The 139,740-nt window shown below is 47.7% G+C and overlaps 3 protein-coding genes across 3 annotated transcripts; all 3 read right to left on the reverse strand.

Moving 5' to 3' along the window:
* Nucleotides 1-3,292: 3,292 nt before the first annotated feature.
* On the reverse strand, nucleotides 3,293-60,963 carry CCDC60 (coiled-coil domain containing 60; the record flags this gene model as incomplete). The annotated part of the gene is made up of 13 exons (XM_084297432.1): nucleotides 3,293-3,391; nucleotides 4,802-4,991; nucleotides 6,893-7,024; nucleotides 8,140-8,262; nucleotides 9,200-9,290; nucleotides 12,941-13,166; nucleotides 15,038-15,128; nucleotides 16,720-16,824; nucleotides 17,799-17,921; nucleotides 22,921-23,097; nucleotides 39,782-39,873; nucleotides 41,295-41,378; nucleotides 60,556-60,963. 13 exons carry the CDS (start codon nucleotides 60,961-60,963, stop codon nucleotides 3,293-3,295), a joined length of 1,941 nt encoding a protein of 646 aa, XP_084153558.1.
* A 6,553-nt stretch (nucleotides 60,964-67,516) lies between these two features.
* On the reverse strand, nucleotides 67,517-71,033 carry HSPB8 (heat shock protein family B (small) member 8). The gene is made up of 3 exons (XM_084297331.1): nucleotides 70,171-71,033; nucleotides 69,097-69,160; nucleotides 67,517-68,285 (listed from the first exon to the last, which is right to left on the reverse strand). Exons 1-3 carry the CDS (start codon nucleotides 70,547-70,549, stop codon nucleotides 68,126-68,128), a joined length of 603 nt encoding a protein of 200 aa, XP_084153457.1. The 5' UTR covers nucleotides 70,550-71,033; the 3' UTR covers nucleotides 67,517-68,125.
* Nucleotides 71,034-77,887: 6,854 nt separating this feature from the next.
* On the reverse strand, nucleotides 77,888-109,624 carry SRRM4 (serine/arginine repetitive matrix 4; the record flags this gene model as incomplete). Its single annotated transcript, XM_084297271.1, is given in 15 exon segments — nucleotides 77,888-78,149; nucleotides 78,754-78,897; nucleotides 80,566-80,676; nucleotides 80,905-81,126; nucleotides 82,506-82,843; nucleotides 87,997-88,004; nucleotides 88,007-88,115; nucleotides 90,298-90,460; nucleotides 91,424-91,516; nucleotides 94,148-94,198; nucleotides 94,888-94,914; nucleotides 96,451-96,522; nucleotides 96,803-96,886; nucleotides 98,874-99,017; nucleotides 109,494-109,624. Coding segments are annotated over 15 exon segments (1,959 nt in total).
* Between the last annotated feature and the right edge of the window lie 30,116 nt (nucleotides 109,625-139,740).

Here is a 139,740-nt window from a genome sequence, read left to right on the forward strand (position 1 = left end):
GAGCCGCTGGCTTTGAGATCAGCCTTTGCCCTTGTCAAAACAAGCTATTCTCATTTTACAGTAATCAACACCAAACAAGGTCAATCAGAATCTTTCCACTGACCTTATTAGAAGTTAGATCTGGGCCCAAATATCCTGGGGTTTGTTAGACTGAGCTTTTATCTTCTGCAATACTGCAACAGTGATATTTATTAAAACTTAGCAAAAAAAAAATTGCTGTTATTAATGTCTGAGGCCAAATATAGTCACATCTCTTTAACACACAGGCACGAAGACATTAATTTACAAGACAGCAGAATAGAATGGTGATACATAAAGCTGGAATTCCAATTAGAAAGACATACACTGGTTTCTGAATACCCGTACAATGACTGTGACATTTATTTATGGTAAAACAGCCTATCTCCAAGAAAGAGGTGTTTATTTTATAATCCCTATTTATAAGATACTGCTTTTTATGTCCTGGGTAAAACACAGTGGGAGTATTGCTGCTGATGTAAAAGAATGGCTGGCTTCTTTTCTACCATGGTGAAATCTTTCCTACAAGAAGAGCAAAGATGACAATTTCAGAACCACTGTGAAGCAGAAGGAAGGGGTGAGCTGTGAAAGAGGAATTACTTATTCTAACTGTTGTGTTTTCCACTTGCCAGCCTAATAGCCAAGCAATTCTCAAACAACAATAACTTTGTCTTGCTACTAGTAAGACCCAGAAAATGTTCTTACTTCAGTTTCACAAAGGTGTGATCTGAGGAGGGTGGGATTTGGATGACACTTGGAACATAGCAGGCAGTGGGAAACAGCAAGATTCTCTGCCTGAGAGTTCATTGCTTGAATGCCCCAAACACCTCTTCAGTGCATGAAGTAAGCAGCCTAACCAAGTTTGCATGGTTCATTTGGGCTAAAGGCATTTGTGAATGACTAGCCTATTTGCTGAAACTGTAAAGGACCAGAACAGAATTGGAGGAAGGGTGAGCAAGCAGCGCTAATCCAGCAACTCTACCACACATACTGTTGACCTTTGGCTTGGACTCTTGATGTGTCCAGCTCCAGTGTGTTAAATGGGTTACTTTGAACCTATCTTGCAAGAGTGTACCAAAGGAGTAAGTTGAAGACTGAGATGTTCAGAGAAGAAATCTCTTTGCATTATTTCAATCCTTTAAATAAGCAGAGACTGGAGTAGGATTGAGGATCTTGTCTGGTCAGTAATGAGGAAACTAAGTTGTCAGGAAGCAGGAAAAGGGAAGCTGCTATTTTTCTACAGAGAAGCTCTTTCCCACCTCAGGATAAAAGCAGCAGAAAATGTTTCATTAGGATGGTGCCAGAAGAGGAGAAAAGATGATATACATGTACTTTCTAGAGGAGTCCCTTCAATTACCTGGTGACAACAGGAGAGAGAAGAGCCATTGTCAAACTAAATCATGTACAAGATATTTTATAATGTTACAAAAGCTACATTACAGACTCCTAACATTCAGGATTGGCTTCCTGCTTTTGGAGCTCAAATTACTTCTCAGACATTACCTAATTATATTTGGCACAATCATCTCATCTTACACGCAGGCAGACACATTAAGTCACATGCTCAGCTTTTATAAACTGCTGATTTTAGCAGCATTGCTGATATACTCCAGCTGAGGACAAGTCCATTACCATTTCTTATATGTGAGGAAGACTCATAATAGCCTTCTCATTGGCATCTCCCATATAGAGAGGAATGGCTAAAGTGAAGGTTTCACCCTGTGTAAACAGATCAACCAGAAGCTTCCAAGCTGCTAAATTAAGATTTCTTTCTGTTTGCATGTAGTATCAGCTGTTACCACAGGGTGACACAACAGCACAGACAATGAAACTCCACTCAGATCACTGTGAAATGATCTCAAAAGGGCAGTAGATGTAGGTGTTCTCAAAACCCATGAAGGCATGCAAAGAAGTTGTTTTTGTTTAAAAAACAAACAAATAAACAACAACAAAAAACACACACACAGTGAACATTCAGAATTGGGGTCTGACAGGTCAGACTGAGACCCAATCCTGCTTATCTGGTAGAAGCATTGACACTGATTTTACTGTAGATCTGTCCTCCAGCATTTGCAGATAAGTTTGCCATTGGATTTTAAGAAGGAGGGAAAGAAAATCTGAGACAGGGAAATATATGGCTTTGCTACCAGTAAAAATGCTAGGCTACCACCACCACATACAGAGTGAGAAAAGTGAAAGCACAACAAAACTTTTAAGGCTCACTTTTTATGGTGGCTTTAAGTTAAAGAAAATCGTGATTTTGGTTCTTTTCCTTGAAAAAGATTCACCTCTTGTTATGAGAATGAGGAAGTGAACAAAAAAAGGTTGGTAATCAATAACATGTTACACATCATTGGTCACTATACTCACCTGACTCCTGAGTTGGCAGTGTTTTTCCTTATTGCAGCCGAAGGATTAACAGCCTTTCTGGCAAATGGGCCTTCGGGAAACTTTGACAAGCAGGTAGGCAGCTCATTAAGATCATCAGCTTAGAAGGTCATTGATTCCATTACCCAGCAACTGTGACCCACCACGAAATAGATGGTTAAGCCCAAAGAGATTCGCAGAGCTCCTGAATTATCACTGTCTCCAAGTTCAGGGGTGCCATTCTACTGTCTTACCCAGCAGAGTAATGGAAAATATATGGTAAAGTAATCATCAGAAAGCACACCTTCAAGTAAAAACTTGGAAAATGCACCTAAGGATGCCTGATTTTTCAATAGTGATTTTAATAATGCAAGAAATTAAGCCATAATCACAGAGTAACTACAAAATAAACTCAATGGAAAAATAAAACATCCAGATTTCAGAAAATAATTTGAGCAAATCATCTTAAAGCTTACAACCTCCCTACGTTTGGGTTATATTTTGTAAATAGTAGGCAAAATGAAGAGCAATCAGAGACAATGCTATTTAGATATGACAACATATCTGTAATTAGGAGATGTTTGCTATATATGTTGTAGAAATGTTTGAAGAAGCCACCTGGCCTGTGATTAGGAACTCAGTGTTCATCCTAAAAAGTTGGTTGAGATTAAAGTTTGTTGGTGAGTCCAAGACATCACACAGGAAGGAGCAACAGTGTTGAGCTTTTATTTTCTGTGGCTGACCTCAGCCAGCAGAGCACTGTACAGGGTGTGCAAGAGTGGTCAATAGGACTTCCTGAAGTTAATTTGTTCCCCAGCCTTCCTTGAGGCAACTCTCAATAGACAGTAGGTTTTCTGCTTGAATCCAGACAGTTGTAACTGGAAAACACATTCATCTGGCCATTTGATTAAAAGGCAGAGGCCTGTGCACTGAGAGGGGCTACTCTTGTCCGAAACCACTCACTGAAATCCTCTTCTGGCATCTCCACAATACTTTCACGTACAAACTGAAACAGAAAAAGGTTTTCCTGAGCATTTGATTTTATATGTAAGAGAAAGACATAACATGCGGGAAAAAATTGATCATTGTGACAATGGAAGAAAAATACTGATTTCTGCAAACAGTACAGTGCTTTATATCACCAAAATATTTTAATACAATTTTCAGAACAGCTGGATTTGCTCTAAAATGAATTAAAAGCAAAACTCTACAATCTTCCTTGCCATTTATACCCTGAATCCTTCAAAGTCAATTCTTGTGTTTTTAAACATATGTCTGTCTCCTGCCTGACATAGCGCTATATACATGTACATTAAAGCAAACTGGAGTTAAATAAAAAACTTAATCTGAAATCTCTTAATTTATATTAATTGATGCTCTTCTTGCTCCTAAAATGCTAGTTTCCTTTATCAATTCCAGTCAGAAGAAATACCAAGGTCTTCCCTCCTCAGTGGCTATTTTTGAAAGATGTATAAATAAGCAGATAGGAGATTCAGCAACACTTACCTCTTTTTTTCTATTAATACTACTCTAACATGAAGGGTCAAATGAAAAGGAAACAGAAAGAATATAGCAAATAAATCTAAAAAGAAAAAACAAGCAACAGAGACACATATTGAGCATCAAGATAAGGCTGCCTCTCTGGTTAGCAACAAGATATGCACAAGACAAAATGGCTATTTTCATAAAACATCGAGAAAATGCAGGTAGTCTGATTTCAACACACTGGGTGCTTTGCTCTTGTTAGGCATCATATACTCAGTAAATGAAGATGCACAGACGCTAACCTGCTGCCCCTCTGAAATTACTGTTCTCTTGCAAATAAGAAAGAACTGTAATAAGAACAAAAAACAGAAGGTGGCATCATTGCCTTTTTTTGTTCTGGTTAGACTATGTAGCAGTATACATTCTAAATGTATTCTGGGTTCTTCTGTCTTTACTTTCTGCAAATCACTTCTACAACTACAAGAGCTGAGCCCAAGTTAAGATCTTGAGAAGTAGATTATTTTGACACGTTGTTGAAGCAAAACAAAGATATCTGCAGAATTCCAGAATCAGTGGCATAATAGCTCATAGATATAACTACTGGGAATGACAGGCCTCTTCAAGGCACAAGAAGTGAATGTTTCTTGTCGAGCATCTTAACAATTTATGACAGATGTCACTTCCACTGTGGCAGTAAATAAATCAACAATGACATAATAATAAAATTATACTGATTAATAATCCAGTGCTTGTCATAACAGCTTTCTCCTGAAGAGTTCAATGTGCCTTGTAAAAGGTGAATAGTACCATCTTCAATAATGAGATCCTAAATGATTTCATCTGGTAACTTTCCACTGTGTGGATTTCACCCATAGGTGTCTGCTTTCCTCAACCTTATCATACAAAGAATCAAGAACAGGACTTGTCTCACCTCCACAGCTGCAGCAATTTCTGGAGAACACAGTTCCCACACCTGTAGATCAGTCAAAGCCCTAAGAAAGGTGTCATGATGAATTTTTAAATCAGGAGTCATGCCAAATTTTTCCAGTTTCTTTAAGATTTTCTTCACGTAATGGTCATTCTTCACAGACTCTGGGAGTCTGGCCAGCAATACAGGAAACCTTTAGCAAAAAGAGGAACAGCAGTAAAAGAGAAGCCCTAGGAACAAATGCTTATCTGATGGATAACTCTAGGTCTGCCTGACATTTCTGCCACTTTGCCACCTCCATGGCTTTTTTAAAAAAAAAAAAGGGGGTTCTTTGTGGAATGCAATACTCAGTGTAATTCCCATTGACTAATGCAAAGGAGCTTTATTTAATAGAACTTGTGTACTATCTCCCTTTACAAGGGCATTAAAATAGATGCTTCTTCATTGTTCGTTTAAATTTTGAATGACAAACTTGGTTATGAAAGCAAATAATAATAAAAAACTGAACAATATTTCCATTTTTACTGGATATGTCCTCTTCACCTTTTCCCCATTTATGTTTAGCCTCTACAGATTTTCTAATGCAATCAGTGCCTTCTCTGAAACACTTTCTGATTTTCTTTACTATTCCTTTTCCCCCGTTAACATCATTCTTCATTACGTGCTGACATAAATCTCACCGATGTGAGCATGCAGTAACACACAGTCTTTACCACGGCATTCTGAATATAGAGAGCCAGAAGGAGAATTACACGTTACAATAAAAATAAAACTCTTGTGAAAAGACTTCCATTTTTTTTTAATGTTCTGTGTAAATTCTGCAGTGCTGTTTTGACAGTCTTAAAGACTGATGTTCCAAGCCTTTCCAGACTGTGCATGACTGGAGTTTGCTGGCTGAAGATTTGGCAGCACACCAGCAGGAAGTGTTGCCTCCTCACAGTTTAGGATGCACATTGCTGGTACAGCAGGAGAGGGGTGAGGAATTTTTTCCTTAAATCAGTAAAAAAAGGAAACAAATAGGTTCTTGTCTTCAGTAGAACCACTTCTATACTCAGTTGCATACTGCTGGTATGGCTGTTTAGCCAACTCATTACTATCCCAGTTAACAGAACTGTGTCACAAGAAGGTCTTGTATAACACATTCGTGCATTAAGATATTTTCTTTGAGAAGGGATGCTAGGGCCAGTAGGCTCATATCATACTGTTCATATTTTATTTTTATTTTTCTCACTTCTTGAGAGAGAGAAGGCAACTAGACTGACAGCATAACATAGTAAAGCATTCCACTGCAATTCAGCTTTCCTAGCAAGGCACTGTTTGCAAGAGTATGGGGAAAAAAACAGCCGTGTTGTAAATGAAGTAACTGCTATGATGAACGCAATTTCTCTGTCATGACCTCATGTCTCCACAAGGGGGTTGACCAGTTGCGTCAGAGATTTCACTATTCTTGCACCTCTCTCATTAGCACTTCGCAGGACAGGCAACAAAAACGTATACTCATCTAACTATGCTGATATAGTCAAAGGAAGACAAGCCTCCTTACTGTGGAAGTATGATTTTTATATGAAGGAATAGCTGGCTGATAGTACTAGTCTCATATGGGGGAAAAGTGAAAAATTATACTGGTGTAAGTCTTCCTTATGGAGCTCTGTCCATGTTAAGGCGTTTTGTAGCAGAACTGAGCATATAAAAGCAAAACCACATTCATTCCAGTTTCAGGGCTTATTTACATGTCAGAACTTAAATTTAGTGGACAGCTGGAACATATGTTGGAGAACTAAAACCAGGGTTTTGCTATATAGGCCAAGACTAGGTTTATTCATTAACTCATGACAGATGAGTTCCTGGGCCACCTGCATTTTGGGCCTGAGATAAGAAATTGGCTTTTCATTACTGCTATATGTGAAGGACAGAAGGCTTACTAGCACAGAGAACAAAAGATGGTAGACTGAAAAACACATTCCATGCAGCTTGCATTCTCTGCAATGTCTTTGTTTTATGTAGAAGATTTTATTATTATTATTATTATTTATTTTTGTTTTTACTAATGACAGCTCTGTGACCATGACCATCTGAGGGTCTCTGACTCCTTACCATTTTATTTCATCTTCAACATGTTCTCTTTCAGCTCTTACGTCCAGCTTTCTTAGTCTTTCCATGTCTTTTTTAAAGTACTTCAATCGTTTCAAAGCTAGATATTTGAGAGAGCATCGCTCTTCCTGGCTCCTACAAAAAAAATAAATAAATCTGTCCTTGAAAAATTACCATTCATCTTCACAGTTAATTCCGAAGATACTAAGGAAGGCGCAAAACAATGAATGTGAAGAACACATCATATGACGAGTCTGTGGACACTAATAAACTTCCTATTTCTTCTAGAAGCATATTTAAAACTGTTTACGTTTTATGTCAACTCTAGGAGGTAAGAAAAACTTAAGTCAAAACACAAATTGAAATTTTAATTTTAAGTTTTAATTGAAAACTCCACTGTCTATAAGGTATCCACTACTTAAAAACAAACTAACAGAATAAACAGCAATGCTTCACAATGATTTAGGGTAAAATTGTCCTTCCATACTGAAGAATACTATCAGAATGATTAGTTGCTTAGGCAGTCACAACAGCTGCTCAGGGAAAAAAGTAAGAACCCAGCTCCAAAGAAGGAAATCTCTGGGGCAAAAAAAATCTAGCTACAAAATAGAACAAAAGATTGGAAAGAAGAAGGAAGAGAAAAGGGGAAAGAAAACTGTGCCTATAACATCCTGCAGAACAGCCACGTAGGGAAGGATTTCAGGCCTGTTGCTTATGGAGAAAAAACAACTTGCACAACTATCACCCAGAAACATTCATCTGTGAAAGGAAAAGGAAGACAGATTTCAGCTGATCAACTAAGCAGAAATGTCACTGATCTGGGAAAAGGCCTTGAGAGAGGACATTGCAACTGTTACTATGAGAACAGTCAAAGTAATGATGAAGAACAATACAGCAATCTCTGAAATGAAATTACAAGATAGCCATGCAGACCATATGCGAACTGAATTTATTATTCTCTCTTTGAATGTCACAGTCCTTTAGACCCAAAGTAAGTATATACAACGTATTTATCAGAACTGTGTTCCACAAGAGTCATTCAGAAATATCCCAAAACACTTCCATAAGTTCTTAACCTGTAGTGTATTTTTTGTATGTGGACAGTCATGAAGTTTTCTGGACCATGCCTTTATTCTTATTTTTATCTAAATCAGTAGATGCATTTTAAAACATCTGAAGACAAGTCCTAAATCTGGTGAGAAGCAAGGTGCAGGGTCTTTTAAGAATATACAGGAAGAGTCTCTTTTTACCTCTCAAGGCTCTCTAGGGTGTCATGTAAACAACAAGCTGCTTCTTCACGTACTTCTGCGAACTTTTGCCTCGTGTCAGCCCGCAAATTAGATTTTCTCTTAATGAAAGAGCTGATGCGGCAGCTGCAAATAAAACAAGAAAAAACCTTTGAATTAACATCTTGTGGTAACCATCTTGTGACAAGCATCTGTGTTGCTTACAACATACAGTAATGTGAATGCATGTCAATTTTGAGATCTCATTCACAGTAATATCCAAATTTAGTATATACAGTTTTTAATTCATGAAATTTACAAAATAATTTGATTAAAATTATAAGTTATATTAAATTCAGATTGTTTCCAACTTTCCTGCCAGTCACTTTCTTCCAGGAAAGTCTTTTTGCACTGCATTGAAATGTACTAACTGTGCTGCAAGTTTTTACTGGCTTGCTCTTGCCTCACTACAATAAAATGCTGACATTTGCATGCCAAACTTTTTCCGCACATTGAACTGAGTTTATACAGCATATAACGTCCTTCAAAAACATATTTGTAAACTCATCCCTGCCTTCTGAGCCTCTGATTCTTTAATATTCTCTCTTGCTCTTTAATGAATGGCATGTTTGCTCTGTAATCCGTCTGAGCCACTAACAGCAAACCGTAAGACAAGACAAGCTTTAAAATAGTGTACAGTTGGTTTGTCCAGAACGTGAGACATCCTACAGGTGCTGATAAAACACTCTTAAAATGACAGACTTGCTGGAGTTCCTTGCCATCTAGGTACAAAGTTTCCGATTTATTTTTCTCTTGATCTCTACTCCAAGAAAAAAAAATGCTTCAGCGAAGTCTACTTATAAGAATAGTTTGTTGTGTTCGTCTTAGAGCTATAGAAACCACCACAGAAGTGAATAATGAAGGAACACACCTAGTGTAAGTTTATTCTGCCATCCATGCCAAGAAATGTTAGTATCATTTGAATTCACTGAACACTGAATTCAGCTGTTCTGAAAAACATGCTTAAGCTCTGTCCTGGTGAGTTGCTTCTCCTAGTCATTTAGAAACACATTGAATAACATACCTCTGCAGTCCAGTCTTCTCAACCATATCTTCTTGTTCAGGGACATCTTTTGACATGTAACCATGTGGTATCTGGATCAGCTTCTGCAGGGCTGATAAAAAAAAATAATAATAATCTGTAAAAACATGCTAACTCAACTGTGCATTTTCTTCTAGCAGAGAGGATGTCACATACATTGGCCCAAATGAAGCATCCTCAGAGACCTAATATTTAGTACTTAAAAAAAAATTAAGTTTCTTTAAAAAATACAGACTTTTAAAAGAGGTTTCAAGATAGGTAACCAAATACAAAGGCACCCAAATCATTAATCCCTTTTGAAAGCAAAAACATTGTTCTTTCAAGCTGTGAAAAACAACACAACAAAACAAACAACCATCAAGTAGGAGATAACAGATTATTATTATTATTATTATTATTATTATTAACATTAGATGCTTGTAATAATAGTACATTAGAAAACTGGAAGATTTGAACAAAATACACAGAAATTCAATCTTCAGTTCCTGTATTGTTTTGTTAGTATTCTAGTGGCATAATTGTCAAGTCTTCTGAATTTGAGCCTACAGCATCACTTTGCCCTTCTTCTTTTAAATATCAAATGGAATTTAATACGTTTAAAAACAACAGGTATCCAGTTACATCTTTGCGTCTCTTTATTGTCATCTACTAAAACATAAGACCTCAAGTAGTCCTTCATTGGCTATATGTTCCAGACTATCCACCTCTGAGCAGATCTTTCTCACTAACAATGGTCTCTACTTTTTCTGCCTTCCACTGTAATGTGAATGCTTATATTCTCCTCTCTCAAACACCTGGAAAGCCACTTTAACTCACTGTTTTCCTTAAAATTGACATCTTTATTTTCCTCTCCACTGCTGTTTTCATTCCTGCTTTTATGCCAACTCCCTAGAAAGACACTGAGGTGGCCATCTTCTGTACGTTATTCCCTCCAAACACACGTATTAAAAATCCCAGTGTTAGCTGTCAAATTCTAAGTCATCCTTTGAGGTGCTTGGTATGTCCCATATGGTAGTAAGTGGTATTGTATTGAGCATTCAGCATCTTGAAGTTACAATCCTCAACTTCAAAAGGTAATTTCTGTGTATTTTTGTGAAGCACCGCATATACTGTAATAGAAAACGACTGCTGAACGTTAACTGTATTAAATATGAGCAAAAACTACTTCCCCTTGTTAAAAGTACAGATTTGAATATTATACTGTGAATTTATAAATGTAAGACATGGATGCTAGAAATTGTTGGGCACCAGCTAATGGACTAAAATTTTTAAGAAACATGCTTATAATAAAGATCCTCTATTAACTGTGGCCAAGGTAAGTTTCAAGAGTGCCAGACTCCTAGCCAACCTCAAAGCTCTACCATTGACTAGTTTAAACGATGGTTCCCCTGTGACTCTTACTAGTCAGTGTGTTAGCCTCTAAGATGCTGGCTATACCACTGAACCTCCTAGAGCTCTAGAACTGAGAAGCAGTTTGAATATGAAGGTTGACTCCCATGGGGTTGGAGCCTCTGCTCAAAACTGAGCTTAGCCTGCATACAGATCTCATTTGTTCTTGGCATGTATTGCCAAAGCCCTTCTAAAAAGAATCCAATTATCTTTTCTATTTATGGTTACCATACAGGCAGATAGAATAGCTGGATATCTGAAACCCATCTATGCTGCTGATGTCTGTCTGGGGGAGAAGAACTGTTCTAAGGAGTGGCTGCAATTGGTGCTTTCTCCAAGATGAGACAAGTTGTCTCAAGCCATTCCTGATAGCAGCCCAGCTGGCAGATTTTGGAGAGAGAGAACAGGAAGCAAAGCACAGCTAATACCAGAGAGATATAGGTCCTTTTTTTGACTATCAACAGAAACAGAGGGCCTCATGGAAGTGGTCCTGGTACGAAGCCTGACGGGGTTCAAGAAGAGTTTGGACAATGATCTCAGAAATAGGGCTTGATTTTTGGGTGATCCCATGTGGAGACAGGAGTTGGACTTGATGATGTTTGGATCCCTTCCAACTCAGGATAGCCTACAACTCTGTGAATATCTCCGTGCCCTCCATTTTATAGTATTATAATCTGTTCCAATTACCAAGTTAGAAAAACTGGGGAAATGAATACTCCAGCTTGTCCATATTCATAATATTTTTGAAATATTAACCTCCATAGCTGTGAGCTAGGCAGACATTAATTAGAAATATGAAAAACAGCAGAGACTGTAGTAATTTCACTAGACTGCATTTGCAACAATTGGGGTTATGATCTCCAGCTCTCCCACAGACAAGCTGTATGAGCTTGGCAAACCTCCTTGATTTCTACATCTTAAACATCTGTGTAATGGGGTACAAATATATACCTATTATGTAGGGATGTAACACTGATTAAACCATTGTAAAGATATTGATCAACCCTAAAGAAGAGGCCAAAATACAGGTGCAACCTTTATAATTAAGAACCTTTGCACAAATATGCATATATCCTCTTTTAAAAGTTTTTGCCTGAGAATTCAAAGCCACACTGCTGGCTGAAAAGCTTTGGAGCTAATATCCAGCCTAGAGCTTGGGGCTAAGACCTCTCAGATACAGGTCTCATTTTAATTTTCAGTGTGAAGAAAACTTATGCTGTGAACTGATTTGCATATACGTATATTTTTGCAGTAGCCACAAAAAATTAGGTTTACATTTCATACATTTAAATCACATACTCTGTCCACATAAAAAGATTCTCAAATGTGGCAAAGGAAGCAAGCTTAGAACACTAATCTGCTTTGTAAAATCTTTGACTGATTAGATTGGGACCGAATGATAAATGAGCTAACCTCAGAAGTGACCTGTTATACCGCAGCTGTAAGCACTACAGCTTTCACATTTTCCTTTGTCAACACGATGTAACATTTAAGCTTTTGGACTAGTACAGGTCCTCGCTCTGCCAACAGCTTTGAAAAATCAAACTTGTATAAGCAGACATTCTACAGCAGCAGTCCTAAAACTACAGCATCTAAATTAATGGAAAGCCTTTTGTCCAACTGCATTTTGAATTCTTTCCCTAACATAAGTATTATCTCTAAGAGGCACGCTCAGGTGTAACTACTAATTAGCTACCTACTACAGAACCTTTCCCACTTTTAATATGTGCTTACATGTGGGTACATGAGTTGTGTGTACTCTCAAAATTTTGTCTGTGTGAGTTTCATGAAGCTTTGTGAATTCTAGATAAAGGCTACTGACTTATAATCTATTTCCAATATGTGCTTTTCTGGTCTTGACTTAGGAGGAAAAGACTGAAGATTACCTAGTTTTGTACTAAAACGCGTTGCAGAGCTGGCAGATAAACTATTCTGTCAGATCAAGCATAGGGTAGTCACTAATGGATGAGTAAAGGAATACAGAGTAACAAACCCCTGAGTTAAACAGACATGTATTTAGTGGATCAGTTGTTTAAACCACAGAACAGTTTTACTGTTTTTACCTCCTGTTGAATATTACAGATGTGGATGAGTGTCTGATCATAAAACTGCTACAACTGACTATTAATTAAAACTCTTACTTAATATTCACATGGGACTACACTGTCTTTAAACCAATTTGCTAACAGTGAGGGTGCAAGGAACTCTGTACAAGTCTCCCTAAGTCTGAAGAGAAATACGCTTGTACATCTAGCAGTGTCTTTGAACTAAGGACTCCCTAGTAATGCTGAAAACAAATCTATTTGATATTAGCAGTCAAGAAAAGAAACTTACGGGGAAAAAGACGATGTTGTTCCTTAGTTTGCACTGACTCACTCATAACATCAGACAAAGCTCCATTCGTGTTGACATTGTCTTCAGAGTAAAGCACAAGGGAATTTACACTACCCTGAGGGGTTTGACCATAAAAAGACTGACTACTAAGCTGAGAGATGACTGGAGTAAATATCTTGTTTGTCTTCCTGAAAAGTGGACAGTGTCGTGCTTTCCGCATGTATTTCTGTACAAAGAAAAAAGAATAGAAAGGATTTTCAATACCAAATGTTAACAGCAAAGTTTGTTTCAAAATTCTGTTGCAAATTTGACAAGAAACACATTTCCATAACTAATCAGAGCAGTAGGTTTTTCCAGCCTTCCTGTAACTTCAAAGATTTTTCTTCAGTGACTTCAACAAAGCAGTGATTTCTTGGATCATACCTGCTTCAATTTGTTACTTTTCTTTGACATTCCTCTGCTGAAGTAACACTGAAGCAGTGGAGAAGGTTTGTAATAGAGCAACTTTCTCATGTCCATGGAGGAATAGGTCAAAATGGTTTGATAAATGTTTGGGTCTCCTCCCTACACCCACTAACCTGGCAAATAAGTTTCCTGTGTCAGGAATGTAGATGTGAAAGCAGATTGAATTCTACAGGTTTATTAATCAAAACACCATGCATTATAAAGCAAGTACCCCTGGAGAAACCCAGTAATTCCACTACAAGTTTCATACCAAATATGAAAAGCAGTGTTCAAGCCATAATTAGTGTAAGTGACAGAGAGGAAATTATCATTAAGTCAGGAAAGTTATTTCAGAAAAATAATCCCAGCAACATAGATGCTAAAAGACACACAAAGGTTGACACGCACTTTGTTTTCCTCTGCTCATGTTCATTTGGACCTGACTTTAGAGAATAGATAAGACTATATGGAAAAGTCAGAAAGACCTCTATTTAGAAACACCCCTGTTAATTCCGTGACTTGCTGACTTTGCTAACAGCAAAAAGAATATTTGCATAAAAACACTTTTTTTTTTTTGGTCTTTTAGAAGTTTCACAACTCTTGCTGCTTATTCCCCAACAGCAATCTTCATCTTCCATTAAATCATTTTTGTTATTATGTCAGGAGGGTACAAGCTGCAAGTGCTGACAAATAACAAGAGCAAACAGCTTGCATGTAACAACAGCCCATACTTCTAAGAGTGCCTCACCTGGGGCTTTAAAAGCCTTTTACTAAACTTCTTTAAATTTGCCTTACAGGGGGCAAAGCAAGGAACTAAAATCTTAGGCAAACTGCTGAATATCAAAATGTAAGATATGCTAGAGTGGAAAATATCAGAATCCACTTGTTCCGTATTGAGCTCTTCTAGTTATGCTCCTAAGCCAAACTCATTCCCACTTTATTTCCTTCCATTCACTTTAGCAGTTTCAAAAACCAAAACAAAATAAAACAAAAGTCTTGCTGTGGTTTCAGAAAGATGGACTATCATAGCAAAACAGTTACCAAGTGTTTTAGATCATTTGTAGTGTTTATAATGATGTTTGCCTTACCAGATTACCATCCTCTAGGATAATAATTTTATTTATCTTTTAAAAGGCTTTCATCTGAATTGCTTTTCTCCTTTCCTCGGCTTTGCTTTGAATGTGCCAAGTGAATCTTGCTTTCTTCAAATAGAAATTTAGTTTGAATTTGTTCCAAATTGAGCTGTATATTCTGAGTAAAAAGGCAACCAAACATATCGTGACTAGAACTTATTGGAACAAGGTTTTCCAGGACACTGGTCTGAAATCCCCAGGTGCCCAACTCATAAAGAAAAGGGGGCAAACGCAAGCCAAAGGCTACATAAATTTTAACAAAGTATTTAATTCTTCCCACATCGGTGATTATCTCTAAGGCCAAGCCACAGTTTCAATCTGCAGAATAACTACATGTTGCTTTTGCTATTACTTAGCATCACACTGTTATTCATCAAAACCCAGAGAGACAAACAATCTGCATTCACAGGATCCAGAGTATAAAATGTGGTATCAGGAAGTTCAATTAGGCAACAACAACAAAAAAAAAAGCTTGAAAAGTTAGATTAATTCCTAAGGAAGAAATTACCAATGAAGTTACCTTTGTATTTGTAACAAAGAGCTCCCACATGAATGCTACTAACTTTTCCTCTTCCATTTCTTTCACTGTTTTTTTACAGCCACCAGGGTCCCTGAGTGAAAATGATTTAATCAGTTTCTCATCTCAAGAGTCTTTGTTTTATTACAACTTCTTTTAAGAAATGTAGTAAACATACAAGCTGTGATTACACTACAGTCACAAGTGCAGATGAACCTAAATACAGCAAAGTCATTTTTGCAAGATATCACGCTTGTACTGGGTCAGATTTTGCTCTCAACTTCCTCTGTGCAAGTACTGAAGAATCTTATCCAGTATAGCCAGATTTCATGGATAGAAATGACAGGAGGTTCATACAAGTTTGATTTTTCAAAGCTGTTAGCAGAGCGAGGACCTGTACTAGTCCAAAAGCTTAAATGTTACATCGTGTTGACAAAGGAAAATGTGAAAGCCGCAGCATTTGCAGCTGTGGTATAACAACAGGTCACTTCTGAGGTTGGCTCATTTATCATTCGGTCCCGATCTAATCAGTCAAAGGTTTTACAAAGCAGATTAGTGTTCTAAGCTTGCTTCCTTTGCCACATCTGAAAATCTTTTTGTGTGGACAGACAGTATGTGATCTAAATGCAAGCCTGATTTTTCATGGTTACTGCAACATGAAGTACGTGGGTATGCATATCAGTTCAAATAACTTTGAGGAAGAGGAGTGGTGGTTACAGACTGCAACAGAAAACAGAACTATACAAAAGACGATACTACTTCTGAACCTGGAAATGAATCCAGAGTCTTTATGTTCTGCTGTCAGCCTGTATTTGTGAGATTTATTGACAAACTGTTCCTCTTATCCCAGTCTATTGGTCGTTCCTCATATGTAAGGGGTTGAAAAACCCATCTATGATACATGCTGGACTGGACTGATTCTCCTGTCTAATTTATCAGGCTAATTCTACATAATGCTACTCTGACACTCTTGTTATATATAAATGTAGTTTGTCTTGACTGAGAATATACAGAGAAAACAGAAGAGCTCTGCCCTGTAAATCAAGCATTGACTGTTCAATGTTTTACCAAACACACACAAATAATTTAAAACAGAGTCAATGTTGTTATATTTATTAACTAAAAATGCTGAGAATTTAAATTATTATTTACTTTTAACAGCACAAAAATTCAGAAGCAACACAATGCAGTTTTGTTAGAAGTACCATCACCATTGTAACATAATTGATAGAATAAAAGCAGCCACTAAATATCACCTAATAGCTGGCTTTGTTCTGTAATTATAACATTCCTGGAATTCCTGTTGTGTTCAATGAGATAACCCTCTAAAGAAGGCTCCAGGAATATGCATACACATTAATACATGTATTTAATTTTCATAATTATTAACAAAAGAAAGAAGGAAAGAAAACATAACTAAATTTGGTTGGGTCAACTCAGTATTTTCTGCTAGTTCTGTAACTTAAAATAATAGAGGACCATGCTGTGCTATTAATTTGACTGTACAACTCCCTGCTGACTGCATGGGGGCAATGTCAATACAAAATTTGTTTATGCTGCATGGCATGGAATTAATAACATTTCACTCAAATAGTTATTACTTGAAATAAGAGAAACAACAAGGTATAAAGGACAAAAGATTCCAAAATCCTAACTCCAAAGACTACCATGCATTATGAACGTACATTGGATTCCAGCAGGTTAATATGGAATGCATCGAATTGTTGGATTCAAGGGTCAAAGCTTCCAAAAGCCAGTGTATGGCACACAGCTGCCGGAAAAGATGTTCGCTATAAAGTGGAGAAACAAATGTGTTATGCTACAGTTAGGAAAATATAGTTCAACTGGCAACATGTTGCCAAGTAGACAGCCTAGCAATAAAAGCTCTTGTTGATAAAAGGCATTTCTGTAACAAATTGTTTATTGTCCCAGTGAATTCCAGACACCTCTTGAGGTTTTTGCAATGTTGATGCATATTATTTGGTGGGAAATGTTCCAACAGACTTGCCTTTGTGATGTACTTAGTACTTTCATACCTATGAGGGTTCCAGGATTTATGACCTCATGATTTGGATTCTTATGTATCTTTTTGGGTGTTTTTTTTGGATTCTACAGTAGCTTCTAAGGCTTTGCATCTGAGAAGAGGCAATGTGTTAGTTCAAAATGCCAGGCTGATCTTTTTCTGAACTAAGATTATCTTTAGCATTCTAACCTAGTCCACAGGCAAGTGTGAATATATAAAGGTACTTTTGGTGAGCAACAGGTTAATAAACAAAATAGCGTACATGATATGTGTACTGTCTTTTCCCTGTCTTTCCTAGGCCTACCTTTTTTTTTTTTTTTTTTTTTTTTAAACTAGGCAAATTAAATATTAACTTTTACAGCCTTTCCTTAAGATAAGCCTTATCTCAAAAGTTATACCATATATGCAAATAAGTCAGAATTTTCTGAATCAAAATCTGGAGGGCAAACAATGTATGTTTGTTCACATGCACCCACACAGGGTTTTCAGTAACTTATTAGGATTCAAACATTTACAATTGAAATTTAACAGTCGCTGAAGACTGATTATTTTGACTTATCTTCATGAAATTCTCAGGAATCACAGAATGGTAGAATGGTTTAGGCTGGAAGGGACCTTAAAGATCACCTGATCTTGTCCACCAGTTAAAAAGATGCATATGCATTATGGGGTCTGTTTTGCTGTGAATCCCCCTGGTGTCCTCCCAAGGAAAGCATGAAATAAATCTGCCTTCAAATATACCTTTTTGCTTCAGGGGGTCTTGAAATCAGGACACTGGTATAAGCAGGAGTGAAAGACCTTAAGGTCATCTTTTTTTTCTTCTTCCCTGACTTCTTCAAGTGGTTGCTTTCTGTTAGAGAACAGCTATAGGAAAGAACAGAATAGAGTTAAAAAAAGGAGTATGTGAAATGAAGACAGAACCAATAAAATCATTTACAGTGTTCACATCACCACACCACATTCCCACTCTCCTCCTCACATTAAAAAAAAAACAAAACACTATTTCTCTAAATCTGGAATTACTGCATATATTAAAAATATTGCAAATCAGATATTTACCAGGATGTATAATTATTAATAGTATGCTTATGATAACTGCTTATTCCAGTGATCTACCTGTTCAGACCACACCTGAGTATGGAGCTATTCTGCACTACGACATGGGTGCATGGATGGCTAAAACGTCAAGTCAAAGTGTGGGCCCAGTATGACACAGACAAGTCCAAACCTTTTATAGAACACGACATGACAACTCCCTAGCAATAAGGTACACATTTCACTGAGCTGTCTGCCAAATAGAAAGATATTTATTTTCCTTACATTCAAGACTCTTTACTTTTTAAACCTTAAACAATTCAAAAATTGCCTTTAACCTAAGAACAAAGATTGTTGCTGGTAACTCTGACAGAATGAAATTGTCTTATAGGAGCATACAATCTGTCTGCAGACACTTTCTAAAGGGCTCTGGAAAAGCAGAATTTGCTCCTGCTAGTTTAATGATACGCTTCAATCTTTGCCATTTTTTACTTCCAAGGCCCAAATGTAGCCACAAATGTGAACTGTAACAAAGACATACTAGATAACCAGAAAGATTGTTTGTTTTCCACAGGAAACAGAAAGGAATGAACAGAGAATCTCACACAACAATCACAAGAACTTAAAAATCACAGAAAGCAATCACGTAAAGTTAGTGAGCACAGCAGGCAGAGCTGAACATGACCTTTTCTACAGACCTTTTTGTCTCTAAAGAATGAACAAATCACTTGTCAGTAAATAGGCGTATGCCATAACCTGTTTTTCAAAATATATTCCTCTGGGATGCTGAATCAGGTCCTCATGTCAAAAGCACCAGCTCATAGTTCAAAGGCAGCAGAAGTATATGGAAACCTCACATACCTTTCCAAAGCAGAGAGAGCATGATTATGGACTTAGTGGAGATAGAATATAGCATCTTTTCAGAAATACAACACTTTTTGCTCACATCATGTCAAGATCACAATATGAAAAATAAGGAAAAATGCCTACAATCAACACAGACTCCAAGTCTGTATCACCTAAGCCAAGACAAGTGAAGGAGGCTTTTAAAACTGACAGTACATAGAGCTGTGTAAGGTGACTATGTGCGGCAGAGGAGGACTTAATGAAGACAAGAATAAATAGAACAACCTTCCAATGGTTCATCATTGCATTAAAAATTAGTGTGATAGTCAAAGAAGCCAAAAAGAAAAGAGCAATAAGAGTGAAGCATGGCAGATATATCTGCAATAGTTTGCTTTCTCCTTCAGTGCAATTTAGAAGAGTGACTGAATGGCACAGCTCCTACATAAGACAGGAGATCCACAGAGAAAATATAACATGAAATACTATAAGCTGGATAATAAATTAGTATAAAACTGAAATGATATTGGCCTTAAACAGGTGAGAGGTTAACTGAGAACTGGGTGGAGCTTCAAACTTAAAGTTATATGCAGATTTCTTTAGCACAGACTTCCTAGATGGATGAACAATTGTGGATTAACATTTCCTTCCTCAAACTAAGGAAGCTGACACCCTCAGACTTCTTATTGCCTACTACAAACTAGTAAATAATTGGAACAAGGGCTGGGGAGCGTGTCCCCCAAGCATTCAATTGCTACACATTTTCTAAAGCAACAACTTTGAATAGTACATACAATACTGGCAGGGGCATTTCAGCTCTATGTTCAGGGACCTTTTCTTTTACAGAGATCAGTGCAGCTCTACAGCCAACTAAGAAACGAATGAACACATTTATTATTTAGTCTAACAAAGATATCTAAGAACCATAAAAATTGGCAGGTATTCCTTCTGTCCCAATAGAAATGTCTTAAACAAAACCTCATTAAGCATCTTCTTCATTCACATAACCTTACCTAAATTTGTACTTATTAGAGATAACCAGAGCACATGAATTCCACATACTTTGTTGTTCAGAACAACATGCCTGTTTTATGCTTCTTCAAATCACTCTAACTTCTTTGTAGTTCTAATGAATAACAGAATACTGGTACATACAGTGGGACTATTGTATAGGCGTTTAAGTCCTCGATGGAATCCCTATTCCTACTGGGTGGCACTTTGCTTCTACTTTGTCATGTATTGTGAAAAGAAACTTACCAAGTCTGAAGCACTGATATATTTAAAACTGTTGATAACAGACTTAAATGCTACAATTTACGTAACAGCAATAAAGAAGTCCCAGCAGAGACTTAGTATTTGCTCTTTTCTTGTAGAGGAAAAGAAGAAGGGGGAGACAGAAAATGCCTAGACCCGTCACTGTGTCACACCTTCAGTGAAATTTGAGCATATAAAACCATGCCAATAGTTTCATCTCTTGAGAAAGACTGAAGTCAGACGTCATCTGTTAAAAAGGCATTTTGTGCTCCTCCAGCAGTTTAACACTGCTTCAGACTTACTTATTCCATGAAGTTCCTCATCTTTAAAGTCAGCACTGTGAAAGCTGGGAGTGAAGAAAGTTTCTACAACAGATTATGATCTGTATTTTGTATCTAGACTTTTTTTTTCTTTTAAACTGCCTACCACTGCAGACAAATATGTGTAAAACGTCACACAACTGGAGCTAACACCACATGGGTAAATCACATGGGACAGTCTGAATGAACAAAGGCACACCTGACAACACCATGCATTCTTCTTTCACTTGTTTCAGTGTGTCCTCCTGTGCCACTCAACATATCCTGGAGTTGAGAAAATTCTCCATAACCCCCCCCTAGATTTTGACATCTGATCACATTCTAATGACTTCCAAGTAGAAACGTTGGCAGATTTTAGAAAGCTTTACTCTAAAAATGAAAATAAACTCTCAATTAACATGTTAACATTTTGCTGTTTTAATCAACTCAGTAAAAATATTCAAGGATAGCAAGCTTACAGTAGGAACTTTTACTACTGTAGAGTTTGGGGTCTTTTTTTTTTTTTTTTTTCTTTTTTTAAGCTATTTTTACAACTGACAAAGAGCCTAGTACAGGTATAAGATTAAAGTGGCTTTGTCAGTATTCACCCACAAGCCTGGAAGACACTGCACTAGAAGGTTTTTTTGTTTTGTTTTTACTGCTAGAAGAAGCCATTTCTACATAAAAATAAAATTATCTGTATGGCTATACCTTCATAAAGGAAAGAGGAATGTTGAATCTTTTTAGGTCAGCCCTGCTATATCTAAACAGAAGCAAATAAATGCCTTCAATGATCTGAATCATCACAATAATAAAGGCAATGATATTTTTCATACGTGCAATTTTTTTTTTCCCGTGCAATAAATGGGGGATTAGCTGAGTTATAGGTGACAGAACAGTTACATACAAAAACGAATAATGAGCACTGAGTTTACAAAAGGCTTTCTGGGAGGTTAATTCAAGAATTTATTTTTATTAAATAGTCCTGTTTACCTAAAACGTTTAAGTGGCCTTCATTATCCTGGGATCACAGTGCTTCACAGAGCCATTTAAAAACATGGTCGTAGGTGACTTGGTTAAGGTAAGAAGAACGTTTTAGATTATGCAGATAGAGGCAAAACTTCCAAAATACTTTAACCTCTATACCCTATACCTTTTCTCCTTCTGTAACACCATTTATTTTTCAGTAACATGCTATTATTTTCCCATCTTTTCTAGCTATTCAGCTAGTGACCATTTAGAACACTGTGTATTAAACGTGACTCTAGTAAATATAATACTTTTCTGCTTGAAAACTCTCAGCCTATCTATGCTACTTATCTGTGGTTTTTTGTGTATTTGGTTGGTTATTTGGACTGGGTTTCAAACTAACAGGAAAAAAAATCTTGTTTTTTAATAACGGTTATAAATTGTCAACTCACTTTGTGACTAGGGTCTGACTGCATCTTGGATGATTCTGGAGACTGAATTCTCCAAGTTGAGAGTCAGCTCATGAAAGAAAGGTGAATGATAGGAACCCAGTACCTAGGTTGGACATAAGCCACAGCAAACTGTTGAGGAAAGCATAGTTAACTACAGTCCTAACTCATGATGGCAACATTGTGCTGTGACTTCCTGGGAAATCTTTTATAGAAGTCAGGCATACTGGCATTACAATGCCGTATTGATTTTCAGAACAAACTCCAAATCCATTTTGATCATCAGATTAGCCTCTGCCTCTCATTAGTCTTTTTATCTTCAGATAAAACTGTAGTTGGAAGCACTGGGAACATAGAGCCAGCCATGGAAAACTGTTAGACATGAATGAGCTTTTGATGCAATAAGGCTCCCAAAGGTCTGTAACCTCTAGAATAACCATTCTGTCCTGCTGAGCAAGTATTTAATTATCTCACCACCTAGTGAGGATTGAGAGATGGAAGACAAGTAGAACAACATAACAAGCATTAGAGGTGCACTGAAGAGATCAGACTGAGGCAAAAGATTGAAACCTATCTAATGGAGAGAATACCAGAGGAAGGTGGTAATAGGTCTGAACTAGCCAAGAAACACATTCTGCAAGCCAAGCCACTTATTCTGCATGCAATTCTTTATTATTCTTAGTTCTGTGGTCCTATTTTGGGGACAAAAGCATGCCAAATTCTCACCAGACCTCCTCTTCTCCTCAGAGAATCAGTTCTAAGTTGGCTATGAAACCTTTCCCTAGTTCAAAAGACTTTCCACCTTCTAAACTTACCCCTTTTTAACAGTGCCTCAAACATTTTTGTTCCATGCTTGTTAAGTTCAGACGTATTCACACAGATTTTTAAGCATTTTTTCTTTTAGTTCACACAAGTAGTAATCTGGCTCAATACCAAGTAATGACAGAAACCAGAGATTGTTACTTTTTAAAATCACTGACCTTGGACGACCAAAAGCCCTCTGAGTTGACTTACGTGCTTGTTTCTTCCTCTGACTCTTCTGGATCCGAGAAGTGTGTGGGTGGCTGGAAATCAGTTTCCCATCTTGTGCCCTGAGCCTGCTGTTTGTTCAGTGTGTTCTTCCTCTCCAGTGATTCTTGGTGAAGTATATGGAAATATGCTCCACCTTGCTTCACAGCACTGACATGATGCCTGCCAAAAATCATCATAATTTGGCCAGTGTACTAAAGACATATTAGAAAATTAATTTCTATGCAGCCCACCAACTGCATTTTTAACAGATTTCACATTCTTCTACATTCAACATCAGTATTTCTTTCTGCAATATGAGAGAGGACAACAATTCCCTAATGTGAACTGGGAGATCTTTCCATTACCTCTTTCAGCACAGGTTAACTATTCAATGTTGGAGGTTAACTACTGAACTCAGGACACCACTGTGTCCGCTACTTAATTTAAAAACTACCTGACTCGTTCTAATTTACAGCAGCCAATTGACCAGTGGGCCCCTCACTGTCTTAATTCAGTTGTCAGCAGCTGACAGGCAGTACCCTGAAGCTACCTGTTAGCTGTTAAATTCCACTTGCTGTCAGAAGGCTGAATTGTTAGTCAAAGGGAAGCTGCCAGAGAAGGCAGTGAGCGAGCCGAAGACGACAGGACGGGTGTTACTGCAAGAGAAGGAAATGAAGAAACCATAATGCACTCCCTGGAGGATGATAACAGAGACAAAAAAAGAAAAGGTGAGCTGGGGAGGAAAAGGTGTATGGCACACCACCACTTATTAACACGTTACCTAGAATGGAGCAGATGATCAAAGTCAGACAAGAGCATGCTATTCAAGCATAGGATGGGGCCCTTTAAATTAAGGCATTGCTGACTTTGGAATTAAGTGTCATCAGCTGGTATTGATTCTTTCAAAAATAATCTAGTCTTGAAAGCTGGGTCTTGTTTTTTTACTTAGAAGTAATACCCCTCCTTTTATTACCAGAGATGCATTAAAGCACCTGAAGATCATATAGGGTACACATTTCAGGCACCAAATTAACTAATTCTCAAGTGGAACCATTTACTCCCTCCTTGCTTCCCTTGATGAAAAACCAGTTGCACAATTTAATGGCTTTGGGACTGGGTTTTGTAAACTTTAAGTCCAACAATCATAAATGCAAGTCTGAACACCTTTCATTTGCAGAAAGATGGCAACCCATCTGCCAGATATTTCTATGCTAAAAAATAAAATAAAATGAGACAATAAATGTCCCTGACAAGAAATACTGCATGCTTTAGAAAAACGTGAGGACTTCAGAGCTTTGTCAGACTGGATTGTCTTTTTTCTTCCATAAGAACCTAGTATTTTGTATAACAGACACCTCTCGGAATACTAGAAAATGTTTAGTAACTGCAAACTCCGGCTTTCTGATCTTTTCCAGTAGTTCTCGAGCTCTCTCTTTTCCCCCAGCCATCAAGATACTTGTATGTTAAAATATTTTTTTCCCCTCCATAGTGCTTGTTCTATATTATTGCACACAGTAATTAATATAAGTATTCCCCCTTTAAGATCAAAACCACTGCTGTACCTGTGCATTATAATACCACAAATAGGGAACAATAAAGTTATTTGATGAATCAAAGATATCTGGTAAAGATATACAAACTAGAAAGGATTTGTTTGTTTCTTTTTACATTAACAGCCATAACCAGTACTACTGGAGAAAGATGTATAAGTGGCAAAGTGCATTCATTACAATTTTTTAACGCTTATCTAATATAGAAGACTTCAATATATGTATGCCAAAATCAATGATCGCTCTCATATACCAATAGGAACAAGAAAAGTTACACATGCTTGTGAATGAACATTGAGTCTGTGACTTCCTTGAAGTCTCAGGTATCACAAAATTAGCTCCAGTCTCTAAATAAAGCCCTCTCATAACTCCATAGGATTATTTCTGGCATATTCGTGAATTACTCTGAAGGTTCATGGACTCTTTTTAGGAAAACATTAAAATAAACCCAAGCTTAAAATATAGAGGTGGCAAGTGTACTTTTCTGCACTGAAGATTTATAGTGTATTGCTGAAACAGGACATCATATATTTCTGCATTTTTAATTCTGGCATCAGGATACCCTGTTTGTACAATAACTTCATAAATTTATCTGTGTTGTCTATTTGACAAGTAGGTGAGAATCATTCATTAAAATACAATCAAGATAAAATTTGGCATCCATTTATTAAAGTAACTGAGTATCAGTCAACTGTAGTCACAACACAGATTTTCAACTGTTTCAGATAAAAGGACGTCTTATTTTTTAAGTTAATATCTTTGTCAGTATGAAAATTAAAGGAGTTTCCTGAGCAGTGATAATGTACCATCAAATACTTCATTTTTTCAACAGGAAGTTATTATAGATAAGCATCAATGACGTGCACAAAGGAATAGCCCAGTAGTATACTACACAGAAAGAAAAGTTGTTACAAGTTTGGTACGATTACGTACTTATTAAGTTTTCTTCAATTTACTTTTTAGGGAATAAAGGTGATCAGCTAATTGTAATACAAAGCCATTAAAGTATCAGGGAGTTGAACTTCTACTGCTGATATGTGATTCTTGGTACCTTTCTTTGAGCAAGAAATGACTCGCAAAAACAAAAGGATATCACATATTTATCTTAATCATAATTTAGGTGCTAGACTAACATTAAGAAGCTATAACAATAATACCAGAAACCTTGCCATTAGGGTAAAGACAAGCTAGACATTTTCCAGGTTTTTTACATTGTTTAAATATATTTTATTTAAGTGCACTGCTCATCTTCACTAAATTCAAAGGAATCATACTAAGGATTTATTTGTTCCAGAAAATCAAGATTTACCGTTAACAACAACCGCACATTTACCTTGCATAAAAACAAGTTCTGTGGGAGGTGATTTACTAAATGAATGACATATACTCCTGAACACATGATGCCAAGCTCTCACTCAGATCAGCTGGTGTAACCCCAGCCTGAACAGACCTGCTAGAAAGAAGGGCAGAAGGTTGCATTACCATGAGGCTGCTCATCTGTTACGCAGCTGTATTCAGTGCAGCAGGTGGTGTTACTGGGGACACCTGAGTCTCATTAATTCTTCCTGCTAGTCTTCCCCTATCCCATTCCCCGAGGTGCAAAGAAAGAGCAGTCTCTATGTACCTGCTTGATTCTTCCTCTCTCTAAGGCCTCACATTATAATCATGGTAAATAAAAATTGAGTTGTGAGCTTTAAGGAAAATAACTATTTATCTATCATACAATTACTACATATGCATAAATTTCTCTGATCGTGGAAATTGTTAGTCTCTGTTTCATAAAACAGCTTATATAATTTTCTTATCTTAATGGTTACAGCCTTCATATCAATAAAACTAATGACAGAACATCTCCTGCTCCAGACACTGTACAGTAGGCATTTAGCCTCTTCCAGAGGCTTATAGCCAATTGCAAATATAAATAAAACCAATGTGGCATTACCCTAAAAGCCACTGAAAGCACATGCTTTCTAAATGCCATTTCCTTTCATTTCATAAAAGCATTTCAATTTGCAACTGCAACAACTCCCTGCAAACCCAGTAAAAGCTTCTCTCCTTGGGCACAAGACCAGATTCTGCTGAGGGTGTTGCAAGGTGAATGGCAGCTGGGAACTGCCAAACTTGTAGCAGTTGTGACAAATTCACTAAGAGCTAAGGCTTCTCAAGTGAAAACCAAGTGCAATTTTATGCACACTGCCACTTGAAAGCATGCTGAGTGAATAATTTCTATTGCAGAAGTAATACAACCCATATCTATACGAAAAAGCACAGGAAGCAGTAACTTGGAAACTACAGTAAAGACAGCTAAATTGTATGCAGCATTCTGAATGTTACAGACTAAACCAATGAATTAAAAAACAGCACAAGTCTTCTTAATGAAAACTTTGAATTATCTGCAGCCATGCCATCGAAAGCTGTGATCCTATCAAAACCCTCAAATGAGGCTGATGAGCAGCTAGATCCTGAAGAAGTCAAAGAAATATCCACAGAAGGAAGTGGTGAGAGCAGTTCATGTGTATTAAACACTTCATGTGTATTAAACTCAAAATCTAGGCCTTAGCCTAGGCAGCACTGTGGTAGTGGACAGTCTGTCTTTTTGAACTTAAAACAAGATGGAAGTTCTGATTACTTGAAGTCATTAAGAATCCCATAGCAATCTCTGCAGGTGCTCAAGTGTTAACACCTGCATTCTCATCAGGTTTCAGCTGATTAAATGTTACTGTCCTGACAGCTGTTTCAGTTGGAATAGGACACTTTTTTGTTTTAATCATTCCAGTTCCTGAAAATACTATGTGGTGTGTATGTGCAATAACACATCAGTCTTCATTTGAGCAGTTGCTGCATCCTAATAGCTGAAGCAATTCTAATACGTCCTCTAACTGTCTGACAAGGTGCTGTAAAGCTTAAATAGTATCTGTAAAACAGCAGGAAGTGCAGAGATAAAAGAAAATCCTTATGACACAGTACTGTTCTCATTTACAAAGCACGCAGAACAACAGGAGAGTAAACTCCACATTTGTTGTAAACTGTCAACACTGATACAAATTCACACCAGTGGAGAACCTGTTCCATTCTCAGTATATACTGGAGCTGCTGACTATTCCACTCAGTTCTTTAGTGCCCATATGTTCAGTATGGTAATGCATATGTATCTACGCCTGTATGTCCCTAAGTTATTTATTAAGAGTGCTTTACACATTTGGGATCTCAAAGTAAGACAGTCTCATTGAAAATGAGAATTAGTGCACTCTTCACTTAAGGTATACTTGGAGAGTTATTAAAAAGTGCTTGCATGACCTCCCTTCTTAAATTACCAAAAGCCACCAGTGGTGAACCTGCTCTTGAGCTCTGTACACATGGCGTTTAGGTCACGTCCTGAAGTCTCAGCACATGGGCAGAAAACGCTTGCAAGTATTCACAATTAATATATAGGTACTAATGTAAATTAAGAATTCTGGTTTGGTAGTGTTTATAGCCAAATTACAGAGATGCAACAATATATATAAGGCAACAGAGAAACAGGAACACAATGCTTACTACCCTACTTAATGGCTGAGTAATCACACAGTAAGAAACTAATAGGTAAATATTAATACATATTATCTTCTTAAATTCAGTAAAAAAAAAAAAAAACACAACAGATTATAATTACATTAAGATCTATTAAATGTAGATACTCAGACATCCACAGAAACTCAGACATCCGTTATCATTTACCATACTGAACCATTAACCATTCTGGCAAGGAACTAAAGCGGTACCATATCAACATCTGTCCTGGACAGTTCAAGGTATGGATGCAATCTGGAATACCCAGATTATTTCAGATGTAGATTTCTGTTTTATTCTCCTGAAGATGAGTACAATACTCTCTACTCAAACATATTTGTTAAAAAAAAAACATACACCAAAAAAAGAAAAAAACAAGCTCTGCACAAAAGTGATGATGCATATTTTCAAATGAAAAGCTCACTATGAAGTCATGAAACAAAATAAAACATGAATAAATTTGTGGTATGTTCACAGACTGCAAGAAGAAATAAAGACCTTCTAGTGAAAACAACGTAACACTATTATAAAAGATGTGACCAGGTGAATATATTAATATATTATCATACATTTAAAGATAATTTGGAGTGTTATTTAATTAACTACAAAGACATTAAATAAAATGAAAATACTGCTTCCCCTGTGAAGTGAGGAGAGGTTCTCTAATGTGGAAGAACACAAACATGTTTGGCTACCTGGAGGTACAAAATAATATACAAAAGACCTTATTTTTACATGTAAATGTGTTCTGAACCTAGAAAGAATGAAGGGTAGCAATTTCACTTTTAAGAAGCCCCAGAACGCAAGAACATGCAACTACCACTTCTGGAAGTATATACAGGTCCTTCTCCAGTTGCACTGTGCTGTAAAATCTATTCTTGCCGATTTTGGTAATGGAAAAGTTGCATGCAGGATGCAGGTACGTTTAGGTTTCTAGCCCCTGGTTTCTCTGGAAAAGTACATAAACTAAGGTCGGGGCGGGGGGAAGTAATTACAGAGCAGCACAGATAAGATAGTTTTGTACTGATGAAGGGAAGAAAAATTTATCAATTTTGAGGCTTTGCTTCAAATTCTTCTCCCAAAGCTTTGGGGAAATGATTACTTAAACTTCAGAAGGAAAAAAAAAAAAAGTCATCTGAAGATTTTTAGGCTTACTTTTTTTTTCCCTGAAAGTACAAAAACAACTTTAAGTTCACGTTTCACATAAAAACACACTTCGTAAGTGGAACTCCAATGAGGTCCCGACCCTCTTAGAAATACGGTTGGTTCAGGATATTCACATGAAAGTAGAATCTACTCCTCACAATCTAGCATTTTACCTTACCACACAAAGGTATACACAGAACAATGACATTTACTACTAAGTAGTGGAAAACCCATTTTAAGTGGTAGCTTTGTTCAAACATTCAGTCATAATGTGTCATTTTTTGTCACAATACAAGGAATTAGACTGTCATGTTTAGGTAGTAAAATCTAATACGCAATGAACTATTTCCACTTACACATTTTCAAATAATAAACATATTTTTGCATGAGAAGAAAAGAGATTGAGACTCAAATGAACAGCCTGGAAAGACAGAAATGTTGATGGGAATAGCAGTCTTTCCAGTGACTGATGATAGAGATGATGATTCATACATCCATACACTTAAATGGATGTCTTTGGCCATGACTGCTGTCTAATTAATGTGAGCCATCACTCATGTAAAGAAAATTTTTGCTTCTGGAAAAAAAAAATGCTGCAGACTGCCAGCAGTGACAGTGCTAGAAACATGCCAATTAGAGTGATTTCTGCCAAGCAGCAAAAGGGCACACAACACTGGTTTCCAAGCAACTGACATTAGGAAGTATTAAGTACACTGGAAACTAATATTGGCAGATAGACATTGCACCTTCTCAGTTAGTTCTGCCTGACTTTTTTGGTTTGTAACCACGGTCTCCTCTCCACTCTCACACGCTCCACTGAATCATTTAGTAAACCACGCACATTAATGAATGCCAATATATCAGAATCTCCACTGAAGTTTTCTTTGCCTGTATATATTAAAACAGGGTTGGTATAGATCCACAGGTAAGGACAGTCAAGATTCATAACCAAAATTCCAAACCCAACTCATCTCTTGCCTTTTAAAGTCTTCCCATAGTAGCTACCGTTTCAATCACAAAATACAAGTGGCTTAGTATTAAAAAGTATCCTTCAAAGACAGCTAGTTACAAAGCCACTAGCAGGAACAGAAGTAGCCGAAACAGCTCTTAGGGTATGTCAGTCTAATTGCTGTTGCGGGCATAAAGAATGCATTAGTAGAGCCTGAGCTTTCAGCAGACTGACTTTTAGAGATCTGCCTTCAGGAAACTTGAACCATTTTAAAGAAACATACAGTTTCGAATTTAAAACATAAAAATCAGCCACTGGAATACTGCAAAATTGCCAACAGTTTGACATTTAGTTTTATTTAACTAACACTACTGGAACAGAGGCAGGGGAGCCAATTTTCTCCAAACTATAGGAAATGCAGTACATCTACAGAGGCTTGGCACATCCATTTTGCAAATAAAGGCTTGAATGGCTCACAAAATGGCATGAACTCCTTCCCTTTGGGCTTGTAGCTCAAAGCTGTCGATTCCTAGGCATCACTGACTAAGGATGACCACAACGTGTCATTTTTACATGGGCACCTATGCTTAGATAAGTCACCATGTGAGCAGTTCTTGTAATTTTATGTTGACAGAGATAAGGTCCATTTTTTTTTTTTTTTTTTTTTTTTTTTTCTGATACTACATATCATAACCACAAGCTATCTTACTGGTATAGCTGGAAGCCATAGAAAACACCTGCAATTTGTGATAATTGAAGTGCTTCAGTTTAAAGAAAATAGACACACTTAACGAAGTAAACACGATTTTTCATCTCCTATTTTTCTTGCCAAAAGTGAGCAAGAGTGCCCTGGCAAAGCAGTTGCATCACCTCTGCTTCCTTTCCCATGTAGTTTGTTAGACTATGTTAGACTAAATCTAAAAAATATGTCTGCTTTTCAAGATGTAGCTCTGTTTCATGAGAAGTAACTATTTAGTCTAAACTCATTTCATTTCCTCTACAATGCATATATTCCTCCCAAGTTGAAGGCAGACTTTAAGTTAACATAGGATCAGAATCATCCTTCAATACATCTATTTCTATCCAATGGCAAAAGTAGTCTAGGGGGACTGGGCTTCTAATTCAGAAAGCTCAGGTAAATGTCTCATTCTAGATGAAACAAATTCAGCCCCATGCCTACAGTCAGTTATTTAAACTGTGCAAATCCACCAGTACAACGACCTTCTAACAGGCTACTCCATCACTGTGCACCTCAGTGCATATCCTCAGCCTTGCCACAGAGCGGAACTGGGATGTATTAATCAGTTCGTGCAGGGAAGAGGAACGCAAGGACAGCAGTCTGGCAGCCTGCACCATTTGTAGAGCTTAGGTGAAGAGAGACTTTCAAAAACATTATCCCTCTTCTCACCTTTCTTGGCATCAAAAAAAAATAATCTGTATTTCTACCTCTTTTGGGGGGTCAGTGAAAATAATTACCAATTTTGCCTGGCAATCCAGTTATCAGAAGGACTTCACTGAGGCAGAAACATGAAAAACAAGAAAACATTTGTCTCCTTAATGGAATTGCGATGTTTCCTTTGTAACACATTCTGTTTGGTTTTGCTTCTAGTTGCTCTCACATTTTGTGCCTCTTTTTTACATAAAGATAATATTTTCAACTAGTCTCATTTTAAGCAATATATTTATTTTTAAGCTCTATTTTTTTGTGGTGATGTTTAATAACAAGTATTTCCAGCACACTTGCATGGTCTTTCTGGCTGAGTTAGCTCACAGAAGTGATTTATGGCTACCTGCTTTTATTTTGTGTTAACAACCACAAGCCTCCAATGCTTTGGTAATCTTTTTTGCTGTGTAAGTGTTCCTACATCTTGCTACAATTTATGATTAGTTACAAAGACCTCTACTTTCTTGGTTCTCATACAATCCTCATGCAGCTGTGGATGACTTAACATTATTTCTGGATCACATTTACAGATGTGATTGCAACAAAGCAATAAAAAAAAAGTATCTCCTTCAAAGCTGAATGTCATTTCAAAGTGGCTGTACTTATTCAGTTTTTCTTGTCTTAGTAAAAAATAGCAATAGAATATTTCCTCTTGTAGAAATGAAAATATAATCGTTAGAGCAAAGCTAAAGATATTTCAACATCTTATCAGTGACAGACTGCAACTGAGTGCACCCTCAGCAAATGTGCAGATGACACCAAGCTGAGCGGTGCAGTGAATACACCAGAAGGAAGGGATGCCATCCAAATGGACCCGGACAGGCTGGAGAAGAGGGCCCATGAGAACCTAATGAGGGTCAGCAAGTCCAAGTGCAAGGTGCTGCACCTGGGTTGGGGTAATCCCAGACACGAGTACAGACTGGGAGAAGAACTCATGGAGAGCAGCCCTGCTGAAAAGGACTTGAGGGTTCTGGGAGACAAAAAGCTCAACATGAGCCAGAGTGTGCTGGCAGCTCAGAACAACTGCATCTTGGGCTGCATCAACAGAGGAGTGGGCAGCAGGTCATTGGAGGGGATTGTCCCCCACTGCTCTGCCCTCCCAAGGCCCCACCTGGAGTGCTGTGTCCAGGGCTGGGGCCCCTAGCACAAGAAGGATGTGGACCTTATAGAGCAGGTCGAGAGGAGGGCTACAAAGATGACCACAGGGCTAAAACACCTCTCCTATGAGAGAGAGCTGGATGTTCAGTCTGGAGAAGAGAATGCTCCCAGTACTTAAAGGGGGCTTATAAAAAAGATGGAGAGTGACTTTTTACACAGGCAGATAGTGGTAAGACAAGGGGAACAGTTTTAAACTAAAAGACATCAGATGTAGATCATATGTTAGGAGGAAATTCTTTACTGAGGGCAGTGAGGTGCTCAACAGGTTGCCTAGAGAAGCTGCAGATGCCCCCTTCCTGGAGGTGTTCATGGGTAGCCTGGCCTAGTGTCACAAATAAAGGTGTCATCTTTTCTGCCATACTGTACTCCACCCACTGAATCAATGAGAAATTCTGAGCCAAGTAACTCAGGACTTCTTTGTCTACATGTGCAACCTCCACTGGAACTAAGACGCACTGATCCCCAAAGAAGAATTACCATTATCTACAGATTTCCCAAACAGATCTTTTTATGCTACAAAAAGACATGCAATTCCTTCCTATATTTTAACTTGTAGTTTAGTTAAAATGGTAACCTGCCAGCTCTCTGATACCTCCCTAAAGTGATTTGGTACACCTCATTAGCCGGAAGGCACTGGTAAGACTTTCTGCTTACAATAGACTGATATTTATGAAAGATGACAGCCTGAACAACCTCTGCATTGCCATCACCCTCTTGTATATTATCATGAAGATCATCTTATACTTAAAGAGAATATTACTAAGAGGAGGTATGAGTTCATAATTATATGGTTTATCTGCACTTCATGTTTTTTAATGTTTAAAGTGGAATATTAAAGCGTTATGAATGCATTTAAGTCTGTTCTGGTAACGACTTCAAACATTTTTGAGATAATTTTAAAATTCATACTACTATGCTATGTCACTCTGATCATTATTCCTAAAAAACTTCCTCAGTTTGTTCCATTATACTTGTTAATACAAACAAGCTGCAAGATCACAGACATTACTTTCCATGAATATGTATCAATTAACATCCAATTAAGACAACTGCTCGCTGTTCCTTTTCAATCATAAGGAAAGGCAGCAAAAAAAAATCCACAAAGGTCATTTGTATTCACTGACTCCCTGTAGTATGTATTAGCATTCTGCTCTGCTAGCCTGACTGCTTTCATTGAAATAAAAAGTTGCTGTCCTAATGATTTACACTCCAGTTTTCTTCTTTTGTGCATTTTCCACTCTGCTTCCCCCCCAGAAAATAGCTCCTTTTCTGTAGTCTGAATTTGTTACTAAGAAGTATTGCTGACATGCTCTTTGGTCCAAACCATCAGTACAGTAATTCTCATTTGAAATTATCTTTTCCTGAAACTCTGTATCTCAATATTTGGTTAAAAAGGCTGCTCGTTTCATCTCCTTGCTTTTCTTACAGTTCTTTTTTATCCTACATGCAGATTTAGTCAAAGCAGCATTGTACAAACACTCAAGGTGAATGGGTAGCATTTTCATTGTTAAAAGGTCATACAGCGACAGTTGAGGAATATCCAGGCTTATACAACAGAATAATATAAAAAAAGTTATCGCTTACTCTTGATTTCCAGATATAAAGTATGTTGGATATATTTCTGCATATCACGTCATTTGGCTACTGCATATTTTAGAAAGCACTAGAAGATGCAAGTCTACATCTCAAAAATCAGTTTCCCTATTTTTTCTCAAGCAAACTTCTCCACGGCCATTGTAGTTCACATCATACTTTACTTCTTAAATTATATAAGGCATATAGGATTTGTGACTTAATTCCCACAATGAATAAAGTTTATTAGATGTGCTGCAGGATCACCACCGGGATTACAATGTAAAGAATGTGTGGTATTACACAAAATGACAGGCAAACTTCATTTGAACATGTATTCAGACAACAAATGCTCTCAAGAAACAAGTGACCATTGCTTGCACAACAGTATGCAAACACATTTCTCATGAGCTTGCTAAGAACCTCTGATTAGGCACTGAACAAGCTAAATTTCTGATATTCATAAAACAGAATAACCAAAACCCAAATGTGTAAATTTATCATTTACTGTGTGGATTGGGTTTACATGGCAAGGTTTGGTAGCAGGGGGGCTGAGGAGCAACCTCTGTGAGAAGAGCCCAGGAGCTGCCCCACATTAGATAAGAGCCAGTCCCAGCCAGTTCCAAAAGGGATCTGCTAATGGCCAGAGTGGAGCCATAGAGCAATGCTTCTGTGCCTCTGTGAGAGCAGATTTAAGAAAGGAAAAACAAACAAACAAACAAAAAACCTGCTGTGCAACAGCACTAAGGTAGAAAGAAGTAAGAAAATATAGAGAGAAACAACCCTACAGACACCAAGGGTAGTGCAGAAGGGGGGCAGAAGTTCCTCTGTAGCCCATGGAGAGGCCCCTGGTGGAGCAGGCTGTCCCTATGCAGCCCATGGGTCCCACATGGAGCAGATCTCCATGCTGCAGCCCCTCCATGGGTGGAGGAGCCCCCGGTGGAGCAGGTGGACGTGGCCTGGAGGAGGCTGCGGTCCATGGAGAATCCCCGCCCGAGCAAGCCCCAAGCCAGAGCTGCTACCTGTGGAGAAGAGGCCACGCAGGAGCAGGAGGTCTCAGGGGAGCTGCAGCCTGTGGGGGACCCATTCTGGAGCAGTCTGCTTCTGAAGGATCAGCCCGATTGTCCAGACCCATACGGGAGCAGTTGTTGAAGAGCTGCTGCCTGTGGGAAACCTACATAGGACCAGTTAGGGAAGGATGGCATCCCTGGGAGGGACCCCACGTTGGAGCAGGGGCAGAGAACGACTGTGAAGGAGCAGCAGATGAAGTGTTATGAACTGGCTGTAATCCCCATTCCCTGTTCCCCTGCACCACATGGGGAAAGGAGGTAGGATAGTGTGGATGGGAGGATGTTTTTGGTTTGCTTTTAGTTTCTCACTGCTCTAATCTGTTAGTGATAGGCAGTAAGTTACATTAATCTCCCTATGTTCAGTCTGTTTTGTCTGTGATGGTAAATGGTGAGTGATCTCCCTGTCCTTATCTCAACCCTCAAGCTCTTTTCATTTTATTTTCTCCCTCTCTTCCTTTGAGGAAGAAGATTGAGAGAGAAGTATAGTGGAACTTTGCTAGCCATCAGTGTGAAGGCACCACACTGTGCTGTCAATGTAAAAGGTAAATATAAATTTACTTGTGCAGTAACACAAGATTAAGTCTTCTTTTGCTTTGTGTTCCACCTACATTTCAATGGTGATGGAAAATCAGTGGACAGGAATAGATCCCACTCAGGCATTTGAAATTACATGAAGCAAGTATTGCATACAACTGAAAACTAAGTTTATGGAACTAGAAAAACACGGAGGAGTTGGAGATGCTTTAACAGGTATAGATTTTCTTACTTGTCAGCACACCAAGTTCTGCTTGGGATATTAAAATAGAGTTGGGGTCTGTCTATTTTCTGCATCAGCAGTAAAAAAACATTCTGTGGGCCAAATTAGATGTTTAGGAAGTTGCCCAACATTCCTGTCCTCTGTGGGTGTGGTACAGGTACAACTGATCAGGACTTAACAGACAATTCTGCTGATAATGTCCATAAAAGAATAAGAACTTCTCTGTCCTTTTAGCTGTGTTTTTTTGTTATTTTTTTTTTTAAATCACTCAGAAAACATAACATCAAAATACATTAGGATCAAATCTATTCACATCATTAAAAGTCTGCATTTAACATAATTTTGCAGATTACATTACCATTAAACATCCAGCTGAAGGTGAATCTGCATTTATGATTATGTGAAGCATGTGTCTTGAGTTAAAAGTAGGCTACACAAATCACTTCATCTATTATAGGAAACAACTGCACTCACCCAGAGTGATGGACTGGATCTCCTAAAGTCTTTCCCTGGAGCTTCTGATTTAGTGGCCCAATTTTGAAAAAGAATCAGAGAAAGAGACATCACTGAAATCTAGAATAACAACTCAAGTATTTACTTACCTGAGACACCTGAGTTCCAGTCCCAATTGTTCCAGTGATAATCTTACATCCACAATTTGATTTTTTCCTATTTCCTATCAGAGTAATCATCATCTACCTGATACCCATCAGAGCTGTGAACTTAAGACAATGCTTGCATGCCCTGAGTGCTAGGCATCATACAAGTTTTCAAGCTAACATCCCTGAAAGCGTAAGATAATGGTAATAAGACTGAAAATAAAGAATGTAAATACAAATGGTTAAAGAAAAAAACCCTATATGTTAAAAAAAAAAAAAAAGCAATTTTCATTCACACTCTGCCATCCATGCCAAATTAAAAGCTATATATTTATGCAGTAAATTTAGTTCAGATACATTGCACTGTTTCTGATTCCAATTTACTTGATGGAGGTGCAGTGAGGTCAAATGATTTGTACAAAGGTACACAGAGCACTGCTCAGCAGGAGTTAGGATCACCGTCTTGATACCCCCACTCCCAATTTCTGACCTCCCTATAGAGCACTCACCACAATGCTATAATGCTCAGAAACAGGGAGCAGAAGGTGCAGGAAGCGTGGAGAGGCCATCTACTTTTCTCCTTCTGGTATGAACTAATCACATCCAGCTGCAGTTTGTACCACTTGTCCTACATGGAGCTGCTTTAGCACACAGCAAAGCCACCTTGGAAAAGCATTGTTTTTCTTGCCACTGAATCCTTCAGATTCAGTACTCCTCATCAAGAGCTCAAAACACCAGGTTCTGCAAAAACAGCCCTGTATTGTCCATTCATATGCTGAAGAAGTTGTAGGTATAAAATCTCTATAATTATATAATTAGAAGCTCACTCAGTCTATTTAATTGCAGAGAATTTCAACGATGTGGAAAAGCTCAGTTGATCCTAAACATCTCTACATTGGTCAAGGTATGCAAAAATACTACGTAGCTCCTACTGACATTTCAAAATGTTTCCCAGCAAGTAACAAACCAAGGCCCCCTCAGGTTAACCTACTAGCAAAATGACACTCAATTCCTTTGAACTATAAATTATAATGAGAAGAATGGTTCAGTTAGCTTCATCCAAATGCCTGGCAAATCAGTTGCATCAAACTTAAAAATCAAGCCTTTTCATATCACGGGTGATGGTAAACTTCATCCTACAAAACGTTTTAAGCATTTTTTTATCCTACTCATTCAAAATTAAAGGATGTAAAACATCCTAAAACAAGCTGCAAACACCTGCAAATCGCAAATCAAGAAGAAACTGACCTCTGACAGCTTTTCATCAAAAGAACTTTAACTTGACTTCAAAGAGACAATGCCACTAATAGTTAGCAATGAAGGCAGACAAACATAATTAACACTGCATTTACAGCAAAACCAAGCCAGCCTTTACTAAAATGGCTCATTCAACATTTGAAGTATGCAACATTTATTATTTTGCTTATGGTTTATCACCTTTTCAGTCAAATTTATAAAGTGAAAATTCACAAATTAACAAAATAAATGAAAAATAACTGGATTAAAATAAGGATAAAAGGGAAGAATGTGAAATTTAACACTATAATGAGTAAGTAGTATACAGCTTAGTAAAAATGTTTATAGTATAAATATTTCAAAATGTTTACATTGTATAAACACTACATTGTGAGAAGTAAAGTTGTGATTCCTCTGGAGTAGCACATGCCAAGAAGCTACTTTTCTCTACCTTCCTTGATTTCTGTACCATTACAATCTCAAACAATCTTTAACATATTATGAAGATACAATATCACGTGTTCTCTTGACTGGCAGACTTCCTTGGATTTAACCAATTAAATTAAGTTTCCATATAAATGTCTGTCTTGTTGCTGCTTGCTTTGATTCAACTATTTTTATCTAGTGAATGTTCTTCAAAGGCTCAAAGTCTACAAACGTGGTAAACACTCATGTAAGGTGTACCCTGCTGGGGCTGGCAGCAGCAATTTGTCAATTTTATTTGCAGCAGGCTGTAACTAAACCTTGCCAGATGTAAATCACCTTTTTGTACTACTGCTTGCTGTTTCAGTTGCAAATGATTCTTGTTTCTTAGATTAATACTCACATCAAGAAAGCTAGAAGGTTCCAGGAAAATGTAGAAAACTCCAGAGTCACCTACTGCAAGACTTAAACGGTTTAGCAATTACTTAAGCTAATACTTAGCAAATACAGTGAATAGTTTCTGTAGGCAAGTTTGGAGTGCAATCAAAATGTATGATTGAAACAGAACAGCATATTGAAGGCTCGGTCTCATCAACTTAAGGAGCAGCTGTAGTGACAATGCTGAAACACAGGTGTCAACGCAGCATAAGTGCATTTAAAAGTATGAGTACCTGAACTGGAAACCACTCTTTGCTAAAGACTACGCCCAATAGGCTTCATTGTTTTGTTTTGTTTTTTAATGGGACTATAAGAAATGCCCTGCAGAGACAGCTTACTGCATCTCTGACAGTGGTAATAGAAGATACATTCTAGGAAAAGCAAGCATGCCCAACCAATTTTTATGGTCAACCCCCTAAATCAAATAATGGTTGTTGTTCAAACAGTTGGCTGAAGGCTATATAGGATCCCAGATTTATGTCTGATTAAAACATCCCCATTCCCATCAACTAAGGAGCACAAGAGTTTGTTCCTACCAAGTCAGCATCTTCCTGAGACTCAAGTTGGAATATTCTGAATGAGTCTCTGCATGTATTTCTGTTTGTAGTGAGAATATCTACCATTATATTTTCCACCACAGTGGACACCTTTGCTTATTTCTGACTACTTTGATTACCAGATCTTGGCACAATACTGTTTTATGCAAAAAAACCTGCAAAGAAATAGCAAACACCTTTATAATGAACACTTAAACAACGTAGAATTATCAACAGAGCTGTCAATCATTCTTCATGCACCAGAGTCGAAATTTTGAGTATACACAACAGCACATAGAGAGAAAATTATGAGCCATCTTTCCCTAAGCTGTTAGTACAGTTGATTATTTTGTCTCTAATCCAACTGCTGCCACTGAAGAACCAACAATTCTTTCAGTCTTGACTGGTCCATTTCTGTGTGCTCTGGATTCCCTTACCTTGACTGAGCTAAAGCTTTATTAAGAGTCCTCAGCTCCTTTCCTGTTTCTCTAAATGAGGTGAGTCTCTTCACTGATTCCGGTGGGTCAGACTGAAAGTGATAAAGTTGATAATTAGCATTAGGGTATTAATAAGAGCTCAGCAGAGATAAGATATGTGCAGTCTCAGAGTTCAGCTTTAATCACTAAACATTGTCTGAGATGGTCAGAAAATATCTGGGACAGCATTAGGACACTTCATAAGCATGTAAAAAAACTTTATATGGTATGTCTGTGTAGACACGTGCGTTTCAACAGCTTTTAACTCGTTGGCTGACTTTGGATTTAACAGAAGCCTTACAAGCAGTTAAGGACCTGTGAGACTCATTAAACTATCAGACAAGAAGAGACTGTTCAATTGCCTAGACTAAGGGAATGACTGCTGTGACAGCTTATGCAAACTACAAGAAGTATACATGAGAGAGAAATACTTTAGCAGTTCCAGTCCAAGAAGATTTTCAGACTCGAAACAAGGAGATAGGCATTTTTAAACAAACACACACAAACAAAGCAAAAAGATGAAAGCAATATGAAAAGTTCCACAGATGTGGCTGCTTTTGGAGCATAGAACATAATGGTTTCTTATTTATTTTTAAAAGGAGTATATACACAAGGTCAGCAATTTCACACAAGGGAATTAAAATCATCAACTTAGTACATTGTTCAAATGCATGCAACATGTTTTCTTCTGAACATCTCTGAGATAAAAGTTTACATTTGTTGTTGAACTAGCCATGGCTTAGAAGTATCCTTGGGGCTTCCAGAGAACAGCTGCATCAGTTTTATAGAATGATGATCACATGCTGTGTGCATACAGTGCTTTTGCATGTGTTAGTTAAGCTAATAAAATATGCAGCTGAGGCAGCATTCAATGTGCAAGGAGTGCATGGCTGAATTGCCATATACTGGGAAGAGTAATATTGGCGTGCACAACCTGAGGGGCAGCCTAAGCTATTCCTTTGGGCAGTTTTGTGCATCTTGTAAGTTGTCCTAGGGTGCCCATAAAAATAAATTCCCAGTAAAGGAAATAAAGATGACCAACACCCCTTTCACCTACAGGTTTTTGAGATATAAGGATGTGCAATACTGACCTACGTCCTTCAAAAAACAAAATGCTTAAACATTCTGAATACGTTAGTCATTTCTGTGCTAAACTGTTGTATAGTTTGAAGGTTGGCCTTCCAGAGTTGATGAATGGAATAACTAGCAACACTAAAGTGAATTTTCTGAATAGTATTTTTTTACCAAATTACACTATAAACTTATCTCACTCATTAGCGATTGTTTTACTAGATAAAACCTATGATATGTTCACCAGCCAGCAAAAAGGCCAGTTCCTTTTATACAGTAAGGCTTTAAGCCTTGAACACAGTAAACACTTATGTATATATTTTAAATATGATGTCTGTCTGTTGGCTTCTTTAACTTAATCCCGAATCAAAGCTTCAACAGTAATTAAACTATGTAGTCTTACCTTCGGATTGAAAGAGTACTCATTAGTAGGAACCTTAGCTACTTCTTTGCGTGGTCTTTCCCGCCCATCTTTTTTTGCTGGTTCCTAAAATATTAACAAAAACATGTAACCATATTTGAAGTGCTCATTTGCCATACAGTAGCTGGTCACCATTTTCAAAATTAAGTGGTGCAAATAAGTTGTCCTACAGGGAGGCAAACTAAAACAAATATAATGGCTAGTCTTATGTAGAAACACTTAAAATGTCACTGAGTAAATCTGGCACACAGAGAGGTTCTCATGTGAAGCACCTATGGAAAACCTACCGCGCAAAGTGCATACACGCTTTCTAAATTACTGTGCTTGAATGTTTAAAAAAACCACTTTTCTTATGGAAGATTTATCTACTGCATCTAACATAAAAAGAAAATCCAATTTCCAAAACAGGAATAGGAAATTACTTACCAGTAATTGTTCTTCCCTGAAGATAGATACCACGCTAGATCACTATTCTTGGGTCTGTGCTTTCACCCCCAAGGATGGCACAGACTCATGAAAAGCCCTGAAGTCAAACACAAGCCCATTTTTAGTTCTCCTTCAACCAGTAGGTTATTCAAGTGGAAGGAAGACAGATTCCCTCCTATTAATATTTATATACCTATGTATATATGCAGGTAGATTAATAAAAGATTTTAGATCACTCAGCAGTGTATGGTGCTCAGGCTAAAAGGATATGAAAATAGAAATTCCTTCCTGGAGTAGTTTCAGATCAAAGAGCTCATTTATTGATTCCAAGCAAAGCAAAGCTGGAGGCCCTAGAAAGCCACAGCCATATAGCTTGGGCAGAGCTGATGTACAACAAAGTCTGAAAGTCTCTGCACAGCAAATTCAGAGCTGTGGATGAAATACTTGCTACACTATATAGCTTTTGCACAACAGTGCAAAGCCTGGAAATACTTAAGTGTTTTAAAAATCCCTAAGAGCACAGCACTTTGCTTAGAATCTTGACTTGGGAAGGCACAAACTGCTTTCCAAATCTATGTTCCAATGTAACATTTCAGCAGAACAAAGGTTAAAGGTGTACGGAGCAGCATTCTTCACCCCCTAGAAAACTGCTAACACCAGCATTCTAATGTAATCACTGAGGCAGCCCATAAACAAAAGACTGGAAAAAAAATTAAGCAGCAATGGTACTAAAAGCAAAGTAGCTGGAATAGAAATAAGATTTTCTGCAGCATGTAAAGATGAACTAATAAAATGTCAAAGACAAGTGTCCAAAGGCTTTGCTATTTCATGCAATTGGGGAGCACTTGAACAAGATTGGTCAGCAGGAGCAGGGACAGATGGCAAATTGACAGGGATTGGGAGTACAAATCTTAGAGGGACCCTGATACATCCAAGAGCTGCCTCCGTGTGTGAAGAAAAGCTCATTCACACACTGAATGAGAAAGGAATCATTTTACAGCCTGAGCAGGCACCCGTATTTCACCCCATCAGAGGAAATTACTGGAAATAAGTATGCAGTCAGTGAAGAGAGTCTCAAATTTTATTTTTCCTAAAACTCAGTGCAACTATTTATGATTATATGCCATAATCAATACATTTTGTCTGAATAGTCCCATATCTTTATTTGTGAAAACAGACTTTCAAAAGTTGACTGGATCTCAGAAATCTGTTGCCAAACAAAACCCAGTATTTGTGGTTTTGATTTTTTATTTTCAGCATAAGAAACTATATTCATAACTGTATGTATATTAATGCACACAAACAATATCTGAAACATAATGCTAAACGATGTAACTTATTTTTCGCTGATCCACACTTCTAAACTTCAGAGTACTCTTCACAGTAGAAAGGTGCCAGATGGATGGGTAAATGACTTCCTAGGTGAAACAAGCCTTCAGAGAACCTGGCCTGGAACCAATTTCATTTCAAAATGTGAAAGGTTTTCATCCTCCTCCCCCCATCCAACATTTTAATATTTTGAACAACATTTAATTTACATTAGGGCACACATCATTTTGAGATTACAATGGAAAAAATAGCTCCAATAAATTCTCAGTCTTTTGACACAGTAGCAGAGAAGGAGAACAAAGGTTGAACTACTTTCATCTGGCTTTCTCCTCTGTACTTGCAATCTACAGTGCTAACCACCAACCTTATCTGAGCATCATCCCATAGTATAATAAGCAACAAAACCCAAAATTGTAAGCTCATGTGAGTTCTCATCTTCTTTGCCACAGGAATAGCATGCAGACTGATGCTGGTGATGGTTTTTCTTGTTACTGTTTTGTTTTATAATTGCAAACATTTAATCTGTATTTAAAGAGAAAGCTATTAGAAACCTGATTTGGACTTGGAGCAGAAGCATCTTAGGCTTCAGAATCAGCCAAATTTCCAGTCTGATTTGTTCCTGACACTATTTTTTTTCTCCCAGCAGAAGCAGCAATATGTTGGCCATGGCCAGCTACCATTGTTTTTACAGCTGGCAATACCCTGAATGACGTGATTAAAATCAATTTAAAAAATCTCTCAGAATAACTCACTGCTCCAAAGACTTCAATGGTTTAGAGGTACGTTGACCACCAGTACTGGCTCAAAATCCATTTAGGCACATTCTTTGCAAATGTGCAATGCTGTAGAGCACTGGGAGAAAAGCTTCTTTCAAAGAGAACTTTCAGAGATTCCTGGATATGATGGGAAAAAATAAATTTGTGATCAACGTTTTACAGGATGCAATGTTATCCTGCATCCCACCTCTGGTCAGGCAGCGCTGCCAGTTCATGAGGAAAGGCAAGAGAAAAGAGCTGTAAGCCTACCTAACCTTTGCACAGTTTGACAGGAAGGAAGGGGAGGGAGGTATCACATATGCTACCCTTCCACCCAGGTACTAATAATGTGATTCAATCAGCCTTATCACAGAAAACAGAAGGAAATAGCTTCCTTTCCTACAACGATATCTTTCATTATGTCATGTATTGAAAAGGCGCAACCTGAGCTTAAAGCAGTAGCAGTACATAATGATAGAACAGGAGAATTCCATCTTCATAATTTGTAGTGCAGATATAAAAGACTGAGATAATGCTGCCAAGTCTAATTTGTTAGGCTCAACAATATGTTATCATGACAACCTGAACAATCTTAGTGCAGAAACAGTGAACAGGCTTGGAGGTCCCCCTCTGCCCCCCCACCTTTTTTTTTTTTTTTTTTTTTAAAGTGTTTCCAACTTAAGGACACTGTTATCCTAGTTCATCTAATTTGCTTTTAAGCTATCAAAGGCTTGTTTCAGTGATCATTTCCTGCTTTCTTTATAGTGAAGTAACAGAATAAGATACAACTCTGTATGTAAGAAAGAACAGCAATTTAAACAGATAAAAAAAAAAACATACGGTAATATAGGAAATGTGGTCCTAAGTGAGATCACTTGAGGAAATTAATCCAAAAGTTTCCCTGAAAATGTTTGCGGTCCTTTTACTTGAGATCACACCCAGCAGCTCTCAGTAAAATGAACTACAGAGATAGTGCAGCAGGTGGAGCTCGATGCCATCTGGTTCCCTATAAACTGCTCCTGCGGACCTGGAGGCAGCCCCTTCCAGAGCTATCTTAGGTGGCACACACAAAGGTCTGGCATTCCTCCTTACTGGCTTTGGCTGCTCTTTGCACGTCCTCTTAGCTTCAGGAAGAAGATTGAAAGTTCCAAGTATTTTTGGATGAATAAATTCTTTTCAATAACTTGTTTCAATCACAAGCCACTACCTCCAGACACTAGATTTCATCCTAACAATTCCCAGACACTTCCACTTTATTTTAAATTCTGCAGAATAGAATTTCTTCAGCTGACATTTCCTTCCTTTTAATAAACACACTTTCCATTTCATACACTTATCTTTGCAGATGTCATTCTGTAAATTTTGAAAGCTTCCAATTTTGTTTTCCAAATCCTGTTGTGGAAAAATGAGTTGGTGATCTGCATGTCATCTACAGATGGGAGAGCTGAGGCACACCAAGCTTGCTTTCAGTTTGTATTCATTTATTTATTTATTTTACTTAGGCTGGTGAAAGAACTTCTTTCCTTGACAATTCATGAAGCTTTTTTCCACTCTGGTCAACCCATTTGGTTGGTATGCTATTGTGAAAAATAGATTTGACACACCTATTGCGCTCTTCTTTCTAATATCGCTTGAATAGGAGCATTATGATTACATTTGCAAAAGGTGACTGTGTTTTGATGAAAATAAATCAACACAGCTTCATCACAAGCCACCCATTTAGTCATCCAGATGCAAGCCCAACCTGGTGAAATGTATTTTTAATTTTACAAAAACATTTAGAAAGCTCTCGTGAAGCACTCCATACAGAGATGATTACTGCTATTCTGCAGGTAGCATTCTAAATGTTGATTTTTAAAGCACGCATTCTAGCCAAGTACTCAGGGTATGCATTTTTTTTTCTGCTTCTGCTGCTGCTCAATACTGACCCTTTTTGCCCTTTCACTAGAATGCGGGAACATGGAACAGACATCAGTGCCAAAAGAGAATTTTAAATTAAACACAAGAGACTCCTAGGCAAAGGACTTCAGTAAGAATATTCTGCAGAAAATTAAGTCTGCTCTAGGAGTAATGTTATTTTAGTGCTCCAGCTTAAGCTATGCCACAACTAAATCCGCAGATGCAAATATATCTCAGCCTCAAACACAAGACACCTGATTTGTTAAGGTTGTGCTGTACCATATCAATAATTCAAAGCACTTTGCAGCTGAGAATCTCTGCTGCCAAGGGGAGCACTTGTTAAGTGCTATTACAGCAGCTTCCATTCCTTGGTCTCTGGTCAGAAATGATCCCACTATTGAAGGAGGAGGGTACTCATCCCTCTGTTTCACCATAGTATTAATGAGGGAGGGAGCTCCAGTTCCGTCCACTCTCCTTCTATGCTCCAACGAACATATTACTGTCAATAAAGACATTTCAGCTGCCTCCTTCCTTTTTCCTGATAAGTGAGAGAAAGGTTGTTTACCAGTAAAGGTGTAAGAATGAAATTTAGAATAAGTAGACTCAATTTCATCTCTATCAAACTTCCTCTGACATCCTAAATAAAACATTTAACACTTTCCATCAGCCACTAAGAGCTTTCCCCTCCCCTATCTCCCCATGTGGTTTTTTTTCGTTTTTTTTTTTTTTTTTTTTTTTTTTTAAATGAATTTTGGTACAAGCACCTCAGCTCACTAGGCCTCTGTTCCCCATATCCAAAAATGGGGAAAACAACATTTCTTATTCATTAACTTTTATGAACTATTCAACTATTATAGCAGTGGAAAGCATACGTACAGAAAGACCATTGCTTTCATACCAAAACAGAACCACAGGATCTTTTGGGTTGAAAAGGACCCCTAAGGTCCACCTAGTTCTAACCCCCTGCCTTATAGCTTATTATTGTTTATTCCATCACTTTGCCTCAGCTTATCCTCAGGGAGTTTCTCTGGGAAATCCTCTTTTCATTTTATTTTCTCCAAAGAATATTTACTTAATTCTGATAAGGGATAAATTATGTAAAATAATTGGATCAAATTAATCTCGACTGTAATGCCATTGTTGCCATTGTATTTACCCCCCAGTTGCTTTTAGCCCCTTAGGCAACTACATTATTTGACCTGCCATCTTTACAGTCTATGTAAAACCATTTCATTATAGGATGATCTGAAAACTCCATGATCTAAAGGTTTTGAATTGTGTCCTTACAAGTAAACATAAAAGAAAACTGCTCCTGTACAACATGTCTCTTTATGCCTCATATTTCTGCCATTTACCTGGTCTCTGGGCAACATGTCAATAATTTAGGTTTATGCAGCTCTCCCAAAGCCTTTTATTTACATTTTTGGTGGCATACTGTTAATCAAAATAATAGTTAGCCTTCACTACTGTTTTCTAGATATTTACTTCTACTCAATTTAGAATTACAAATGTTGTCCCCAGATCTGCTTACAGAAAACCAAATATCCTAAAAAGCTTTTGGATTGCCAGAAAGTCTGTTGTATTAGAAATTAATGTAAACAGTATTTAACTAAGAAAATAAAACCCTCATGTACCACAATAATGCTCATTTCCTTCTTGCATTTAGTAGTTTAAAATAACTTACAAAGTGCTGAAGAGATCCACTTAGTAACAAAGGAAACTCAAAAAAACAGAAACCCTTATTAACATCTCTAAAAAATTAGCTTCTTAGTTCTGCTAGTCTAACACATGATTTCTTATTGGAATGCTATGCTAAAAACATGAAAGTTCATGAACCGAGGCAGGAGTACATAATAAAATTAACAGATCAATATCTTCTACAGCACAGAGTCACTATTCAATCCAAAAGCAACAAACAAAATAAAGAACATGCCATTCTGTTTTATTTCATAGTGAAAACAAAGTTAATTTGAGAATGAGTTGGGGGAACACACAGCTGGTAAGCAGAGTTACCAGCCCCAGGAAATTCAGGGAAATGTAATTGAGAACAAATTATCTCTTTAATTACTTTTGACCAAATCAATAAGAGCCACAGAATAGAAAGCACAATGACTGCCACCTGGTAGAGGACAAAACAAAAACTGAAAGTTACTACAAAGCTCGGTCATGTTAAGACCAAAGAACTTTTCTCTTACAGGAAGAAAGAAAGAGGGTTAAGGATATTGGTTCAATAAATAAGCAGTGCATACAAAAGTTAATAATTGATCCTGACCAACACACGCTGTTCTCAGCTGTGAAGACTGTTAACACTTTACTTGAGTTTTAAACTGTCCAGTCACCACTTCAGGATTAGCAAAACAAAAAGCACCACCTGTTTCTTTCTGAACTTCTGCAGTTTCTCCCACACTTTCTTTTTATCTACTAAACAGCAACGTAGGAATAAGGCATAGCACTTATTCTTGTACTTGTATTAATAAACAGACCAAGATCCTACATCTCCTTTGGCTTTGTACCACAGACGAGTAGCAACAGTCACACCTGGAGGTCACAGACGTGTAGCCAAACACAGCTGGCTTTCAGCACAATGGACTATCTGCAAGCAAGGCAGAGATGGAGGGACCACAAGGGCTACTCTGGCATCCAAGAGCAGTGAAGACTCCAGAACCTGTTTACCTGTAGTACCTGCAGGGTCCCCATTACTACAGCAATTTACCACCTAAAGTATTAATGGTCGCAATATGCTGGTCAGTATATACGTCAGTCTGTATATATGAAGGATGAAGGTACAACCAGGTAAGTGACTTGTCCCTGGTCACACAGAATACACACACAAAGGGCATGGAATTGAAAGCAGGTCTCTGAAGCTCAAAAGCTCACCTCTTGACTTGAGCTAGAAGTCTAACTCCACAGTCTGACTCAATCTTTCAGCACATCTGACTATCACTGAAGAAAACTAAAGGAGGCAGATTTCTGAATATCTCCTTTTTTCTCAACCAGGTTTTAATTTAATATGCCACAACTGTTGATCATGTGGATGCTGAACATCAAATTAAAGTGAATACCAGGCATACTGTTAGCACCTCGCTCTCTTCCCTTTTCTCTGTGCCCTCCACCACTCCTCATGGACCTTAAGGTCTTCAGTTTCAAGCAGTTCCTTTAAAAGTCTTGGCATTCATATGTGAGCAGGACAGTGTAGTTACTCCATGAGTTTACAGAGTAAAAGAAATTGTATTTTGATATGACCTTTCCCATCCCCCCCCCCCCCCAAGCCTTCTAGGCAGGAGTTACTTTAACTGGCAACAGCAAAAGACTGCAAAATGCTAAACTGGCACCAGAGACTGAGACAAAGTAAAGCAATGTGCAACAATCTTCACGCTGCCCTGTGCTGACTGAAAGGCTTAAAAGAATGTTTCACAGAAGTGCAGTTAGAATGAATAAAAACAGAAGCTCTACAAACAAACAAAAAGGTAAAGGCAGCTTTGGATGATGGAGATACCTCGCCTGTTTTTAAATAGCGAGCTGTCCTTTTGAGCTGTAGCATTTCCCTAGCAGTAACTGAATTCTTCTTCCCCTCCTGCCCAGCTTACACCTTAAAACTATATACAGAGTAAGTCCTTCACTCAGGGGGTAATACGTCATTCCACTTTGCCAATGCCAATTTAATGTGTAATCCTTACACATTGGACAGAAGAGGCAGGGCAGTGATGAAGGAACAATCCAGCAAATAAAGTGCATGAAGATTTGGGCCTTTTCTTCTCAAAGGCCACAGTCGTTTTAGCAAGAATTTCAGAATAATTCTTAATTCAATATTACAGCACTTTTTTCCCCCGTGGCAATATATGTCATGTTTTTGAATAGGTGTGATTCAAGGCAGACATAACAAAACAGATGATTTGCTTTTTCAGTGAAACAGACCTGACTTCTACTAAAAGAACCATCACTGGCCCAGAAAAATCTTCAGCACAATGAGCTACTTCCTATATCATTGCCAGACCTACCATGGAAAAAATTCAAGTGACAATGTCTTACAGACATACACTGAGATACATTATACAGCCCAAGGTAAAAGAAACTCACTTCAGAGTCTTTCAAGTTGCTGTAACCCATTTAAAGAACAAAGATTTGGGACCAAAAGCAGTACCATTACTGCATCTATTCCTCCTGAAATACATTCTCTGAGAAACAGTGGGAACAAACATGCAACACTCCTACTGGTTTAGTCAATAAATAGCAAATCTCATTCTGTACAGACTTAATTGAGCATTTTTCATAATATCTACATTCATTTCAAACTCCAGCAACAGAGGAAAACACATTATAGTACAATATGACAAACTTTATAGCACAATTTGCTCAAACAACAGCTGGCCCAGTACATCAGAAGGAAAGAAGGAAAGAGTTGGCTGTGATTTCTGAAGCATGTTGTTTCAAACAAGCTAGATATTAGAACTTCCTTGATCTTAAGAAAGAAGTTTTTTTTTTTTTTTTGTAGTAGGTATGAAGACACAAAAACTATTGAGAGAATGAGCAACTAATTATCCTGAAGCTGGCCTGTGGAAGGAATTGGGGATGCATAAGCAAGCCCAGCTTTGCCTCATACAGAGTTCAGAATTATCAGTTTTATGTGGCTGATTTTACTGATGTCTTAGGAAAACCTGATAGCTTACGTTCATAAGGTTTATTAGAATTTGGTTCCTGTAAATGAGTAAAAATGTTAAGGAGGAAATTTTTCCAAGCCCTTTCTTGTACTTTGAGTCAAATTACTAGCTGCTAGGCTCCTGATTATGGAAGCCAGCTGTGTGTCCACCTAGCACTTATTTCTGGAATGGCCCAATCTGGAGGTATATATATGTATATTTAAAAAATAGTATACATTCCCTGTGTTACTTAAATTTTCCAATACTAATTGCACTACTACAGAGGTACACTCAAACAAGATAGGAGAATTGTCTAGGATCAGTGCATACGGGGCAAACAGGGCAGCCGTTTGGGACACACCAGCCTCCTGCAGCAGCCACAGGGGGGTTCCTGGGCTTCTGACTTAGCACTCTGTCATGCCACCCGAGTTGATTCCTCTTTTGAACAGTTCCTATGTAGATAAAGTCTGAAAGCTTTCTAACGTGAATGACAACTTCGAATCCTCAGAAGGGAGTAAGGTGTAATCTCCGGGCAGCCTGATGCCAACATGGCTCATGCCCTGCCTATTAGACCAAGGTGATTTGCAGAAACTGCTCTTAAAAGAGGATGGGCAGGACCAGTGGGAGGTTGGAACAGCAACGACATGGAAAAATATGTCTATTGCATAACGTGTCTTTAGCTTCCAGAGCTCTATGCCACTTATTACTCACAAATAGCATCTACAAAACTTTGAACTCTGCAGTCAAACATTTATTTTGATATCACAACTAGCAACTTTGGGGAAAAGTGGTCACTGATGTCTGTAATCTTGAGCTTTTCGGGGGGAAAAAAAAAAAAAAACATTATATCCAGTTCAGGGAGAGGGATGGTTGGGGGGATTCTTCTCTCTGCCCCCCCCCCCCACCCCCCCCACCAGACAGAGAAGACTTATTGACTAGGAAATATAAAACCCTACAAAGGGTAGAGAAGTTTAGCAACAATAATTCTCTTCTGCCATCACAGCGCTTTGTAGTAGTATTAAAAGGGATGCAGATTGCTGGCTATGCCAGGAAAGATAATATTCTAATGCACAAATTCCTATTAGAGATTCTCTCCTCTAAGAATTCAGACACGTTAATCAGAATCTATAAACTGACTGACAAATACAACGTTGGTTGGTGTTACTCTGCATGCGGTGCTATACCTAATTTCAGGATATGACCTTTCATATGGGGTAGGCAGACAATGAGAATAATATAGTATGATCATTATGGAGTTTATCTATCATTTTAATTTTGAAAGACAAAACAATTTGAAAAAATTTCTGTATTTATTTTGCACACTGTCTAATCTTTTGGATATTCCAAATCATACTTTAAAAACTCAGATGATTGAGTTGGTATAATGAGAAATTTAATGACCTGTAAAATGAACAGAGCACATCTGCCAGCCCTAAAAAAGTCATCTTTTCTCCACATGCACATCACAATATGGGACTGACAGTTCCAGTCTATTTTTCCAAGCAGCCACTTTTGTTACTTCCTTAAAATAAATATGAATTTTAAAAAGCTGACATATCTCTTCACATTTTTCCAGTGTTTTCAACTTTAAGAAGGAATATTCAAAGAGTATTCACTGGTTACGACATACACGGACATTCTACCCACCTAAACTGAAAACAAATTTTACAAGGAAAAAGATAAGCAACTTCTGAACCATTGGTAATTTCACTCAAGTCTATGTTTTTTAAGGGTCATACTCTGCTGGAATAAAGTTCCTGACCAAGTTTACATTTTGACAGGGATAAATACAGTCCATACCGTGACAGCAGCACGAAGGGTACCCACAGTCCAGCTGGCACCAACTTTGTCCGTGACAAACACGGACCACGTCAAGAAAAGAATTATTGGCTATGTTTTTTGCAAGATCAGAGTACCCTTTAGTTCTGAGACAAAGCCCCAAGTGCTCTTGATAGCTACATTAAGGTCCTAGCAAACAGCTCTGCATGGGTTTTAGGCACAGTATACTGAACAAAAAAAGGGATTTTTAGTAACTCATACTAAAACACTAGCAAGCACGCACACCTCACTTATATCTGGCTGACTCATCACATGAAGCTAACTAGCATTCTTTCAAAGATTTGACTACATTATCTGCTAATAAGCCCTATACTATTTTATCTGTGACTTAAAAGAAAAAAAAAAAAAAAAAGATTAATATTTAGGAACTACTCTACAATTCTGATAAAAGAAATTCAATACAAATTGATAACATTTGACACAAATAAGGGAGTAAGCCACAGCTAAGCCACAAAAACTTGACTTTCCAGAGGACAGCTATTTTCAGAAACATTTTGTGATAGCCATGCCAGCTGCACACACAGACTGCATTGCATCTGTGGCCCATTCTCCTTAAGCACTGTCTTTGTTTTGATTTCCTATTTTGTATTCCATTAGTTTTAAGGCTGTATGTCATTCTGCCATTAAATCACTGTTTTCAAGCAATAGTGTCTTCTAGTTGACCTCAGAGCAAGACAGGACAAAGACTTCCATTCATACAATTTGCCAGTACAGCCAATAGGTGATGGAAAGCCTTGCTCTAGAGCCCGTATCTTACATAGCCAACTCATTCTGACTTCCCAATTACTGCCACACACCAATTCAGACCTCAGACACCTCATGTAAGTGATACAAGCTAACAGTATTTGATGAGAACAGCTAGAAATGAAATACCCAAAAGGAGAAAAAGTTACAGACAGTATTTTACCAGAAGCAACTTGTTTAAAACAGAAAGATTCAAACACTTCTGATGAGCTAAATGAAATGGCAAGGTGCCTATTTAGAAAACAATTTTTTTTTCTAATTTTTTTAATTTTTTTTTTTAGAATCTGCATTCACTAAAAGATGAACTAAACTTACTGTCAAGCAAGGGTGATTTCTGAATGTCAGACAGCAAAGTTGAATGAATTCAGTACTTCCAAGCCTTTAGAAAAAAGCCAGGAGGAAAAGAAAAAAAAAAAAAGCTTTGTTCTGACGAATCTGGAAATGGATCATTAGGATACAGCCAGGGTGTAATTTTTCATTTTTCACGGATTAACATCATTGTTTGCAGTGCAGGCTGTTGCATAGTGACACAAGCTCTATATAGGGTGACAAGAAACACACCCAAACAATTTCAAGAACACAGCAGTGCCTCGGATAGGAGCTTAAAGTCAGTTTATTTTACAGAAATCCACCTCTGAGCTTCGCCAATGAACAATGGCAGCATTTCTCAGGGCAGAGCTCGCGGGTGAAGTGCCTGAGAACCCTCCAGCGATGATACAGCTGTCTGCATGGAGGATTCAGCTCCCTGAACTGTGATGAGCAATTTGTCTCACAGCTTTGATCTGCTGTCAGTTTAGCAGATACTGACCCCAAGAATTCATTTCTAACATTTCAGGGGAACCTAACCAAAAAAAAATTGAAGCAGCGTGTGGTATACCTGTAGTTAACCTATCACCTGCTGATAGTGGTAAAAGAAAAAATAAACGTGCTTCTGTTATATGACAAAGGCTTTCAGTTTCTTGAATGCTTAAGTATTTGAGCCCAACACATAAAGCATCAACAAGGTAAAGCAGCATAAAGGTCAGCACTGAAGTAAATACATTAAGGATGAAGGATTGCAGTGCAAGGACTGCTCTAACAAGTGAGGAACCACACAATTTCATCCCCCCAGAAGCTCCACAGGCATTAGCTCAAGGCCAAAGACACAGCAAAGCGCACTCATCGGGATGAGAAAGGGCCAGAGACTTCAGTGGGCTCTGTAATTTACTGTAACCTACCTTTAATTGCAGCACAGAAAACATTACAAAAAACAAACAAACAAACACACGCCAGTTTTGCAGTCTCTTTAGTGCAGAGATGTAGACTGTTACCTGGAGCCCAATGCAACATAGCAAGAATTTGCCTTTTATGAGTTAAAAGGTAAAAATAATCCTTAATGTTAAAATTAGTAATGGATGGAGTGTACAAATGAGTGATTAAAATTAACATCACAACTGCTTCATGAAGCACCTTTTGACCCATAAATGAAATTGTGTGGGTGTGAATGAAGTCAGACCATAGTCTGGCAGTGTTTCACCTGAGGAATTGTGCCTTACTCCACGATTAACCCACAGAGGTTGATAGGTAGAGAGATGAAATATCTGAGGATTGTACACCAACAGGGACTTCAGAATCCTTCTTTCATAATGCTCAGATTAGCACAGAGGCCATGAAAACCTTTTAGCTGTAAGTCATTGAGGAATTATGTCAAAACTGGTCTTAATACATTGGAGAGGACAAAAAACAGTGTTCCAAAACAGTACCCCAAACAAATTCAATGCCCAGTTTCCACACAAAGTAACTTTTTTCCAACCAAAAGCATCCACAATAACATTACAGCTCCTACCTCTTTTCCCTGTATCCTGCTTTTGAGCTCTTATGTAAAGTGTGACAGTTATATAGCTACCCAATTAACTTCGCTATTGTCCCCTAAAAACACTCTCCATCTTTGCTCTCCTTTTGTGCAAATGGCATAACGTTAATTTAATGGAAAGGCCACATTATACTACAAGGAGTGTAGTGACATTACATTATGTCCTCCCCCTGCTTACCATCCTCCCCCCATTGCTTCTGTGCATTTAACACTTCCCACAGACATCACATGAATAATGAGAAGTGACTCTAGCCACACACAGGGCTGCTTTCTACTGCTTGTAATTTAAGACATCATCCTACAGTCTCAAGGAAAGCAAAATACCATTGATCTGATTTTGTACACAAAAGGTTGTCCTTTGTAAGTAAAATTCAAGCTTTAAATCCTATAATTTCCCCCTCACTACTGACCACTTTCATTTGCTTTGCCTGCAGGAGAAAGCCCAATTTCAGAACTCACTTCAACATTTCCACATTCTCATCAACTTACCCCAAAGTTGTTTCTCTTTGTTATGAGAAGGATACTTTCTCCTCTGCTCTTCTTCCATGCAGAATCTGGGGAGAATTAGCATGCTGTCCTGGCGAAACTTGTTTAAACTGTTGTCTGCCCATCTGAGTTTGCCTTCCCTTTTTCTACTGGATACATTATTCTTCATGACTCTATCCTAAACACTCAGGTAGTACTGCTCTGCCAGCCATGGCTAGCCACAGCCTGCTGACATGGCCTCTACATTCTGCAAAATGTTTTTGGCATCATTTAGGATGTGCAACTGATCTCTATATGCACATCCTTCCTACAAACAAGCACAACCCAACCTATCCACAAACTTAGTCCTACACTACTACATAGTTCTTTCTTTTTTTTTTTTTTAATGTGGCTATAAAAATTTCCACATTGTTCACGCTCCCCCTCCCCTAATTAAATAACTACTTCCTACTAGTGATCACATGCACAGAGAGGTTCATAAAAAATGCCACATACAAAAAAGAGTGCAGCTTTTCCTATCTAAAATGTTTTCTTACTTTCCCAGTATGCATTTCTGACATAGCTCCACTGAACATGGCATTAGGGAAATCCTCCACTGCCCAGTAAGATCAGCATTAACACTCCTTTGTGCTCTCAGAGCAATACAGAGGAACATAAACCAGAAACTCATCCATGAATTACAAACAGTGTTAACCTTAGTGTCCACCGCAAGTTCTAAACAGAACAAATTGCACCCACAAACAGTGACAACCATTTATTTCTTACATAGCACTTCTAGTTAAATCTCAAAGTGTTTTATGAAACATCTTTTTCCCCATTCTCACCCCAAAATAACTATTTGACCAAGTGCTTCCAGATAGCAAAGGACACTTAATTGGCCACACTTGTGGGGAGCACAAGATTCTTCAAATGGGATGAAGAGTCTATTCCTTTCATTCTGTAACTTACAGAGTATTTGTATGCACTATTTAGGAGAAACAGACATTAAACACACTAAAAAACTTCATGTTTTGAATATTTACAGGGAAACATCACCTTTCAAACTCACTTCTCTCCTGCCCGAGGCACAGTATTGCAGATCGATTCCCAAAGCTAGGTGAGCAATGCAATTTGCTAAAATGACAACTGAAATGTAATCACACAAGTGTAATGCACCATGACTGTACCAGCAGCCTGGCATTTGGCAAGTTTACTAAAACCTTAATAACAATGCATTATTACATTTGCTATGCTTCCCCTAATTCATTATGGAAGCAGCCTTTAGGAATAGAAATTGAACTTTTGAAACTGATTAGACTGTTTTGCATTTAATAGCACAGAAATTGTGTGGACCACGCGGGTTAGCTGCTATTCCAGAGATATGTCAAACTCATTCAGCAATCATAAAGCTTTTATTTCTATCGCACACAGCATTCTCCGGTAGTTCAGCTCAGGTCAGGAGTACCACCTAAAATCTAATATTCATGTCATAAAGTAAAGCCAAATTAAAAAAATATCAGTTTTGGAAACATATTGCCCTGATCTCCAGTCTCACTTGTATCACCATTTTTGTGTTTCACACTCTAAGAGATAAAACAAGGAGTCCTGTGAGAACAAGCAAGAGCTCAGGATCAGAGAATTCTTCACTGTAGTACCACCTTCACAGTTTTCTATATGCAATTAGCTAAGATAAATCACTTCTATGATTTTGTTGAAATTTTACACTGTCTGAATAAGAAGTTCCAAGATATTTCTGAAGCTTCGTCTAAACCTAATCTAAATCTATCATAACTAAGTTTTCTCTTTTTATTTAATTTCATTTGTTTTTAATAAAAAAAGACTAAAGCACAGCATTTCCTAGATGCATATATGAGACCTGGGTTCATCAAATGACCACAGATTGGTTACCCAATTCAGAAAGCATTAGGAATGCCACCGAATCCGTGTGGTCTGGCCAGACCAGCTTCCCTATTCTGGGGATACTGGTAAGACAACCACCACTAATGTTTTCCTGCTCTTCCCAGAGCGATAAGGAATTATGACTGACCTTCACATGGCTGGCAGCAAAAAGGTTCCCTGCATTCTAAATTCTGCCTTGCAATACTTTTTTTCAGTCTTCTGGGAAGTGAGGTATTAGATTGGAAACTGACAGATCTTTAACTGGAGCAGTAACAAATAACATCAGTGTAATTTCTCTCTTGAAAGAAATTGCTCCATTTTCTTCTCCAGTTTCCAGCTTAAAACCTTTCATTGCTGATGCTGTTGTCAGTCTTATCTGGTGATCTATTTACGTAAAGCACACAATTACAGTATAGATTTTTATGACAAGTACAGAGCAGGTTTTGACACTAATAACACTGAAGATTTTGTGGACTTGGATTGTTTTTAGGGCTTGGTCAGGAAAGCCAACTTTCTCCCATGTAAAAAGTCAACAAGTCACCGCAGAGGTTTTACAAATTAATTTGTCATAGCAATTAAGGGAAAGAAGCTATATAAACATGATAAAAGATGACTAACATCACCATGCATTGTTACATTAAAGAATAAGAAAAAAGACCTTTAACACGTTGCTCTGAACACTTAAAAAAAAAAATCAAAAATACTGTCTGGAAAGCTACACTCTTTGACTGTTAACGAATCAGCGCTGTCTGCAATGCATGCCCGACCTTTGAGAACAGGGGGAAAAAACATCTCAAACAAAACTAACTTGCAATTATTTGTAAGGGAAGCTTGAAAGGTTCCATCACGCTATGTAGGCACAGACACCTACTGACAACGCAGAACCAGGCAGCCACTCCCTCCCAGGCCAGGGAATTTTGATAGGCAAGAACTTAAAAACTGTCGGGAAGCTGCTTGGTGTAGCTGCTCTGGTTAAAATGCATGGCCCATTCAACTTCTCAGGATACTTCTCCACTTGCTGAGCTTCCCCCCTCCCTCTGTGGTACCACTAGAAGTTTGGAAGGGGGTTACTTTGTTCCATCAGGCTGCATGGGAAAGAAATTCTTTCACTGCATGGACCCAGCTTTACTTAGAACTTGTATTGTAAGACAGATGCTGTACTCCCTGTGTGACCACAGGACAGCAGAGTTTCCAATGCAACAGTCAGAACTTTCAAATACCACGCTTCAGCTGTCAAATTTACTTAATACAGACACAAAAAGCATCAATGAACATATCGCTTTTCTAAACACGTTTGTTGTCATCACGTATACGTATAGAAAGGATTTTAAACATGCAATTACTACATATCCAACGTCCACATCATTTTGTGTAACTACCCCAGCATATTTATTATGCAAACGTTTTTAGCTCTTAAGATCTTATTTTTGATAATACCAGCTTACAAAGTGTAATCTGCTGGCAGATATTAGCATACCCAAGTCCCATTGAACCCACAGGCCTTTTATCATCTTCTTGCAGTTTACAAAAAAATTTATTCACCACTGCAAATCATCAGCTGTAGTTCTTGCTGAGGAAAACATTAACTCAGAAAGCAGAAATGAGTACAAATGCAATAATTAAGGAGAGCATGTTTCTTAACACTATGAATATTATGCTCTCAGACACCTGTAATTAGACACATCCAGTAGACCTACAATCTTCTCAAGGTGTTCTGAATAGCACAGAGACTGCTGGGGTGGGTGGCAATGGGGGTAAAAAAAACATAACCTGTGTTTTTGCTATATACGAAGTATTTTTCAAATAGGCAGTAGGAATACGTTGTTTGTTTGGTTTAGTATCTTCGAAAAAACACACTTAAATAGGTATCTGCAGAGTAGCTTCAGTAGTGAGACTTGGTGTATGAACAGCATGAAATTCAGGGCTTTCCCCAGTCTGTCCTGATGGAGGGAAGCCAAAAACTGGTCAGATTCAGTACCAAGAAAGCGTTTAGATTTTCTAACACAGTAACCAATCCCCTTTAGGAGAAAATAAAATAGTTAGCCTGATATTTCAAGACTATCTAGTGCTTTTAGCCACGTTCTCCGCAAAAAGGAAGAATGTGCAATTATATCCCCCAACAGCTTCAGGTTCATGCATCTAAAGCACAAATCACACAACTACACATTTAGTGGCGTAACTGGGACACTAAGCCTAACCCTAATTATGACCCTAAAATACATGTACGGCGCTACTTTCTCCCATCAAAAAGTGCTCCCCACAGAAGCCTTTGGGTACACCTCAACTCCCTTTGGGAGCCTTTACTCACACAACACAACAGCACCTTCTCTCCTGTTCCTGCCTACCCTAAATAACAACCATGCTGCTTCTGTAGCAGCTGCCAGAGAGTGTCCCTTGGGCACCCCATTAGAAGGAGTAGGCTCAAAGTCGCAGGGACGGAATGTGCAGATTGTGGGCTGTAGAGCCAGGAGTTACTCCTCTCTGTGCACAGAGACCACAAGGACAACTGCTCTCTACCCGAAGGAGCACAGAAAACTCAGGTTGCTCCAGATGTCCTTGCATGAAGCAATGGCAGAATGGAAAGAAAATGGCACAATGCTCCAGTCTCATCTCAAGGATCAGCAGCTTGGTCCTTGTCCTTGGGGTTTAACAATTCCAGCTGCATTTAAAAGCAACTTGAGATAGAAAAAGACCCAGGGAGTTCACAGGTATGTAGTACCATGGAGACCAGGAGAAAATAACAATGTTCACAAACACAGGCACTCCAAGCTAATCCTGTCAGACCTTCCAGAAACTCAAATACGGACACAAAATAAAAAAGAAAATAATTAATCCACCACCACCAAAGCCATCCGTACCTATGTGAATTGTCTCACAAACACGTTACTCTTCATACCCTTCTTATGCTCAACTTTGAGCTTTATGCCCTCCCCTTAACCACCACCATTTCTCATCCCTGCCTTACACCCTATTAATCCTCATGCCCTCAGCACGATTCCTCTCCTTCAAGGACCTCTCAAGATGGATCTCGTACCTTGCCCCGAGTATTCTCCTTTAAGTATGCTCATTATCCTACACTTTCCTTTTCATTCATTAATTTGCTATCATCTTTGCTCCATTTTAATTGCTCTCATGAAGAACTTTAGAGAAATTACAAAAATCAGTTCCCAAAATCATAATACACGTGTCAAAGTGGTTACACTTTACCTACAAAGACCCTACTTCCATCAAATATAAAAGCAGATTACAATTACTGACAGAAAGGCATAGAATATTTCAAACGCTTCATTAAACAGAAATAGTCATTCTTCTCCCAGGAAGTAGGGGTATATAAAGCACTTAGGAGAAAAGCCTCCTTGACTTTTTATTTTAAACACAAACAGGAAAGTTGTGCCTACCTGCGCGAGCTGTCCCAAGGAGTAGAGGGTGAGTTTCTTTGGGTCTGTGTAGAGAATCTCACCAAGCTCCCGGTATGGCTTCCCCATGGGGGTGAAGTGTCCCTGCGTGAATTGCTTTTGCCTTCTGTGGTAGTTTTCCCAGAACACTTGTTTTCTTGAAGGCTCACTGCTTCTGTAAATCGTCCTGCTTCTGGCCAAGACCTTCCCTTCCTTCTGAGCAACGCCAGGCAAAGCCTGAACACGCACAAAATCCTGAGGGTTCAACACCCTAGTGGCTGCCAGCGCCTTAACCCCACCAGTTTTAACAGAGTCTGGCAACAAAGGTGCCTTGGGCCTGCCACTTTTACCTGTGCTGGTGGCCACAGGTGCCTCAACTTTGCTGCTCTGAGGTGCAGCTGGTGCTGGCATTGCTCCTGAAGGGGGACCGCTGTGTTTTAACTCCCTATGCTATCGATAATTCCACTTTTCCAGTCACGAAAACAAACACCTGCTGCTCAAACCTCCACGCGAGCTTTCTTCCTACCCTTCTGAGGTGTAACCCCGCAGCAGCCATGGACTAACACCACTTTACCCCTCACTCCCCCTCACCCTGCGGAACGAACCCTGACCCTCAGGGGACCCCAAAACCCAACCTGCCTCCTGGGGAGCACCCGGCACACCCCTCTGAAGGGCTCCACCTCACGGAAACTTTATTTTCCACCGTTTTCAACCTCCCCCTGCCCACAGCCCCTCACACAGCGAGCCCCTCGCCCCCGACCCCTGTGGGGGAGCCGCCTGAGGACCGGACCCCCCTCAGCCCCGCCACCCCCTGAGGGAGCCCTCAGGCGGCGCCGCTGCCGCGAGGAGCCACGCGCCCGCCGTCACCCGGGAAACGCCGCGCGCACAGCGCCCCCCCCCCCTCCCGCCGTGCACGCGCCCAAGCAGCAAACGTTGCACGGGGCCGCGCACGACGGGCTGAGCAGCGAGCATTGCACAGCGCCGTGCACAAGGGGCCATGCAGTGAACCCGTTGCACGGCTGAGGAACAAGCTTTGCACCACGGGTGCCTCCTATGGCAGCTTGCTCAGTGTTCGGGTTGAGGCTGCGCTGCATGGCCATGCAAAGCAAGCGCTGCTGCACCCCCAACAGGGCCAGAGCTGGGGATTGCAAAGGGGTTCCTCTTGTAAAAGCCGTACTGGGGGGCACCAGGAGGCAGCAACTAGCATGGAGTTTCTCCTTGGCCACAGCACGATCGTGGCGAGAAGAAACACCCCCATGCCTGGTAGCTGCGACAGCTGTGAGAAATACCACAAGGTTATGACAACTATGGAAGTGGGATTTGGAAGCAGCATTAATGCCTAAAAATGTGCTTCTGCACCAACACAATGATGCTTCTGCGTCTGAAAAAAAAGATGCTTGACTGCTCTTGCAGGCTGCAGTGCTGTTGTGCTTTGGGGTTGTGCCTAATGTGTGCCCCACTTTGTGCTGCTGCCCAGTGCATGCTTGTTTTTTATTAAAACAACAACAACAAAACAGCCTCAAAACCTTGAAAACTTGTGGTTTGGGGGTCAGCACATGAAGGCATTTCCACAGCAGGTGCTGGGTGCAGACTTTGCCCAGTTCTTGGGCACATTTCTCTCCCACCCTGTTCATTGCCAGCTCCCATTCCACAAGGCATTTGGGGACAGACAGGTATGCATTTATTCCTCTTTTCCTTCCATGTTATTTCTCTGTCCAACTTACAATTTTTGGTGGCAATTTAACAGCTTTTACCAATTACAGCCCTATCTTCTTCTCTGTTGCTGCTGCAGAGGAGGAGGTTACGCTCGTCACTGCTGTCCTCAGTGTTTGCTGTCACCGCCTGTAAGGCTATTTCTTTTCATTTTGTCCTTAGCTTTTATTTTCTTACCCCTCAAGGACAGCCATGGATACTCCAAGCTGTTCCTGAGCTCAGCAGCCCTTTGCTTTTGGCAGCTTTGTGGGAACGGCCTCTTCCTTCAGTCCTCACCCTTTTCTCCACGTGTCCATTTTCTCCACACGATAGCTGTGTCCCAGCTCCCAGCCTTTGGGAGCACCGACCACCCAGCCCTCATGGTGCAGAACATGAAGAGATTTGGGGCCTCGGGGGTTCTTTGGGGGGCAGGCAGCTCTCGGCTCCTTGCAATGAGGCTGCTGAGGCCTGGCTCATCAGCGCTACGCCTCACAGGCTGAGGAACCTGAGGTGCTGTCAGATCTCGGTCTCACAGTATCTTCGCTGCTCCCAAACCTCAAAGAAATCCTTCCAAAAAGAGATCCTTCCAAAAACAGCAGCCGCCCCCTCGCCGGCACCATCCTCCATTTTGTGCCCTGCGGCAGGCGCGGGGGGGAGTTTACACCAGGCAGAAAATGGAGGTGGGCGTGAAGATGCCCTGAGGATTGGGAGGGGACCTCGAGCTCCTGCAGAGCTGCCCAAACCTCACCCCATCGCAGAAGGAAAAGTGCTGGTAGCGGGCACACAGTTTGAGGATGGATTAGGATTATTTGAGGATGGGTTTGGATTATTTGAGGATGGATTCGGAGCCAGCTCTGCGGCTCTCAGGGGGTTGGTGGCCAAACGCTGCAGCCCCACGCCGGGGAAAATCCTACACGACCTTTAAGGTCCTTTGAGCTTCAGTGTTACCCAAGTAGAATTCAAGCAGCGCAATCCGCCCCCCCCCCCCCCCCCCCCCACCGCCATCTGGGTGCCACTTTAAAAGACATTTTCTCATATCATTGCAATTTCAGGAAATCGCACTGGATGGCTATGGAAATGCGAGATGCTTCCCCCTAAATTGTGTGGCAGCGTGAAGCATTTTAAGCCCCAGCTGCCGCTTATGAGATATTTTGACAGCTCACAGACGGCTTCCGAGAATTCCCCAGCCCCAGCACCACCACGCAGGCTGGTGGTGAGCCTGGCTTCAAGCATTGCGGTGCCACTGAGCAAAGCCCTGTGCTTGGCTTTGTGGCGATTTCTGCTCATTTTATGCTTGTTTAGCTTTGGGAAGGAGGAAAATACTCCCTAGCAGAGCTCTGAACCCTCTGCGAACCTGCCTTGAACCTGCTTTCCTAACTAGGTGAAGCTGCAGGCACGCACGTGTACATGTCAATGACTTGTACTGCCCCGTCGATGCTCAAGCATTGATTTCCACCTAAAGGAAACACCCGAGGGATGAATTGAGAGCTAACTGCAGGTCAGGGGGTTGCCTTCAAGCTCAGCAGCTGCATAAATAATGCAAGCCCGACCCCAAGCCAGTTCACCCAAACAGCTTCTGGACCACACGAGCAGATCTTTGGCCATCAAACCCCGCTGGGGGCTGGCCCTGCTGCCCCATGCTCGTCACTTTGTGTGGGCCCCAGTTCCCCCCAGCAGGACATTTCCCTCCTCCCTCGCTGGGAGCCATTCCTGCTGGTTTCTCCCCCAAAGCTAGCTCCTGATCACCGAGCAGGGATCGAAATGCCGAGCACGCCTCCCCGCAACTTGCGCTGATTTTCGGAAATTGCAGCCAATCAGCGTTGCTGCAAATTGGCCGCTTTTTTTGGCTCAGGCTTGATGCAAAGAGGAAAACAAATGGAGTTTTAAAATGCAGCTAATCAAGCTGTTAAAGAGAGGTTAATCCTAACGAATTAATCAGATCGCAAGGGGTCGGGAGAGGAAGGAGCAGGAGAGCCACCGGGCTTGGCTGTTCCTCAGGGCAATGCCACATTTCAGCAAGAGCATGGAGAAGGTGGTGATGCTCCTAGGGGGCAATGGAGAGCTCCAGGCTTTTCCCCATCTCCTGCAGCCAAATCCCATCCTCCTGCTGCCCATTGATCCTGGCCACCAGCTCAGCCAGGGTGTTCCTTGTGGGCAGAGGCCCCACAGGCAGCTCAGTGTGCTTGGGCATGAGGACTCAAAAATAATGAGTGGCAGTGAAAGGAAGGAGGTTTAAAGAGGGATATTAATGATATACACCGCTGTATACAACAGCATAATCAGAAAAAAATGTATTACACCCATTAAGTACCATTATCAATGCCTGGAGCTAATCGTTTGGACTTAATGAAACTAATTCATTTCCCTATGCTGGAGCGATGTCCCTTCCTAGCACAGGTGGCAGTGATGCCACCAGCCCTGGTGCCCCGGCCACAGCCAGCACTGTGGGGCACCCTGATGCTGCTGCCCTGTGCTCCCTGGCACCCTTGGTGTTAACGGTGGTGAGGAGCATGGTGAGATCTCCAAAACTTCTCTTGGGAGGTGCAGGAACCCTAAGGTGTCCCCCAGCACCCATCTCAGGGTACGCATCCCACACCTCTTTCCAGACCAGAGGAGAAGTGACTTCAAGCCAACGCGGTCTCACTACCACCAACTAAAACCCCCCAAAACCCATAGGCCCAGCTCTGTGTCACCTTTCGCTCCATCCCAGCAGCAGAAACACTGCAGCCTTCCCACAAGGTCTTTGCTCCAGAGAGGAGCCTGGGGTCAGCACCAGCCTAGGAAAAGCACTCACTTGCACCTTGATTTACCTTCACGCTGGAGATGGTTTAGCTTGATTTATTCCAATTAGTTGTAATTTTTTTTTTTTTTTTGTTCTAATGAGCTCTTCTGCAGGCTTTCTGTGCTTCATGACCACCCTCCTCAGCTGATGTAATGTGTTTCAAGGAGATTGCTTAATAAGGAGAGATCTCCAAGGCTGCCTTGGACAGGGGGGCTTTTTGTTGCAAGGTGAAAGAGGAAAAGGGAGAGGGAATTGGGCTCCTTCGGGGGGCGGGGGGGTGCTGCAGAGCATCTGTCTGCTACACCAAATGGCAGGATGGCCCTTAGTTATCTGTGGTGTTTCCAGAAGTCCTCCACCATGGGTACAGCACATTATTTGCTGGGGGAGGAAGCGGGGGTCCCTGGAAGGGGCTGGTGATGCTCCGCAGCGTGGTAGCACAGGCTGGGAGCTGCTGCTGAAGTGCTCAGCCTCTGATTTAAGGCATGGAAAGACAACTGGTTGTGTTATTTCTATGGCATCGGGTTCATTTTTATTATGGGAAAAGTAGGCATTTTTGCTTCTCTGTCCCAGTGACCATCGTGTGACAAAAGCACCTCTTTGGAGACATCAGGGAAAAAAGGGGGATGAGATTTGCTCTGCAAGTAGAGCAGGGATGCAGCAAAGCAAAGCCTCCAAAGGAGGAAGAACTCCAAATAGAAACATAAAAAAAAAAAAAAAAAAAAGTATGTAAAAACGATGTGGACTTCAGCAGAGGAAAACCAGAACCATCATGGGATGGTCTCTGGGGAGAAAAGGAACGGATTCACGCTGAGTGAGCCTGGGTTTGTGTGAGAGCCAGCCGGAAGCACGCTGAGGGATGCTCTGGGAAGGAAAAAACGCCCAAGAAGCTGCATCGAGCCCTGCAGAGACCTGAGCAGGGCAGGGGGGGAGCCAGGGGGGGACGAGGGGCACAGATCCCCCTCTGCCACAGGATGATGGGGGGCCTCCGAGGATGCCTGGTGCCTCCAGCCCTCCCCAGAGCTGCCTGTGTGCTGCTCACCCTGCCCCGCGTGCTGCCAGCCAAAAGCGATCAGTTCAGCTTTTTGCTTCCATTTTTGGGAAACGAATCCTAGGGGACACGCATGGAGCTCGCCTCATCCCCGGGGGGGGGAAACGTGGGACACCCCTCGGTGCTCCCTGCATGGGAGGCCCCGCCACCGGAGCGGGTATTAAGCCACAAGGGGTAATACGCCGTGACACCATAAAATGCAGCCTAATTGCAACGAGGCCATAAAAATGTAATGTAATTGGAGCGGCTATCGCAGTGTTTTGTTATGGGGCTGATGGTTTCACAGCCTCAGCTCACCCAGGGGCTGAGGACAGACAGACAGCCCCGGGCACGGGGCCGAGCTGCTGGAATCACGCCGCAGCATTTCCAAACCTGTTCCTCCACCTGCTGAAGCACTCGGAGCAGTATTTATTTTTAAAGCCTCCCTCGCTGCAGCGATCAGGCAGCACTTAAAAAAAAAAAAAATAAAATAAAAAAGAAGAAGAAGAAAGAAAAAGTGTTGATCTGCACCCATTTTGTTGGCGTGGGGTTCCCGGAGGATCCAGCAGCTCGAGGGGGTGCTCACCAAAGAGGCCCCAGCAAGTTGCCCCTGTTAGGGGGCTTTGTTGACGATGCAGCCTCAGCTGGTAAGGAATTACCACTGGTGCACTTCACAGCATTGTTTCTAAGATGTTATTAAGGAGTTCCTCGGGAAACAGAACCAAATAGACCAGAAGGTGAATAAAGAAATAAACCACTTTCCCCCAGCTGCAGATGAGCAGGAGGGAACGATGCAAACGGAACCCAGCTGGGCAATCCCTCACCACCCCCCAGGGCAGTTTGGGGACATTTGCTGGGTTTTAGAGGCTGAATCACATGCTCCCATTTCACCAACACCCACCCAGCAGCTCCTACCTCTGCTCCAGCTCCCAAAGGGCCAAACCTGAGCTCTCCATGCCCCAGGCCTGGAGCCCTCCCCAAATACCCGGGGGTGGACGGGGCTCAGCTGCAGCTCATCCCTCCCAGCCCCTGTGCGAGCAAGGCTGCCGTGCTCGGGGGAATGCCAGGGCCAGGGTTTACAGCACACGGCGGGGCTGTTGTTGGTAACCAAGCCCCGAACGAGCCCGGGTGCAGCATGTGAGCTGTATTTTTAACTCCAAGGCCCTCCTGGCGCCATGGAAAACCAGGTGCCTGCTCCAGGCGCCCATTGGCACCGCTGCTTTGCCGTGCCCTGGGCATTGGGTTGCAGGGCTGAGCTGCGGCCAGGAGCTTTCTGGGGGATGTGTGAGTGGGGAGGGTGTGGGGACAAACCCCGATTTCCCAGCTGAGAGGCTGGTTTAGCATCTCCAAGTAGGAAGAAAGGCGTGCAGCCCATCCAGAGGGTACGGAAATGCCCACGAGCATCCCCATCCGCCCCTGCCCTCGCCTCCCAGCCCTTCAGCTCAGCCAAGACCAGCAGAGGCTAAGAACATCAACTCATCTTTATTCCTCAAGTCTGAAAAGTAAAAGCACAAGTTCTCTTTGGAAAAAGAAAAAAAAAATGTTCAAACATGCAGACAGTTTACGTTTCTCAGCAGGTCCGGTGGGGGTTTGGCTGTTGGGGGGACAGGGCTGTGCCATCGGCCCTTGCTGCCGGACGCGTGCCTTCGGGCTGGCGAGGGGCCGTTTGTGGAGTTCAAAAAAAAAAAAACACCAAAAACAGAGAAGAAGAAGACGACACAGGACCACAGGATTCCACTTCAATTTAAGAGGAGGAAAGGGCACTTTTTCGCTATCGTTACAAACATCCCGCCCGCTCACCTTACAGCAAAAAAAAAAACAACAGGACCGTACCGAGGACACCCGTTCTGCCCGGTCTGACGGACACAAAACCCTCTACCGGAGCATCAGACCGCTGCAAAACTGCGGTGACAGTGGCCTGGTGGCCATGGCAGCTGGTCCCGGGGGTGGCGGGCGCTGCCGTCCCCACGAGCAGGAGAGGCTGTGCCCCGGGGCCACCCCGCCGGGGACTGGGGAGCGGGGTCGGGGGGGAGCGGGGAGCAGAGAGGAGGCCGCTGGGGTGCGGGGGGCCGTCAGGCGCAGGTGGCCTCCGGGCTGTCCACGGGGATGTCACTGCCACAGCCGCCCTCGCCGTACTGCTGGTACGGGGGGATCTGGGGCGCCTCGATGATCAGCAGCCCCTCCGGTGACAAGGAGGCGAAGACGGTGATGGGATCCACCTCATAGGGCAGCCTGGAGCGGGGACAGAGAGACAAATGGGTTTGGGAGTTGGGGAGGCTGCGTGGCTCACAGCACCCCTGCTGGGAATGCCCACATGGGCAGGGTCAGCAGCCCCCGCGGTGCTCCCCGAATCCCCCCGTTGTTCCCGGAGCTCCCAGAAACGCGCCGGGGATATTTAGAGCGGTCTCTTGGCCGCCTCGCCACCCGCCGGGCGCTCTGTTTAATCTCCACGGCAGATGTGTTTGACAGGACGTCACCGCCGCCTGCGCCGGCTTCTGCCGAGCACGAGTAAATCAGCCCCGTGCCCGGCGCCTTGCCCGTAAAAGGAGCCTCAGCGCCTGCCTCTCGCCCAGCGCGGCCGCCCCGCGCACGCAGCCTTTTCCCAGGAATATTTTGGGGAAGCCGAGCAGCAAAAAGCCCCCGCCGCTGCCTTGCGGTTTGCACCTGGCGCTGGCTCCCCTTCCCCGCTGCTCTTAGCCGAGTGAGTCAAGGCGATAGCGATCTGCCTGACATCACTCGGATGTGTACTCGGGTATGCACGCGGCCACGTGCTGATGAATGGGTGTATTTTGGGGCTGGTGATGGGATCAGCGCATCGCGGCCCCGCAGGATGTGCTGGCACCGTGCACCCCTCTCCTGCTGGGGTCCAAAATGCAGGGAGGGGACCGAAAAGCACCGTGGGCGCTGCTCCGTGCCTGCCCGCTCTTGTGTCAGGGTGGATTTTGGGGTGGAGACAGCAGTGCTATGGCCATCCCATGTCACGGGGATGGGGTTGTGCTTGTAGAGGGCGTAGGAGGATGCCCTGGGGCCGGGTGATACCTACTGGATTTTCTTGGTGAAGTTCTTAGAGACGATGCCTCCTTCCACCTGCTGCTCCTCGTGTTTGCCTGGGGGGAAGGACAAAGGCAGTGTCACCACCCCGCAGGGCTCCTTTGGTTAACCCAACAAGCAAAACAAAACCAAACCCAGGAAAGTTTCCAAAGGAGAGGTTTTCCCTTCCCCAGCACAGAGGCTTCCACGTGGGGAGGAAGACACCAGACCCAGCCAGGCCTTGAGCTTAAAATGGGAGCGATCGTCACAATGAAGTGTTTGTTAAAAAAAAAGTGAAGGGAGATGCCAGCAGCTTGAGGCAGCAGCAAGTGCCCGGCCTCTGGGGCTGCACTGCTCTGAGGAGGAAGTAGAGGAGGAGGGGGTGTTTTCCCCTGCCAAACACCTTCGTTTCCCATGAAGGCCTGGGTCCTGCTTGCTGCCAAGAGATGGAGCTGAAGGAGCCCCCAGACGTGATAAAATCTTTGGAGGGGCCCCATCCCCTCGCCCCCATCCTCTGCCAGCTGCCAGGTGCTGCATGAGGACCCCCTCATGCTGCTGGGGCTCTGGGACTGGGGCTCTGAGGCTGCTTGGGCCCCCCCAACCCACAGTGTCCCCCCACACCCCAAATCAGCCCCCAGGGCAAATACTGCGCTGTGGCAGCCCCAGGAGGTGTGGGACATCGGCCCGGGGGATGCTCGGGGCTGGGGGCGACGTGTTGGGGCGTCGTGGCTGGGTTTTTAGGGAGGTGCTTCTGGCTGCCTCGCTCTCGGCCCCTTTAAAGGGAATCTCCCTCTCTCCCTCTGCTCTGGCCTCACACGGCTATAATTAACCCAGACAAGCTGGGGCCTCTCTTGGCAGCTCGCTGCTGGGTGCCAGCTGGGACTAAAATCAGGGAGATTTACCCCAAAGGAGGCCTTTCCTTCCCATTTGGGCAGCAAGCGTGCCACCGCGGCTCCTGAGCAGGGTCCCCCACCACATCCCCAACCCCTTCTGCGCCAAGCCCGTGGGGTGGCCGCAGGCAGGGCAGGACCTTCGCGCCCCATCCTCCTCCTCCTCCTCCTCCTCGTCCCCGCACTTTGGCTCTCACCTGACACCTCCACGTAGCCGTCCTTGGTTTTGACCGTCAGCTCCTCGGGTTTGAAGCTGTGCACATTGACGCACACCTTCCAGGGCTCGCGGGAGGCAGGCACGGGGCTGCGGCTCTCGGGGTAGCCCCCGAAGCGGGCGCCGTAGCCGGGGGCCATGGTGGAGGCGCGGGCCATGCCGGCGCGCAGCGGGCCCGGCCAGGTGGTGGTGAGCCGGGGCCGAGCCCAGTCGGGCCAGTCCGCCGTCAGGTCCCCGGGGAAGGGCGACATGCCGAAATCATCGTCCAGGAGGCGCGAGGTCAAGCCGGGCTCCCGGAAAGGGTCGCGGACGCTTCGCCTGCCGGGGTAATGGCAGGAGAAGGGCAGCTGGCTGTCGGCCATGGCTCGCCGCTCCGGCGGCTCGGGGCTCACGGAGCCTCAGTGGGGCCGCTCCTGGCTGTAAAATTCCCCGGGGAGCCTGGCCCAGGGCAGGCGCATCCACACGGGAGGGGGCTCGGGTGGGCGCGGTGGGGGCTGCTCCTTCCCCGGTACCAGGCGGAGGGCGACGGAGGAACCCCGATTCAGGGCTGAACCATTCGGCGCTCGAAAAGCAAGTGCAGGAAGGACGGAGGAGATCTCTGGACCAAAAGAAAAAAAAAAAAAAAGCTTCCTGGTTGGCTTCAGTCCCAGGGATCGGGCGGTGGAAAATAAAACTTCTTGGCCAGAGAAGAAAAAAAACAACCAAACAAACACGAATATCCCAAGATTAAAAGCTTATCTCTCCCCTCTCTCTCCTACAATCACGGTGCGGCTTCCCCGCCGCTCCCGGGTGAGAGCCGCAATAAATGCTTGAGCTCGGAGCCGAGAAACTTCTGTAACCTTCCAGCCGCCGGGCGAGCGCTATTTATACGGCTTTGGGAGGGGGGGAGGCTGTGTTTTGCAATTCCTGCCCTGTCAGCCGAGTATTTTGGAGAGGATGAAACAGCCGTGGAGAATCTGGGCTGCGGCAGCTGACCTCTCCTGCTGGCCCGAGGATCCCTGCAGCCATGGGGCCACGGCGTTTTCAGCAGCTGCCCCGGCCCCTGCCTAAAAATAACCCCGCAGCTCATCGCTTTCGCCCCAATGTCACCCATTAAAAATACCCCCCCGGTGGGTCCGGCCCCCGCACTGTATGGCCACGTGTCCCCACACCACCGAGCAGCCCCCTGTGCTGGGAAATGCGTCACCGCCACCCCCCAGCATGGCACACGAGGGGACGAAGCCGGTTGGGATTTGCAGGCTGATGCCCGGGGCTGGGCCTGGAGCAATGCTCCCAAACTGCCTGGGGAGAGCGGGACCCCACAGAGCAGCCAGGCAGGGTCCTCGCCCCCTCGCCCTCCTCCTCCTCGCCGCGTGCCCGGCCCTGCCGCAGCAGGGCGAGGCGCTAATCACAGCCCGCGCGGTGGTGGCAGAGCTAATTACAGGGCAGCGTGCAGGGGGAAGGGGTGCGGTGGCGGCGGCGTGAGCGGGGTGCCCGGTGGTGCAAGTGGGGGTACCTGGTGGTGTCCTTGCAGGGGGTCCTGGCACGGCTGGGGTGGGTGGGTGGGTGATGCGCCGAGGATGCGCAGTGCCGGGTGCTGAGCCGCTTCCTCACGCCGCGTCCTCTCCCCCGCTCTGCCTCCCGCTCCTGCAATTTTTCTAATGGACTCGACGGCGCTAATTGCAGCGGGGAGGCCGCAACGCGCTGCAGGCCGCGCGGCGGTTCAGCTGCTGGTCACTCTGACGGCATTAATCACGCTGCGCCGGCGCGGCACCACTGGGGAGGGAGCTGCCTTGGCTGGCGTAGGGAGCGGCCGCTTCCCCTGCTCATCCCTCGGCTCCGGCACCGCTGCGTGCGTGGGGGCACGGCCAGGCATGGCGGGGGCTCCCTGGGGACCGAAGGGGACGCCCTGGAGAGGCCTGGGAGGAGCAGGGAGGCAGCTGCCAGCAGAGGCCAAAGCGCCTTTCTCTGTCCCTTTGTCCTGCCTGGCTGAGGGCTCCCCCCCATCGGGGTGACACAGGTGTCCTGGGGGTGACACCAGCCCATGGAAAGAGGGGCTGAGCCTTGGGGAGGTTTGGTGCAGCCCCATGGCCACCACCATCCCTGCTGCATTCCCAGGAGCCTCCCCACTTCCTCAGTCCCGCATTTCCCCAGTAGCTCCGGGCCATCCTCCCTCCCCGGCCAGGAATTCGCCTTGTCGCCTTGTTTATCCCGATTAGTCACACGTCCCTCTCCGGGGCCATCCCGATTTAGCTCCTGTTGTCACTCCAAACCTCCCAGTTGCCTCCCACCGCCCAGCCGGCCCCGCGGCTGCCAGCGGCGCCACGTCAGCTCTGGGGAGCGCGGCACGGCCACCCATCTGCCTGGGTCCCCACGTCCCTGTTGTCTCTGTCCCATGGCCGGAGCCTTCCCGGGTGCACAACTGAGCTGCCATCGGGGCTCAGCCCAATGCCACGACCAGCACTCACGGCTGGTCCCGAGGAGCGTCCCCAGGTGAGGGGCATCATCCCTGTGGAGCCCCCAAACCCTGACCCCCCTGGCACAACAGCTGCGTTTCTGGCTTGCGCTAGCGTTGGCTGAACTGGGGGTGACCCAAATCCCACAGCAAAGGGCAGCAAAACCTGGCCCAGCGAGGAAAGGAGAGCTGGCAGGAACCTGAACAACTGTTTTTGCTCCAGTCCGTGCCCTGAGGACCCAGTTCTCAGCAGCTGAGAGTGCAGGCACATGTCCTGCCCCACCGAGCAGCTGAAAGAACCCAAAATATCCTGCCGCACCCAGCCGCATCCAAAAGGAACATGAGAAACGGGGCTGTGATGAGAACCAGATACCATCTGAATCTTTATTGGAACCCTTTTTCTAAACAGGCTAACAACTCAAATACCCCAGGAAGACTAAAGAATACAGTATGCATTTCCATGGAAAGCAAGGTAGTTTTACAATGGAGTCAAATGAACAGCTGCGCCGGTGTAATTTGGTAAGGAATCGACCAACAGGCGAGAAAACAGGGACACCGCTTCCCTGGCAGCTTTTCTCCCGTCTTGGCTTTTGTTCTACATCTCCCCATTCCCTGGATTTTGAATATGGAGAGCTGCCCTGGTGCTCAGGGTGCTGTTCTCTAAACAAGAGCCCCACATCAGGCTGCTTTCCCATGAAGCTGCTGCTGCAGCAGCGGATATAGCGGTGCTTCAGAAACCCTCCTGATCCTGTGCAAACTTCCAGGTAGCAGCAAAAGTGATAGGAATCATTCATCCTCGAGTACAGAGATAAGAAAGCCCCGCGGGACACTAAAGGGCAAAGACTTCAGTTAGGCACCTAAATCCGTCCCTTTCTCAAGCAAACACCCTACTGCAAACAAATACCTTTGTTTCAAAGACGGGAGCTCCTGCTCATTGCAGCACTGGGGAGAGGACAGGAGCGAGCTCTGCAGCCCTGATATTTCTCCCTCAACCTCTGGTGGTTGAGCTCCCAAGGAGCCTCGTTGGTCTGGCAGATGCCCCCGAGCTGGCAGAGGCCAGCCCCCACGGGAAGTCACCTCTCTCCAGCGTATATGGCACACCTCGCTGCATGCAAAAGGCTCCAACGTTCCTGGACCCAATGGCAAGACCCAAATAGTTTTTCTAAGTAATGCTCAATAAATAGGAGAAATAAATATTAAATAAGAGGCTGAGTCCTCTCAGCCTTTTCAATATATGTACAATGCATAGCAAAATAACGTTGATTGGCTGTTGCAGACGGGTTTGGTACAACGTCAGTCCCCCAGAACAACAAAAACATGGAGAAAAGTTATGGTCAACAGAAAGCAGAGCACGAGCAGGCGCTGCAACCCGTGGTGAAATAACACAACGGTGCTTTGAAGTATCCCTTCTCTGCGCTTTTCAGCAAAACCGCAGGGGGATTTTGGGCTGGATTTGCTGGAATCTGGCCCCGATGCATGGGGTGGGCAAGGAGGAACCCCAAGACAAGGTTGGTCCAGGGAGCAGGGAGAATCCCGGGGGGACACGTGCACTGTGGGTGCTGCGTCGTGTGCTCTGCTGTGGAAAGGCAACCAGGGTGCTTGGGACAGAAACAAAATCACGGGCAGGAAGGAGCCCTTGAATGAGGAAAGAGAACTCTACCCTTTGAGACAGCGCTTCCGTAAGGTGGCAGAGAGATTCCCCCAAAGCCTCGCTGCTCTCGGTGAGGCCCCAGCTGGTCCTGGGTGCAGCGGCTGCTGATGAGCAGTGATTCACCTGCACCAAAAGGAGCGAGCTGCCCGCCAGCTGGAAGCTGCTCCTTGCAGACAGCAGCAGTCTGGGATGCTGGACACAGAGCAAAAAATCCCATAACAGCAACGAATCAGTGAAAAAGAAAAAAAAAAAAAAAAAAAAAAAAAAAAAGAAGAAGAAGAAGCACTGGCAAAGGCACAGAGACAGAAAAGCTCACGGGCTTCTCGCAAACTGACAGAAAACCCAGTTGTCCACTGACAGGGAGGCTGATGGTCTGGTTTGTACAGAAAAACCTTAAATAAGTTAAAAAATAAAGAGATATATACCACCGAGGGAAACATACACATGTATATGCACATAGGCACATACACACACACACACAGGTGTACATGCAGACGGTTCGGTCCTGTCACCGGCGGCTGGGTTTTGCAAGCACCTCCCGCACACAGCTCGCTCTCTCACGGTCTGGCTTCTTCAGTTTTTCCATGGGTGGGTCGCGGCGTGGCAATAAACAACACCGGGGAGTCCTGGCGACGGCGTCCTCCTCCCAGGGAAGCCGGCGGAGCGGTGCCGAGCAGCCCGGTTTCGGCGGCAGGGCCGGGGGAAGCAGGGCTGGCAGCAGCTGGAGCCCAGCCCCTGGCCGAGAGGCAGGCGCTGCAAGAACCTCTACACAGCAACGGCGACACGGAGACGCTCAGAACAGGCAAATGGGTCCCAAAATAACTTAATTGTCCCTCCCCCCCCCCCGCAACCTCTCCCTCCCCCCCAAAAAAAATAGAATAAATAAATACTGCTCACGGCAGCCACCTGCATCTGTTCGGACGTCCGATTAAAAAGAGAATAATAATAATAATAATAATAAATAAATAAATAAATAAATAAATAAAGAGGTTTGCTCCGACACGAGTCACCTGGGAAACCCCAGGAGCGTTTAGCTGCCATGGACTGTGCAGGCGGAGGCAGTCCCGGAGGCGCGGGGCAGCCGGACCCCGACGTGGTGTTTGTTCGTCCGTCCCCAGCCACGAGGAACTCCAGTCAGCGCTGGGTTTGGGTATTTACACCACAAAGCTCTTCTTTTTTTTCCTGGTTTTTGCCCGCCTGGCTCGCTGCTGCCTTGCTGCAGACCCAAGTGTGCGTTCAGGGGTACACGGGCAGGGGGCAACTCTCCGTGCACCGGTGGGTTTGGGGTTGGGTCTCCGCTCACTGCCATCAGATCTTCTACAGAGCATTCAAATGCCAAACTGGGAGAGACTCTCTGGGGAAGAAGCGTGAGGTTTTCAGCCCTTTACGAGAAGGGAGCTCACCACAGAAGATGGCCCAGGGGCTGCTGCCAGGCCCAGGGCAGGAGAAGGAATCAGCACCCTGCTGCACGAACGCCCTGTCTTCGATCCTCAGCCACAGCGCCCTGATTTGCTCAGCCCTGCCAAGAATTTGCTTCTCTATGCCCTAGGAAGTGGCCCCCAGGAGCTGGATGTCTCCCCACGGAGCAGCCCCAGGAGCCCAGCTCTGTGCCTCAGCCACCCTCAAATTACCCCACAGAGCAAGACAGGGGCACCGGGAAATAAGCGGGGCTTGGGCTGGAAGGCACAGGGCAAGGGGCACCAGCAGTGGGAAGGAGACTGGGAAAAGAGGACCCCTGGCATTGATCCTCCCCGTGTACCAGCCAGGTAGCAGAATAACCCTCGCTACTGTTTTTTCCAGCAGATAACACGCTTATTTGCTTGATAAGGCAATCATCCAGGCTGTGTTTGTCTTTCGTCTGCTCACAGCTTGGCCCCTTTACCTGCTGCCAGCAGGAGCAGGGCCCTGGGTAACCCTTTATCTGGTGAGTTTGCTTTTCTTTCTAAGCCCTCTCCTCCTCCAGCAGATGCCGGCTCCCCTTAGCCCTTTTCTGTGACACTTACATGACACACCTCCTTGACTCATTAAGCCCAAACTTGTTAATAATCAGGCAGGATGGAAGGGGAGGGGATGGAAAAAGGGAGGGAGGGAAGTCTTAAGCCTAAATTAGCGTCTCTAAGCAGCCAGGTGTTGTAAGAGAAAGAAAATCCTCAGCACCAGCTCAGCCTGTGCTGGGAGAAGCCTTTGTTACCCTGCAAAACACAGTAATTGCGCAGGCAGCTGGGCTGGCAAGCCTGGCAGGGAGACAAAACCGCAGGGCCGCCCAGGCAGGCAGGGCCCTCCTGGGAAAAACAGGCAATTAGTGGGGGCCCTTCCTGTCCCCCCAGCACCGAACTGGGCTCCCCTGCACCCTGCTGCAGCTCTGGGGAGGGGAAGAGCCTCGGGGCAGCGGTGGAGTGGTGGGGGAGGCCAGACCCCGTGCCGTGCGTCGGGGAGCCGCTCGGTCACCCCGTGGCCAGGGCTGAGAGCGGAGCCTTTTCGGCTGTGTAGTGCCAGGGAGGGAAAATATCCTCTGGTCTTACACTTGCAGTGATGAGGCTGATCCTGCCTTCAAGGGGAGGCTGAGCCTCAAGGAGAAGTTATCTCCCCAAACCCTCCTTCTATTGACCACTGCTGTCTGTTAGGGGAACGTGGAGCTGGGATCCCCTGGCTCACACACTTCTGACCCCCTGTGCTCTCCCTACACCCCGCTGCGGGTACCTCGCCGGAGCTAACCCAGTGCCCTTGGCTCCTCACAGTCCCACCTTGCTCTCGAAGATCAAGGAACCCTTAGAAAAACCTGAACTGCCCCCAAACCGCAGGAGAGGCCTCCAAGAGGGGAACCCCACAGCCTCACCTCTCACGCCGTGGCACCGACTCCCCACTCCCAAATCTGCTTCAGACCTCAGCACGTTCACGAGTCTCAGTGCTGGGGGGAAACAAAATGACCCTGTGAAAGATGAATGCACACCTGGTAGGAAAAGGCAGGAGCTTTTTTTTTTTTTTTCCCCTGGAATTAACATCAGGAGGGATTCCTAGCCTTCTACTTCTAGCAGAGACTGGCTTCTGGCAATAAATAAATATTCGCATGGAAGAGGCCTGCTGCAGAGTGGGCAGAAATTCCGGGGGAGACACCCACGGGACCTGATATTTGCCTTGGTTATGACAGGTCACCCCCACTCATCACCAAAGCTTCCCAGCAAATTCCTCCCTAAATGTGTCTCTTCCTCCATGGGAAATTAATCTGCTGGCTACCGGTTTGGCAGGAGAAGAGCAGGGCGACAAATTCTTCCTTTGGACCAGCTGGTGGCTCAGAGAATGGCAGCGGTGGAGAGATGGGGGCTGTTGGTGAGGACGGAGCAGATCTGGTGTACCAGGCTCTCCGTGGGGCACCGACCCTTCTTCCAGCCCCGGCTGGGGGAGCCGGGACAGACCCATCCTCTCTGCAAGGCGGCGAAGGAGCCGCACCGTGCGCAGGCGGCCTCTTACTCTGTCCAAAGTGGGGAAGGGAGACCCGGTGCTGCCATCGCATCGGTATCGGGGTGATTGCTCTCGATGGCCGGGTAGGTGGGAAGGACGTGGAGAATGCCGGGAATTCGGAGGTGCCGGCAGCGCGCGAGCCCTCGGCGGCACTCCCTAGCGCCGCAGGCTGTCGGAGCTGCCTCCTGACTCAGAGCTCCTGCTCCGGCTGCGGCTGCTTCTGGGGCCCGAGCTGCGGCTGCGGCTCCTGCCCTCCCCGCTGCTGCTGCTCCAGCTGCGGCTCCGGCTCGTCCGGGAGCTGGAGTAGCTCCGGCTGCGGCTGGGGGAGCGGCTGAAGCTGCTGTACCAAGAGGAGTAGCTGCTGGCGCTGCTGGAGGAAGGACTGGGCCGATAGTAGGGGATGGGGCGTTTGCGGGCACTGTGGGGACAGAAAGATGTGGGTTACCAGGAACACCGGGACAGATTTACTGCCTAAATCTCCAGAAAGTGCCGTTTACGCTGTACTGACAGCCTCCTGGCTTGTTTGTTTATTTAAAAGAAATAAAGTAGGTAGCTGACAGGCTTTGGGATTCCTGCCACCCACTTCCAGGGCCCCGGGGAATGCCCCAAGCACCAAGTCTGAGGCTGGGCTCTGCCTGATGCTGTCCCCAGAAGCCCTCAGCGTGAGGGTTACAGGCTCTCTGTGCCTGGGACGTCTACCACAGGAGAGGGCAAAGCAAAAAGCCTGCAGGGGGATGCACCTCGGATCTGATGGGCAAGTCCCTGCTCTGACTTCATCTGCCTTTTTTCTTCAGTGGCTGTAAACGAGATCCCTGCATCCTCTCTCTGCCTCCAGCTGGATATCCTGAAGCTCTAGGAGTGGCAGATGGGCCTGCTGATCAGGCTCAGGGGAACCAGCCTCCTGCTGGAGAAACCTCCACGGGCAAGGGCTGGGACCAGAGAATATCCCACATCCCCCAGCAGGGACAGCTGAACCTGCCTCCCTCCGAAGGACAGGCCGGTGTCCCAGAACGTCCCCGTACCTCGTGATGCGCCGCGCTTCCAGGTGGCTGGGGGAGTCTCTCCTGCGTTTCCTCAGGGGCGAGTAGGAGCACCGCCGCCGCCGGTCGCGCTCCCTGTGCGACTCCTTCTCACTGGAGCCGTACTTGTGCTCTCGCTCACGGTCCCTAGGGAAGGTTGGGAACAGTCAGTGCTGGGTTTGTGAGGGTGCAGTTGGCTGCGTTGGGGTTGAATGCACAGAAAACGACCCAGAAAGGCACACAGCTCCAAAAGGGAGCACCCTAAAGCTCAGAGCTCTGGTGGCATCAGCCCCGCACACGCAATCAGCTGGGCAGTGAGACACTTGTGGGGCCTGACAGACAGACACCGACCAGTTCTGGGCTGCCTGGAGGATTCAGCAGTCTCCTGGCTGTCCCACGCTGCTGAGCTAAGATGGCTCCCCCGTACCCATGCCTGTAGCTGCGCTCGGTATTTCCACAGCTCTGCTAAAGCTGCTCCTGCTGGCTGTGCTGCAAAACCAGGCGAGCACAGCCCTGCCAGCGGGCCCCACGCGCGCCGAGGGCCCCAGGTACCCCTGCAGGGCCGCACGGCTCGCCAGAAGGAGTGTCAGGGTTGCTATGGTTTTATCTTTTGTTAAAGTCCCGTACACGTCAGCACAGGCCCTTCTGCGGTACACGGATGATTTCATACACCCCGTTCCCTGCTCGCTGCCATCTGCAAAGCGCGACGTTACAGAGCAGGAGCCCGGGCCCTGCACACAGGAAACGTTCTCCTACGGCAGAGCAGGGACTGTCGCAGCTTGCAGGAATCAAGCCCTGGGAATGTAACATTTAAGGGTGCCAAATGTTCACAGTATGCTCAGCAGCAGAGATGTTACCAGAAAGAAAAAAAAAACAACTGCCCAAAGGCATCTCCGGGGCTGAGCTGTGAGATGTGTGTCTCCTGCAGGGTGTGGAGTGAGCGGAGCCGCCTGGACCGTGCTTCCCCTTGCATGGCTGAACGAGCGCCAGCACGAGGGTACCTGGCATCTGCCCACACAGCAGGGACACTTCTCAGGGCCTGACACCTCTTTGGCAGAGTCGCAGCCCTGAAAAGCTTTCCCTGCTGCACGTCTTTCCCTGCTGCACTAAGATTTCTCTCTGACAAGGGCTGCAGCCCCGCCGCAGGGGCGTGCTGCTGGCTGCCGTGGGCTTCTTGGACGATGGAAGCCACGGGCAGACCCGGCTGGAGCCTAACGCTCTGCCCACTGCTCACAGCCCCGGAGCTCCCCGGGTTTTCCTGTGAGGCACCTCCTACTTGCACGAGGCCCTGGCAAACATCCCCAGGCAGCCATCTGTGCACCCTGCCGGGCAGCACGTCCTTCGCAGCAGCTCAGAGCGGAGGAAGAGCCGCTGAGTATGAGGTGCTGCGGTGCTTCAGTGCTGGGGGTACACCAGCCTCCCTCCCTGCCCTGAGAGCGGGACATTTCAGGGTGAAATTCCCCTGAATCAATGCAGGGTGGGTATTCCTCAGCAATAGGAAATCCCCTCTTGCCACAGAAAGCGAAAGGCTCGCTGCTGGGCTCCTTCCTCTGCTTCCAGCACCAGCTCTGGGGCAATAAACGGGAAGATATTTCCATAGGGCTGCAGGCCAACAAAACATACAGAGATAAACCTTGCTCTGTCTCCCTGCTCCTCCTTCACTCTGCTGAGAAGTACTGGGGTGCCTGAAGCACCCAGCGAGGAAGCTTGGGGAGCAGTTTGGGGCTGGCAGAGGGCACCAGGCTGGAGCACAAGCAAGCGATGGAGGCAGTGGGGAGGCATGAGGCAGCGATTAGCACATGCAGACAGCTGTACCTGCTGGGGCTGTAGCGGGAGTAACTGGGGCTCCGGCGAGGCTTTGAACTCCGACTTCCAGGACTTTTTTTGCAGGATTTGGAGGAATAGCTGGGGGACCGTGAAGAAGACCTGGGGATAGGGAATAAATGTATGAGTTAAAGATGCTGGAAGGCGAGACAGTACCAGACTCCTCCTAATCTTGGCTGATGGGGGGAAGAGATGTCCCATATTGCAGGAGCTATCTGGCTCCCTACACACACACAAACCCTCTCACCCAGTTCCCCGAGGAGTCTGACTGCCTGCAAGGGGCTGGATGTTGCCCAGGGTCACAGAGACAGCCGTTTGCACTGGCCTTACCTCTTCCCTGAAGAGCAGGACCTGCTTCGGGAGTACCTGGGGGAGGCCCTGTGGTGTGAGGAGCGGGAGCGGCTGGAGCGGCTGGAGCCAGGGGAGGACCTGCCTGTGCTGCTGTACGACTCGCTGCGGGAGCACGGCCTTGCCGGGGAGCTGGGGGCTGGGGATGGGGACAAATTTCGCTTCTTCTCCTCCGAACAGCTGAGACACAAGGACAGGCACGCTCTGAAAACATATATATTTGGGTGGTCAGTTAAGCTGTGGCTTATGGCTTACATGAGCTAACAATAATCCCATCCTCCCAGTCCCAAAGGGGATAAAAACCTCCTGGTTCCCTAGGCTCCTGCTGTCAGAGCACAAGAGCTCAGCCTCCAGGTCTCAGGCAGCTCTTCTGCCCTGTGTCCTGCAGGCCTGGGGAGGCAGCGAGGTGAGGAGAAGCCCTACAGCAAGGACAGCCAGAGCTGCGGGCCTGCACAGCAGTGTGAGCAGGCACGTCCCGCTGCCTTTTGAGAGGCCTGTGTGAATCCCTGTACCTCTAGAAGAAGTGTCCTGGCTGTGCTTTGGGGCTGGCCTACCAACAGCAGTGGCCAGCTGCAATTCCAGCTCCACCCATGCGAAGGCAGAGTTATCCCACTGGAGTCACGGTGTGAGAAGTATATAGGGCCTCAAAATTTTATCCTCTGACTGAAAATTCAGGATTCATTCTTCCTAATACCAATTCCCCTGGCTCCTTCCCGCTCCTGGACCACAGCCTGGCTCTAATTTTTGGTGTTTAAGACCTGAGGGCCTGGAATCGCTCCCTAACACCACTGCCTGAGCACAGCCTTGGGTACCAGTCCTTGTGCTTCAGCGCCTTCATCCTCAACATCACCGGGCAAATCCCCAGGAAAGGGAGGCAGTGATGGAGGCTGGCACCTCCGTCCCTCTCCTGATGATGTCCTGTGGCACCAGACTGTGTCTGACTCCAGCTCCCAGCTCCAGCAGCACTGTGGTACCAGTGTAGAGCTGCTGCTGTTATCCCACAGCCAGCATAGCACCTGCCTCTCCCTGTGATCCCCACGTGCACAAAATGCTGTCTGGTCACCCAGGACCAGTCCTGAAGGAGGCAGGAAGGAACAGACTGGATTTGTCTCAATTGGACAGGTGAAAAAACAGCCTGTAATGGTTTTAGTGAAAATGAACCTCATTCCCCTTCCCCATGGTAAAATAATTTGCAAGGAACCCCCTCAGGCACCTTTCCAGAATTTGCCCAGAAGGCCCAAGGACACGGTCATGTCCAGCAGAGCAGGGCTGTGCTCAGGACACTGCTCTGCATGGGGCCAAACCCCAGACAAGCCATATTAAAACCAGAAGAGCAGGCATGGGCAATGCCCAGGGATGCGATGGCTGCGTTTTCATCTTCCTCCTCGGGCTAAAGCATTGCTCAATGCTGGGTTCCCGACTCCAGACTGGCAAGACCGCGGGTCTGATTTACATCTAACTCTCTCCAGACCACAAAAACCTCCCTGCCAGCTCACCGCCGCAACTGGCAAGCAGGCAGGAGATACAGAGCAACGCCGTAGCAGGTATTTGGCTGCCAGCAGCAGTTGCTGGTAATCACTGACCTTCGGTCTTGTCCCTGGGCATCTGGAGACAGATTTTCCAAAGCTGTCGCCTTGGTCTGGGAAAAGCAACTGGTGAAGGAATTTCCTGAATCAGAGCTGTTATCACTGTTGGCCAGTTTGGGCTTCCCGGACGAGAAGGCATGGCCAAAGCCATCATGGACTAGACTTCTTTTCTCCTGGCTGTCCTTGGACCTGGATGAGCTCGTTTGAGTGGAGGGAGGGGAGGAAGTATCGTTTCCTGAGTCATATTCATGATACTCTCCGTTCTGGCTGGCTAGGTTGCCCGGCGGGCTGTCTGTTTTGGTAAAGAGGTCAGCAGAAGACCCTGACTGAGAGATCTGAAAGCAAAAAAGCCATGTGGCATTGTTTGAACATTTTTTTTTAAGGGGGATTGTTTCTGGTTTTACTTTGATTTATTTTTTTTTTTTTAAATAAACCCAGAAATTTTACCATCATGATGCACTGAAACAAAAGGAAAGGAAAGAAACAAACAAAGTAAGAAAGCAAGAAAGAAAAAGCAGAAAGAGAAGAAAACAAAAGCACATATCCCTGAAAGAAATCCACAGTAAGAAGAAACTTCTTTTCCCCCTGCTATGATAACGGGAAGATTTAGAGATCATGCAAAGAGTATCAGCATGCGATTCATGTTAAACAAAAGAGTTCAACAAAGTAAACGGGCAACCAAACAGTCAAAGTAACTAACTAAATAAAAAGGGTGTAACAGAGGAAAAAGCCCTTATTTAACCTAAAAGGAGGGAAATCTAAAAAAGAAAAAAAAAAAAGAAAAAAAAAAAAAAGGAATATACATACAAATAAACTACATAAATCTTGGGGGGGAAAAAAAGGAAACATTCTTAAATGAGTGTTTTTTTTTTTAAAAAAAAAGCTTCCTTAATAAAGAGGGTGAATAAATGTCACTAAAGTAAAAATCAAATCAAATCAAGGGCTTCTGTACGTATAAAAATTGGCAAATAAACAAGCTTAGCACTTTGAAAATTAAAAAAATAATAATAAAATAAAAATGGGGGGAGGGAGAAAAAAAAAAAAGAAAAAACTCTCTGGAAATAAAAGGTATACAGACACTTCTTTGTGTGCTTTTTTCCCCCTGAAGAAGATACAGCTAATGCGCTCAAGTGACCTCTAATAAATTCCCTGGTGTCTTGCGGATAGCATCCACTTACCCATCAAGAACTCCTCCTTTAGTAGGTAAGGTGTAAGAAAAAAGGAAGAGCGGGCAACATAAGTCCATCATTAGAGTCTCAAATTACATGAAAAAAACATAAACCCTCTCTTCAATCCACACTGCCAACTGTTCACTTGACTCCGCTATGTAAATGTCAAGCCTGCTTTTTGTCTGCTTGCTTGTCTCACTTATTATTCATTTTTGTTTCCTTCTGGTTTAAATTAGGCTAACCAGCCTGCTCCTGGAGGCTGCTCGCTTGTGCTGAAAAGTCGTGGCTTGTGCTAAATCCCCTCGGGTTTCCTGGTGGCCCACAGAGACATGGAAGTAGCAAAAGCAGCTTGAAGGAAGAAGCAAAAAAAATAAAGTAGAGGAGGGAAAAATATCCCCCTTGTTTTGCTGGCTTGGAGAGCTACTGGGATGGGGGATAGCCCTGCTCCTGCCAGCTGTGGTGTTCAGCCATACCCGGGATGGTTTTTGGTGGGCTGCTGACCCTGATGTGGCGAGCAAGGACCCCGTATCCATGTGGCTGCCTCGGCCAGGGCTGTCATCTGGGACCCTGAGCACCACTGGGGGGTCTACATCATTTTAATATTTTAACCCTTCAGTTTTAACTTTATTCATGTCTTTTAGAGCCAGGCCAGGAACCTACCAGCACTGGGCAGTGGGGCTACATTAGTGCCAGCGCCTGCTCTTGCTATGGGGAAAATTAGGGCCAAACACGGACCCAGCATGACTGCACCCTTGTGTGGCCTCCTCCTTTTTCACTGCTGTCCTAACTCCCACCCAGTTTTTGGTCCAGGATTTGCAGTATGGACACGTATGCTTGGTTCCCCCCACTCCAAACAGTCAGTGCTGAATCTCAACCCCCCCCTCACGTCCTCTGGGGCACGTAGCACCCTCCCTCTGTTTCCTTCGTGCTCTCCGAGCCATTCTGGGGAGCTGGGATGTGCCCTCCCAAATCTGGGGTATTCTGAGCCAAGAATCATGGGGGTTGCTCTCGATTTAATTTAAGAGGTGCTAACTGGGACACGGAGGGTGACTCAGATGCACACTGAGACCGACTGAAACCGGAGGGGAGCTGCTCCAGGAGCAGAGCTGCCAGAGCACGCAGCAGCTCTCAGCGAGCAGTCCGTGGAAGGAGGGCTGCTCACAACACCCTCGTGCTCTGAAAACACCTGGGCTTGGAGGATCTTCAAGTACTTGCTGCTTGTTTAGTAACAGGCAGCGTTTCTGGGATAAAGCACAGAGGGACAGGAATTGGTTCATCCCATCCCATCCAGCCGGAGCTGGGGACTCCCCATCTTCTCCCATCTCTGCTCCACAATAACCTCTAAGCCTTGCTCATGTCAAAAGAGCGTGAGAGAGCCAGCCATGCAGCTCTCCTGTTATCCACCAATTCTTTCTGAAACCCTGACACTGCATCCAGAGCTCTGAGGGAATTGGCACCCTTGCGCTGAACCACAGCTCTCTCCCCAGGGGCATCCCAAAAAAGACAGGACTGCGCTTTCAGATATGGAACCAGATTTTTCTATTATTATATATTTTTTTAAGATGGCTTATGGCTTGCGTTATACCTGAACCCTAACCAAAAGGCAGACAGCTTTTGACTGCATTTTATTTATGGGTGTAAAAAACCATGCGAGATGCTCCCTGGCTACACAGGGTGGGAATAGGGCTGCTGAGAGGGACACGGCCACCAGCACTGCACGTGCAGACACCCCTCACTTCTACTCCCCCCAGTCTAAACCAAAGGGCCTTTATTTCTTCACAGCCAAGAAATCCACCTGTTTCTTTGCATTTCTAAAAGAGCTTTTAAGGCTGCCTCTGGGACCTGGGGTATACGCTCTTGCTTCACCTTCGCTGAAATCTACCTTCAAAGTGACGCCTGTTGTCAGCACATTGCTAAACCTAGCAAAAAACTGAGTGGCCAACAAGCTCCTCTGTAGCTCCACTGCTGCAGTAGCGGCACTCTGGGAAGGGGCAACACATGGATATCACTAAATCATAGAGCCTACAGACCTTGCGAGGGCTGGAAGGCCTGGCCTGGGATTCCTGCCCTGCACCAGCAGCCAGGACAGGCCTCAAGGTGCTCGACTTCTCCACTCAGAGACGACTTCCCCATCTGACGGCCTTGGCTTTGCTCCTGGTCCCATTTTGCTGCTTGCGAAAGGCACACAGGCCACACAAAATGGAAACCAGGAGCCGCGTCTGAAAACACTGCGCAGAGTTCAACTGAATTCTAATGGCTTTTTTATTTTTCTAGGTTGTCTTGAAAGAGCCTGGTCTTTCATGAATCTAATTTTCTCTGTGTGAACATTTGGCTTCCCCTCCCTCCCCCCCAGTAAGTAATTAAATAATCTCAGTGAACTTTGCTTCTTTCAGCAGGGGACCTGCTGCTGCCCTCAAGAAAACCTAGGATATATACTTATTGTTTGGGGCGTGGGGGTTTTTGTTTGTTTCAAATCGCTATTTAATCAAGATGGAGGTGTGAGCAGAAACGAGGCCCTCACTCATACTTCAGAAGGTAATTTCGAGAGTGCTCGTAGATCAAGAGGCAGTGCAGACTAATAGGTTACAAAAACACAATCACCACTCGTCTTCCAATTAAATTGAACAAGTCCATTTACTGTGCTTCAAACAGCCCCGAGGAGAGATAGGGCCATAAATTTTCTCAGCCATAAGGGGACCGAGGCCCATCAATGAGCAGCGTGGCACAGCCTCACTCATAGCCAGAGGGTTTCTTTCTTGGGTCTCGTTCTCTTGTTTTGCAACTCATTTCAAAGCGGAGTTAATTTCTTTTTTCAGGGTTGCATAACGCCTCCCCTCCCTCCTTCTTTCTGTGCCTTACGCTGATGAAAGGCACAAAAAGCTTGCGTCAGTGACCCCTGCTCCCCGCCAGGGCTGGCAGACAGCTGCCGGCACACGCTGCAGCACCTGCTGCGAGGGGCTGCGAGCCTCCCTGGGGACAGTCCCCTTCGGGATCAGCGGGGACATGGGGCTGTCCTTCACCCAGGGGAGATGCCCCAGCTGAAAAGCCAACGAAAAATCTCGTCTGCCCACCGGGGTGCAGCCAGCGTGGTGTGACACAGGCCAGAGGGTCCGCAGCTCAGCTCCTGGCCAGGCTGGAATGGCTTTGGGGTGAGGGTTTGTGTCGGGACAGCTCCTTTAGGGTACTGCTTGGTCCTCCTGTGGCTGCACGCACCCCTGCCTCTGACCGAGCACTGAGCTGCACATTTGGCAGGCAATAACCAGAGTAACTTCAGCCCTCTGGCTGGGAGGGGGAAAAATGGAACAGCAAAAAGAGCAGCTTCCATACTGAGGGGAGGGTTTGCCTTCCAGCTCTTTAAGGGCCTTGTTTGTTCTCAGAAACACAGCAAGCAGCAGTTAAAAGAAAAACTTTTCCTATATAAACAAAATCCCAGGCTAGAAAAAAAAAAAAAGAAAAAAAAAAAAGAAAGAAAGAGCGAGGCAGGCTGCAAGTCTGCTACAAGACTCCCTGAACCCTCCTGCACACAGCATCCCACCCCCTGAGCAACATTTCTCTGCTTGTACCTTCCTGCAGACCCGCTAGCACAAACAGCACTCCTTGGAACAACTGTACCCCACTGAGCCTCGCTGAAAATTTGGGTCAAGCCTCTGTTAATTTGTGACACTGTAAACGAGCTTCAGTGAAAGTAAAGGAGCTGACAGGGAAAATATATGCAGAGTGCAGCTATCTTCATCAGGTACAACAAAGGCAATTAAAGTTGCACCCTGCAGGTATTTATATTGCGCCGCTCAACCAAAAGCACAGGGGCATGTAATACAGCTGTGTTGGTGTAGGATAAAGTGTCTGCAGCAGGTTAGGGGGGTTGTTATTAACGTTCAGAAGAGATGCTGCATATTACCCACGGTTTCTCAGCATGCTGAGGCACAGAGCCACAGCCCTATTTCTCAACAGGTGTCTACTGTGGCTGCATGTGATTAAAGGGAAAAATTAGAGTGAGAAGCTAGGAACTTCGTTGCTCAGAAGCAGCAGGGAACTCTGGGGTGTTCTTGTGTGTGTGCTTGTGTATGCATGCATCAGCTTGCACATAAAGGCAAGAGGGAAAGAAGCAAGGTAGATGCATGGGCAGGGCACTCTTTTGTGTGGTTTATCCCTCAGAAATTAAAGGTAGACTGAGTTAGATGTGGGCATTCCAATAGAAGAGTAAAACAACGTGTGGAGGCAAAATTTACCACACAGCGCTTCAACTTGTCAGCAGAAAAAAGGAAATAGAATAAAAACTGGCTTAAAAAAACTTGGATTTGGAAATGCTATAGCATTACCTCAGCAAGTTTGTGTATTGTCTGTCTGGGTCTGTTCTGTGTGTCAGGATCCTCCCTGCAAAACCTCTTTCCTCTGGAGATACCACGATGCATCTCTCCATGTAAGGATGGTTTGGAAGCTCAGGCCAGAGGAAAGGGCAGGGTGTGATATAGCAACGCCCACTGAGGACTGAAACATGGCATTTTTTTAACCCGAATTCTGTATTTTTCCACAAAAATATTTTCTGCAAGAGCAGAGAGCTGAGACCTCTCTCCAGACCTCTCTCAATGCAGATTCTGACAGAGCTAAGCTCCTTTATAGAGCAATCCTTGAACTCAGAAAAAGGAGAGCCATACCACAGTTGTGTATAGGCATTAATAGAGGCTAAAAGTTTCCGTTCCATTTTTCCCTTGCCAGTTTGAGTAAATGATATTTAATGACCTTACCCAGAAAAAAAAGCAGGGGCAGCACTCAAACAGGGGTTTTGATTTAAACAAGTGCTTAAGCAATGTCCCAGCAGAATGTACTTCTTTCTGGGAACAGAGCGGACACTAGTGGGATGCGTAGTAAAGCTATTGACACCTTTTTGTCACTGGAATATTTGCCTGTATTATTAACCCCTGCTAGAAAGAATACAGCAACAGCCCGATGACTTTTGCTTTGCATCTGTTATCTGCATCTGTAACTATAAAACTGATTTCCCCTGCCCTGCAGCTTGCGTGCTCATTTACCCCAAATGAGGCAAGTGGAAAGCAGAGCGCAGCATGCTTGAGTTTAGCTAATTTTAAAGGTTCTTACAATTTTAAATTAGAGTTTACTCTTGCTCTGGGAACAAAACAGTTGGCAATTGGCCTCACAGGATTCATGGAGCCTGGCTTCAGAGAGAGGAAACCTAATACCAATTAAAAAACAGACTCACACCTGAAATATGCATGTAAAATATGCAGCTTGAACACCACCAACAAAACCCTGGTGGCAAGATGCAGTCTTTGGCTGGCTGGTTTTTGAAAGGACCTGCGGACTCATTCTGACCTTCCTGAATTGACCCAGGGCAACACCCCAGGCTTGTAGCAATGAAAGCTTCAGTTTGTTTTCCTTTTCATGTGTGCACACGTAGACATGCACCTAAGTATGGTGCTCACGTTCTGTTCTTGCTCTGCCTTATATGGTTTTATAAGCAGTGACTCACATGTACTACATACTCGGTAGATGTATATAACATAATTAATTCTGAAAGACAATTTGTGCCTGTCCACATCCGTGTATGATCTGCGTATTTTGATTGGAATGCTACCTGTGCAGGTGAGCGGATAAAACATCGCCTCTGGCTGGGACTACCCATCTCACACCTGACGTAACTACTGAGTATTTGCAGTTGAGCACTAGCTTTAAAAGGAGAAAAATCAGTTCCCCATTACATAACACTTTGGGGCTTGGAGGACTACGTATTCAAGACACTGCTAACATTACGCATCCGTACACAAATACAAGATTCTGCAATCCCTTGAGTCTTACGTAGCACTTTCTCTCTCCAGAATGCCTATCAGATACCAACACTGATCAAAGGGCATCACACCTCTGCTTTGCAGCTACTAGGAACAAGGGGGAAATGTGCCATGGAAATCAAGTTTTCACATCAATCAGTATCTAATATTTCTCTGTCGTTTGCTCCCTCAGTTCTATGGCATGTATTATATCATGTCTTTCCATGTATATGGAAAAACATCCCAAGGCACTGAGCCTGACTTTCCCCTTGGCTGCACATGCAGTTCCCATTAGCATCAATGAGAGCTGCTCATAAGCTCCCAATTTGGCCCTTGGGCTTGTCAGTCCAGAGCAACAGTGATCCTAGGAGGACCCTGATGGTCAGATAACATCCCCTGCCAATAATCCCCAACTCATTAAATGTAAATGTTTCTTTTATATATGTTTGATTCCTTTTCTTCCCCTGAAGGACTAAACTTTCGGACATGAAGACCAGTGAATTAAGTTCACATTTAGCTGAGCAAAGACCGCATAATAAACACAACCCTGTAAAACATCATTGCTGGAGGCCACTTTTTCTTTGTTAAATGTCCTCAATTCATTATTCATAAGCTAGAGTCTTGGCAAGTTTTTCCCCTCTCCAACCCCACCCTTGATGTGAAAGTGCTGAAGGAAGGAGCGACTTTAAATACATTGGAGAACAGCACCATTAATAAATAATACTGTTTTAACCAACTTTGTCTAACATCACTATAATTGAGTTATAAAAATTTTATAGCAGATTTCTTGCCCAGATTCCTGTGGCTAGTTCAAGCAAAGCGGTGTGTAATACTTACTACTTCCTTGGGAGACAGGAAGCTGTAGAGTGGGAGGGTTTGGCTGGCTTTTTGGTTGGCCTGAACCTCTGCAGAGGAGCTTCGCTTTGCTGTGACCTTTGAATGGTGCTGGGAGCATCTTCGCCGTGTTTTACGCCCTTCCTCCCGAGACCTGGCTCTGTGCCTCCAGAAGACATGGAGAACCAAACCGTTATTCCTCGGCATTGTAGTGGTGCCCACTACCAGCTCCACACAAACCCTTGACAGCTTTGTGCTGAGCCACTGTGTGTGGGAGGAAACCTTCCACATGACTCCTCTGTAGAGTCACGATGGACAGAAAAGGAACATTTTGCTTTTCTACTTTTTTTTTTTTACTATATATATTTAGTATCCAGGAAACTTGGGTTGGATTTCGGACCTTAACGCCAAATTTCAGCTCTAATTTGTAATTTTATGGTGGCTCAAGACAAGCTGTGCTTCCCAGCAGCTTGAATGTCCCTATGTCAATACACCTCCAAGAAAAGACGCTCTTCTCTTGCATGAACATCTCACCTATTACAGGTTGCATTCCTCCCTGCACTGATCATCATCAAATTTTCATGAGAAAATTCTCAGTAATTAGGAATGGAGTGGGAGAGAGGGGGTGGTTTGCTCATCAAGTCAAGTGCTTTCAAAGAACACGTATCAAATTCATGTGCATGAGCTATGCAACTTGCTATCGCAGTGATGTGGCCCTAGCACCAGCATCCACTCAGCTGGCCTCAGGATGCATCTGTCATCCACAGGACAGAGACTGAAATCAGGTCAAAGGCAGTGGATACAGATGCCATTGGCAAATACATTTCCATTGCTAAGAACAAGTTTAACGGCTTGCCTGGGACATCAGCAGCACAGAGCCCTTGGGCTGGGAAGGCAGACTGGGCTGAAATCAGCTGTCACTGCCTGAGCGTCAGCTACGGGGATTAGAAGTGACTGCTGGACTAAGAAGCTGAAGCCACTGCTCCTCGAGCCAAAACCCTCTCTTTTATGCCCAAGAGCGCAAGCAGCTCAACCCACGGTGTCCCAGCAGAACGGGACATGGCTCTGTGCAGAGCTCATGGATCACACGAGCTGTTGCAGCCCTGAGCTCAGCGAGCGGTCACGTTACCTGCTGTGGCAGCTCGGGGAGTAGGAGTCGGAGCTCTCTGAGCGAGAGTGGCGATGGCGATGGCGATGAGCTTTCCGGGTGCGCCCACGAGAGCTTTAAGAAGGCAGAGAGGAAAACCACCGTTAGACAGCAGACTGGGGGCTGCAAGAGGCAGCAGGTGGAGGCTGAAGTCATTTAAATCAGAAACAAGAGCTGCACTTTAAGCCAAAGAGATTGGTGCGTGAGACATGGTGCAGTACAGCAAGGCATGAGAAATTCTCCACCCCTTCACAGCTACACCGACATTCAGGCAAGCCATCTTACTGAGATCTATGCTTGCATTTTAACTACAAGCTATTAGGTTGCCTCCATAGCCTGCTGGAGGAAGATCTATGGACTAGCACGCAGGAACACAGCACAGCACCAATCCTTTCAGCTTTCAAGACCTTAAAGAACTGTCAGCTACTCTCCCTTCATCCTGCAGGCTGCCCTGACAGCCAGGGAACTGCCCAGGATGTTCCCACAGCTAAGCTTTGATGTGGGAGCACAGTCCCTCTGGGCAACCCATTGCAAAGCCCAAACCCTCCCCTTTCTTGCTGTGCCCCTCTCTGTAGTGCAGGCTCCTTTCTAAACAGCAGATGCAAGAGGCCATGTTCCAAATAATACAGAACACTTAGTATCTGCCTGCCTTCCCCACCTTCTCAAGGTGGGAGGGTCTGCCCAGTCCTATAGGATGCTCTTATGATTGCTATATGAACACGAAGGACAGCTTCCCTAACTGCAGCCTGCCCTATTGCGGGCACAGGACCCTTTTACCTGGCTGCTCATAGGTGTCCAGTCATGCTGCCCCCTTTCTTTACAGGGCCACAGAACAGGGACCAGCAAAATGTGGACACAGCCCGGTTCACGGTCCTGCTGCTCCATGTGGGTTATTACTGACGGCTTACCTGGCCCCATTACTGAAGGGCTGTTGTTGCCCTTGCCAAAAGCTTGAGCCCTGCACACACAGAGCAGGCTGACGTGGGTGGCAGCTGTGTCACCTTAATGCCTATTCCTTCTCATCATGCTCAGTGCCCATCACAGCAGGTATTTTCGGTCTGGTAGCGCAGCCATCTGCTCAGCCGGGCATTGCTGTGCCAGCAGGCAAAGCTAACGAGGGGTTAGCTGATGGGAACAGCCTGCTTTCATGGCCACGCTGCACCACTCCTTGACACTGCTAATATACCTGACTGGACAGCATTTAGCAGTCTGGCACCACGAAAACTTAGCAAATCAATTGCTTGAGAACAGCATCTCCCCTAAGACAAAAGGGCAACCACCAGGGCAACTGCTTGAACTCCACTTGGCTGTTTCCTCTGATGCTTTTTACACCCTATGATTCAATTAAAAAAAATTGGGATTTTTCTTCCTTCTTTCTGCACAGATGAAGTCAGGGATACTGAACATCTCTCCCTCACACAGTGGATTTGTGTAAAAATCCCCATTTTCTTTTCACCTTCTGCACCACTCCCTCCCAGTTTAAGACTTTTCTCTGTCTGCAGGAAGGATGAACTGGTCCCATGTTGTTTAGATAACCAGTTGCTCAACACAAAGATAAGCCAAAGCAGGACAATGGTACAAGAAATCCTGATCTGCGTTTGCTCACAGGCTCTCTCCAATCCACCCCTGGGAGCAATGGGGAGTTTTGCAGAAACCAGGAGTGACTCAGTTCTGATTTGTGAGCTGAAAGATGGGGGCTAAAGAGCCCTGGCTGGTTTATCCCCAAAGAGCAATTCTAGCAGCTCTTTGGGGATAAACCAGGAAGGAATAAGCTCTTCTCATTCCCCTTGGTCAGTGCACTCCAGCAAGGCATCCAACCTTTGTGTTAACCACACTGGTAGGCTACTGCACCTTGGCCAGCACCACCCTGCATATGGGAGATGCCTTCTTTCACCAATTATCTAGGAAGCCTCGGTTTTACCAACAATCTATGAGACTTCTGGGTGTGTAGCAACTTAGTTTGAGGAAAAAATGGTGAGTGCACCACTGAATAGGCAGAAATATCGAGAAAAGGAGATGGGTGTTCTGCACTGCAACACAGCTGGCCTCTGGAAGCAGCACGGCACGTTGTGCTCCTCTTGGATTCCCAATCTCTTCAGTCCCAAGGCGTACCAAGGTAACATCAGTAGGGCTAGGGGTTGTTGTCCTTCTGTCCCCTTTCTGCCTAAGAGTAAACAGCTTCAGCCCCAGAGCTGTTTCCTTGCTCTGAAAGCAGGTGAGATGCCACAAGTTGCAATTCCCAGGAGAAGACCGAGAAGGAAATTAAAAACAGAATGCTTACAGGCCCTTCTCCTGGCCCTAAGCAACCACATTTCATGCCATACTCCTTGATTGTCTGCCCCATAAGAGAACCACAATCCTTCTCTTATGCACTTACCAGAGCAGTTAGGAACCTCAGCTCCACATTTTTGCATTCTCTAACACCTCTAAACAACCCCTTCTCTTCCCTATTCCCCATTGCTTTCTGCTCCCATGAAAAAGTCCTGAATCAGGTGGCACAAATGAGAGAGAAAAGATCTCCAGCCTCTACAAACCCTTCCCTATTTCAGCAAAACCAGAATCACTGGTTTTAGCTACAAAATAATCCAGAGAGCTGCTCAGAGCTCTGCAGCTAGCATTAGCTCCTGGGGACCCACCACACGAAATGCTTCCTACCCCTGCAGCTCTGCACAGGCAGGGCAGGGAGTACCAGGAACCACTACTTACTGTTTTTTGTGTTTTCTTTCTTCCTTTCTCTTACTTTTGGGGCTTGAAGAACTAAATAAGAAATGGCTAATTAATTCAGAGATTTCTGTTCTGATAAAGAGCCACACAATCACACACAATGTTACAGCTAAATTGCCCAAAAGCGTGCAATAAAAAATTAAAGGGATGAATGATTCTCTCTCAGCACAGGGGGTCTCAGTTCCTGCTAACAAAGCTGGCTCATGGGCTTGGACAAAAAAAAAAAAAATCCCAGTGCCATCAGCCCTCCTGCTGGCTTTCCCATAGAGAACTGGAATAGTACATGCATGTACTGGGATCAGGAGCATCCTTAAAGTACACAACTGGAAAGGCAGTGAGTGAGTCTGAGGGTTTCAAAGATGGACACTGCTCAGGGATGCGTACTCTTTGCAGATGAAGCCATAAAAGAAACAAGGCTAAAGATGCAGGAAAGATACAACATGGATGATTGTTGCTGGGGATACTTTTAACCAAGATGCCATTTCCAGTTACTTGCTTAGCTGCATAGGTTGGGCAGGAGATCTGACTCCTATGGGATCTGAGGGACACATAAGGCTGAACAGGACAAGGGTAGCCCCAAATCCACAGGGAATGGGGGAGCCAAGGGAGCCACCAGGAGACAGAAGTGTCTTCTGCCCCCACCCAGCAAATATCAACCTCATGAGATCCTGAGAAGACCATTAAACTATTATTTCTAAGGGATCACCCATGCTTGCTCTTACCTGTGTCTTCTCTTCTTTGAGGATAACCTGCAAGACACAAATATTTACATTGAATACAGGGTCTAACAGAAGTGGAAATCTGAATCAGAGACAATATGGTAAGGCCCATCTATAGCCTGAGCACCTCCCACGTCCCTGGGGGTTCCCTTTTCACTAATATTGCCTCTGCAGTCTTGCACTATGATTAGTTTGAAGAGACAGAGGAGAGTCCAGTCCCAGGTTTTCTGTATGAAGGACCATGTAGCAGCCAAAGGAGGAATCCTTTCTGCATAACCCCAGAGCAAGTTCACAGCCAAACCAGGATCATGCAAAATCTTCCCTCCTGGAGCATCCCTGGGATGACACAGGAGCCATCATGCTGGCGGTCCTCAAAGAAAACCCTGGGAACATGGAGATCACGTTGCAGCAAGGCCTGACCCCGGTCTACTACACAGCCTGATGGCCCATCTGAGCTTCTAGGACAACATCCCACAGAGGACATGACCTGAAGTGCTGCCTAGAGAGGCCATGAAATTACCCATGGCAAATGGGATCTGTAGCTGACGTGTTACCAGGTGTCTGGAAATGACCTCCATCAGTCACTAATGCTCACTGGTTGATCATGCTGCTTTTTGGGACCAGATACAGCTTATCATCAGCTTGTAGGGAGCACAGATGGGTCCTACATGTGGAAAGCCAAAGAGCATCTGACCCCGGACAACTATCAGAAGGTGGCATCCATACAAGAGCATAAGAATCTCTTATTGAAAAGGAATTATTTTAAAGGGATTTCTATCTCCTTGTATCTCCTTCTCCCTGCCTTCCTCTTTAAGAAACATACTCTGCTTTTCACCCTGTTAGCCACTTTTGGTAGCTTCTCGCTTTGATTCAATAAATTATAAATACATGAACTTTCCGAGGGAGATGGCATCCACTGTTCTCTGCAAATATTGATTTAACAGTTGAGGGAAAATGGTAAAATATTTGCAATTTTAAATTTTCATCATGCTTTTTAAATTAAAAATGGACTACAGAAGAGGGAAGGCGGAGGCAGTCCCATGACTTCAAGCAATGTGAGGCGAGCTCTCCCCCTTGCCAGCATGGTTGGGAGATGTTGAGAGATGGCTCTGGGCTGGGAAGGGAAAATCTGATGGCTCCTGGTGCCTGGGGAGGGGAAGGAAGGGGCTGAGATGTGGGCACAGGGAGCTGGCTGGAGCCTTTTGATGGTTCAGATGCTGCCGCTTTCTGTGGGTTGATGGAAAGGGGAAACAAATGGGAGCCACATGAAATTTTACAGCAAGATTGTGGAGCTGGTGGAGGCTGCCTTGGCCTTGACCTGGCTCACCTGCCTGTCTGTCTGTCCATCTGTCCATCTTCTCTGCCACCCTGAAAGCTCACCAAGCCACCCCAACGGCCATCTCACCTTCTCGTGGGGCCCTGCTGCCTCGATGGCCACCACCACAAGTGACTAGGAGCCGTGGGAGGGCTGTAACGTCTCCCACCTCCTGCCCAGACGCCCCCTGAGAACCCGGCACACCCCTGCACAGCCACCAGCCAGCCGTGACGTTTCCCAAGGAAAAATACCTGTTTCTTTTTCGTTTCTTGGAGCTCTTCTTCTTCTTCTTCTTCACAGGGGAGGGGCTGTAGGAGGGAGACCTGGGGGTGCAAAGGGGTGTCAGGGGCTGCATGGCCCCCTCACCCCTCCAGGGCCATCCCGGCCCGCGCCATCCCCGGGCTCAGGGCCTGGGGGGCTTCAGGCTGAGCCCCCGCAAGCTGTTAGGGGAGGGCGACAACACGGCGGTGCCTCGTGGGGCCTGCCAACGGGCCCTCACACCTCCATTTTGCATCCGTTTCCTCCCCTTGTGCAGCGAGGGCCGCCAGTCCCCTCATCCCCATACACCCCAGCCCAGGCCCACGCTGTCACAGCCGCCCTCACCTCCGGCGCTTCTTGCGGCCAGACTTCTTCTTCTTCTTCTTCCCCCGGGCCGGCGGTGGTGCACGCTCCCCGTTGCACGAGGGGCTAAATCAAAAAATATTTTAAAAATAATAAATAAATGCACCATCTGTATCATTTCACTTGGGGCTGCTCCCTTCCCCATGCCGCTGTCCCCACCAGCGGGACAGACAGGGCAGAGGGATCACTTCTGACAGCAGATCAGGGGTGCGGGTGAGCCCCTAATTACCCTCTAATGAATAATTTGGTCACACTTTAAATTAAGTGTCTCCTGCATGGATTTAATGGAGATATAATGAGACAGCCACTGTACATGGATGCAGTGCCAGCTGATTATTTAAAACGTGTTTGCTGAGGTTAATGACTCCAGAACAGATTTATAGGTTTTGTTGCTCTTTGTAAATATGCTTTAAATAATTAATTGACATTTAATTTGCATATAATAATTATCGCAATCAGATGCATCTAACAGTAGTAAAAGACATGACATATGTTAAATAGCAATTGATTAGAAAAATATATATTTATTGAGATGCTATGGTAATTTAGTAAGCTATGTATATCTTGCACAGCTGTTAAACCTTAAAAAATTGTGAACTAATTTCTTTTTAAACACATGACACTGAATCATGTCATGTTTCAGTGAAAAGTAAAATCCACAGTTAAATTAATTCAGAGCACTGGACTGAAAATATGAAATGTCTGGGGGCTAGTGATCCAAAATAAAGCAGACTGATAGAAACAAGGGCACTGGGTCTCTGCCTCAGTTTCCCCACTTTTTGTCCCACTGGCAGGAGGAGCCACCTTTGGGGACATGAGCGTGGCCTCGTGTTTAGAAAACGTGAAGAGCTGAGTATTTGCTGCAGACAGGACAAAGGAAAGGACATTATTGGTAATAATAGTCCTAAGGCAGAGCAAGCATCCTGGCATGTTGGCCTCTCAGGTGACAGGGACAGCACATTGGTGGTCCCAGTGAAGCCACTTGAAGGGCTGCAGCTCAGGGCCAAGCCCATCGGGAGCTGGCCCTGCTGCCAGCCACCAGCAGCAGATCACCAACATCACCTTGCAGGGCAGGCATGGGGACAAGGAGCTGGAAGACCCCTTCCCGTTGTCTGACTGGGCACAACCGGGGCTCTGAGGGAAGAGAGCTGTCCTGGTGAGGGGGTGAGCAGAGCCTTCATCCCAGCCCCGACTGAGACCATCACTATGCAGGAGAGGACCTCAGTTGCCCTAGTGAGATAGCAGAACCCAGGACAACACAAATCTGGGCTCCCCAGCAAGCAGGAGCACATCTCAGCCCCCTTCTCAATCAAGCCCTGCCATGGCCAAGCCAGAGCATGGAGAAACCTCCAGCCTGCGCTGCTCAGCCACAGGCAACTCCTGCAGAGCCCTCCTCCTGCTCCCGAGATGAATTCTTTTGTCTTTGAAGTGGAAGACTTCTCCCTGGGCTGATCCAACTTTAATTGTTCTTCTGTGATTGTAATCAGAGTCTAATTAAAAATACACTTTAGATTATTGTTCCGGTTAGCCTGCAATCTGAAGATAGGAAATGTGCTTTCTTTCTCTTTCTTTCCAGCATCTTTAACCAAATGGAGAAGCTTTAATCCCAGAGACGGTTCAGCAGGCAGCTCTGAGACCCCAGCTGCTTCGCTTTGAAGGTTTCATTCGTTTTTTCCCTCACAAATAGTCAGGGGCAAACGATGAGCTGATAACAAGGCCATGCCCTAACGAAGGCAAAGCAGCCAGTCTGATGTGGGCACATGGAGGTGGGAACTGCTGAGGTGATCCCCAGCTGGGGGAACCCCGCAGGCCCCACGGCACATGGGATGCTGGCAGCTCACCTGGGCTGGCTGCGAGGGGCTGCATGACCACAACGTGGAGTGAAAAGGGAAGTGAAGAGACTGGGTTTCTCCATGGGTTTCATGGAATTGCAACTCATGTGGCCATTCAACCCATCCACAGCTTTCACAGACCCCACTTGGGATGAGCATACACTCTTCGGTGTTTCCTTTGCTGACAGCCCCGTCCCCTTTGGGGTGGCCCCATCCCCTACCTGCGGGACCTGCGGCGGGCATGGCTGCGCCTCTCCTTCCCTCTCGCCCAGCCGTTAGTGCTGGAGGCCTCCTTGGACACGCGGCCGCTTGGCTTCTCGGGGTGTCTGTCCTCTGCAGGGTATGGCAGGCAGCTGAGTGGCCCACTAGAGGGTATCAGGACAGAAAGAGCAATAAGGAAGGAAAAAAACAGGGGAGTGAAAATCCCAGCAAAACAAAGGGTAAAAAAAAATACAATTATTTCAATCACCATTCCCCAAACCTGCTGTAGCATTGCCAGCCCCTTGCTGCATGGCCTCTTCCCCCAAAGCATCCCCCTCATCGGCACCCAGGTGGAAGCAAAGCTCCCTCCCCACACCTACAAACAAGGTGCTGGGCCAGCAGCACAGCTGGTCCTGCTGAAAGCCCAAACTGGAGGCACTGGGGCAGCCCCTCAGAGCCAAGGGGAAGCGCCTGAGCCTTGCAGGTGCCTACACAAGCCCTGGGGAACCCACGCAAGCAGAGCCCTGCAGATATTTTTTTCAAACAGAAGGAGTGATGCAAAGCCATAAACCACACCTGGAGGGGGCACTGAGAACATGGTGTCATCCAAAGTATTATTCAATAAATACAGCAAGTGTCAGGGTGTCCAGGGCAGGCTGCAGAGATGTGGGATGAAGGGCTGGGGTGTGCACATCTGGAGGGTTCAATGCGCCCAGGAGCATGGCTAAGGAGCAATGCCATGGTGAAGGAGCATGTTAGCCCTGGCTAGCCTTGGCCAGAAGCATGCAGCCCCTGGCAATGTCCTTCTGCCTGCCCTCGTCATGAGCAATGCAATTTTGGGGACTGCAGTTGGCCCAGGAGCAGCTGCAGAAGAGAGGTCACCCCTATTTCCACTTGTGCTCTCAGCCAAAGCCCACCTTCCCTAATAGCTTCCTCTTTCTCAGCGCACATTTTTCAGTGTCCGAACATTTTAGGGATGTGCCTTAGCCAAGCACAAGCACTAGGGTTCGATGGGGTGAAGCTGGGGCAAATGTTTCCAGCCCAGGACATGCAGGAGGTGGTGCTGATGTGATGGTCCCTCCGGCTTTCAAATCTATTACTCCTCCTGTAATAAATCCCCCGGTCTCTGCCCAACATCTATGTGGTTTGTAACCATCCGGGAAGCTACATGGTTAATTGCTTTCTTTGCGTGAGCTAATTAGCTCGTGGCCTTTCCCGAACCCCTTTTAAGAGCAGCCTTCCGAGGCTCAATCATTAGGATCCATTAAAAACGTCCCCAAATTAATGATCTGTGCAAAGCCAGGGCTGGAGCGGATCTGGGAGCAGAGTCCCCAGGTACGGTGGGTGATGTCCCCCACCCTGGTCCCTGATCCCACTAATGGCATTTTCAGGCCCCGGGGTTAAAACATTTTGGCCCGGAGGCGAACAAGGGCTGCTGCTGTCCTGCAACACCCCGCGAACCATTTCTTCTGGGCTTGGAAGCAATTATCGATGGAAATAATTATTCTCCAATCCCATCAAAGGCTGGCTTTGATTCAACCAAATGTTCTCCTCCGGTGAAAGCTGAGAGTCACTAACACGCTAAACTGGCTGGTAATCCCTGTGCGTTAAGCTCCACGGACATTGATCGAATATAAATATATATTTAAATATATATATATATATACTTTGTAGTCTTTCGTGTCTTTCATCCCTGATATAAAAGCGCTTGCAGCTCGGTGTGAAAGACCTCCGCAGCCTTAGAGGGAGGGCTGTCACACCTTCCCCTGCAGGGAGGAGAAAGCCTCTGTGGAGGGTTTTTTTTTTTTGGGAAAAAGAGCTTAGTTTGCTGGAGGCAGCCCCAGGAGGGCGGCAAGGACACGCAAGCAATGTGACTGGAAGCACAGGCTTCCTCTGCGCAGGGGACGTCCCTTCCCTTTGCGGCAGTCTCTGGTCCAGGAAGATTCTGGGGGCAATTTTGGCCAGCTTCTGGCAGATGGGAGGGGAGCAGAGGGCACGCAGGGCTCTGCCCAGGTGCTCGCCTCTCCCACCAGCCTGAGCACTTCACTGCTTTTCCCAACCGGGCTGCATTTTGGTATTGCTAACATGAAGGGGAGAAACCACCATAAAATGCTGCAGTCGCTTGGAGAACGGGGCTGGGGCTGGCAGCCAGGGTATGACAGCGTGGAGAGGTGGCTGCTGGCGTTTCGCTGAGGACGGGGCAAAGGCAGAGGGTATTTGCAGCCTCGGGGAGCAGAGCTTGCTCACAAACCATCACCACTTCTCCATCACAGAGCTCAGTGCCATGGCCACGTGCTGTCTCATCAGGCCATGGACCGCGGCGCTCGGTGACGCAGCCCCCTCCCCTGTCCCCAGGCTCCCGCGTCCCCCAGCCATCTCCTGCCACAAAGCTTTCATCAAGCAGCCTTTCTCCTTCTCTCCTTTCTCTCTGGAGGAGAGAAAAGCTGGAACGTTGCCTTCCTCGTGACCTTCCAGCTGCGGGACACCATTGCCAGGGCAGCAGTGGCAGCATCTCTCACCTCTGCGGGACCAGCTCCAGCAGCCCCAGCCCTCTGTGGCCACTCCAAGGCCCCTCCACCCTTCCCAGCAGCTGTGCAAGCAGCAGAACAGGCACAACGGGGCTGGATCATGCCCACCAGGCCTTTTTTTTTTTAAGATTTATTTTACTTCTAAAGGCACAGAGTAATGGGGTGCTGGATGCCCAGCCCGGTGCCACAGGGATCTGGCTGCTTGCACGAGCACTTTGGAGACCTCCAGCACTGGCCACGATCGGGAGATCCACTCCACCAGCACTTCTGAGCTCAAGACAGAATATTTGGGAAAACCAGCACCGGCACTTCACTACCTTGCCCTTTTCAGCCCCAGCTGGCTTCTCATTCCCATCACCTCAGCAGACCCCGGTGCAAAAACAGGCACAGCTCCAGCCGACTGGAGCCCCGAAAACTCAAAAGGTTAAAGCCTCTCTGATGAGCCTGTTAGTTGCAAATATTTCACTGGCAAAGCCAATGATGGATGTCTTGCTGAGGGACATCAGCCCATGAAAGGACACGGGCACCCATAGCTCCAGGAAGAGCGAGAAGTGCCCGCAGCCACAGCAGTGGGACCCGGCGGTCCCGCAGCCATCCCCGCACATCGCCTCTGCCCAGCACCTTGGCTGCTCTGCACCACTTCAGGCAGAGGAGATTTTTTTTTCTGTGCTGGCAAAATTACCCTTTTATTTTCTCTGTCTCTTCTCAGCTGATTGAAAAAGAAAATTGTGGAACCGTTCCTTTGTCCCAGGAGAGGGAGGGGGGAAAAGGAAGGTTGTAAAGCCCTTTCCAAGCCCAAACTCCAGCAGATGTGTTTACATAAATCCCTTTGAAATACGCACTAAAAATACCTCTTCAAAATTAGGAGATGGGGGAGATTGTAAAGTGCTTTCCACAAACACAGACACACAAGCACCCCACGGCAGGTTCCTTCCCCACCTCATTCAGACTGTTATTATTAGTGCGGCAGGAGCCCTGCAGTTTGTTATTGAAAATTATAATAGCAAATCACCGAGATATTTTCCCTGATTGCACAGATTCCAAGCCAGTTCCATTTTAATCTTCTCTCCACTATTTTCCCGTGCATCAGCAGAGGCGCCAGCTGCAGAAAAGCGCGTGGCTTTTTTTCTTGATGCAGTTTAAGCACAGAAGAGAAACACCACTCTCTAATAGATGTTTTTCATCCAATTTTCGCCACCACGCCTCGTTTCCCTTCCTGTGATGCCCTCGTCCTGCTGCAAGCCCCAACGCGGCGGCGGCTCCTTTTGCTTCTTGGCCTCCAGAAACGCTTCACGACCTCCTCTCATCACACCCCGGGCCAAAAAAAAATTAAAAAAAAAGCAGCTCAGCTCTTTATTTTCCAGCAGCTGATTTACCACGCATGGCTGCCCAAAAACAGAGGCGCATCCCCGCTGGCAGTGGGGTCGGTGCCAGGTGCTCCGGGGACAGAAGCGATGCTCCGTGAGCCATCCTTCGGAGGGTCCCCACGGCTGCGTGCCCTCCTCCCCAGGGGCTGGACAGCCCCGAGCCTTTCCTATTCTCAAACCCCCCTCCTTAGGCAAACACCCTCCGGGTCCCCATGCCTGGAAAGGTGACGGCGATGGCACCGCAGCCAGGGTCCGGCGCCGGGTAGGGCTGCGGGTGCTCGTCACAACACGCCAGCTCCCCTGTCTGAAGCCCTGCTCCATTTGGCAGGGCGAACAGCGCCGAGATAAACAGTTTATTTGCCAATAACATAGCTCGTTAACTTTTAATCGAAGAGCGGCGTGTGAGCACACAGCTTCCATGAGCGATGGGAGATTGCTGTGAGCACAGATCAGGCACAGGGCACGGCGGCAGGGGGAGAGGACGGGGAGAGAGGCTCCCCCTGGAGCAGTGGCATGCCCTCTCTATTTCTTTGCCCTTTCTTTTGTTTTATTTTATTTTAATTCCCACTGGAAAACGAATGGAAAACACGCCTGATAACTCCCAAACCCAACCTGCCTGCGCAGCATCCGCCTGCCCAGGGAGCAACTCGGGTTGGTGGGGACAGCGGGGGACACCAGGAGATGATGGCCAGCTTCTCCCTCCAGGATGGGGGCAGGACACTCAGACCCCACAAATAAACCACCCCCGAGATGGGGTCCCGTGGGTGTCCCCCATTTGGGACTTTTCTCCCTAATATCTACCCCACGGTGACACCCTGGGCTACATGGGGCTGGGACAGAGCAGATGGGGAGCGTGGGGAGCACAGCTTCATGGCTGGGTGGGTTTGGTGTGGCTCCAGACTTCCTTTCCCCAAACCCCCCCAGGTGCTGTGGGAATCACCTCGGCGGTCTCACCAGCTGCCTGGAGATGGGTGGCAGGAGGCATTTTTTTAAAGACAGTTTCTAGGAGAGACAATGGGGCCTCATCTCCGCTCAGGAGGTTGAGGATGGCGTGCCCATGCCACCCAGGGCTGCTTTTGGGGCCAAGCCAGGAAAAATCCCTCCCTCTCCGCTCCCAGGTCTCGTCTCCAGCCACCTCCTCCACCCCGCAGCCCTGCACAGGGCTTTAAATCACCGGGGAAGAGCGAGGGGAGGATATTTATGGGTTTGCTGCTCCCTAGGGGGAAGGTCTGGAGGAGGCAGCCAGCTCCCAGCGCTCCTGGCCCCGTGGCTGGAGAGAATCATTTCCCTGCTCCGCACATCCGTCTTTAATTGGGTGTAATAATAATTTTATTGCTTGCTGGGATTCGTGGGGCTGAACTAATGTTTGTAAAACGCTCTGCTATCCTCGGCCGAAAGGCAGCCTAGAACGGCAAAGCCCCCGTGTTATCCACATGTGGATAATCCAGAATTACTCACAAACAAAATCAAGATTATGCAAATGTATTCATTACTCCCCAGAACACCTCCAGGAAAATAGGGGAATTAGTCCTGTTAACAATTACCCGCTATGTCAGCGCGTGGCTGAGCGCACGGGTGCACGCGCTCCCCGTCGGCGGTCACCTGGAGCTCGTCCTGGGACCTCAAGGTGCTGGAGAAAGAGGGGAAACTTGGGCTGGGGGTGGCCTCGGTGTGCCCCTGTCCCCGCCCCATCCCTCGCCTTTGTGCCCGCTGATGCTGAGCCCGGCTCCGTGCGGCGCAGGGCAGCCGCGTGGCCGGGGCGTGCCGGATAAAGGTGCGCTGGAAACCCCGCACGGTTTAATTAATGCCACATGCCTCTCACTCCGCGGGTTGCGTGGGTTGTTAATTATTTTTATAAAGAAAATAATTAGTCCCAATCAAGGCAGAAGCTCTCCAGAATTACAGCTCATTAAGCGCTCGCACATTTTTCTGTTCTATAAAAAGTCGTGTGGCGCTGATGAAAATTACAGGCCCTTGGAAGCAGCATGAAATACAAATCCAGGCGGTGTCACCATCCTGTTACCACCAGCCGCATCGCTTTGGCTTCGGCAATTGCAGCTGGAGCTGAAGTGCAGGGCTCTCTGCTCCCTACCAGCGCTCTGCTCTGCCCGTTAGCGTGCCGGCACCAACGTGACCCCGAGCAGCGGCCCGGACAAGGACGTCCCCAAGGAGGTGACAGCCACCGAGGGGAAGGGAGCACCTTGGCGAGGGGTTGAGGGATGCTCAGGCTGGGTTCAGCTCCCCCATGGCAAAAAGAGGGGAGAAGGAGCAGCCTTCGAGCAGTGGGGTCACCCCTGTGGGACGCAGAGGGGTGCTCGTGGCGGGGTGCAGGAGTGTCCCCGAGCATCCCCGGCCAAACCATCCCGATGTGCTGGGCCCAGCCCTATTGAACGCCGCAGGGGCTTCGCTCAGAGCCTAATTGAAAGAAATCAGAGCACGGTGAAGGGAGCTGAGGCCAAATCGATAGCGGAGCAGTGGGGAGGGCAAGCGGGACGCCGGCTTCGCTGCCTCTCCACCATGAACGGCGCGGTGAGCCCCGGCCCCTGCTCCTCATGCGACAAACAGGGACGTGGAGGAAGGCGAAGACGATGCAGGCAGCTGAAAATAAAGGTGTCTGGTGGGAAACCAACAGCCTCAGCGGGGCAGCTTGAGCAAAGCCCTACCTCCCCTCCTGCACCCCGCACGCCGGAGGTCTTCAGCTGTGAAATCTCTCATAATGCAAAAATATTTCCCTCGCTGGGCAGTAGCCGGTTCTTCATCCCGACAGCTGAAATCCCAGCCTCCTGCCCCAGTCCTCTCCTGTCGCACCCAAAGTGCTGTGTTCAAGCACACCCAGGCAAAGCCAAAAACCCCCAAAACCCCAAAGCCAAAAACCCCAAACTGCAGCCCCAGCGCTGCCCTGCTGTGCCAGGGCGATGCTCTGCTGGCAGTCGGTGTTGGCCAAAAGCCATTTTCTCACCGTGACCCTTGGGTTCCTGAGCACTTCCAGCCACTCGCACATGCAGACGAGGCGTGCACCGGCCGAGCCCCCGTTCCTAATCCTTGGGATTTGGGATCAAGCATCACAGCGGTGTTTGTAGCCCCTATCTGCTCGCTGGGCCTTCCTCTGGCCCCAGGAACAAAGAGGGAAGGGGGCAGCGAGCAGAGCAGAGCAATCCCGAAGGAGCAGCACCCTGCTGAGCACCTCGTCCTGCTGCCCACCCAAGCACACTGGGAGCACACTGGGAGCGCACTGGGAGCACACTGGGAGAGCCCCCGGAGCCCGGCCGGCTGCAGCCACCCGGTCTTGTTTCATTAATGGAGAGACATCAATTAAACACGGAGCGTTAAACGAGTCATCAGTGAAGCAATTAGCCCCAACCACAGGCTGGGGGCTCAGGGACCCGGCTCAGCCTCGAAACGCCTGGCTGAGCGCCTCCTGCCCCAAAAGAGGCATATTTCAGCCCAATTTGCCATCCTGCTGCAGGACAGCATCCTGCGAGCATCCAGCCAGCTACAGGGCTGCCTCCCTGCAAAAGGCCAAGAGCGGCACGGGGTTCCCACCACGTCCCCCGGCTCCTTTCCCCCTTCCAACCAAGTTTGTTCCCACTTTTAGTTTTTTTTTTTTAAGCCCTCCCTGCAGTCCCCGCTGCAATGGCAGGGAAGGCGCTCCCATCGCTTGCACAAAAAAAATAAAAAAATTGCTATTTTTACACTCCCGGCTCCCTCAGCTGCCAGAGGAGCCAGCCCCGAGCCTCCCGCAGCAGGGGGGCTGCGTGGCCCCGCTGAGCGGGCACCAAACCCAGCGCCTGCCCCGACCCTCCTGGGCTGCTCGGGGCCTTGCGGAGATGAAGAGGTTTCGGTGGCCGCAGGAAGAAAAGGTGGAAATAAAGAGAAAAGGGAAGGGCGGTCATGCACGAAATGATTTCATTTCGCTGATGCGGGGAGTGCGTTTGATAAGTTCATATTAGAGAAAAACCTAAAGAAAGCCCAAAGAAAGGCCCGGCTGCAAGACAGGAGGCGAGGGGGATGAAGGCTCCAGTCCCCGTGGCAGTGCTGGGTCCCACAGCCCCACATCTTTATTTTTATTACCCAGACCTCGAGGGAGGAAGGCGATCTCCCCGCAGGGTGTGGGCTTTATGAGCCCCCTTTTCCAAGCTGTTCCCAAAGGAGAGCCCAAGTCCTTTTTTCGGGCACCTCTCTCATTGCCAGGAGGGGAGCAGGAACACGAGGGGTGTTTTCCCCAGGGCTTTTGGGGGCCCTGCAGCATCTCTAACCTCGGCTTCATCCTCCAGAGCCCTGCGAGACCCCTGGAGGTGCTGGGGCAGCCTTGGGGGGACGTTTGGCGGCCGCCAGAGCCCAGCAAATGCTCTCTGATGAACTTTTCCCCATTGGAAACTGGCCCAGCGGAGGCAGGTGGATGAGGCTGTGCAGAAGGAGGAGGAGGAGGAGGAGGAGGAGGAAGGCACCGTGGGTCCCCCGAGCATCCCCGGCTCTGTCCTCGCCGCCTTCACCCCGGGCTCCCCCCAGCAGCCCCCGAGCTGCCTAATTAGCGCCGCCGCCGCCGTCCAGCTGGAGCTGGAGGGCAGGGGCAGACAAAGCCTCCCTATTGACAGCACCCCCGAGGACTGGGGTTGGAGGCAGGGGGGGGGCTTTTCTTCTCTCCCCCCCCCCTCCCCTCCACTTCTCCACTTTTCTTTTCAAGCCCCGCTCCCCCCGTTGGGCCGGGGCCACGGGCTCATTAGCGCTGCGGCTCGTTGGGAGCAGATGGCAGCCAGGCCCGGCCGCCTCTCCCCGCGGAGCAGATGCCCGGCGGACAAGGGGGGGATTAGCAGAGCCGGGGGGGCCGCAAGCTGGGTCCGTGTCCCCCCCCCCACCTCCCCAAGCAGCACGCCCTGGTGCTGATGCTCGGTGACCCAGCGGTGCCAAAATGCTGCGGGTTGGGATGGGAGACAGCAGCTGCCCCGTCCCATCCCCAAAATCACTGGTGATGGCAAACCAGGTGGCAAAACGGTGTTCACCCCCCCCCCAAAATGCAGTGACCCCCCCTCCCTGCCCGCCACGCGCAGCACGTCCCGGGGGACTGGGGGTTAAAGCGCAAATCCCCGCGCTGCCCTGGTGTGACCCAGTTCGGCCATCTGGCAGGCACGGACACAGCCTCGGTCCCCCCGTGTCCCCCCCCAACGCCGTTACCTGCCCCAGGGTGAAGTCCCCGGGGGTGGCCGAGGGGTGACAGCGGGCAGGTGACAGCCCCGGGCCCCTCGGTGCCCCCCTCTGCAAAGCCGAGCGTTTCCCGGCCACGCTGCAGCAGCTGCGGGCTGCTCGCCGGGTAATTAGGCTCCGGCACCGAAATAACGAGCAGCCACCCGCAGCCTTCTCGCAAAAATAAATTAAAAAAAGAGTCGGACGAGAAGAAAGTGAAGACGGGAAGCGACCGCCTTGATTTTTCCCCTTCCGTGCCATGAAGCGCTCGGGAACCCCTCGGCTTGGCAGGAGCCCCCCCCCCGGGGGATCGGGCAGCCCCCGGCCAGGATTAATGTATTCTTTTGTTCCAGGGATGAAACGTGGTTTTAGCAGGGCTTTAACCCGCTGAACCTCCCCGGGAGCTTGATAGGAATTAAGATGGAAGGGGATTTATCTCCGGGAGCGGTGCTGAGGGATGGGGCAGCGCCGTGCTCCGTTTTGGGGGGCTCGCAGGGAGCCCACAGGGCACGGAGCCTCCCAAGGGGGCTGCAGGGCCAGCTGGAAGGAGGAAAATCCCATTCTGCAAGAGGAAAAACCCTGCTGCCCCACGGCTGTCAAGTGTGGGAGCAAACAGAGAGCCAGCTGGTCACCGCAGCGCCTCGCCGGGCTACCTGGCCTCCCCACCTGCCCCCGGTGCCGCTCGGCTTTAGGGGATTTGCTCCTAAATTAGCCCGGTGTGCTCTCAGGGCCACGAGGCCGATGGGATCGGTGTTGCCGTGAAGCCTTCGGGAAAACCAGAGCAGGCTTTCGGAGGGGTGCAGAGCAGGCGCCCAGCTCCGAGCCTTTCCCAGCTCCCAGCGCCGGTTCCCAGTTTCCCAACCCGAGCAGCCCCAGGAGGCAGAAGCCTGGCTCAATCCCTTGGGAAAACAACGCCGAGAGGACGGCTTTTAACACCATCGAGGCAGCCAACAAGACAAATTCGGGTGCTCCCAAGCCGGGAAGGCGCTGTCATGAAGAAGCCGCACGGGTCCTGGTGCATCCGATGGCCCCGCTGGGTACCGGCTGGGCACCACTGCCCCTCTTGCCTTTTTCTGCAGATTTTTGCCCCAACCGCACGCCTGGCAAGGCAGGGGCTGAGCACAGGGGTGGCCACAGCCCCTGGGCTACGAGTCCTGGGGGTGTCATTGTGTCCCCCCACCCCGTCCCTAGTGGCTGCCCCCCCCAGGTCACCTTCCCGCGGGGTCCGGGTGCCGCATGGACCAAGCCAGCGGGACGCACACCCCGGGGGCTGCACGGTGGGGCTGGGGGCGCCCCCACTTTGTGCCTGCTGACCTCTCCAGCTTCCCCCTTTCACCCCATAGCCCAGCGAGAGCTTTCCAGCCCCCTGCTCAGAGGCAGCCAAAGTTTCCCGAGCGTGCATCAGCCCGGGGAGGGATCCCCCAGCCCTGCGCACGGGGGTCCCTTGGGTCCCCAACCCCTAAGTGAGACCCTCGGGGGTGGCAGAAGGAGGGGAACCAGCAGGGATTTGGGGCAGAGCCTGGTGGCGGTGCTGAGCCTGGGGGGGGGTTCCCCGAGCCCTTACCTGGGCAGCGGCTTGCGGGCGGTGATGCTGGCCACGATGATGCTCTCGGGGCGCGGCGTGGCCACGGCTTTGAAGGTTCCTCGCCAGAACTTCTCGAAGAGCTGCTTCTCGCCCTGCTGCACGCTGGCCATGGCCCCGGCACGGCTCGGCACGGCTCGGCACGGCTCCGCTCCGCCGCTCTCCGCGGTGCTGATCGCTGTCACATCCCTCCCGGCCCCGCACGGCTCAGGTTCGGGTGCCCGGGGCTGCTGCGGCTCGGGGTTAGCCCGGTTCGGCGCGGCTGGAGGGGGGCGTGTGGGGCCGAGCCGCTCCCGGCTCCCGTTTTGTGGCGGCGAGGCGGGGAATGGGGCCGGGCCCCGCCGCCGTCCCCTCCCCGGTGCCGCCTCCCGCAGCTGCTCCGCCGGGAGCAGCCCCGGACCGAGAGCAGCTCCCGGGCTGCAGCATCCTGGATCCGGAGCATCCCTGAACCAGGAGCATCCCTGAACCAGGAGCATCCCTGGATCCGGAGCATCCCTGGATCCGGAGCATCCCTGGACCAGAAGCACCCCTGGATCAGGAGCATCCCTGGACCGGGAGCCCCAGGCTGGTCTCCACCCAAGTACATCGCCCGTTTTATCACCCAAATGGGCCCCGTGGTGACCAGCCCAGGGCTCCCGGTCCAGGGGTGCTCCCCAGGAGCATCTCCTCTCTGGCTGGGTTCAGCCTCTGGTTTTGCCCTCTCCCAGCTGCTCACTGAAAAAAAAAAATATATATATAGGCACCAGCTCGGATCGCCAAGAGGAAAAGGAGCAAAAAGCCACGGAGAGCTTTCTGTATCTGGTCCACACGGGGAACTGCACGGGGAAGGGATTTGGGAAACAAACTCTTCTTTTCCTCCCCCTCCATCCTCTCCCATTTAACGGTGAGGTGGAGGGGCAGGGCTGGGCTTTGCTGCTTCTCAGCCCCAGCTTGGGGCAGCAGCAGGGAGGGAAACCCAAAGCGGCTCCAAAACCAAGAGCTCAGCACCTGGGGCAGGATCCAACCCCTCCTCGCCACCGGGGCATCTGGGCTGGGGCAAGTGCAGCGGCGTGATCCCCCCAGCCTCTTGCACCGAGCCCAATAAAGCTGTTTCTGGGAGAAAATGCTTCTCGGAGCCGGCGCTTGGGAGCACAAGTGAGAGGCGGTGACCTTGGGTGGCGGAGGCGCTCGCTATTGTGCCTCGGCTCGCCGCGTGCTGCTTTATGTAAGCAGCTGGGGATGGCAGAGCCGGGAACAATAGGCAGCGGGAGCTGAGGAAGGAGGGAAAACCACAGCAAACTCGATCACCTCCTTGCGATGGATGCAAAATTAGCAGGAGGTAGCAGGGCGTTGCCTGTCTGACATCCTCCAGCCCTGCTGCTTTTCGCTTTCTGTACCCAGAGCCCAGGGCTGCAGCCCTGCACGGAGAGCAGCAAGCCTAAAACCCTAAAATCTTGGCAGCAGCAGAGTTGGGCAGAGGTCCAGCAGGGCTTTGTAAAACACAGCCAGCTCCACCTGGAAAGCCCGAGGGGTTAGGACAGCATCTGCACGGGCACAGAGCTGACCTTGTCCCATGGGGACAGCCTCACCCCCAGCTGGTGCCCCTGGGGCTTCTTGGGTGCTGCTGGTGGAGGTGCAGGAGCACGGGGGGAAGGATCCTGGTGCCAGCTCCTCCCCATAAATGCAGCTCGTTACCCCAACACCCAGCCCAGCACCAGCTCCCAGCTCTGCAGGATGAGTGCAGCCACCGCCAGCTGCAGCCGAGGCCCCACGGCACCACGCAAGGCTTCCAGCCCGCCTGGCCCTTCTCTCCTCTGATCCCCAGGCCACCTGGCCCCAAACGAGCCCGGCTGTCCCTTGTTGTCCCCCAAAGCCCAGCCCACACCTGGAGCTGCTCCGAACGCCCCCGACCTGGCTGCTGAATGGGAGGAATAACAAATGTTTGCGCTATTAAATCGGCAGCGCGGGTGGCGCGTGAGCAGGGGGGAGGCAGCGATCGCTACGAGGTGAAACCTCTCCTGGCGTACCTCGCGGGGACATCGGCAGCCAATTAAGCAATTGGCTCCCTTAACGGAGGCTCCGAGGAACGCGCCTCCCCGCCGTACAGCAACGGCGCTGCAATAAATCGCCTCGTAAATAAACAGCCGGGGAAAGCGGCGCAAGATGCCCGCAAAAAGCACGGCGGCAACGCCGGGTGGCACCGGCGCGGCTGCCATCCCCGTGCCATCCCCTGGTGATGCTTAGTCCCCCTTTTTCCTCCCCCAAACCCAAAGGGTTAACCTCCCCTCGTCCCCAGGTTTAGATCTGGGGGTGAGCAGCAGCAGAAGCTGCCCCCGCTGCAGGTGAAGCCTGCCCGGGGCCCTCGACAGGAGTGAGCGGTGGGGTGGCTCCGTGCGTGCTGAGAGGTGCCCCCGGGACGGGAAGCAGAAAATGTGTTTACCCAGGATTACATTTTAATCTCTTCCCTCCTTCTAGAGAGAGAAGAGAGCTGGGTTTGGCCTGGAGCCGGACAAAGATTTTTCTATAAACGTTGAATTTTCCCTTGGGTTTGGATTATTTGCTTGGTGCGTGACGTACCACAGAACCCCGGTGGGTGCTGAGCACCTGCTGCTCTGTGCCCATGGTTCTTGGGGTCCCTGAATCCCCAGGGAAGCAGAACCAGGCCTGTCCCCATGTCCCCATGGCCAGGACAGTGCTGGTGCAGTGACCCCACTGGCACCATCCTGGCACCTGGACCCACATCTCCGTGCCCCCATTGCCCCCACAGCAAAGACGCTTCAGTGACACGAGGCCAGAGGAAGAAACAGAGCTCGGTCTTGCACAAAACCTCCCCATTTCCATCTCCACTTCATCCCCCAGCCAAGCAGGCTTCCTGCAAATGCAGAAAATCAATAATTACCTTTGGAAGTATTCATTAGATCTCGAGAGTCAATAAACAAAAGCTGCAAGCGCCCTCGACTCATTACGCTTCAGAAGCACCTACCAATTATTCCCTCCACTAACCCAGCCCCAGTCGGCAGGGGGAGGATTTTGGCCCCGTGCTGAGGCTGCAGCACTTCGTGGGGTCTATCCCTCATACGCCAGCATTCATCTTTCCCTTTGGAAACCTCCGTTTTATGGAAAGTTTTCCCCCCTTGAGAGGCTCCCAGGCGGAGCCGCACACACCGCCGGGTCCCTCTGTTCTCCCCACAGCTGGGGACATCCATGGATGAGGCTCTGGGGGAGAGGGAGAACAGGGAAGGGAGAAAAAACCCTCTTTCCTTGAAATAGGAGGGCTGCCCAGCAAACGTGGGAAGGTGAAAATTTCAGCAGCAATTTTGGCAGCTGGCAGCACCCAGCCTTCAGCACCGGGACGGCACCAGCAGTACCCAGGGCTTGGAGATGGGGTGGTGGTGCTGGGACCTGCCCATCCCATCCCATCCCGTCCCATCCCATCCCATCCCTCCTTCCCCTGGGGACATCAGCCAAGATTTGGGGCAGTCTTTCTCCCAGCGCCTGTCCGAGACAATTCCCATCCAGGCTGGGACAGGAAAGTGCCCGTGGCCCACGCAGGACAGGACACAGCCGCTGCTGGCTCCCGCTGCGGCTCCTTTGACTGCGGCCTTGTGCACTGCAGCGGGGGGACAGGCACCCCTACCCCGCTAATGTAGCAATTAGACATGTTCAGATTAATCAGATAATTAAGCAGAAATGCGCTAATTGAATAAACAGGAGAGCTGAATGTCAATGACATGGGGAGAAAAGGAGGACAGGGACAGGAGGCGTGGGGACGTGTCCCTGGCTCGCAGGTGGCTGAGCCGAGGGGCTGGGGGGGTCCCCAGGGTTGGGGGGTGCTGGAGATGAGCTCGGAGCAGCAGGGATGGAGTCAGGCACCAGTGAGGATGGGACAGCCCCTGGAAGGCAGAGGTGCCCACTTCAGACCAGGGGCAGCCCGTTTATGCCATTACTTTTCCTTCTCTTTCCCCAGCAGTGTTTCAGCACCGCTGCGCCCGTGCCAGCATCGTGCAACGCTTGGCAGGAGCGCAGCCTCTGCCATGAGAGCTTCAACTGCTGAGAACAACTGGAGAATTTGGGGCACGGACACTTCCCATTAAGACGCGCTAATGAAATGTGAAAATGTTTTGCTGTGCTGTAATTTTATATATTTTTGAATGCAGCTGCGGTGCTGTTCGACGAGGGCTAATTTGGACGTCAATTAAACCAGGCTAAATTACGGCCGAGTACGCCGTGGGAGCCAACGCGGCAGGGGACGTGTCCAGGAGCCCCAAATCTTGCTGACCTTGCCCTCTCCTTACAAGCTGGACCAAGAGCCCCATCTCACCTCACCTCCGTGGTCGAGCCCTGCCAGCTGCCACCAGCACGGGGGACGTTGGGCAAGAAGTGACAAGGACAGGGACGGCCACCCTAGGGAGCAAAGCCACAAGCTCCTGCTGTTTGTCCTCAGCTGCTTGGGGTGCTCAGGTTTTTAAAAGCTCCCAGCACTGCCTCTGTGTCCAACCACACCGGGTCTGCTGGGGCTCAGCACCGGGTCCTGCTGGCGGTGACACGGCCCTGTCCTCGCTGGGCAGCCCCCGGGTTGCTCCCACAACGCGTTTATCGATGGGAGTGAAAGAACAAAGCCAAGGGGGCTACGTGGGGAGCAGGAGCACGGGGCGCAGGCTCTTCGCTCTTGGATTTTTTTTTTTAATGGAATAAAAAGGAGATTATTGGCTACAATTAATTGTTCACACTCTAGAGAAGATGAAAGTGCGGGGAGTAAACAGATGCCGGTCACGATTGGGCGCTCATTAAGGCAGGAGCAGGATTCATTTCATACGCGTGATTAACTCCTGGCCACTGATGATTTACACGGCAGATGATCAAAAGAGAATTAATTATGCCACAAACGGGGCTGTGCCAACCCGGCCGGGCCGGCACTGCTGATGGTGGAGCCCACAGCCCCCGACATTGGGGCTGGAGCCACCGGCAGCCCCTGCAAACAGCAACCGAGCAGAAAATCCAGACGTGTCCTTCCCTCAGGACGGCTTTTAAGCAGCTCAGTGGACATCACCCGCTCGCACTGATGCTCCTCACCAGGGGGTTTAAGCCCGAGGGTGACCCGCTGCTCTTCTGGGGCTGGGTTTGGTGGCTGTGAGTGCAGGGGAGCTGCAGGCAGTGCCACAGAGCATGGAGTGGCACGGTGTGGGTGTCCTCTGCCCAGCTTCCTGCCCCTCATTAGCAGTAATTAACCCAGGGAAGGCTTCCCTCTGCTCGACACCTTTCCTTTCCTCGGTGATTGATGGAGTCCCTCGCCGTTACACATCCACGCGGTAATTAAAGGAAGGGACTCCGCACCCTGAGCCTGATTTATTCTTTAATACAGCCCCCTTTTGATCTCGTCTCTCTCTCTTAATTTAATTACGAGCTGGAAATCAGCATCCCTCCACCACCAGAGCTGCTCTGCTTTGCTTGGGTTCCTCCATCCCCAAAACCTGGCGGCTGGCACTTTCCAGGAGCTCCGTTAAGCACCCGCCCTGCTCCCACTTCACGAACTAGAAGGGAAAAATCTCCCCTCGGTTCCAGCATTTAGTCAATAAGGGGAGGGAGGGCGGGTTTGTTTGCAGCAGGTGGGATGCTCGCTTCCCTCCCAAACCCCAAATTACCACGGGGCTTCTCCACCCCTGGCAGACCCCGGGCTGAGCACTGCACAGCATCACAGCGAGCATCACGGTGCAATAACTCCTTCCCAAGGAGCCTGGGCAACAGCAGGCGTTTTAAGGAAAGAATAAAAGAAAATAAAAGGGCATTTTGTGTTTAAATCCCCTCCACGGCTTTTATTTGCGAGCTCCCCAGAGGGGGCCATGCCCCAGAGGTGCCTGCAGAGCCCAGCCACAGGCACGGGCACCTGCCTGGTCCCCCCGAGCGCAGCCGAGCCCCCGGCTCTGCTAACGAAGTGGTGCTGATTAGCGCCTGGTATTTTTAAAATCTTAATCTTAACTCCTGCAGGAGTCACCTTCAGCTCTGCCAGGCGGCCCCTCCCCGAGGAGGCAACGGGGAGATGAACTGATTGCCTGGAGCTGATTAGCAATTAGGCCTGGCACGCTCCAGCTGTAAATACCGTCACCGCGGCTGGGGACGAGGCAAGGCAGGGTGCAGGGGGGGCCCGGGGTGCTGCGGTATTAGGAGCAGGAGGGGGCAGACCCCAAAATAACATTTCCCAAAGATTTTGGCAGCCGCCGCCGCTCCGTCCCCTGAGATCGCCGCGTGCTCCTGCCCAGCCAGCCGGCTGCGTGCGGGTGCCCATGAGTTGTGTCTTTAATATGGCGCGGGAATATTTACCCCATAAATTCTTAAGAGCAGATTTACAGACCCTAACAGCATTACAGGCTGGTAGTGCAGCTACGAGATCCCCTCCCCATGGGAGTGCCAGCAGCGTGGAGCTGTCCAGGGGCTGGGGCTGGTGTCACCCCCCAGCCCTGACCTGCTCCATCCCAAGGGACACCCAGGTCCCCAGGGTGGCAGGATCCCACCCCCATGGGGCCCAGGCAGCACCCGAGGATCCAACCCAGCTCAGCTCCAGCAGGACCATGAACAGACGCCCACGCGATGCCGCTGTCAGCTCTGTGCCTGTCGCCTTCAGAGTTGCTGGCTATTTACACAGCTCTTAAACATTACAGCTGCTCGGCTGCAAAGCAGCTCCGTGACACAAGCCCCCGGTCCCAGGCACTTTAAAAGAAATGAGAAAGAAATTGAATTGTACTCGAAGGCGACTTCTGGGGAGATAACGCCAAGGCTCCGTGCTCGGCTGCGGTGGTAGCGAGAGAGAAGAGCTTCACCTCCCTGCACGGCCCTGGCAGTGATGGACGATGCCACAACCGGAGCACCACGAACCCGGGCAGCTTAAAAACGGAACATGCGGAGGGCCAGCAGGCTGCGTGCTTGGGGTTACCACTGCTGGGGACGGGCTGCTGAGATTTAAGAGCTGGTCGCTGGTTAAAGAGGCTGGGGCTGCCTCTGAGCCCATGCTCTCCAGCTCCAAGCTGCTCCTGGTTGATGGTGCTCACTTCAAGATGACCAGAATTTGGGCAAACGAGACGTCGGAGTTGTCGCTCAGCACTGTGATGAGGGTGTAGTCGAACAAGATAGATTAGGTGAAAATACTTGCAAGGGAAGAAAAGGGGGGGCTCGGGCTCGCTCAGCCAGGCTGCTAACCCCGACTGGTACTGGGGTGGGCCCAGCACCCACCAGCAGCTGGTCATGTCGGGCTGCAAAAGCTCCAGAAAGGCCAGGGAGGGCTCAGCTGCCCAGGGAGGGCAACGTAATGCTCTTCACAGTCCCTCTTTTGGTGACTAGACCAGAAATCATCTGCTTGATCTTCAACCAGCAGTCCAAAGCCTTTACATCAGTCTCAAGATTAATTAGCAGCTGAATAATAATCCCGGATAAGTCTCATCAAGGCGTAAGAACCTTCCCTGCTGCCTTGGGTGTCAAGGGGGCGGACCACAGCCTGGTGCCAGGACCCCCAGCCATTTTGGGGTGTAGGCTGCTGTTTTCTCCTGGCACAAGCAGCCGGGTGCTGTCGCCCACGGCAGGGGCTCCCCAGAGGCAGAGGACAGGCTAGGGGTGGTGCAGAGCTGCTGGGGGCTCAGGACTCTGTAGCAGAAGGCTTGAGAGAGAGGCACGGGCATCTCCATTAAATACGGAGGCACCACAGAGCTGGGGCAGCCTCAAACGCAAGCAGAGGGAAGCACAGAGAAGGAGAAAAGGCTCTGGAGGCTTCCTGCTCACACTTATCCTCGCCTCGCCACCACCTGCCTCCCTCATGGGTGGGCACCGAGCCTGACGGACACCCAGCATGGCCCGAAAGGTCAGGATTCACGCTCCCGTTGTGGCTGTGACATCTCTGCTCCAAAAGCCATTGCTGTCCCCTGGCTGTCACCACCGGAGGACAACAGCCCGGTAGCTCCGTCTGCGTGTGGGTGACATTCCTTTACCTCCAGCCCCCCTTTCCCCGGGCACCTCCTCTCCTCCAAAACGGCAGCAAGAAAAAATAAATAATCAGCTGCAGCGAGCCGGCTGCACCAGAACATTTATTTCATCGAATGCACCATTTATTTTCAATTATCAGCGAACCTCCCCCCTCCTCTGCTCCCTCCCTCCCCGCGCGCTCGGCGGATCGCTGGGACAAAGTTTGCAGAGTTGCAAAACGGTGGCAGAGGAGAGGGCAACCCCGCCAGAGGTGAGGTGGGGAGCGGCACACATGCTGGGGTGGCGCAGGGAGAAGGACAGAAGGGTCAGACAGAGCGGGGAGAGGCGCCCTGCCTCTTGGCTTACCTCAGCCCGGCGTGCTGAAGAGGTGCGGTGGCAGCGGAGCAGAGGCGACGATGGGGAGGCTGCAGGGAAGAAGCACAGATGAGGGCCAGAGCGGCACTGTAGGCATCTTATCCTTCTATAAGCTCTTTCAGCCTCGCAGCCCCAGCCGCAGCCCCAGCCTTCTCTCCCTTGTCCTCTCCTCCTGGGGCCGGAGGCTGACCTCAAGCTGTCCTCACCTCCCTGGGGACACAGCCACGGCGACCTCAGGTTCACAGGAGAAATCCAGACCTGGTGCAAGATGTGGTTTCTGAGCTGGTGAGCGAAAAAAACATCCCACCCAAAGTCCCCACGTGGCCTGCAGGCCTCCAAGCATCGGAGCTCTGTCGTGACACCCCCTGCTGCCCGCAGCACCCTTGTCCCGCTGGGTGCAGGCAGGGGTCGAGGTGCGGCACTCGCTGGCTCTGCCTTACGCTCGCGCTCCAAAAGCCGCCTTATTCCCAGGTCGCTCTCAGTCAGAGCCATTTAAAGATCTCTGACATATCATGAAGGATCCTCTAATGGGGTTCAGCAGACTAAGATTTATATCAAAAAGCCCCAATTTATTGAATTAATGCTGCAGAGCAAAACCGTGGCTGCTTAACAACTGGAGTATCAGTATTTTACAGCAACATAACTAATAAGGCCATTAATACAAACTGGGCTCCCTCCTGACATTTATATCACTGTAAATCTCTCTCAGCACCAGAATTATTTATGCCATCCCAGGCACTCGAGGAGCGCTGTCGTCCTTTATCAGGCTGAAAGATTTAAGCCACGAGATGATGATGCTAACTGTAATAAAAAAGGAGCGTGAGAGGAGCGGGGACAGCGTTGGTAGGGCAGCAACGGGGCCGGGACCCTGACCCAAGGACAGCGGGTGCAGATGCGAGCCTAGCCCTTGCTTTTGGGGAGCAGCTCCCCGTTTCCAGCAGCGATGGGGCCAGAGGCACCTGCAGACCCAGGCCTCGAGATCAAACCCATGGGACATACATATTGACATACGCATCTGTCTGCAGCTTCCCACGTGCACCAGGTTTGCCCTGAGCAAAGAAAACTTTGAAAGAGAAAGAAACGAAGCTGCACAGGGCGAGGAAGGTTTGAAAAGCCAAGAAGCAGCCCCAGCCCTGGCCAAGCAGCACGGGAAACCATAAATAGGAAGGAGGACAGGGTGGGGGCGGTGGGAGAGGAGAGGAGCCTGACAGACCTCGGTGAGTACTAATTATTTCTGGCATTATCTGCACAGACAGATAAGGTTTTCATTAATAAATGTGAAGAGGAACGAGGAGGGGGAGGTGAAGAGGAGTGTGGGGAGGGGACAGAGAAGCAGTAACAGCTGAGTGCCGGGCAAGATCTGCAAATTAGCCACAACCAGCAACAAAATGCAGTCGGGTACAGGGAGCAATTTAGGGGCCCAGCCGGCTGCAGTGGCAGCACGGGGGGACACGGGGGACAGTAATTAGCTGCCAAGCCTGTCCCCAACTCACCTCTGCTTCGCAGGCTGCCTCGTAATTCCCGACACGTTGGAAATGGAATCGTCAGTAAGCTCTCATACGCGGGGCCTTATTAAACCCGCTATCTGTGTTTATTTAATTGGAAGGAGATAAAGCCAGGCCAGCCCGGGGAGCAGGGCTGGGGCGATGCAGCATCTCACTGCAGCCTTGCTTTTCAACCCAAACGCGCAGGCACACGTGCGTGAGCAGGGCGACAGGGGTTGCAGGGATGCCAGAGTGATGAATTTGGACTTTTATCTCTGGGCAGGCTGTGACAGCACGGAGAGGCAGGGGAAAAGAAAAGCCCGGCTCCCCCGCGCTCCCTCGGTTTGCAGGCAGCGCGTACCTGGGCTGGATGGGGCTGGAGCTCCACGGGGTGGTTTCGTGCAGCAGGGTTTGCGGCCGAGGTCGAGGAGCTGTGGCAGTTAGCAGAAGCTGGCCGCTCCTCTCTTGGCCTCGGTTCCCACGGCAACGGGGCATTTCGGCACATTTCTCCACGCACAACCTCACGGCAAAGGTCAGCACGGGAGAGGAAGATGCTTGGTCCAGCTGAAACAGAATAATATTGGGGCAAGTCATTAAAACCCAGACCAACAAGAACACCTCTCCCCCAGAAAAATTATCTCAGCCATCCCCAAAACAACCTCCCCGGGGTGCATGTGCCAGGGTCACGGCTCAGCAGCCACCCCCAGCTCACGAGTGACGTTTCCATCAGCCCCGCTGCTCTCCCCCGGAGCTGCTCCCTTCCATTGCTGTTAGGAGACTGCGTCCTCCCTGCGGCTCTCTCCTTCCACAGCCCCTTCTTTCCAAGAAGCCAGGCCTCCAGGGCCTCTGGAAAACTTTATTCACAGAGCAGGGGAGAAAGAATTGCTTTTCTCTGTTGTATCAGAGCCAAGACTTCACAGGACTCTCCTTAAACCACGGCATTACAAAGGAAGCGAGAGCCTGCATAGGTGAAAGGACAATTTTTCTGGAGGCAGGGCAAGCTGCCGTCACTGCAAGCACTTAATTAGGAGTCAAAGTGCTAGACCAAGGAGTTTTGCCTGCAGAGATTTACCAGACACAACCACAAGCTGCTTACTTCTTCAAACAGCTGAGCAGGAATTGTTTCTTTCTGCTTGAAGCTAGGAGCAAGCCCGTGCCCACATCTAGCAGCTGAAAGGCAGCAGAGCCGCTGCATCTCCTCGTGCCCCTCCGAGCAGAGATGATACACGCTCAGGGACGGGGGTGGTTTCTGCCCTGGGAAGGGAAGATGCTCTTAAACAGCAGATTTAGATCCCCTCCTCACAACAGACAACGCTCCCTGCCCTCCAAACCAGGGCTCCAAAGCCCACTGAGCAGCACGTGGGTGAGCAGACCCCGTGAGGCAGCGCAGGAGAAAGTCGAGGAGAACAGGACAAACACGAGCCCCGTTTCAGCAGGCAGAACTTGCCCTACAGCTTACCCAAAGCAGGCTTTGGCCACAGTAATAGTGCTGGTGGACACGGGGCTGATCCCCAGCCAGGGACCGATGGTTCTCTCCTAACCAGCCAGGCCTGCAGGAGGCTTCCAGACATCCATCAGCTCTGGAGAGCCAGAAGAACAGCGAGGATTTCAGCCAGAGATCTCTGTTTAACAAGAAAGAAGGGTGAGACCAACTTTCACCTCTTTGAAATTTAAGATAAAAACTCCCCGTGTTACCAGCAGCTTTTCTGAGGAAAGTTAGCAAAGTCTGTCTGCAGGCAGAAATCTCCTAAAAGGAGCAATTATGACCAGGACCAGCAGAGAGACTTTGATCAGTTAAGAGAGACTTTTTTCCTGAGACAACAGTTCAGGACGGAGAAGCACGAGCTGCCTCACAGAAGGCACCCCAACCAGCACAGTTCCCCTCCCCGGTGCTCTGCACTACAAAGCCCAGGGCCACGGGAGAGGCAGAGGCACCGAGGAGGCGAAGCACACACTGTGCTGGGGCGAGCGCTGTGCACAGGACCTGTTTGGAAGGAACACAGCACCCACAGCACCCACCTGGCCAGAGGTGGGCACACGGAGCTGCCATCCGACCCACTGCTAGGTGGGAGGGCTGAAAATCCTCTTTGCTTCCTCACGCCGTGAGGGTTTGGTTGGGAATCTCCCCTCGCTGGCACGGGGACAGCAGCGGGTGTCACGGGGTGAGCTGAGAGCCAAGAAGGGGCATCGGTAGTTCGGGATCCAAGGAAACGGCCCGAGATCCTGCCAAGAGAAGGACACATTGATTGCTTTAGTACAGCTGCAAGCATTAAGCTTGCAAGCCAAGCCTGCGTTCAAGAAATCTCTAACATTTAAGGAGCTAAAAACCCAGTGTATGACTGATGGAAAGCTGAGAGCTTCTCTTCATCAAGCTGTCTGAGGTGGGAGGTATTCCCCAGTGCCCCCAAAGTATTTGGGATGCAGCTCAACCCGTGTCCTAGGTGGGAAGGGCTGCAACGATTCACCTCATGCCTCTCCTCTGCCCCATTCCTCCTTTGTCCTGCCTGCACTGGCAGCAGTCAGGGTCAGCTCTGCAATCCCCATTTAGTGGTGTGGGAGTTACTGGTGTCTTTTTTTGTGAGTCTTTTCCCTCCCGGTCACTGAAGCAGAGGGGAGGTTTCTTCGTTTCCTTCCAGGTGACGAAGCACTGCTTCTGCAGCACTTCTTACCGACAGCAAGCCCTCTGTCCCAAGCCCAGGGAGACCTAAATGCTGCAGTCAGACAGCACCATCCCCAGCGTGGAGCAGAAGGGACAGCTCCAGCCACCCACCCACGCCCAGCAGAGCAGCCCTTGAGCCAAGTTCGGCCCCAAGTTAAGGCTAAAAAAAAAAACCCTTCCAATTTCACCTCATTGGGAAAAAGGGCTGGGAGGCCAAGCTCCACACCAGCTCCTCTGACCTCAGATGAGGGCAAGCAAACTCCAGGCTAATTAATGAAGAATTGCAGTGCTCAAAGGCTTTGGCACCATCATCTGTTGCTGCAGTTCAAGTCCATTAAGCACGGCCTCGCTCTGCAGCACGGCCTCCGCTTTGCTGTGCAGAGCTCTCCAGCACACCTGGCAGCTCGGGGACACACGGCCACCCAGGGCGGTGGTGGCCCTGGAGGGGCCAAGAGGAGACTCTGCAGGGAATGGGGTGGGGGGATCCCATCTCCTCTCCTTTTAGGATCTTTCTCCTACCTCTCGCTCAGCTTTTCAGTGACATAGGACCTCCTTTCTCCAGGTACTGGTGGTAAGAGCAGTGACGCGCCCTGCTTGGCTCTAATCAGCTGCAAAATCACTGAATGTTCTTCAGCTGTGCTTTTTTTTTTTTTTTTTTTTTTTAAAATATCAAAACTGGAACTGAGCTGGAAGAAAGTAAGCAAAATCCACCACGGCTAATTATTTGATCTTAATTGACAAAAAAAAAATAGAGGGATTGATGAAAGGAGTTGGTAAGCAGAACGATAACATGAGTGTCCTCGAAGGCAAGCGCTGTAACAGGATCCAAAAGCAAGACTTTTGGTAATCCTTGGGCTGTTAATTATCTAAACACCGGTCCCTTGGAGCTGCCTGAGCGAGGATTAATTAGTTTGTGAAATAATAGCTAAATTGATACTGGGAAGGAGTTTGGGTTCCAAAATAATGGCTGAAGATTAGCCAGCCGGTTTCCCCGTTTCTCTTTGCGATGCTCAGAAGGACATTTGTCTCTGCTGCTTTTTCAGAAAGGGGCCATTAATCAAACCAGCAGACGGCCCTTCCCAGATCTGTGATGTTGCACAAAGACAAAAGGAAGGAGGAGGAAGAAACAAATCACCTACAAGCGTTAGGAAAAAGAAATCCCAAAACCCAGTGATTAGCAGCTACGGAGACCGGAGACCGTCTCCCCACAGGGGCTGGATCCATTCAACCAGAGCAACTCTCCTGGAGATGAAGAATATCTCCTGTGAAAGGCAGGTACCTACAGGAAAGGGATTTGACTGTCTCTAAAACAAATTACTTGCACTAATCCCAGACACCAGGATTTGTGTCTCCTGATTCAGCCAAGTTTGATGTCCACGTTGTCACCACCTGCCAAAGCTTTCCCCATGAGCGGGCCGCATGGCCATAAGGATTTATGGGATCGACCCCTCTCACCTGGCTGCACATCTCAGAGGAGGTGGAGGAACATCTCCCATCAGCGTCTTTGACACTGCCGCATGTGGCTGAAGCCACCTGGCAGGCTCAGGAGGTGCCAGAAGCACAGTGCACGGAGGCACCCACGCATCCTACTGCGCCTCCTCCAAACAGCCCCACGATGCTCCCCACCTCCCCGGGGGATGGCGCTTGCAGCCACACGACTGCTCAGCCCAAGAGGAGGCACGGAGCCTTTTCTCCTGGCCCCTTCTCTTCTCCCAAGCTCCCTGCCACCACACACACATTTACAGAGCACTCTGGGCAATCAGCCTGGTGTTGCAGCAAAGCGAAAGAGCAGCCGGCTGAAGGCTGAGGCATTAATCACACCAGCCTCTCACTCACGGAGCCTGTTGTCTTGCAAGAGCGTCTGCTCCATAAAATATGCACAGCTGACACGCATGAAACCCCTCGCAGCATTTATTGATGTACATTACCTTGGCTTTTACAGCATAATAAATAACAGGGGAGAGGCAGACACCCATCCCCTAATCAGTCTGCACTGCACTGCCCACCCTCGGTGGCTTCTCAGACCGAGGTGTGCAGAGAACATCTCCCCCGGCACAGCACTGCCCAGAAACCCCGCCAGCAACACGTGTCCGAGCCCCAGGCAGGTCGTGCTCCCAGGCAGGGAGGCCAAGATCGTGTTTCCTTTCCTTTACAGGGGCCTTTAATAAACAGGCACCACCAGCCAGCGAGAAAAGTGTCCTTGCAAGCTGTTTGTTACCTTTGGCATCAAACAGCTTTGGGCAGACGAGGGGCAGCGCTGGCTCTGTGCAGGGAGTTCTCAGTTCTTGGGCAGTGAGGATGGGAATCACGTTGGTCTGGTAGGAAAATCCCCTCCAGCATCTGCCAGAGCCACAGTGCAAAGCGCAGACCTTCTCCACAAATATCCAGCAGCTCCACTGCGGGCCCACAGCCCCGCTCTGCCCCCGAAGCAGACTGCTGGCAGGCAGATCTGCTCTCGGTTTACACCGCTTCTCAGACCTCGGTGGCTCCATGCGCTGCAGAAGAGGCTTAAGCAGAGCTCGGAGGAGAGATCCCATCGGATAAGAGTGAGCAGACAACAGTCCCATACCAGAAAGAAGCCACTGCACCTCCGGGAGGCTTGGTTTATCATCACAGGTCTCAGACAGCACAGAGTACCTACCGCAGTGTCAGGCAGCGAGCAGCAAACATCTCATTAGTTACAGCAGGGCTCCTGCTGCTCTGCCAGCCTGGGCTGAACCAGCTCGGAAAGGGGAACAAAATTCCCCTCCTGGAAGCAGATCAAAGGCAGAGCAGGGCGAGGGAAGGAGGAACTCACCTCGTGGCTGCCGGTCCAGCAGCATCCTCAGCTCCTGGAGCACGTAGGCTTCGGGCTGCCTAACCTTGTGGTCTCACTCCACTGCAGCGCCTTAGATAGATTAATCACTCACGCCGTGGGCAAGAAAAGTCAAGTGGATACCGTCTCCTCGGCCATTACTCTGATTTTTCATCCTCTGCTTGCTGTGAACAAAACAGAAATGACAGTGAGAGTGGCAGCTCACCAGCCCTATGAAGGATGCAGCACGCAGCCCAGCACCCGGCGTCCCCGCGCCATCATCCAAATCAGGGCACAGAGTGCCCGCTGCTCGCTTCGCCCTTCACTGTCCAGCAAGCCACTGATTTATCTCCAGGTGCCAGTTATTTATCTCCGCCCTCAGCTGGGGAAGAGAAGACACTTCTATTGGCAAGTCTGGGGGGCCTCCACCAGAAACAGAAGTGAGGGGAGCACCAGGGCCCAAGGGAAGAGCTATTTTTTGGGGACCGTTACAGAGCTTTGGGCTCACAGCACCCACACGGCCTCCTCCCTGCAAGGTATCACAGCCCCCGAGAAGGGACTCAGCACGCTGAAGCAGTGGGAGCAGCTCCAGCTCCCATGCAAGAAGCTGGGGGCAGCTCCACTTGGATCACACTATTTTCAGCAGGGGCTCTTCTCTTTGACCCTCTGAATTCCCCCTGCCCAAGCCCTTGCTGTCTGCATGCACCAATACCAGCCCGCCTGGGCTTTGCAGCCCAGCTAGCACCACACACGGGTCTCTTTTCCAGATTCCCTTTTAGCTGTTTGCTAGCCCCAGGGGGAGGAGGTAGTTTTTTCATCCCTTTTTACAAGGTGATTAAATGCTGCATTTGTAAAACACTTCATTCTGGGAAACAAATTATGTAAAATGCACTCAGTGGGACCTAACACGAACCAATACCATCAGCTAGCAACAGGGGCTCCGCTTCCACGATTTGCTTTCTAGAGGCAGCCGTGGATAAGCTGCTGACCTGCTGCAGCCCAAGACAGGGTCCCACCAGGCACAGAGCTCTGATCCTGCCCTGTCACAGTCTCCTGGTGACCTCGAAGCCTGCAGGTCCCGTGGAAAGAGCCAGCTGGCTGCAGGCACCTACCTCCCAGGTCACGTCCGTGCTGGGTGAGCTCTGGTCAGCTCGCATGCCGAGCAGGACAGTGCAGGGATGGGCCAGCCTGGGCAAGGCTTGGGCATGGTGCAGGGCGGCTATGGAAAGTCTGGATCTCCTGCTGCTGCTTATTTTAGCACTCACAAGGGGTTTTCAGAGCTCTCCTGCTGCTGCTAGCTCTGCTGTGGCACTCCAGGCACGGAGAGCTGGAAGAAGAGCAGCTGGATGGGGTTTCACTCATCTCCAAGCAGCTCCAGGGGATGCAATACCTGCCCCCAGCCCAGCAACTACAGCAAGAAACGAAGCCAACTGGACCCAGCTTTCCTCATCTCAGATTGGAAACGACGCTGCTTCCCTGAGGACAGGCCACTTGTCAGGGCAGGTGGCTGCAGCAGAAGAGAAAGGAGCTCCTCTTCTGGGCAGGCTCAAGGATGCCCCAGGGCAAAGCACCGCGGGCAGCTAACGTGCTGGATTAGAAGAGAAACCAGCCTTAGAGCTTGCCTCATGTGTATTGCTGATGAAAAAGGAAGAAGAGCGAAATCAAGATTTCCTGCCCCCAATTTGCTGACTCAGTAATGACTCAAGTGACTAAATTTAGCTAGTGAAGAGCTCAGCAGCAGGGTGAGTGCCTGCTGGCCTTTCCTTAACCTTATTATGAGACCTTTCAAGTAAACCCTTCCCCGGCTCAGAAAGGATTCTGCTCACGCTCCAAGGGGATTATAAACCACCTCTGAAAGCTGGGAGAGAGACGTGTGTACGTCCACAGGTACACACACGGCTTCCTGGTGGCGATGCAAGACCTGGGAGCGGAAAGACAGCACTGGAGTGCATCTCGCTTGCGGAGTCGTCATGGCAACAGGAAATTTTTAAAAGCAATTAGGTGTGGGTTCATCTGCATGGCTCAGAGGATCGCAGAGAGCCCTGCCTCTCCTCTCCGCAGCTGCTGCGTGCAGGCAGCGGGGTCTGGGGGCTCGGGGCTCCGCCGGTTCAGGCAGATGGGGTGGTTCTGGCTGAACGTCCGCGGGCAGAGCCACGAGGGCTTTGGGAACCAGCCCTGTGCTGGTGTGAGCTCAGGCTGGCTGATGGAGGGGGAGATGCCCCACAGGAAAACAGCCCAGACCCAGGTCTACGTCTGCAGCTGGGGCACAACGAGGCAGAGCTGAAGACTTCCTGACCAGAGGGAAGTATAAATTTCTGACAGCAGCGATACCATCAACACAGCCTGACCTGGCTGCAAGCTAAGCTGCCCCCGTGTTTTAATAAGGCCCGTTCCTGCGAGGTCAATCATTACCTAACCTCCCACAAAACCTTCACTGACCGTTCTCCAAGAAGACAGGAGAGCAGCTCATTGCCTGCACTGCCCGGCAGCTCCAGGTTCAGCGTGTGGGACCCGCAGAGCTCCTCTCCTCCACAGCCCCAGGGCAGGAGCCGAGGGAACCAGCTGTTGTGGTTTAACCCATTTTTAGGAGGAAAATTAACTCTATTCCAGCTGAAACCAGGCCATCTGCCTGCCCCGAGCCGCCCACACCTCCTGAAGGCTGCTGACTCGACCCTCAGCTGCTGCAGGAGAGGGAGCAGACTGGTGCACGTTCACCTCCACGTGGGCACGGCGTCAGCCCTTCTCCAGATAACACCACACACTCTACTTCTCCCATTCCAATCGCACTTGCAAGGGCTTTTTTCTCTTTTCTTTTCTGAAACTCAGTCCCTCCTCCTCACTGCTAGAAATCCCTCTGAAGTTTCTCCTCACATCTTTTCGCTCCCCTTCGCGATTTCGACATTTCCCAGGCTCTGTAGTGGATGAGCTGCTGTTCCAGCTCCCCACCCCACTTCCATTTTCTGCTTATTTTTCTACATTGCCTGCTCCCAGTGGCAACTCTGGCCACCAGCAGCTTTTTGGCCATTTGATGAAACAATCCTCACTCCAGCATGTGTGCGCGAGTGTTGGTTCATGGCTGCTCCAGCCCCTGCCTGAGCCCAGCGCCAGCACTCATGCATCTTTGCACCAAAGAGCTTCCCGGAGGCCCTGAAAGCTGCAGAAGCAGGGATGGCCTGGTGTTCGTGCCCTGTTTTAGCATCTATCTCCCCCTTTTTTATTTATGAACTAGAAATGGAGCTTTAGCTTCTACCAGAGCAAAGCCAGAGAGCAAAGAGGTGCCGCAGGGAACCCGCGCGTGGGGCTCTCATCACGCCAGCTGCATGAGTCAGCCACACCACAGCCTCCCCCTGCAGCAAGGAGCTGCAAGGATGAGCACCAGCGTGAGGAGAGGGGAGAGGAAAAGGGAAGCTTGTGCAGAAACGGCACACGGCATCCGCTCCACGCGGGCGGCTGGGTGGGAAGCCAGCTTCCTTCTCTGTTCTTTCTGCCTTACAACTTGCCTGCAGGGCTGGAGAAGGCTGAGTTGCTGCTGCTTTCTCCCAGGCTGGTTCGCTTTCAGGGTGAGAGGGGTGGGTAACGTACATCTGCAGAGGGGAGATAAGGTAATCAGGTACCTCGACTGCCTGGGATCTTATTAAAGAAGGGCTGGCTGGCGAGATCCTATCTCTGCACAGAAATATCTGCAACTTTATCCTCAACTGTAACATGAACCAAAACAAACTGGATGACCAGCACGGCCACTTCGGGCTCTCCTGCATGGAAAGGTGGGCAGGGAGCAGAGGGGAGGCCACCCCAGCACAGCCTGGGCCCTGGCAGAGCAGCAGAGCAGGCGGGTAGGAGGCAGCACAGCTGAGACAGCAACACGGCAGGATGCTGCTGCAGCAGGAGGAAGTGAGGGTGTAAATGCAGGAGTGAAGGAGACCTTGTGAAGGACGAGGGAAGGGCCCGGATTCAGGCTCGTATGCTCAAGTGCACCACAAAGGGTTTGCAGCCCAAGGGAGCACTTGAGAAAGCAGCTGGCTTTAATGTGTCTCGCAGGAGCATCTCTCTCTTAGGGACCCCAAATTACAGCATGTCCCTAGGGCTGCTCAGCGAGCCCACACGCTGATGGAGGAACATGCAGCAGCAATCTGATGGCTAACAGAAGCAGCAGGGCCCATTCCTGCTGCTCAGGACACCAGGATTGCTGCGAGGAGCCAGAGCAGGGCTCGAAGCTACAGAGCTGGGTTTCAAACCCTCTGGTCCCATGTTCATTCAGGGGCACAGGGACAGGGGCAGCTCTTGGAAAACTACCACCCCAGCTGCAGCCCCAGCTCCTCCCAAGCAGGTTTGAGCCCAGCAGGCAGCGCTGGAGCAGCCCACCCAACCATTTTTCCACCCTAGGCTGACCCCTGGGGACAGCACAGTCGGTTTTTGCCAGGTTTGTCACTCACCTCCCACCTCCCTGCTGCAGCAGAGGGAAACAGGCACCACACACGGGCTGGCCACCAGCCTGCTCTGCAGGAGCAGATGAAAGGCTCCTTTGTTCCTCCACCTGGAGCACACAGCCAGCCTGATTCTCGTGCATCTGCGGGAGCCAAGGCCATTGGGAGCAGGCTCTCTTGCTGCAGCTGGGCTACAGTTGATAGGGGGACCTCTGACCGCTCTTTACAGCGTTTGCAGGTGACTGCGTGCAGCTTCCCTCCTTGCTCTCCAGCAGAGCTCTCCACCCATGCTGGCAACCTGGGAAGTGAACACAAAGACAGATGTTCATGGGAGGGGTGAACCTACCTGTGCTGACAGTTTGGGCTTTAAAAAACACTGAATGTCCTCCAAGGAGGAGGGACCTGATGCCGTGCCCAGCTCGTGCTCCCACCAAAGCCAGGGACAACGCACATGCAACCAAAGCTCAGATCTCCATCTCCTTTCGTTGTGCCCAGGAAGCGTCCTAACTGCTCCTGCCAGCAACACCTTGCCACAGTAATGCAAACTATGTCAAAGCAGGAGGTGCAAGAAAGCTTCTGTCAGCTCCTCTCCACCCTCAAAACACCCCAGTCAGCTGCACACCACGCTGGAGGGATCACAGCCTGCCAAGAGGGGCACGAAACCATCCGTGGGATATGCAGAGATCTAGGAAAATGTTGTGCATCAAAGCAGGCAGCAAAGTACACCGTCAGCTGGCGTTTAGCAGGGGCTGATGTCTCTGCTCCCCCACGGAGGGTAACGGCCCAGACACTGCCAGGGCGACTCCCAGATAACAAAGACAAGTTGACCAACAGATCTGGGGAAGAAGTCCCGCAGCCTGAGATAATAATTTGTGCTTTTCGAGGTGGGATTAGCCAGGGCAAGAGCCTCACTTCAAGCAGCCCTGCTGTTCTGGGCTCCACGCTTCCTCGCTCAGAGTTAGTTCAGGCATTTCTGCATCCTACAGCAGCAGAGACAAGGAAGGCCCTTTGGGTGAAACAGAGACTGGAAAATCTTCAAAGACGATGCAGAGAGGACGTTCCTGCCTATTACATGCAACTGGAGATATGCTACCTGACTTATCCAGGGCAAATACAGCTTGTCAAGAGCAATACACTCCCTGAACTGCTGGATGGCTCGGTCCGTGCCGACAGTGGTGGTGTATGAGAGGTAATCAAAATGCTGCTGCAGAACCAAGATGTAGCAGCTCCACACAAGCCCTCTGAAGCCGATGGGAAAAGGAAGGAGGCAAGAAGTGCTGACAAGCCAGCGCCGTCTGTAGCAAGCAAGAACAAGGACTGACATGCAGCTTAACCAACGTATTAGTTAACACCATGAAGGAACAAAAAAAAGTTACAGGGGTGAAGGAAGAAAGCTGTTTCCCCTGTAAACACCCAGAATGTGATGCTCCTGGACTTCGTATCACCAGATATGTGACGGGGGGGTGCACCCTCTGCACTCAGACCATTTTGACAAAAGAAGTGAGAGCAGCATTTAGATCATGATGTCTAAATGTCATGAGAAGAGGCATAGCAAAGGGCCAGGGCTACTTCCTGGTGGGCCAGGTCAGGCTCTCCCCGTAACACTGGGCAGGCCAGCAAGCTGCAGGCACTTCTCAGCTCTGAGCAGTTCTGGGATTCCCTGGACAGATCCCAAGGCAAGCACCAGTGACCCAGCTAATTACTTGTAGGGAATTACTCTGCAAATGCTGGCTCATAATAAATGATTGTGCTCCGTAAAACCCTTTCTGAACCAGCTGTATCACACAGGTGTCCTCAGGAGTAAAAGTGCTTAGCAAAAGCAGCATGAACTTGGCACGAGAGGTGAAAGCAAGACCCAAGCTGGCAACACTGGCTTTAAGACGATGAGGAAACATCCAAACAGGAGCCGCACAGGACCACCCCCCCATGGGGAGTCCCTTCAGCAGCTCTGAAAAGGGTTTGTCAGGAGATTTGGCATCGTGTGGGTTGGTTTCCCTCTGGTCAATGGGAAAGCAACACGCAGGAAATTCCTATTTCAGTGAATTTGGAGAAGGGGGATCTCACATCCCATGTCCCTCTGCCTTCCTGGAGCGGTGTTCTCTCCTCTTGGGTTAGCACATATCACAGACCCCAACCTCTGCGGGCAGATGGCTCTCTGCCTTCATAGCAGCAGGCTAATAGGGAAGCAGTAGGGGCCAGATGCTCCTGCCCTCCCACGTTGAGCGCGAGCAGCAGCGGCATTTGCTCACGTCGGCACCGAGAGCCACCGAAGGCAGCAGGAAGCAACGGTGCCAGCGCTGACGTTGAGCCAGCGATGCTCAGAGCCCTCTGAGAGCTCTCGGAGAGGATGTTATCCACTGACCTGCTGCACCAGACAGCCTCTGCCGCTCCGGGGCTGCTTGCAGAAAGCTGGAGGCCTCCCAAGCACCAGCTACAGCTCGCGCCTGGCTGCTGCGGCTTCCTGACATGGTCAGACTGCGGAAAGCACCCAGGCAGGGCAGCCTGGGGCTCAGCCCGGGGGGCAGCAGGAGCTGTCCTCTTGGATTTCACCACCCCCACAGCTCGCTCCACTCCAGCAGCAGGCACGGGGAAAGGAGCCCCACGTTTATTCCTGCACAGCGACAGCTCTGAACTCACTGAAAGCCGCTGTCGGATGCTGTTTAAGGCCCACAGCTGCCCCCGTGCCCCAGTTTGTGCCCCGGGAGCAGAGCAGGGACATTCGGCCACTGGGGGATTACAGCAGGCAGGGGGTGGCAAGAGAACGTGGCCCTGGCTGGGTAATGAGTTTTGCATTGTGCTGCATTAACCCAGACTAAATTACCTTTTATGCTGCTCTGCCTTGGCTAATAGAATAACACAAACCAGCAAGCAGCAAAAGATAACTTCGTCCTTCTGATCGCTGTCAAGGGAAAACAGACCCTTTATTCTCAGCCCGTGCTGCCAGTGCGAGGGCAGGTTTCTAGATCCTCCAGGTGCCCCTGGAAGGAAGCTAAGAGTTAAAGCTGGGAGCGCCTCACTCCCTGTGTCACGAGCACCACGACAGCCGTCTCACTAGGTGGAAAGGAACAGCAAGCGCTCCTAATTGAGCTCCTAGCTGGTTAAGGAAACACAAGTCTATTTAAAGGAGTCAGAGCCTTTTTAATCTTCCCTCTCTGAAAGGGAAAAAAGCATGCATAAATATATCTAACCAGAATTAGAGCTCAACCCCTAGAGAAAGCCCTGTTTGTCTCCTTCAGCCCATTGTCCAGCATGGCAAGGGCTGTTTCTCTGCAAAAGGCAACATTAGCTAATTGCTATTTGAAGTCTTCCCTCCTACAGAGCGGAGCAGCAGCAGCCTAGCAGCCCCTGCTCCCCTCCCATGACAGCTCTCTGCAGCACACGCTTCCCACTCGGGCAGCAAGTGATCAGCAGTCACGGGGCCGGATCCTGCTCTCTGAGGCAAGCCACAGCTCAGACCTGAGAATTTGGAGGCAGGGGGGCAGCCGGCCTTTCCCCCTCGCTCCCTGCTTGGGGCACAATAGCCATGATATGGGATGGACCTACAAACACTACAGGATCTGCCTGCAGGGCCAGGCTTGTGCCAGTGTCCCCCACGGCACCGCTATCAGAGGGGCAGGGAGGGAGCCCCATCTCGTGGGAAATGCTGCAGCAGCATTTCTCTGCAGAAACAGCTTGAGTGAGTGCAAAGGGAAAGCTACTGGAGACAGAAAGGGGGACAACACATCTCCCGTGGAGCTGGAAGGGGTAGGGAGGAAAATATCCTCCAGCAGAAAGGCCTGCAGCCATCATCACAGATGAGTCAAGGCAGCAAGGCAAGAGAAATGTAAATAGGAGCACATCTGACTTAAAGTTGGGCAGCGTTAGGGATGCTTTTGCCTAAGCTGGTGAGAAAGCAGTTTGTCAGAAGACCAGGCATTTGAGTGATGCTTACTTGCAAGATTGTTTGTTTTTTTAAAAGTGATTACTACACAAAAAAAAAAAACATAAAATTGCCTCATCGTGAGCCACGATGATTTTCCCTTAAGAAATCTTTGATATTCACTGTTTCCACCGAGCTCTGCAGAGAAGAGAGCCCTTCTCTGGAAGAGCAGGGCACAGCCAGGGCTGGGGGGAGCGACTTTCTAGGAAGAGAGAAGGGCTGGGGAGGAACGTGGCACGGCACTGCCCTCTTTGGGCAAAACCACCCGCTGATTGCAGGCTCGCCACTGTCTTTGGTTCAGATGTTGTGCAGAACTATTTTTTTTTGCATCCTGGTGAACACGAGTGACTTTGTTCCCTCCCTACAATAAGTGTGGGGTAGGAGGTGTACATAGAGAGCTACTGCCTGGCAAATAACAGGCAGCTGTTTGCTCAGGCAGCCTCGCCTGTACTAACAGATGGTCAGGAGATGCTCTCCTCCTCCAAAACTCACCCACCCCGCTCTCTATCCAAGCCATGGGCTCGCCGAGCCTTGCCACCACTGCTGGGGGGTTCTGCTCCTCAGTTGGAGAGCGCCAGCACCGATTCGTGCTCCTGGTCTGCATCTCCAGCCCTGGCTGGGAAATGAGACCCAAGCAGAGCAGGGTGGGTGACTGCACGGGTCCCTTTGCCCAGCCCAGCGCTGAAATCCCTGCTGAGGACTGGGGCTGATGGCAGGCAGCTCAGGACAAAAAGCTCAGCAAATCCCAGCGCTGCAAAGGGCAGCTAACTGCGTTATTGGTGATGCAAGAATTGGGAAGAGTCCCCTTCCGTTTCATACCTCTTCACAGCTCCCCTGGGAAGCAGTTCTGTCTTCCCAGGTGGGACGGCCAGCGTTGAGGACAGGCACTGGCCTCCTCTCTGCAAGGTTATTTGCTAAAGGAGCCACAGAGCCAGAGGTTTGAGCTCTGCTGCCTGTTTGTATACATGATAAATTGTGGAGCTTTCTTTTCTCTTTTTCCCCTTTATAGGAAAAAGGCTTAGTAAACCGACTGCAAAAATATACAGTAGAAAGAACATCCTGGAGCACGGTAGAAACAAAGAGCAGAGGATGGAAGAGAACAGCAGGTGATTTGGTTGCTGCAGATCTTACCTTCACGTGACCACGCAGAAGAGGATGTGTTAATGGTGGTAGGCAACTGTAAGTGTGGCATGTCCGTATCTGCAAGCACGGGATTTCTCCAGATACCTGTGAAGGAAGAGAAAGCAGATGAATTCATTGAAAGAATTCCCTCAGGACCTGAAGGAAATAGCTGGGTGGAAGAAATCCGTCCGCCTCCCCCACACAAGCGTGCAACGCAGCAGGGTGCAGCTCAGGAGGCAGGCACGCTGCCAGGGCACTACCGTGCACAAAGAAAACCCTTCAGCCTTTGCTGCGGTGCTCGGGGATCCCACCAGGAGACACTTCCCTGCTGGAGGCAGAAGATGCAGCCCTGCAGCCCCCTCGGGTGAGACAGCAGCTCCTGCAGCATCCACCAGCTGGCTCCAGAGCTAGCGGCCAGCTCTGATGCACCATTCCCAAACCACAGCAGGGACTGGGAGCTGCTGGTTTGTTAAAATCAGCCATTTGGCAGCGCCTGCTCTGGGTAAAGGGAAGAAGCTAGCAGTTCTCTCCAAACTGGGAGCCTGTGGGTGCAATTCAAAACCTCTTTTCCAGCTCTCTGTGGACCCGTGGTACAAACGCATGCATCCGTGCCCATATAGGACCCAGAACAATGTTCCTGCAGTTTCAGTCAAACTTCTGTGCAGGTAATAATAGCTCAAACGAGCTCTGTGCTAGCCCCTCTCAGCAGCAGGTCTTGCCAGACTTTACAAAGAGGGGGGAGCCACGTGGCTTCTTGCTGCATTTGGATGGAGCCTATTTTTGGGCTCTTTGCTGGCACGCAACGCTGCTGTAAGCGATCACCTCCGAGGTTAATTAGATGAGATGCTTCGGCAAGGTCTCTGGAGGTGCAGGATTTCCTTTCCTCCACATTAAGCCCTTTTATTAACACTTCAATAGATCTTGACATCGCGGTGCCCCTGCTACGTTACCTATCACACCGCCGGCAATAATGGCAGGGCTTTTGCTGGGGATTAGGGGTGAGCTACAGAGAACGGCAAACATCAGAGAAAGCAATAAGAGCAGAACACGTTTAGAAATTGTCGGCTATTGCAGCAGCCCCAGAAGTCACAGCTGTGCTTGTCCCCACTGCAATCAACCCAGCACTGCAAGAACAGCGCGGAATATTAGAGTCACCACGGTGCCCAGCGATGGCTCTGGCTCGGAGCCCTGCAAGTGTCACGGGGGCTGGAGATGTCTGGAAGCTCCGAGAGCCCTGCAAGAAAAGGACGGCGTTCTCAGTTCAACACGACGTTAGGCGCTTACAAAAATGACTTGGCTTCTCTGCCCCCGAAGCTTGCAGGTGTTTGTTTAACAGCCTGCATAAATTGAGGCTAATCACAGCTCCGGCAGCTGCTGAGGAGTCCGACAGGCGGGAGGACACGGCCCCGTTATCTCGAGTGCAAGCTGAGCAAGCTGCTCCCGAGGGGAGAGCTAATCTATGCAGCCCCAAACGAAGCAGCCGGCCTCTCGCATCCACGGCTTCACGGGGGAGAAGCCGAGGACGGGGGCTGAATGGGATTAGGGCTGAGCAGGGAGGGGATGCTCGGGGCCACGCGCTTCCTGCTGCCAGGGAAACTGCCCTGTGACGAGGGCAGGCTGGGGGCCAGGGCCGGTCTCCCTGAGGTGGAGCAGGCTTGTTGCCCAACCTCGTGTCCCTTGGGACCTCAGAGCAAGATGCTGCAGGCAGCGAAGCAAACAGGCAGCCCCCCAACATACCTAGCATTATGTACCCCCCTCCTTCCTGACGTACGGAAAGACACAAATAATATCTAACAAGCCAACAAAAGCAATTTATCTAAAGCATGCTTCTGTCAGGAGCCCAGACTCCTCCAGAAAGTGGGACAGTTTCCAGAGTGTGCCATTTCCTAAAAAGCAGGGCGGGTTTCCTGGCTTTGCTACACCCTCCTGGCTTCATTCACACATCTTAGCAAGCCAGGCATGAGAGCAGGGCAGGCACTTGGTGGCAGCAGGTCCTGCTGACCGTGTGCTTCTGTCTCACCTTGAGAACCCAGCAGGATGGGGCAGAGTCCCCCAGCCAGCGCTGAGCCCTTCTAGGGGGGCAAAAAGGGCTCCCTCCTTCCATCAGGACACAGCGCTGCACCCGAGGGCAGGAACACAGCAAGGGGGGGCTCCCAGGGCTCATTTCAGCCACACTCCCAGCAGCCTGACGCAGGTTAGCGGCTGTAGCAGTTCGTTCCCTTTCCCTTCCAGCCAGTCCCCATGGCACACCCCAGCTCCTGTCCTTACCTGGGCAGTCAGTGGCTCTGTGGCTTCCCCCAGGCTAGCACGCCCCAGCAGCTCTGCTCAGTGTGACAAAGCGAGGCCATTAGCCAAGCACAGGACAGGCTTGGCCATAAAACCCAGCACTGCACATCCCAGAGAGCTCTGCAGGGACAAAAGTCGATGTGAAATCACAAAGCATACATGAAATCTGCCTCCCCACGCGCCCGTACGTCCATCAGCAGAAGGCAGAAGCGATGGACTTGTGCTCCTGGCATGGCAAAGGCTAATGATTTCTGGGCACTCGTAATTGTTTCCGATCAGACTGACATTCACAATGCCTGACCCCGTAACAAGGCCACGGGGAGGCTGCAGTAAAACACTAATCACACGCTCAGCACTCGCTCATTAGCTAAGCCCAGAGCCTGGGCTTCCAGCAGCCAGGACAGGCTGGATCCCAGGGGAAAGAGGCCCACCGAGAGGTAGGGAACTGGGGAATGGCTCAGCACCGTTAGGGACCAGCCCAGTTGCTCCCCGTGTTTCAGTTTATGCCAGTCTCGTGCTCCCTTGTTATCCTAAGTGCCTGCCTCAATTACAGGCTTTATTACGCACATGGCTTAAGCTGCTGAAGAACACAGTGCTTAGAGATTTAAAACCCAGCCCTAACGGTGGAAGTACTCATTCCTGCCAAGTACAATGGTCTTCAGAGGAGGATTTTCATTAGCTACCCATCTTTAAAGCCAGGCTCCCTATCACCGTGTTAAGCAGCAGCAGAACTGTGACCACCGATCAGCCTTTTGCTAGGGAAACCTCCCCACACTGGAGCAGGCAGCATGCCCCTTGATGGCAGCCAGCTCTTGACTGTGATTTGGTGCAGTTCACCCCGGGTGATTTCAGAGGGTCCCGCAGCCTGAAATCAGCTCTCAGACCTCAGAGAGGCAACGGGGATAATGCTCAGGACACAGCTTGGCTGCAAGCTGTGGGATCAGGTGAGGCTGGGACTGTGCAACCTTCCAGAAAGGGGCTGGAGAAGGAGAGACAGTGAGAAGGGAGTGCTGGTAGGTTCCCTACCTAAGAAACAATAAAGATCTGGTCTGTAAACAAGCTGGGAGCTTGGGAGCACCCAGCTGCACCCATCACCCCCCTATCCATAAAGCCAGCCACCTTCACCATCAGCAGCTGGTGCGGGCACTGCTCACCTCCACGGCCACCACTTGCACAGGAGAGCACGCACTGGGCCTGCGGTGCCTCAGCTCCATGATGCTTGGGATGTTCCCTCCCCCTTTTGCTTTAGGAAATGCATAATAAGATCTCGACACAAGCTGTGGAAATTGCATTCCTTTATCTTGCCTGTGCTAAGCCAGGAAGAACACGAGCAACAGCCCGAATACAATTCTCCTCCCGACAGCAAAGAAGTCAGCACCTCCCCTGCCCCTCAGCTCTCCGCTGCAGCTGAATTTCCATTTCTGGAGCTGCCCAGCCTGATCTCTGAGCACAAGCCCCGCAAAGGCCAGGCAGTGCTCTAGGGCTCCATTCCTGCTCCTCAGGACAGCCAGAGAGAGAAAAGCCAGCAGTGCCCAGCCACTGCATCACGAGGCATCGCCAGGAGGAGGAGGAGGAAGGCAACCAGAAGCCCCTCGGGGAGCATCCTGGCACACTCAGTCTGGGCAGCAGCAGGTCGTGTTTCTCTGTGGATACCTGGACCAGAGCAACAGCTCTCCTCTTTCATTTCAGAGGTACCACACAACAGGCAGGCAGTGGTCCAAGCTCTCTGCTTTCAGGCACTCGAAAAGCCAGGACTCCCACCCACACAAACACACCTGGCTCCCTACTCAGGGGTCTGCGAGCTCCCAGAAATTAGCCTGAATCTCCCCACAGCACGGAGGAGCCTGCAGGAGCCTCCGTAACAAATGGCCCAGCAGAATGCCAGATGGCTAATAAATCCAGCCTGAACACACCACCAGCTCATGGGAGTGCTGAACACTTCCAGTGCCTACAAACAGGCATTATAGATCGAGCTCAACTGGAGATGCTGGCTAAATCCAGTGTTTTGAGCAACTGCTGTATTAGCAGGCTGGGCAAGGCATGCGGTCAGGGAGCCAGGGCCTGCCAGAAGACAAGACAGGGCTATTTTGCAATAAATATGTTAAATATTGTGTATTATCCAGCTCTGCATGCAACGTCAGGGTTACAGCAATGCCTCTGGAACCCGAGCAAGACAAGAATCTCATCGCAGGTCCTCACTCACCCTGAGGTCACGCTGCCACCAGAGCTCATGAGCAGCCTTCTGAGCCCCACACAAAGGGAACGGGGGCAGCTCCACTTTTCAGGTTGTCCTTGTGAAGCACAAGGTGAAGCCGGTGTTTTGACACTGGATGAGATACTTTTTTCGGACGTTGATCAGTCTCTGACTTTTTTCCCCAAAGAGCCATCTGGGAGACTCTCCTAAAGGCACAGCTAACCTAGATGACAAGAGACAGCCCGTCAGCATTGCATGACTGCAGGAAACAGGCAAAAGGAAGGGAGCTGACAGAAGGAGAGCTCCTCCATCCCCAAAACAGAGGAGTCATCTCTCCTTGCTGCTATCCAGCCCCAGCAGTCACAGGCTGTCATAAATGGAGGTAAAATAGGACAGGGGACTGCAGCAGTTAAAGCCTCTCCCGTCTTCGTCTAGACGCTCTCCAAGCATGCATCCAAGCCCCTGACAGCTGAGGACTGATGATTACAGAGTGAGCAGGGACAGCTCTGCTCCGATGCCCACCTCACCCTGGAGGAGCTGTCTCCGAGTTGACGGTGCAGCCTGCTTCAGACGAATTGGTCACAGGGATCAGCACGTCAGCAAAGCTCCAGTACAGCACCTCCGGAGCTCTTAGCAACAGCTCATGCTGGAAGGAAAAAAAAAAATAGCCTTGAGCCATCACGCTACAAAGATGCCATCCCTTGTGCTGGCAGCTCAAAGGACGGGCATGTAGTACCTAATTTTCTTTTGGCCCCGTTGATTTTCTGCAGCTCTGCCTCCAGATGCATACACATGGGCAGCTCGTTCAGCTTTGCAGGAAAACTGGAGGAGGAGGAGGATGGCTCTGTCCCACTGGGAGCAAGTGAGCTGGTCTAAAGAACAGAGACAGCAAAAGGCATTGCAGGCCAGTTGGGTTAATGCAGAAGAGGGAACGGGCACAGCCAGGCATTCCCACTCCACCTGGCAGCCACGTTCACAGGCTCTCAAGTCTCTCAAATCCTAGGCTGGAAAGCAAAGCATGGCAATTGTCAGCACTCACTGCCGTA

The sequence above is a fragment of the Netta rufina genome (genome assembly GCF_964035555.1).
Source record: "Netta rufina genome assembly, chromosome: 17".
NCBI lineage: Eukaryota > Metazoa > Chordata > Aves > Anseriformes > Anatidae > Netta > Netta rufina.

Coding starts and splice junctions, on each gene's coding strand:
- HSPB8 (XM_084297331.1), bottom strand. CDS start 70,549: ATGGCCGACAGCCAGCTGCCCTTCTCCTGCCATTACCCCGGCAGGCGA. Junction 69,161..70,170: donor CGGCTACGTGGAGGTGTCAG/GTGAGAGCCAAA, acceptor CCTTCCCCCCAG/GCAAACACGAGGAGCAGCAG. Junction 68,286..69,096: donor AACTTCACCAAGAAAATCCA/GTAGGTATCACC, acceptor TCCCCGCTCCAG/GCTGCCCTATGAGGTGGATC.